Source organism: Hibiscus syriacus, unplaced genomic scaffold (genome assembly GCF_006381635.1).
Source record: "Hibiscus syriacus cultivar Baekdansim isolate YM2019G1 unplaced genomic scaffold, ASM638163v2 tig00110500_pilon, whole genome shotgun sequence".
Lineage (NCBI taxonomy): Eukaryota > Viridiplantae > Streptophyta > Magnoliopsida > Malvales > Malvaceae > Hibiscus > Hibiscus syriacus.
Window position 1 is genome coordinate 738,712 of NW_024062762.1, and position 144,179 is coordinate 882,890.

The following is a 144,179-nucleotide window of genomic DNA, read 5'->3' on the forward strand; positions in this document are numbered from 1 at the left end:
AGTCATAAATCGTTCAGATCTTAAAAAACATGACATTTTTTATGACACATTTTTTGCAAGTCATAAATTAACGTGTGTTATCGTTTGTGTGTCATTAAAGATATATTTTCTTGTAGTGTCAATAACATCAAAATCCATCACGAATTCAATAAAACCTAATATGAACTTAAACCTTAGAATTTTTGGGATCTTTGAACTCAAGCAAGATTAGTATGCAATAATGGTACCAAATGATAGCATTTTTCGAATAGAAGAATTTTCTATTTCACGGCTTATTCTAAAAACAAAAGGAAATTGCTTAAAAATGAAAAATAAAATTTCTCTTACCTTGGTCATGGGAAGCACAAAATTGAGCTGATAAATGGTTTGATCTCATGAAATTTTAGTTAATTTCATGTTAATTTATCCTTTATTTAAGCTTAAATGGATTTAAAATTCGTTTAATTGAGAAATGATTAATTTACCATTAATGAATAATTATAATTACATCCATACCAAGTCACATAACCCTTATCATCTTTATAAAGTCAAATATGAAAAAAAATAATTCACCCTTAACAACTTTTCCCATACAATGTTTCCAAAATTTCAATCTTGTCATTTTTCATCCAATAGTCCAAATTGAACATGAAAATAAATTCTCAAATCTAATGGTCCATATTATTTCCCATCATTTTAACATGTGGAAATAATATTTCTAAGCTTAATTTATCATCATTCAATTTTTTTTGAAGAAAAAGGGTACCAAGGTCAGACCCGAAAGAATGCCACCTTGAATAGATCTATATAAATATGGAAAGATGAGATGATTATTCTTAAAAGAAACGCCTATTAACAAGGTGACGTGGAGGTACTTAAAGATCATTTGAAGACTTCCCAAAGGTAACTATCATAAAGCGAATACAAGGAAAAGTGGTTGAATTCCATGATAATTGAATTAGAGAAGTCTGTCTAGAGACGTCGACAACAAGAAAATAAAGCCATGAAAAAGTGTACAACAGAGTTAGAAAGCTCCGTGGAAGGATGCAAAAGGAAGACGAGTGAGCTCTAGATAGTCTCCTAAAATAGAGGTCTATATTGGCAGTTTCATTGGGAAGAGGCCCAACGTAAAGTGAAAGTGAGAGATGCAGTTATCCGATAATTCCTAGAGCAAGTTCACAAGACGACTCATCACTTATATGGGTTAGTGAGAGAAGTTGAAGTTGTGAGCCACGGTATTCAACCGATAACCAATGAAGTGAGAAGACTTGTTAACCTATTAAAAGCTGCCAATGGTGTTAGAGTATGCCCAAAGACCAATCATGATATTATTGCAATGATATTTTTTCTTTACCATTTTTATTGAATAAAGGCATAGCCATTATTATTTTCACTTGTATTTCTACGTCTAACATAAACTAAAAGATAATAAAGTTTATATAATAATTTGGTTATTATTAAAGATCCTTTGTCAGTAATTATTATGGGCATGGACAATAATAATGCTTTTAAGGCTAACATGGAGTTAATTGATGATAATGAGTTGTCATTGGCATAGAGATGTCAAAGTCGATACATGAGTATGTTCTTAAAGAACAATATATTGGACTGACCCGCTATGAACATGTTTCTTGGATTATTATGTGAAGGTTACAACATTGCTGATGATGATGATTATATATGATCCTCAGACTTGAGATCATTACTATCTCAACATATATTATTTTATTTTGATATAGTTAAACTTGCTCTGTAACTAGTTGCACTATAAAGACTAATATTGAACATATTACAATATATATGGTGGGGTGTGAATGATCAAGATAGGATTTGTCATTCCTACATAATAGGAAATATATCACAAGCCACTTGATTGAGTGAAACTAGAAATGCATGGCCATGCTCGAATAAGATGATATGAGATATCACATATTATTTTTTTCATTATAGTCTACTCTAGATATTAAGAAATAAAGATGGGCGATACAAGTGTGACTATTCCAAGACTTGTGCCTATTATAAATATAAAGGATAAAAGGATAAAATATATAAAAAGGAGTTAGTCACGAAGTTGTTATGTCAAATCATGGCTTCATGTAACATAGTTGACAATGATATATTTCTAGATGTCACTCTTTGTTTGTAATATTAGAATGGTTCTAATAATTACTACTAATGTTACAGGAACATACAAGGTCACTCCCCAGGGTTAAAAAGATCAGTTTATAAATACATTACAAATTTACAATTTTATTGTACATGGATAAAATTTATAATTAATATTAATATATATTTGATATATATATATGTGTTTTAACACCCTAAACCAGTACGACACGCAGTTGACCGATTAGATTGCCACACACTAGAGTGACTAACCATTTTTTCTTACTTTCTTTATAAATGACCATTTAAAAAAGGAAATCCATTCATAAAATATAAATAAAATTTTACATCAGGAGCTACCAAAATAATTATATCAAAATATACAAATTAGCTTTTCAAAATAATGTATGACTTGAATATACAACTAGAGTCTATAAATATACATGCCCTCTAAGAATATTGTAGACGTACTTTACTCTGCACACGGTCTGGAAACTTGGATACTTGAAATGCTCCTTGACTACTCCACCTTATATGCGTAAGGACACAAATTCCAAACACTTAGCTTACTGGCCTAGTGCCACACTAACAACTACATCATACTAAAAGTGTTCAATAAATGCTCAAGCTATCAAGTCTAATGCATTAGTGAGTATACTTGTATACCCACTCTCTACTTTATGGTATACATCATGGTTCTCATGAGGGTTCTGCATCTCAGAGCTCACGCACTTTTCTAGTCTACCGAGGATAAGGCCCGAAACTCTACATCAGACACAACACCTTCGATTAACCCACCCTTTGCGAGTGTCGGACCTTGCATCCTAGTGAGTCAGTTTAAATTTCCTTGTGCACTACCTAAGGATATTCGAATTGATTTTAAATGTCAATACTAGTATCACTTACTAAAGTAATCTGGGTATCCTGATTGTTTCTCTAGTATTCAAACAAGGCTAGTTTTATGCCATCCTAAAAGATTCTTGTTATAGCTTCAATTGATTATTTTGGTTCCCACTTGAAGGTTTATTTGTCCAAATTCAAGAAAGGGTTTCGAAAGAAACATAAGAGGGTTTAAAAACCTCAACATTTATTTTGAGGTTCAAGCAGGGGGTTTCGAAACCTCCCATAGGGGTTTCAAAACCTCTAAGAAAATTTATATTATGGATAAATGGTTTTGAAACCATTTAGAGCGGGTTTCGAAACCTCTTCTGTAACTTGAAATTTTTGCATGTTAATACACTTCAAAACCTTTATAAAACTATCCTAATATGTCCAAATGATTATTATAAGTTTATATATGAAAGAATGGATCATAAAAGGGTTTAAACAAGTTAAATTACATCAAAGGCTAGAATCTACCATTGATGATCATACATACTTCCCAACTTAAGTTTCTAGATTGAATACATTCTAAAGACTCATAATTGGTATGAAAAAATTGTAAATGTGTTACCTGGTGATTCTAGCTATTGGAACTTCTCTCAAAATCAACCAATGGTTAATTTCTCTTTTCCCCTAGCTTAAGAGCATTCCCCCACTTCATTTTCTAAATTAAAGTAATAAGATGAATTATTAACCTATCTAGGGGTTATATTAGAGTTAAGAACACTCTAAATAACTGAAATTCACTAAAAACTAACTTGGATCACTCAAATATCTTAAACCTTCGAAAAACACATTTTATGAAACCACCACCAACACTTGAGATATGGGGCTTAAATTGTAGCTTGGAGGATAGAGGTTAATATTCTTACCTTTGCTAAAACAATCCAAGCTTGAAACTCTTATAGCTTTCACCTTTGCACTATCCTTAGAGAAGAAGATGATGAAGAAGAGAAGAATAGAAGAGGAAGAGTGTTTGGTAAGCTAATGGGAAATGATTTTTCACATGAGATAACTTAAAATAAAAGGGGTTTTCATATTTTAATTCAAGTCATAGGAATATTGCAGTTTTGGTTCCACTTCATTTAACTCCTAGTAAAATCATCTCAAACCTTAAACTCTTGGGCCCAAATTAAGCCCAATTCCAACTTAATTTGGTCCCAACTATTTTAAAAGGTCAATTGGGCTCAACTCAGGGGTATCGGGTTGACCCAAACTATTTACCCGAGATTTGGGACGTTACATGTGTGTAATTTTAATTATATATAAAAGTGTTGAATTTTATTATAGAATATAATTAGGGTAATTATATTCCTTTTATTAAATTCAAAATAAAACCCTAAGGGTTAGGGAAACACATTATAAATAGAACATATTGGTCTAGTAGCCGCTTAATCATCTTGAATGAAATTTCTCAAAACAGTTTTGAGAAAAAGTGATGTAAGGCGTTTCTATCTTATCGATTGATTGTGGATCTAGGAAGGAAGCAAAACAACCTGCATAAGATAACGGTGTAAATGGATGGTTAAAAGTGATAAATGTGATGGTAAAATGGTCGGTTTAGGGATGGTAGTGGAAGACGTTTGGTTGTGGATATGATATGGTTAACAAGATAATGGAATGGTGAAAATGGTAGTATCTTAAGGAAGACTCAAAGAAGAACCAATGTTAAAGAACAAAGACCCATACTTTATATTGCTTCAATAAGGGATGGTAAACAAGAAATGGATAGTATCTTAGAATAACCAAGGAAGAACCAGGGCTATAAAGAGCAAAGACCCAGTCTTACAAATCGTTATAAGGGATGGTAAATAGGACTTTGACCCGCTATCTATAAAGAGATATGAACCACAAGTATCAAGGTGAAAACGAATGACGCCATAAGTAACAAGTTACTTGATAAGTCGATAAAATTCACAAAGGACTCAATAAGAGAAAAATATCAAGTTTAATTCAAATTCAAATGTTATCTTACAATGTAATATGAAAGTCCACTTTATAGGACTTGAAATGCATGGCTGAATTTTACAATATGCATGGCTGAATTTTACAATATGCATGGCCGAAGGTTCTAATGTATTTTTGGCCGAATAGTGCGTGTTGAGGTTTCTAGCTTTGGCACATAATTTAATCATAATTTTTAGCACATTTTCATGCATATATTCGGTCAATGGTAGGGAGAGAAGTGCTTTGGCAGAATTTCCTTCAAGGAATGTGTAGTGTAGACAAAACCAAGTGGAGACAAGCAATCTTCCATGCACATGGGTTGTTCCCATAGTGCAATTATATATATATAATTTGCAGCAGCTAGTGGCGTGACTTTGTCCTCATCTCATGCTTGATTAAGTGGGGATTATTTATCAAAGACAAAAGTTGGTGGATATGGTTCACTTTCAACCGAATTTAAACAACTCTTAGTGCCCACGTTCTGCCATAATTTGCTGAATGGTTTGGTGAGTTGTTCTTGTTCCCTTAATGCTCAACAAGTTTCCCTTCATGCTCCATTAACCATACTGTCGTGTTATAATCTGGATATATCTCCTCAAGTGCTTCAACATGCTGCCAAACAAGTGCCATATTCTAATAACCCTTTTTGACGTGTTCTATGAGCTGAAAATGTCTTGGAAATGCTCCACTAAACCGTCCATCATGGGGCTTATGCTCATTGTTCCTACATGTGCAAGAATAACAAGTATTATAATGATAGTGGGCTGTTATAAACAATATTCTTGCTACCATGTATGTCCTTGTGCTTTGTGAACCTTTGTTTCAATGTTCTTTATTAAACAGCACGTGAAAACCTAAGTACTTAAATGAGCTAAATGAATTATATGTATGCTTATTAAAATATGCAAAGATGAATGCAAATGCACGGCACAAATGATATATGAATGCAGAATAACACGTGAAAATTATGAGTGTTAAGATAAAAGCAATAAGTTACACGAATGCATGAATGCTAATATTATAAATGCTAATGCAAACCAATTTAATTGAAAATAAAAAGATGCACGTGGTGATGATAAGTATGCTATATGATGCCCATGCAAACTTAACGTGAAATAATTAATATGCATGTATGAAAAACATGAATGATATGCAAAACTTATCCTAACATACTTATATTGTGCAACGAATATCATTTAGCATGGTATTCATAATAAATGATAAATGGAAACATGTAATAGTAATATCATAAGAAATGATATGTAACCATAGCATATATTTCAATGTTATGAATAGCATGATCATCTTAGCATAGAATAATAATATGATAGATAACATGTAAGTGTATGCTCATGATGGAATAAAATGCATTAAGGATATAACATGAGATAAGATAAGGGAGAACCTCCTTAGGAAGGGCAATGAAAAACGTCCATGGAATAATCAAGTCATGAAGGAAGTTTGAGCTAGTTTGGAACGTGTCATCCTTCCATTCTTTAGAGCGATTTGTCCTCAAATCGAAGTAGTTTCTCATTGGGGGACTTTCTTGGTGTATGAAGGATTGAATCCTCATGCTCTTCTCCAATAGATGATTCACACGAAATGTTCAACCTCTTGGCTTCAATTATGGTAACTTCATGTCTCCTTGAATCATCATGATGGTTGGTAAAGAATTTTGACTTCTGATCGCCATTGTGTTGGACGATTTTTATGTACCAATCAAACTTAAAATGACAAATGATCTTGCCATCATAGATTGTTAGAATAACACCATTTACATAAATCAATTTGCTATAAAATGAAGCAGAGTTAGTAAATGAAAAACTATAAACAAGATGAATGGAAATAGCAAACCAAGGTGGATGTTTAATTGGAGTTGGTCGCTGAATTCTTTTAATAATTGGCAATGCACTTGGGATATCAATGATTCCATTCCTTGGCACTTCAAGTGACGTCCTTATTTGGAACTTCAATGGTATAACCCTCAAAACATCAAGAGACATGTCTTTTGAATCACAAAGAGTCACGCCTATTGGTTCTTTAAAGGTCACATCCTTTAGTCCTCCATAATTCATGATTCTTGAATTATCCTCCCGAGAAGATACATCTCTTGGATTTTCCTGCAAAACAATAGGAAGAATAGATGAAAGAGAAAGGATAGTTAAAACATGTTCTTCACTTTGTTTCTCTTCTCTACACTCATCAATTCTAACTTTTGTCATATCAATCTAATTTTCCAGTTGTTCAACTTGTTTCTCTTGGAAGACTTATTTTTCAGCTTTCGTCATGACTTTAGTTGTCTTCCATTCTTCTATGTGTGATTTAAGGACCTCTTGGCATTCTTGGACTTGATTTGGAAGCATAGGCGCCAATATGATCTTCTTTCCTTGATGTTGGAAAGAATACTTGTTGGAAAATCCATCATAAGTAGCATTCTTGTCAAATTGCCAAGGACGTCCCAATATCATATGGCTTGCATTCATGGGTACCACGTCACAAAGAACTTCATCATTGTATTTTTCAATTGAGAAAGGGATAATAACTTGCTCGATTACCTTGGCTTCCCTTACGTCATTGAACCACTGAAGTTTGTAAGGTTGAGGATGTTTGGAAGTCTTTAGGCCCAACTTTTCTACCATGTAAGTGCTTGCTATATTTGTACAACTACCTCCATCAATGATTACTATAATAAATTTATCTCCCACGTGACATTTTGTATGGAAGATATTATCTCTTTGTTCATCTTCTTGGCTTTGAATGTTCAAATTCCTTTTGAGTAAAAAGATATTTGATGGAAAAGACATGTTAGCAAAATAAGAAAGAAAAAAATGAAATGTGTAAAGGACCTTACCAAATAATGCTCTCATAAAGCCTCACGCGTTCACTCCAAGGAAACTTGAATGTCACTCAATCCGCTCATGTCTGCACTCGGGAATATAATTTGGCTTTTGCAATTCCCCTTCTGATATTACACACTCGATTAGCCTTTTTCCGCTCAATTCTCTTTATTTCAAGTCCTAAGATGACTTTACTCAAAAACAATATCAAGTAAATTTTACCTGATGTGCGTCGGCTGCAAAAAGGGTTAGTAGCAATGGAAAAACTAATAATATTGAAAAGGGTGGATTAAAAATAGAAAGAAATAATAAGAAGGGTAACTTGCACAAAGTTACTTCACAACCTTTCTATCACCACAATCAATCAAGGCTTACTTGAGTGGCTTGGTGATCAATCTTGTTGTTGAGTATTTTAATCTTCTTTTGCTGATTTTCGAATTTCTTTTGCACTTGTAATTCACTTGTCCTTTTTTTGTATTTTTTTATTGTACATTGCTTCTTCCACCAAATCTCTGATTATCGCTTGATGTAAGGCGTTTCTACCTTATCGATTGATTATGGATCTAGGAAGGAAACAAAACAACCTGCATAAGATAACGGTGTAAATGGATGGTTAAAAGTGATAAACGTGATGGTAAAATGGTCGGTATAGGGATGGTAGCAGAAGACGTTTGGTTGTGGATGAGATATGGTTAACGAGATAATGGAATGGTGAAAATGGTAATATCTTAAGGAAGACTCAAAGAAGAACCAATGTTAAAGAACAAAGACCGAGACTTTATATTGCTTCAATAAGAGGTGGTAAACAAGGAATGGATAGTATCTTAGAATAACCAAGGAAGAACCAGTGCTATAAAGAGCAAAGACCCATCCTTACAAATTGTTATAAGGGATGGTAAATAGGACTTTGACCCGCTATCTATAAAGTGATAGGAACCACAAGTATCAAGGTGAAAATGAATGACGCCACAAGTAACAAGTTACTTGATAAGTCGATAAAAGTCACAAAGGACTCAATAAGAGAAAACTCTCAAGTTTAATTCAAATTCAATGTTATCTTACAATGTAATATGAAAGACTATTTTTATAGGACTTGAAATGTATGGCTGAATTTTGGCTGAATGGTGCGTGTTGAGGTGTCTAGCTTTGGTACATAATTTTGAGCACAATTTCATGCATATATTCGGTCAGTGGTAGGGAGAGAAGTGCTTTGGCCGAATTTCCTTCAAGGGATGTGTAGTGTAGACAAAACCAAGTGGAGACAAGCAATCTTCCATGCACATGGGTTGTTCCCTTAGTGCAATTGTATATATATGATTTGCAGCAGCTAGTGGCGTGACTTTGTCCTCATCTCATGCTTGATTAAGTGGGAATTATTTATCAAAGACAAAAGTTGGAGTATATGGTTCACTTTCAACCGAATTTAAACAACTCTTAGTGCCCACGTTCTGCCATAATTTGCTGAATGGTTTGGTGAGTTGTTCTTTGTTCCCTTAATGCTCAACAAGTTGCCCTTCATGCTCCATTAACCATACTGTTGTGTTATAATCTGGATATATCTCCTCAAGTGCTTCAACATGCTGCCAAACAAGTGCCATATTCTAATAACCCTTATTGACGTGTTCTATGAGCTGGAAATGTCTTGGAAATGCTCCACTAAACCGTCCATCATGGGGCTTATGCTCATTGTTCCTACATGTGCAAGAATAACAAGTATTATAATGATAGTGGGCTGTTATAAACAATATTCCTGCTGCCATATATGTCCTTGTGCTTTGTGAACCTTTGTTTCAATGTTCTTTATTAAACAGCACGTGAAAACCTAAGTACTTAAATGAGCTAAATGAATGATATGTATGCTTATTAAAATATGCAAAGATGATTGCAAATGCACGGCACAAATGATATATGAAAGCAGAATAACACGTGAAAATTATGAGTGTTACGATAAAAGCAATAAGTTACACGAATGCATGAATGCTAATATTATAAATGCTAATGCAAACCAATTTAATTGAAAATAACAAGATGCACGTGGTGATGATAAGTATGCTATATGATGCCCATGCAAACTTAACGTGAATTAATTAATATGCATGAATGAAAAACATGAATGATATGCAAAACTTATCCTAACATGCTGATATTGTGCAACGAATATCATTTAGCATGGTGTTCATAATAAATGATGAATGGAAACATGTAATAGTAATATCCTAAGAAATGATATGTAATCATAGCATATATTTCAATGTTATAAATAGAATGATCATCTAAGCATAAGATAATAATATGATAGCTAACATGTAAGTGCATGCCCATGATGGAATAAAATGCATTAAGGATATAACATGAGATAGGATAAGGGAGAACTCCCTTAGGAATGGCAATAAAAAACGTCCATGGAATAATCAAGTCATGAAGGAAGTTGAGCTAGTTTGGATCGTGTCAAAAAGAAATTGCACTTAAGTACTCTCAACCAGATGAACTGAGTAGAGGTCGAGATTGTTTTATGGAGACTTGTGATTCGAACTACTCGTGACTGCTGTTGTCTTGATTTTTGTGAAATTTTGTATCTCTTCCCCTAGATTTCGTTTTTCATACATGGATCACTGTTGAGACCGTTAGATTATTTTTCTACATGCCATAGGGTGTATCAGTGGTCCCAACAGTGGTATCAAAGCCACTTGTACGATCTAGAATCGAGTTAAATACTTGGTTGATGCGATATGTGTGAGATTCATTGTTGATTTATTGTTTTCGAAGAGTATGTAATACGTATGCGTTCGATTCAATGGCTATCGCGATTAATATATTAATCTGGTTAAACAAGTTATTACAATCGTTGATTAAACGTTATATATTTATTGTTGTATGATTTTGATGTTCTTATGTTAATTGTTAACATGATGAACAGTGGCTATGTGATAACAAATTTCTTCTTGCAGAGGAACAATTTCGGGATTGAAAATCCCAAAAAACACAATTCTATTGATAAAATTTATCAAATCATGAGGTTTTCCCATAGAAAAATGAGTACTATTTTTCAAAAAATCCCACCAACATCCCCTCTGCGCGGCCGACACTCGTTGAGGGCTTCACCCTTGGATCCTGCAAGAGGCTTCACCTCTTGACCCCTTCATTAGCAACAAATGTTGTAGGCCCATATCCGTAATTATTAATAAATTTGTAATGAAATATGTATGATATGTTTAATATGCATGGTGTTTGACATGCTTGATTATAGCCCGTTATTTTACAATAGTTGTAATTTTATAAATACGACATGCATGTCATGCCTTTCTATACTTCTGTTGCATTCCTCTTCTCATCTCACTCACTGGTATGTAAAACGAGTTTCTAAAGTTGTAATATTATGAAGATTTGAAGAAACAAAAAGTTTGGTCAATTAAAGCGAGAAGATTTTCGATAATGAGTCTTTGCTTTAGTTATTAGTTCTTCCATTGGCTTGGGATGGGCCACTTTTAGTTTGTTTTTGGGCTATAACCATTGCATTTTATTTATTTTTTTATATCTATCATGTATGTGATGCAACAAATGGCATATTAGCATGCTAATAAGTTGATAATATCAATAAGGGCCTAAAATTGATAATAACAAAATGAGTTAAATGATGAGACCACCTTGAAAATCACTATTTAAACCGAAGTTAATATAACTATCCAATATTTAACCTCGTTAAGACCTCAAAGAATTCATGTGGATTTCGCGGATTAGAAACCTAGAGGCTAGGCATTTGATAAATCATATGATAATTTAAACAAGAGTTATTCATCAAATGATGAAATTACATAAGGTGTAATTAGTAGTGTTTCTTACTTAAATAATCATTCTCCCAAGAGAAGAGCCAAAGCTGACTTGAGAAGGGGTGAAATATGGATCCTTACTCACTAGAAAAACTTTTGAAAAGTTAAAATAGTGGGAGTAGTTTATTAATAAAGTTATATATTATAAATTTTAAACTTGGTAAACTTACATTGTATATTTTCGTTGTTGTAAACTTAATGGAAAACAACACATTTTCATTGCGATCGATCCTTAAAAGAATAAGCTTAATGGCTTAAACTTCTTTGACTGGTTCTATAATTTGAGAATTGTTCTTAAACAGGAAATGAATGAATATGTCATTGAAGAACTCGTTCCTGATAAACCAACAGCTAATGATCCTAGAGCTGACAAAGACAAGTTTAAGAAACACATGGATAACAAGTTAGATGTGGGATATCTTATGCTTGCCACCATGACCCCTGAGCTTCAAAAGTAACATGAGGACATGGTTACATATGAGATGATTCAAAATATCAAGGAATTATAATGATGACTCTAAATATCTATTTCAAAGTAAAATAAGTGAAGGATCTCCTGTAGGAGCTCACATTATCAAGATAATAGGATATATCCAAACGTTAGATAAGTTGGGATTTCAACTCAATGATGAATTGACCACTAATGTCATCCTGCGATCATTTTCAGACAGCTTCAACCAATTTTTCCTTAATTTCAATATTAATGAAATTAACCACGTCATAAACTGTTTTATTTGTTGTTGGAAATGCTTGGACGATACTTTATTTTACTGTTAATGAATGATTAAGTATGCTTTTGTTAAATGTTGTTTTGTTCATTGTTTTAATCTTTTGCCTTCACACTATAAGAGCTTTTGAAATATTGTATGGTGCCTTGGAAAAACATTCCTAGTATTTGTAAGATCTTTTGAAATATTTTCATTTTCTAGGAGTTAATACCTAATATTCGAAAGAGTTAGGTTAGATTTACGTGAACAAGGGATCTGATCCAGGATGGTGAGGTTCTAATCAACCTTAGAGATAAGGAGAGGGTTTCATTCGACTAAGAAGGATAAATGCTTGAGTAGATAGGGTAGCACTATATTTTACGCTGAAGGGTATTATCGCAACAACAATTCGACAAACCAATGGTTGTAGTTTACGCTGAGTAGTATTGTCGTAGCAATAGTCTGTCAGGTTCTGTGTTAGAGATACTCTTAGGAACACTTTAGTACATCCTGTCGGGAATATAGACATAGTGTACTCTTAGACATAGAATAATTTCTCGCCGTAGTAAATCCAGCCCAAGTGCTCTATTAAAAGTCTGATTGTGTGAGGTTGTCAGTCTATTTGCAGACTTTTGACAACTTTAGCCTTAGTAACTTTTGTTTATTTACTATCGCATATTTTTCTTGCTACGACAAAATTTTATCTGCTTAATTTACTTCACATTTTTCTTGTCTCGGTAAACTTTTTCCATATGTTCATACCATTTGTCACTGCATATTTTCCTTGTTTATATCATTAGATTTAGATACTTAGGATTAGTTAATGACACATATTCCTAGTTGTAGCAATCTTTTAAAAGCCCTTCAATCCTTGTGGAGACGATACTCACTCACTACTATATTACTTGCATCGATTGTGTATACTTACATAGATTTACCTGCCACAACACACACATTTACACGCGATCAATTATTTTCGTAAAAATCCATTACTTAAAAGAAATTGTAATATAATCATATAAATTTTTAAAAAATATATACACTATTTGTTCTACTAAAATTTTTTATTTTAAAAAATTTTATTATTTAAAATATTTATGATGAAAAATTAAGAAAAAAATCACCAAAAACATCTTTAAAATATTTTTACAGTAGTCAAAATTTTCTAAACGATATATTTATTTATTTTATGATATGCATGTGTAGACCCGGTAAACTTGACTCAAATTCGATTACTCGACCCAATACTCGATATTAACCAGAACATGATAATCAAATTTGATTTGATACCCGATCCAAAATTTAGCAAAATCGAATGCAACTTGAACTAAAAGCAACTCAAACCGAAATTAACCCGGACTGAATGCAACTCAAACTGAAATTGACTTGAATTGATAGCAACCTGAATCGAAATTAACCCAAACCAAAATAAATCCAAATCGAATTTTAACCCGATCTGAAAGCAACCAAACCTGAAAGAAATTCGAACGAAAATTAATCCGAAATAAAAGTAAGAATCTTATTGTAAAATTGAAAACAATAACAAATAAAGTTTATTTATCTTACTTGTAATAAAAAGGCAAAATAGTAGCTTTTACCCCTATAGTAGACCTAATTTATCACTTTCACCTTAATCGTATTTTCACATCATTTTAACCATTGAAGTTGCTCAATTGTATCATTCTATACCATGTCCTTAACTTAAAACCTTAAATCTTAAACCATAATCACATATCCTCTAGACCCTAAATTCTAATTCAAGGTTTATAATTTAAAGTTTTAAGTTAGGGATAATGTATAAAATGATTCATTTAAACAACTTTAAGGCCTAAATTGATGCGAAAATATAATATGGACAAAAATGATAAATTTGGTCTATTACAAGGATAAATGTGACCCTTAAGCCTAATAAAAATATTAGATTTATAATAAAAATAATAGAAAGTTTACTTATGTCTTATGTTATTACATAAAAGGAATATAAAAGTAAGAACATTATTGTAAGATTGAAAAAGGAAACAAATAAAGTTTACTTATCTTGCTTGTAATAAAAATATTAGATTTATAATAAAATTAATAGAAAACAATTAAAACAAAGAAAATAATATTAGATTTGTAATAAAAATAATATATAGTTTATTTATATTACGTCTAAAACTTAACAAATAAAATTATGTAATTTTTTTAAAAAAATTTAATGAAAATATTAAATTTATAATTGAAAATAATTTTTTAATAAAAATATTATTTCTTTATCAAATAGATAAATTTTCCATACAAGACCAATATAAAATTTTGATAACAAACTCTAACACGCATTATAGGATCGTATTTGTGTCAAATTATCGATTTATCATCTCTAAATGATGATTTAATTCAAAATATTGAACGATTGAGAATTGAAATTAAGACTAAATGAAAATATTAACAAATAAGAAGAGATTTTTTTTTAGAATATATCAATAATTTTATATATATTTGATTAAACTTATAACCAATTCAACCCGAATTGACATTATCTAAAGGTTGACCCAAACTGAAAATCAATCGATTCGATATTGACCCAATCCGATATTGACCCAACCTAAAAATAAATCGATATGATATTGATCCGAACTGAAAAAACAACTTATTCGATAATCACCCGACCCAAAAATTGACCCGACCCGAGCTACCGTACACCCAAACTAGATTTGAAGGAAATCCAATTAAATTCAAACAAAATTAAACTGAATATAATCTAGACTCTTTTTAAATTTAGCATGGACTTACGTTTCTATCTATATGCAGAGATTTTTACGCAGGGATTTATTTGCAGGGATTACTTCCCATTATAGACGCGCATATGTAGACTGCATATGAAGACTGTTCAACTATGTATTTATTTATTTATTTATACATGCATTGTATTTTATATTTATTTTTTAATTTTCTGACTGTTGAAAGTCTTCTACAGAAGCTGCTCTCAACCTGACGTTGGGGTCAACCTACTATCCTAACTTCCCTTACCCCATTGCATATGAAAATATGGTTTTGTTGTTTTGTAAACTCAATCCGAATGACGCATTTGCCACTCATGTGTTAAGATAAATATCGCCTTCCTTTCTTTTCAATCCCTCTATACATTTAGGGATGGTAAAAAAATCCGAACCTAACGGGAAAAACCAAAAACCGAATTAAACGGGGACGAAGAAAAACCATTTATGCTAAACGGGGACGGGAACAGGGAAAAACCATTTATGCTAAATGGGGACGGGGACGGGGATGGGTTTGGTAATCCCCGCCCCGATTACCGGACCCGATACCCGGCCTGATAAATATTAAAAATAATTATTATATATATATATAATATTAATAAATTTAATTTAAATTAAATATATATAATATTTATATATTTAATTTAAATATATATATATATATACCCGGCCCGATACCCGGTCCGATACCCGTTTAAATAACCGTTTATAGCTAAACGGGGATACCCGTTTCCCCGCGGTTTTCTGCGATTACCCGATGGGAATCCCCGTTTAAATCCCAACGATTTTTTAAGCGGAAACGGGTACAGATTTTTTAAACGGAGACGGAAACGGGAATCAATATCTGGCCCGAACCCAGCCCGTTGCCATCCCTATATACATTTGGGTCTGCACTACCACTTCAATAGGAAGCGGAGAGGAAAAAAAAAGATAAAAGCGTCGTGGTTTACGTGCTCCTTCTTCTTCTTATCTGAACATCCTCATTTTCTTATCCAGATAAATCTGCTATCTTTCCTTTCATTTTACTTTCAAGTACACTGATCTGTGGATTCTGATGTTTTCACGATGGTGGAATTGAGATCTAGAATTCTAAAGGCTTTTATAGACTTAGAGTTAGCTTAATCTGCTTCTCTTTGGATCTGGATTTTTACTTTTCTAGTTAGCTTGATCTGCTTTCTATAGTTCTCGTGAGAACTTTTTTTTTACTTTATTTTGAAATTGATCTTCCTATTTTTTCTTTATTATAGATTAATGCTTTTATTCTGTGAATTTAATGCTTCTCCAAAGCTTTAGCGTAAGAAAAGGCTCTAATCTTGATCTTTGTTTCAATATGTTGTTCATCGAGTCATAGAGTATAGCTCGCTTATATGCTCCTGAAATGAATGTTGCCTACCATTTCAATTGATTGTACTTGGTTGCGCAACTGCGGTGTATTTTCTGTATTTGAAGAGATGAATGCGGGCGTAAGCGTCTCTGGCTCTTTTTTAAAAGAGAAAACATGACTTGATTTGCTGAAGACTTTAATTTTTAATTGTTTAGATTATTTGAAGGGCCTTAGATTCCCGGTTGACAAATTATTTTGTTATACTCACTATCTCAGTTATTTTTGTAGTATTGGAAAAGATGGCCGATACTGAGGATATTCAACCCCTCGTCTGGGACAATGGAACCGGAATGGTGAAAGTCAGTTGATTCTGTAATCCCCAGACTGATACAGGTAACCTGATCCGATCCGGGAAGTCACATTAGGGCCACCGAAGCGACTCACTGTAAAAATAGCGGAAAATTTAAAACTTTTTATCAGAACATGTAAACTTATAAAATCATTTGTCACTATTTAAAAATAAAACAGATTTTCAGACTCGTATATAAAACAAAATACAATTACATGCCCCCTAATCAAATGTATCATTCTCTGGAAACATCGCCGGAAGAATTCCTTTACTGATGTCGATAACTGCACTGGTACAATTCTTTTAACCTGCAATTGTGAGTAATAGAGTGAGCTTCGGAAAGCTCAATAATACAGATCTACCAGATGATGCTGAAGAACGTGCAGATACAGATAAAACATGTTTTCTTTATTGGTTCAGATATTTACAGATCTTTATGTTGAGCTGAGGTCCATTGATATCGTATGTAGTAACAAATAGTATTCATTTCAGATGAAAATATTTCGGATGTCTAGGTCCAGGAGATCAGAACAGGTTTTCTAGTGTGTTCTCAAAAATCATGTAACTTTTCAGATCTTTTTAAAACATATATATATATACCCTCATCCGTCAAGTCCAAAATGTGTAGGTTCCCCAGAACCATATACCCACCATCAAGTCCAGTAGGCCCTGAGCACACAGCCGAGGAGCCGGTAAGTAAGGCCCTGAGCACACAGCCGAGGAGCCTCCAGGTATACTTCCTCCAACATTACCCCCCAAGTAAAACATGTTCCTTCCGTAAACGGATATATAAAAAAAATCATAACATAATCCAAGTCAAGTATCAGATCAAAATCCAGGTCAAGTATTCAATCAGAATCCAGGTCAAGTATCCGATCAGAATCCAGGTCAGGTATTATAATAGAAATCAAATCGGAAATCAGGTAAAATATCCAGGTGATTAGGGAACACACTAGAGTTTACAGAAATTATTCAGAGGTACTGGATAATCTTAACAGGTATAGGAACATAGATCTTCAGTATACCGATAGAATATCGGAATTCAGAATCACTGTTGGAAGAGTTCAATAACTGACAAAATTATTAATTATTCAGAATATGACTTGAGCTGGTAAGGAAGAAATGAAGGTTCAGGACATTTACAATCTATGTCGATTGATCAGATTATCAAACAACTCTTAGATGAATAGCTCCCAAAACTAATGCTTGTCGATTGATCAATTCATTGTTCTTCCATGGTATTTACTCTTAAATACCACAAATTCTTGTCCATCAGTCATTTTCAAAATCATCGCTGAATAGATCTTCCAATGTCTTCATTTCATTTCCACGCTTCCACAATATCATGTAATACTGACGTACTTGATTATTTTAATCATAAACCATCGTAATTGCACACTATGTAAACTCATCAGAGTTTCCAGACTTATCCAAATCACTTACTAAATCCTCATTCATTGAGGTTACCTAATTCATTTAGCAGTCATGTCCATTCTAGTAATATTCGGGGGGTTTTAGGGTAATCCAGACGTTTTTGAATTTCGGATACATACTGTACTTTCGTTTAATTCAAATTTGGTCTTCGTGGTTGATTTGTCTAACAAATATCAAATTCTTACTGTTGAATGCGATCTAGAGTTGAGCTGAGCTAAATACTTCCAAAATTATCATCGAGCCAAATTTGAGAATACAAACACGCATTCAAGTGACATCTATGTCGTTCAGGTACTGATATAACACTAGCATTGGTTGCTCGGCTTAATATGTGATATGTAACTTTTAAGAGCAGTACCACATCCATGTTTATTTGGGTTCCTTAATTAACCCAAGACATTTCCTTAGTATAGGCCATAAGGGTATTTTGGTCATTTTGGTGTTCAGTTTATTCCAATCATTATAGAGCTCAAGCATATCCAATCATTTCTGAGCTTGGTGATATTCTTGGGTTATTTCCATTACAGGGGTATTTTTGGTCATTTTACAGATTCAGTGCACTTTAATCCTTTCCTTCCGTCTGATCTTACTATTAATTTCAATCTTATCATTTATTTCAGTCATTTCGAACAATTCTGACAACAAAACACCCCCGACAAATTGTTCTTCAGGTATTTACTCATAGCTCGGATATTTCCGGGTCAAGTGCCTTCTCAGATTTTACAAACGAAATATCAAGAATTTTCCTGCACTAAGTCAGGATCTTAACAATTAAATCATTACTTAATCGAGTTAAGTACGAATCCTCTAAGTATTTTCTCATTCAGAGTCAACTCAGACTATTATACCTCTTAAGGGCATTTCCGTAATTTCTTAACCAGATAATTTTTGGTATTACCTCTTAACGAAAATAATTATAATTTAGAGATCCTATGATCAAATGCTTTTCCCGAACATTCTCTTATCTTGAAATGATTCCCTTAACAGATTTCTAGTATCTTTCACAAACCCTCATAAGACTAAAAACTGGTTATCCGCATTTCCTAAGCAAAACTAGCATTTCTTATGCACATCAATAATTTTTACCGGATCAATATGTATTTTCAGAGTTATTAACCAACTTCCATGGACAATTCTTGTCATCTTACAACATGAGGGTATTTTCATAATTTTACCCTACCAGATTATTCTCATAATTTCACATCCAAGTACCTTTAACATATTACATTTGATGAAATAAATTATAAAATACAGATCCAGGTTAATTTCTTTACTACCAAACACAGAACTTGAAATTTAATTCTAACAACCATTCAATCTCTTATATTAATCATTCGATCTGTATTCAGATACTGAATTTCTACCACATTCATATCGAGTGTATAAATTAATCAACTCCATAAAAGTGACTAACATTATCTCATTCATGCATTTACCAATATCATCATATTTCATAAAGCATAAAGAGATAGTAATGTATTACCTCGATTTCTGTGCAATACTGATCGACCATAAAATTCCATTTGAATGCCTTTGATCTTCAATTCAACTTCCAATAATTCCTCAGATACATATCAACATAAATTATATCAGAAACGGAGCTTAATTGCGATAAACGGATTGAATCGGGTAATAAATCAGTGAAAAATAGCTTACCGGGTTCGAATTTGGCAAAATAGACTTCGGATTCAGATTCAAGACGTCGAAATCATAAAATATAACTTTTCAAAAATTTGGAATTTTCGGTCAAAATCAAAGTCAACGGGTTTGACCGAAAAATTTTGAGGCATTCGGGTTCGAATTTTAAAAAACATACTGCAGAATCGGATTTGGAACGTCGAAAAATGTTAGGATAGGTATACTGGGTCAAAGTCAAAGGTCGTTTAATGCCCGGTCAAAGCCGATCAAAGTTTTGGTCAACAGTGGTCAACGCCGGTCAACGGTCAACGGGTCGGGTCAACGGGTCAGGTCGGGTCAACGGGTCGGGTTGGGTCAACAGGTCGGGTAAACGGGTCGGGTTATGACAGGTCAAACCGATCAAAATAGTTCCAAAACCGGTCAAACCGGTCACTTTTGACTTCCCCACGCGCGGGGGCACGTGAACAGTGCCCTGATATTAGAAAATTCCCGAAAAAATTCCTAAAAATTATTTTAAGCGATTTCGAGATACTTACAAAGCTCGGTTCAAATTTTTGAACGGCGGAGAGCTCGATTTCAACGGATCGGAAACTTTGACCGCTTCACCTCTACACGCGCCGTCATCGACGGAGACCAAGGATGACACCGGCAGACTCGGAAAGATGCAAGGAACACGATGGTGCGAGAGGTGTCATAAACGGATGCTCGGATCGTCGTGAATCGACGAAAAACCAATTGAAATCGAGTTATTACCGACGATACTTCCGACTGAAATTAACGACGAATGACGACGATTCACGACAAAAGGTTTGAGGGGTTTTGTTCCTCGCTCGACAACGAACACGATGGTGGTTTCGGCTTGTCGATCGGAGGTCAGACGACGAGTAGATCAGAGTTGAAAGTTGGGTCAACGGAAGAAAAAAACTGAGAAAAATATGCAACCTGCGCACGGGATAGAGGTTTATAATTCGACATATAAAAAAATGGTTAAATTATAGGTTTAGCCACTGAATTTCCTATTCTTCTTAAACCAGTCTGCAAACTTTAAAATTTTATAATTTAATCCCCACTTTCTTCAAAAAATACAAATTAAATTCACCACTTTATAATTTCTTAAATATAGCCCTTAAATTGGGGTGTTACATATTCATAGATCTGAGTTGTGTTCTCCATTATTGCCTATTTCATTATGGAGATTCTGCTACTTTGTTGTGGTTGATATGACTATGTTTATCACGCAGGCTGGTTTTGCTGGTGATGATGCTCCCAGGGCAGTTTTTCCCAGTATTGTCGGTCCACCCCGACACACTGGGGCCATGGTTGGGATGGGTCAGATGCCTGTGTAGGAGATGAAGCACAATCTAAAAGAGGTATTATTACTTTGAAATATCCCATTGAGCATGTATTGTCAGCAACTGGGATGATATGGAAAAGATCTGGCATCATACATTCTACAATGAGCTTCGTGTTGCTCCTGAGGAGCATCCTATGCTTCTCACGGAGGCACCTCTCAATCCCAAAACCAATAGAGAAAAGATGACTCAGATCATGTTTGAGACCTTCAATGTACCTGCCATGTATGTTGCTATCCAGGCTGTTCTCTCATTGTATGCCAGTGGTCGTACAACAGGTTTGTTCAAATAAAGACCTTACTAATTTTCACACTTTTTTTTACTGATTATTCATAATCAAGCTGAGACCTTGGAACAGGTTGAGACCTTCAATGTACCTGCCATGTATGTTGCTATCCAGGCTGTTCTCTCATTGTATGCCAGTGGTCGTACAACAGGTTTGTTCAAATAAAGACCTTACTAAGTTTCACACTTTTTTTTACTGATTATTCATAATCAAGCTGAGACCTTTGTCGTAACCGGTTTTCGTCCGGGCGCGAAATATTTATTTTTGGCAGGGAAATTGATGTGAATAAATAATTTTGAAAATAATTTGGGAGTCGCCATCGTCCTTTTGGGTTAGGTAGGTCGAATACCTAAAAATTATCTTTTAAATGAGTTTTAAGAAAACACCAATTAAAAAATGAGCTGATCTGCGTTTATAACCAAAAATTCGTTCTTTTTAATAAAAAGGGATTCGTGGTCGGTTACGTTTAGGGAAGGATTAGCACCCCTACAACGCCCAAAATTGGTACTTTTTAATTATAAATTGTCTCTATTATTAAAATTTAAAATTTCAAAAAAATATATTTAATTTATAATTTTATTATTTCAAAATTATAAAAAAAATATTTATTTATTTAAAAATATCCGAAAAGAACTTCTAGGTGCCTTAAGACAGCTCTTTTCTTTGATATTGATAAATATTAATTTTAAATAATATTGTTTACTTTTTAATTTTAAAATATCAGAATAGGACATCCAGTTGTATTAAGACTGTCCTTTTCTTCGATATAAATATTTAAAAATACTATTTATTATATATTTATGAATATAAAAATATTTAACAATATAATAAAATAAAAATACTACTAAAACAATATATTTAAAAACAATAAAATAAATTAAAACATATAAAATAAATGACTAAATTACAGTAAAAATAAAATTAAATCTAATTCATAAATAATCAAAACTATAGGGATTAAATATGTTATTTCTTTATTTTATTTATTTGGTGACTAAAATAAAATTATCAAAAATTCGGATATTAGATTCAAATAAGTTAAAAATATAAACTAGGGATTAAAATATTATTTATTAAAATTAATGGATCAAATCTGTAATTTATCCTAAATATATTATTTTAATATGAGGGACTAAAATAAAAGAAATTAAAATTCGAAGACTGAATTAAAAATATTATAAATTCAATTTAGTGACTAAAATGTAAAGTTTACAAGTTCAGAGGACTGCGAACAGGGTTTAACTATTTTATAATTACGCGCATAGTCCTTCCCAAAACGACGTCGTTCGGGAAGGACTATATATGGTCCAAATCGGCTGGCCCGAAGGGCCAGCCATTTCATTTCTTTTTTTTTTCTCTCTCAAGACTGAGAGAGTTTTAAAACTCTCTGCCTTCTCTCTAGCTTCCCTCATCGGAGGGAAGCCGGTCACTGGTCGGCCACCGTGTGCCGCCGTGAATGTCACCGCCGGCCACCGCATCCGGTGGCCGGAAAAAATTATTTTTATACTAATAGATAGATCGGACCGTCCTAAGGACGGTCCCGGTGTTCTTTTCCCTTAAAAAGCTCCTAATCGGAGCGAATCTACAAAAATACCTTCGATGTTTCGAAGGTTCTGACGAGATCCGGTGGTCGAGGCTTCCTCGGTAAGGCTCTTCTTCCTTTTTCTTTTTTTTTTCTTCTGGTTTTTGTGCTGCTGAGATCGTTGGTAATAGTTTATATCTTCTCTGTTTTTTTTTCTGTCTCTCTCTCCTTTTTTTTGTCTCTCTGTTTCGTTCTCTGTCTCTGTCCTTTTTTTTTCTTTGGTTCTGTCTCGGTTTTTCTGTCTCTCTGGTTTCTTTCTTCGCAGATGGGGTGGTGGCTTTTATAGCCACCACCGTTGTAGCTGTCGGACCGGTCCGAAGAAGGGCTCTCGGTGAGTCACCGGACTACCAGTGGTGACTCACCGAGTAGCCATGGCGTGGACGGCTGGTATTCTATCTTCTGGAGTCTTCGGTTGGGACGTGGCAGCGGCGGAGGCGGTGAGGAAACTGTCGGCAGCCGCGTGGAAGCTAGGGCGGCGCCGCGTGGCCCTAGGGTATCAAACCCTAGGGTTTCCCTCTGGAACCATCTGGACCGTTGGATCTTGCCAGATCCAACGGCTGTGAGCTGAGGCGGCTGGTTAAATTAGGGTTAGGAAACCCTAACTGGAAACCCAAATATTTAGGGTTTCTGGTTGGATTTGGACCGGTTCTGGTTGGTTTGTAACTGGGTCGGTCCAGTTGTAATTGGTCTGTAATTTATATATGTATTTAATATATTTAATAATAATAGTAATAATGATAATAATAATAATAATAATAATAATAATAATAATAATAATAATATGGATAAAAAAATTAGTATCTTCAGCTGCCCCTCTTTGCTCATTCTTGTGTTAACAAGAATAGGGCAAAGATGAAAAGATAATAAAATTTTTTATCCATTTGACTTTACTTTGATCACAATGGAGATATTGAATAAATTCTTCTCTCTCTCCAAATAAGTTCTTCTTATTATGAACTTTCTGCTGGGGATAATGATGACCTCCTTTCTGTGATAGAGTCATTCAAAAGGTTGAATAAGCTCTTGATGAGTTCTTCTCATTATGAACTTTCTCTAGAAAGGCTGATGTTAATCTATCTCCTTCTGTGATAGAATTATGCCAAAAGTTGAACAAGTTCTTCTTATTATGAACTTCTTCTTTCTTCTTCAGATGCGTTCTTCTCATTATGAACTTTCATCTGGAAAAGCTGATCCATTAAATGATGGATTCATATAAAAGGTTGAACAAATTCTTCTCATTATGAACTTCTTCTTCCTTCTTCAGATGAGTTCTTCTCATTATGAACTCGAACTGGAAAAGATGATCCACCAAATGATGGATTCAGGTAAAAGGCTGAACAAATTCTTCTCATTATGAACTTCTTCTTCCTTCTTCAGATGAGTTCTTCTCATTATGAACTCGAACTGGAAAAGATGATCCACCAAATGATGGATTCAGGTAAAAGGTTGAACAAATTCTTCTCATTATGAACTTCTTCTTCTTCTTCAGATGAGTTCTTCTCATTATGAACTCGAACTGGAAAAGATGATCCACCAAATGATGGATTCAGGTAAAAGGTTGAACAAATTCTTCTCATTATGAACTTCTTCTTCCTTCTTCAGATGAGTTCTTCTCATTATGAACTCGAACTGGAAAAGCTGATCTTTCAAATGATAAATTTGAATCTTTGCTAAAATTTTTGAAATTCCTGTTAGAAATTCAACAAAAATGAATGAAAATGCATCTATTTTTGCAAATGCCTAAATATGATGCATGAATATTAAGTTGTTTGATTTCAGACGGGTGAATTGAGTATTTCTTCAATTGTAAAAACCCAATATATCTGTCTTCTTCAAATCAAAGAATCTATCATCTTTGACAAATGTAGATGTAGATATAATGTCACAAAACCTCTTGAGAATAAAACTCAATAGTATAAACTCTTGAAAAGCTTGCATTCTGGCAACATGTTGATTCTGATAACAACTCATCTGATTATGAAGTGACCTTTCAAGATGATTTCACAGATATCGATAGTTCTTTTAATACCGAGAAATCTTGAATTCTGAGGAGAATAAACTGTTATACTTGACAAAAATGAGATTCTCATGGGCTGAAAAATAGCCCTGAAGAAATGTGGTCCAGATTCATCAATTGCAGAATTGGCAAATTTTATATATGCTTCTCAAATGACTAAGGCTGCTGATGCACTTCTTCTGGTAAAAAATAGGAAGTCATTATGCAATGATCCCAATTACAAGCAAAGGCGAAACTTGGGCTATGTTTTTTTTTGAAAAGGAAGAAGCAGAGGAAGCTTGAAAAGAAGCTTCTTAATGAAGATAATCATGCAGTTCATCTTTCAATTCCAACGATTGGTTCTGGGGTTCCTACTGAATCATATCAGATAACTCAAAGAACACTTCCAGAAGATGCTATGAACACATTCATCTTTTAAACTCAATGATTGTTCTGTCAAATCAGATCAGATAACTCAAAGAACACTTCCAGAAGATGCTATTGGCACATTCATCTTCCAAATTCAATGATTGGTTTTGTCAAACCAGATCAGATAACTCAAAGAACACTTCCAGAAGATGCTATGGAGCACATTCATCTTCCAAATTCAATGATTGGTTTTGTCAAACCAGATCAGATAACTCAAAGAACACTTCCAGAAGATGCTATGGAGCACATTCATCTTCCAAATTCAATGATTGGTTTTGTCAAACCAGATCAGATAACTCAAAGAACACTTCCAGAAAATGCTATTAACACATTCATCTTCTAAATTCAATGCTTGATTCTGTCTAATCAGATCAGATAACTCAAAGAACACTTCCAGAAGATGCTATGGAGCACATTCATCTTCCAAATTCAATGATTGGTTTTGTCAAACCAGATCAGATAACTCAAAGAACAATTCCAGAAGATGCTATTAACACATTCATCTTTTAAACTCAATGATTGGTTCTGTCTAACCAGATCAGATAACTCAAAGAACACTTCCAGCAGATGCTATTGAGCACATTCATCTTCTAAATTCAATGCTTGATTCTGTCTAATCAGATCAGATAACTCAAAGAACACTTCCAGAAGATGCTATTGAGCACATTCATCTTCTAAATTCAATGCTTGATTCTGTCCAACCAGATCAGATAACTCAAAGAACACTTCCAGAAGATGCTATTGAGCACATATAAAAGGTTGAATTGTTTATAAACATGTACAGGAAGTGCCAAATTGACAGAAAGGATCTGTAAGGCTTTTGAAGCTTATGGTAATGAGACACCTTCGAGTGTCCAGAAGTATGTTCTTGATGAGTGCTGAAAATGGAATTTAGTATGGGTTGGAAGGAATAAAGTTACTCCACTTGAACCTGATGAGGTGGAAATGCTTCTAGGTTTCCTTAAAGACCATACACAAGGATCTGTATAGAAACATATTTCCCAGTGATATCAATGTCTTGTTTCCTTTTGTTGGAATTAGTGCTGCAAAGATCACCTTCTATTGTCTTGGTATATTTTTGAAAACAGATGTGCAAGAACTGAATGGTGATCGGTTGGAGCAATTGATGAGTAGATTTGGCGGATTTGACCTTGTTGTCGGTAGCACCAATTTAACAATCTTGATGTTCATGGTTTTAAGCTAGTGATGATTGGCTTACTTTGTATTCCATGTATTTAAAAGTATTAATCATAAAGTGATATTCAGAAATCTTTAAATTATTTCAAAATTATGTTAATTCAATAAAAGAATAAATTGAATTTCCAAAAATAAATTGAATCTCAAATAAATTGAACTTGAAATAGATAGAATTGTATTCAAAGTTATGGCAAACATAAGAATGATAAGAATTCAAATGTCTCAACAAATTATAAGCATAAGTATTTCTAAATTAATCACATTGACACAATTTAGAGTAATGATGTAAGCTTTTGTCTGGAAGATCTCAAACGTTGTCAAAATGCTTGTAGATGTGAAGTTTCTTCCAAACTGTCAAAATCTTAAGAGAATTCAATTGCCGGATGCCTAATATCAACCTGCATTTGAGCCGCCTTTTCAGGTTTTCAACTCAAATCCTCCCTTTGGTTACAAGATGCCCTTTGCGGGTTTTCACCTTGACCCACCTTTTTTCCTTTTTTCTCTTTTTTTTCCTTTTTTCTTTCTTTTTTTCTTTTCTCTTTTTTTTCTTTTTTTTTCTTCAAGCATAATATTTCTTGACAGAATCTGAGTTTATTGGATTTTTCAGAATTTTTCCATCCATTTCTGCCAAGATCAACGCTCCTCCGGAAAAGGCCTTTTTCACAACGTATGGCCCTTCCCAATTAGGCATCCATTTCCCACGGAAATCTTTATGTATAGGCAAGATCTTTTTTAATACTAGATCACCCTCTTGGAATTCTCTTGGATGTACTTTTTTATCATGAGACTTCATCATCCGTTTTTGATACATCTGTCCATGGCAAATAGCTTTCAATCTTTTCTCCTCAATAAGGTTCAATTGATCAACTCTAGCTTGGATCCATTCAGATTCATCCAATTTTGTTTCTCTCAATATTCGAAGCGATGGAATCTCAACTTCAATTGGTAAGACTGCTTCCATCCCGTAGACTAAAGAAAACGGTGTTGCCCCAGTAGATGTTCGAACAGTAGTTCGGTATGCATACAGAGCAAAAGGTAACTTCTCGTGCCAATCTTTGTAAGTTTCAGTAGTCTTTGTAATGATTCTCTTGATGTTCTTATTTGCTGCTTCAACTGCCCCATTCATCTTTGGACGATATGCCACTGAATTTGCATGTTTGATCTTAAACTGTGCACAAAGTTCGGTCATCATTTTGTTATTCAGGTTCAGAGCATTATCTGTAATGATCCTCTCTGGTAGGCCATATCGACAAACTATCTCTTTCTTTATGAATTTGCAGACTGTGGACCTCTTAATATTGGTGTATGAAGCAGCTTCAACCCATTTGGTAAAATAATCAATTGCCACAAGGATGAAACAATGTCCATTCGATGCTTTTGGTGTGATTGCCCCAATGACATCTATTCCCCACATAGAAAATGGCCACGGTGCTGTCATTACATGTAAAGGAGATGGGGGTACATGAATCTTGTCTGCATATATCTGGCATTTATGACATTTCCTTGCATAATCAATGCAATCTGTGTACATGGTAGCCCAATAGTATCCATATCTCATTATTTTTCTGGCCATGGAAAGGCCATTTGCATGCGTTCCACATATTCCACTGTGTACTTCTTCAATGACGTTTCGAGCTTCGCTGGTATTTAAACATCTCAATAGCATTTGATCACTGCTTCTTCTATACATAATCTCTCCATCAAGAAAATATCCAGCAGCCATTCTTCTCAAAGTTCTTTTATCAATTTCTGATGCATTTGGTGGGTAACTTTGATTTTTGATATATTGCAGGCTATCATGATACCATGGTTTACCATCTACCTCTTCTTCCACACTATAACAATGTGCAGGAATTTCATATACTTGCAGTTTGATTGGCATCATATCAACTTTCTTAGTTGCCTAAAACATAGCAGCTAATGTAGCCAAAGCATCTGCCATTTGATTTTCTTCCCGAGGGAGATAATTGAAGGTAATTTTCTCAAATTCTTTCACTAATTCGAGTGTAAAATTTCAGTATTCCAACAATTTGGGATCTTTTGTTTCCCATTCTCCTCGCAATTGATACACCACCAAAGATGAATCTTCATATATCTTGAGAAATTTGATTTTTCTTTCTATAGCTGCTTTCAACCCCATGATACAAGCTTCATATTCCGCCATGTTATTGGTGCAAAAGAACTCCAGTCTACTTGTAAAGGGATAATAAACATTTTCTGGAGAAATTAACACTGCCCCAATTCCTCATCCCAAAGCATTAGATGCTATGTCAAAATAAAGCTTCCAAGTTGCAAATTCATTATTTGTTCTGATTTCTTCATTCATGGATATGCACAACAGATCTTCATCGGGAAAATTAAAGTTCAAAGGCTGATAATCATTTGATACACGACTGGCCAAAAAATCAACTATGACACTTCCTTTTATCGCTTTTTGGTTGACATATACGATATCAAACTCAGATAATAACATCTGCCATCTAGCCATTCTGCCTGTCAAAGCTGGTGATTCCATTAAGAACTTTAAAGGATCAAGTTTGGATATCAACCAAGTAGTATGGTATAACATATATTGTCTGAGTCTTCGAGTAGTCCACACCAAAGCACAACATAATTTTTGTATTGGTGGATATCTAACTTCACAATCGGTAAATTTCTTGCTCAGATAATAAATAGCTTTTTCTTTCCTTCCTGATTCATCATGCTGTCCTAGTACACATCCCATCGAATTTTCGAAGACCGTCAAGTAGAGAATTAATGGTTTATCAGGCATTGGTGATACTAAAATTGGGGCATTGGATAAATATTTCTTAATAAGATCCAAAGTTTCTTGACATTCTTCATTCCAAACTTCAGGATTGTTCTTTCGAAGTAATTTGAACACTGGATCACATTTGTCAGTTAATTGAGAAATGAACCGAGATATATAATTTAATCTCCCCAAAAATCCTCGAACTTCTTTTTTGTATTGGGTGGTGGAGATCTTGAATTGCTTTTACTTATCTGGATCAATCTCGATTCCTTTTTTGCTGACCACAAATCCCAAAAGTTTTCCAGAAGTTACCCCAAAAGTGCATTTTGCGGGGTTGAGCTTTAATTGATCTCCTCATCTCTGGAAAAGCTTTCTCAGATTTTGAATATGTTCTTCTTCAGTTCGGGATTTGGCAATCATCATCTACATATACTTCAATCTCTTTGTGCATCATGTCATGAAACAAAGTTACCATGGCTCTTTGATACGTTGCCCCTGCATTTTTCAATCCAAATGGCATTACTTTATAACAGAATGTGCCCCACATGGTTATAAATGTTGTTTTTTCCATGTCTTCAGGATTCATTTTTATCTGATTATATCCTGAAAAGCCATCCATAAATGAAAACCATGCATGTCCTGCAGTATTGTCCATCAATGTGTCTATGTGGGGTAATGGAAAGCTATCTTTCGGACTAGCTTTGTTGAGATCTCTGTAATCCACACACATTCGAACTTTCCCATTCTTCTTTGGTACGGGAACAATGTTGGCTACCCATTCTGGGTATTTAGATGCCTGTAGGAAACCTGCATTGATTTGTTTCATCACTTCTTCTTTGATTTGCAACAACATCTCTGGCCTCATTCTTCTGAGCTTTTGTTGGACTGGTTTATATTCTGGATTGATTGGAAGCTTATGTATCACTATATTTGTGCTCAAACCAGGCATATCTTGATAGGACCAGGCAAATATATCTTTGAACTCTTGAAGGAGATTTATCAATTCTTGTTTTATCTGGATTGTCAGAGTAGTGCCAATTTTCACCTCTTTTCTTTCTTCATCTGTTCCCAAATTCACAGTCTCAACCCTTTCTTTGTGGGGTAGAATTTGTTTGTCTTCTTTTTCTACCAATCTTAATAGTTCAGTAGGAATATCACATTCCAGTTCATCTTCACAACCATTGATTTCTTCCAGACATATAGGCTGCTCTAAATTTATCACTGGATTAAATTTAGGAATACACATGCTATTAACACGGTGACACCTGCAAATTTAAGTCGGACATATTTCCGAAAGAATATAGTAAATTTATGAAATGTAAAAATGTAATAAAATGTAAAGAATGATTGCCATCTGAAAATTTTAAAGAAAGTTCCTTATATTTAACATAATTTCTTTTACAAGATAGCAAAAAGTTTTCATATTTTTGAGCTAAACATAAAGATTAGTTCTGAATATTACTCTGCATTAATATTAAAAACTATAGGAAGATCTTCAGCGGTCCAATTGGTGAGTGTTTATCCAGGAAAACATGGGCGAATCCTATCCAAGTACTTGCCAGTCTTGTTGTCATTCATGATCATGTTGACAAATAATCCATTCATAGCTTCTTCAACTATGTCTTGATCTTTCGTCAACTTTTCTTCTTTAAAGGCTTCAACAAGCTGCTGTTCCACATTAATTGTTCCCCCTGATCTGAATATGGTTTTCAACTGTGGGAAAGACATGTGTTTCCAAAGGATTTCTCCTCCTTTCAATTTTGCCTTTCTGTCTTCACATCTTCTTTTCATCTCTTTGTTCTTTGCTGAAGATTGGGCTTAAACCCAGCCCAAAACGGTCTTTTTTCATCTTATACTGATAGGAACTGAAATCCCTTGAAGATTCTTTCCTAGACCTCTCCCAGTTTTAGCTCCGATGCCTAAAGTTTGTTGTACCGTCATCTTGGTACAATCAGACAATCTGGGATATGGAATTTTGCTTCCTTCTACAATAAAGGTTGTATTTACAAATTCAAGAGCTCGAAAAGAGCATTCAAGAGCCTCATCATTGGTGTCGATATATGGAACATCGCTTGTTACAGACGCAATGATTTCTTCTTCAGCACTGACGCATATTAGTTGTCCATCAACAACAAATTTCAATTTCTGATGCAATGAAGAAGGAACGGCTCCTGCTGAATGAATCCATGGCCTCCCTAATAGACAATTATATGTGGGGTGGATGTCCATCACCACAAAGTCAATATTGTATACGATTGGGCCGATTAGCAACGGTATTTCCATTTTCCCAAGCACTTCTTTTTGAGTACCATCAAATGCTCGTACCACATTCTGATAACTCTTCATGTGTGATTGATCCAGAGGCATTCTTTGAAGTGTAACTAGAGGCATCAAGTTGAGAGCAGATCCATTGTCAATCAATACTCCTGGCAACACATGACCATGACAATGTGTCGTGATGTTCAAAGCTTTTACTGACCCCATTCCGCCTTCTGGTATTTCATCATCTGTGAACGTTATGTAATTGTCAGCGGCTATATGTCCCACAATTCTGTCAAGTTTATTGAGGGATATATCTTCGGGGATAAATGTTTGATTGAGGATTTTCATCAAAGCATTCCTATGCGCTTCTGAATTCATCAATAAATCAAGAATAGAAATTCTCGCTTGTTGTTTGTGTAGTTGTTCAACCACACTATACTCACTGTGTTTCAAAAATTTCAAAAATTCTTGAGCTTGTTTTTCTGTCACAGGCTCATTAAATGCTGGAAGGGATTCATCTTCAAATACCTTCTGAGGTATTGCCATGGCTTTTCCTTTTGCTTTCACTTGTTCTGAAGCATTGGGTGTTTCGGAAGAGTAACATCTCCCACTTCTTGTAAAGAAACCGACCTCGCTCACTGCTTCAGATGCCGATGTTGTACTCAGACTTTGTATTTTCTCTTCTATTTTTTCTAGAGAAACAGATCCTCCTACCATTGAAACATTGGTGGTATAATTCCAAGGTACCCTGCGGTTATCTTTGTATGGAAACGGTAGAGGAGTGGTAATAACTACTTTAGGCTTTATTGGTGCAGGAATTGCCGTAGATGATTTCACATTAATGATCACAGGATCATTTATTCTTTGATTTGGTTTAGAATCCTCTGATGAGCAAACATCATCTTCTTTTTTCCCGGGTTCTTCTTCAAAGAATTCTATTTCCCTGTTGTTCATCAATTTTTGCACCAAATCCCTAAACTCAGGACATAGTTGAATTTTATGCCCTTGCTCCTGATGATATTCACAATAATTCTTGCCTTCATTCTGTTTTGGCTTGAATTGTTGTGGAATCATACCGGCTAAAGAAAGTTGTTGGAATATCCAAACAAACGGAGATTTAATTTCAGAAATGTCAGTCTTTGCTTTCCTTCTGTTCTCTTCCTGAATTGCATTCACGTTTTTATCTCCATGATTTGGCAATGGATGATTTGATGCAGATGGTGTATTAAATTCCAACTTCCCAGTGTTGATCAAATTTTGAACCACCCTTTTGAATGCTAAACAGTTTTCAATGGAATGACCCGTAATTCCTTCATGGTAAACAGTGTGCCTTTGTATCATACCAAGGAGGGAATGGTGGTTGCATGGGAACCAAGGGATAAGGCCGTATAACATCTGCTTTTAACAGCGAATCATAGATCTGCATACGGTACTGGTAAAGGTGTAAAAGACAACCTTCATTTTCCTTTCGAGATCCTCTGGACTCTGCTCGATTAGTGTTGTTTCCTCTTCTTAACCCTTGGCTGGGTTATTGTAACACTTTTCGATGAATCTTTGCTATAAGAATTGGCATTGTTGACTTCATTCTCCTTTTTCCGATACGTAGGTCTTTTGGAACTAGACCCATCATTTGATTCAATCTTGCCGCTTTTCAAGACATTTTCAATTAATTCTCCAGAAATGACCAAATCTGCAAAATTTCTGGTTGCATTCCCCATTAGATGTTTAAATAAGGAGCCTTCAATGTATGGACAAACATTACTGTAGCCTCTTTTTCTGACAAAGGTGGTTGAACTTGGGCCGCAGTGTCACGCCATCTCTGGGCATACTGTCTGAATGTTTCATTATTCTTTTCTCCAAGTTTTGGAGAGTCCATCTATCAGGGACCATGTCTGTCACATGGCGATACTGCTCTAAAAATGCTTTAGCCAAATCTTTCCAGGATCTAATGTTGGCTTTGGTCAATTGAGTATACCATTTTAAAGCCGGTCTGTCAAACTATCCTGAAAGCAGTGAATTAACAATTTCTCGTCCTTCACATATCCTGCCATTCTTCGACAAAACATAGTAATGTGGGATGAAGGGCATGTAGTACCGTCATATTTATCAAATTCGGGAGCTTTGAACTTGATGGGGAGGATAGGTCTGGAACCAAACTTAACTCACTAGCATCAAACCATAGAATGATTAGTTATTTCCACTGATTTCATTCGTTCTTCTAAGTTCTTGATCTGTCTGGTCAGTTCTTCATTTACTTTTGTTTCTCATTTAGCTCATTCAAATCTGGGATCAAATGCTCAGTATTAAGATCCCCTATTTTCACATCGGATATAAGCGGATTTTTGCTTGAAGATGCAGGATCCACTTGTTGATCTTCATGTGGTTTGACTTCTTGTAATGCAGATGTACGAGCATTGATTTGTATAGGTGTAGTACCAGAATGATAAATTGGTTCTGGTGGAAAACCTAGAGGATATATGGGTTCTTGGTCAAAAGATACAGGATTTTCATGCATTTTTTCACTGATAGCCTGCCTTTTAAACATATCCTCTATTTTCTTCATCATACTGTCTTGTGAATTTGCAATACTAGCTTCAATTTTTTCCAACTTCATTCTCATTTCTTCTTGTTCTTTATGATGCTGTTCCTCAATACGCTGTATTTTATCCTCCATAATTTTCTTAGTAGCTTGTCTAGTACCGTAGTGATGTAGTACTTCTCTTTTGGCCAGGGTAACTGCGATTGAAAAATCTTTTAATATTATTTTTTTCAAATTTTAATTAATGAATTTTAACTAAATAAAATAATTTATAGCGAAAATTATGAAATGAATGATGAATGTATGCAAAATGCATGTATGTAAAAAACATTGATCTCAAAAAGTTAACTGTCATAGAACAACTTTCATCGGCATACAAAAGTTTCTTTATCATAGTTCAGAACTACAGATAAGGCGTAGCTTTCCTATTAAGCTCTATAATTTCTTTCATTAACCATGAAACCTTCTTTCCGCACTTAGAAACTGGATCAACATGATGCTCAACTATTTTGGCTTCAACAGCTAATTCCCCAAATATCTAGCAACTTCGCTCATTTGTACCATGGCCTCGAACACCATATTGCTTCTTTCTTCACTTCTTTCGACATAGAACTCAGTTGACTTTTGCCATTGTTCATTTGTTCCTTCAAGAGTATGCTCTAACTCAGTAATCCTGACTTGACAATTGTGCAGCATTTTTCAAGATCTCTAATGCGTCTTCGCAGTGAAGCATTTTCTTCATTACTTTCTTTGAGATCATTAGGTCCTATACGAACCTTTTCTTGAAACAATGATTCTTCAAGTTGCAAAATGTAAGCATTAAACTCTGAGTTTTTATTTCTAGACTGATCCAGATCTTCTTCAAGTTTTGTTCGTGCTTCTTGCGTTCTTTGATTAAGCTTCTGGATCTGAACATCTTTGTTTCTGCATCTTCGCATCCAATTTCTAGCCACTTCCTGCTCTACCTCAAGTCTGGTGTTGAAATTTTTCCTTTCCAGCTCCCATTTTTCTTTTTCCACATTGGATTCTTCCATCTTTTGGCCTCTGACTTCAAGTTCAGCAATCAACTGGTTCATTTCAGATTCAAATCCCTTGAACATGATATTTTTCTCGCCTTCAAATTTATCAAAGATGTCCTTCTTCATCTCTTCTAAATCTTTGACTCGATCTCTTTCTCTTTGCATTTCATTCATGATCTCACGGTGTTCAGCCTTGTGTTTTATAATTCGCTCTTTCCTGTCAACCTCGAAATCTTCCATTTTTTGCTTTCCTTTTTCCAGGCTTTTGAGTAGACGGCTATTCTTTCCTTTCAGATCTTCAACTCGTCTTTTCTCAATGTTCAATTCTCTGGTCATCTGTACCGTCGATTGGCTGGGTCCTGATGCTTTTCGGGATTTATACAACTCCTGGTAATTTTTCTGTAAGGATCTGTACTCATCCTCACCTTTTTCTTTATCTTTTCTCAACATTGCACATTGTGATGAATGAAAATCAATGTCAACCCCCAACATAGCTTTATCTTGTCTCATTTGCTCTAACTCTTTCGACCAACCATCTCTTTCTGCTTCAAACTCAGCTTTCAAGATTTCAATCTCTGATGGAACCACCTTAATGCGATCTTCCATAGAAATATCCTCATTTTGATCTGGTAGAGGAATATTTTCGTTTTTTCTGACAGATCTCCAATCTTCATAATCAGGAGTTAGCATTTCTTTTGCTGCTTTAGCTCGGATACAAAAAGTTGTTTTCCAAGCTGTAACGGCTTCCATGATGTTCCTTTTATAATTTTTGCTGTGGAATGCGAACTCAGATGACTGTAATCCAGCAGTGACAGGTACAAATTGACGACCTTCATACTGTCTTATGACCAGAAGTGGTGCATATCCAATTCCTCCCCATAATCCAAGTAGCATTATCCAATTGTAATCACCACATCTGTAAATGAATTCCCTTTGTATTTGCCACGGGGCTCGCCAAATAACGTCATTGCTTTGCATATTTCGAAAGGCATTAATCCACATATCTTTCTTAATTTCTTTAGGCCATTCCTGCTCCAGAAATTCCTTTAATGGTGAATAATCCGTATTAAAGCGTCGGTATGAAATCTTTTCTGTTCTCCAGAAATGACTACGGATCCAAACATATAACAACTGAGTACACCCTGAGAATCGTCCACCTCCTAGCCTTCTGCAAGCATTTAACGATCTGAATGTCTCTGCTAGGATTGCAAAAACAGGATTAATCTTCTTTGGCAGCTGTTCAAACAAGTCTACCACTGCAGCTTCAACATATCCCAATACTTTTGGGAAGATGACCATACCATATATACCCAGAGCAAATAGATCGAATCGTACTTTAATATCTGGATGGCTTTGAATAAGTTCTCTGATGTTGGTCCAAGCTATGCCTTCGCTCTCGCCTTTTTGTTTTGTACGGGATACTACCCATTCTTCTCGTACCCGGCAATCTTTGCTAATTTAACTCGAAAGGGTTGAGTTTTAATTGACTTTGATATATTCGATCTCTAAAGCACCTTCAGATGTAACAAAGTTGTATATTCTTCAATAGTAGGGACCAAATCCTCCTTATTGAAAGTGAAGCAATTGTACCCTGGATTCCAGAATTGAACTAGGGCTCTGAGTAATTCATCATCAACTTCAACATAGAGCAAATATGGGATATCTCTGTAAGTCTGATAAAACTGCAATTTTTTGTTTGAATCCCAACTTTCCCAAATGCTTCGCAAGTCTTGCATATCATTTCTTTTTAGTGAAACTGAAGCATAATTGGCCAATTCAGATACATAATCATCCTGCAGACTGTCTCCTTCTTGTCTTTGTAAATCTTCAGCCCACTGTCTTACTTCTGAGTTTAGAATTACTTGACTTGAACACTTTTTATCCATAGATGAAGGCTTTCCAATGAGACAATTAACACAAGGATCAATGTCTTTTATCCTGTATGATGCAATGCAAACAGAAAAATAAAGAACACACAAAAAGAAAATAAATTAGTTTACATAATAAAGAAATTTAATAATAACATTTACATAAATATTCTTTATTTAAACATGCTTTTCTGAATTTAAATAATTTAAATAAACATGTAATTTAAACAATGAATAAATTAACAGAAAAGACAAAATTCATTTCTCCTGTGTGTACACCTATTTTGGATAAAATTTCGGCATGACTTCGGATTGGAAGAGTTTCTAAGGTTTTTTTTATATGCAGGGTTTCAGATCTAGGAGTAAAGGTACTCGAATTGTCCATGTTAGTGCCCCCTTAGGCTGCTAACTCTCAATCCTAGTCCATCACAGACCAAAGTGGATCGAGTTTAATTCGAGGGGATACATTTCTCTATGCCTGACACGGAGAATAAATTCTCACGAAGACATAGAGCATATGAACCCCGAAAGTTACTTGCTAGGTCTGACACGGAGAATAAATTCTCACGAAGACGTTGCTTTCACTCCCACTTAAAAGGGACAACTCAATTATAGAGCTTTATGTAATGCAATGCAAGTGTTGTGTGTGAGGAGAAATGTTCAAACCTTCAACAGGGAAATAAATAATGAAATAAAATACTTGCAAATAAAACATATAAATATTATGAAAATAATAAGTAAATATAAAGATTTTGAAAAGAAAGAAAATATATAATTTTTAATTTTTAATTAATAGAGACAATTTATAATTGATTTTTAAAAGTTTGACCGGTTCCCAGTGGAGTCGCCAAGCTGTCGTAACCGGTTTTCGTCCGGGCGCGAAATATTTATTTTTGGCAGGGAAATTGATGTGAATAAATAATTTTGAAAATAATTTGGGAGTCGCCATCGTCCTTTTGGGTTAGGTAGGTCGAATACCTAAAAATTATCTTTTAAATGAGTTTTAAGAAAACACCAATTAAAAAATGAGCTGATCTGCGTTTATAACCAAAAATTCGTTCTTTTTAATAAAAAGGGATTCGTGGTCAGTTACGTTTAGGGAAGGATTAGCACCCCTACAACGCCCAAAATTGGTACTTTTTAATTATAAATTGTCTCTATTATTAAAATTTAAAATTTCAAAAAAATATATTTAATTTATAATTTTATTATTTCAAAATTATAAAAAAAATATTTATTTATTTAAAAATATCCGAAAAGAACTTCTAGGTGCCTTAAGACAGCTCTTTTCTTTGATATTGATAAATATTAATTTTAAATAATATTGTTTACTTTTAATTTTAAAATATCAGAATAGGACATCCAGTTGTATTAAGACTGTCCTTTTTCGATATAAATATTTAAAAATACTATTATTATATATTTATGAATATAAAAATATTAACAATATAATAAAATAAAAAATACTACTAAAACAAATATTTAAAAACAATAAAATAAATTAAAACATATAAAATAAATGACTAAATACAAAAAATAAAATTAAATCTAATTCATAATTAATCAAAACTATAGGGATTAAATATGTTATTTCTTTATTTTATTTATTTGGTGACTAAAATAAAATTATCTAAAATTCGGATATTAGATTCAAATAAGTTAAAAATATAAACTAGGGATTAAAATATTATTTATTAAAATTAATGGATCAAATCTGTAATTTATCCTAAATATATTATTTTAATATGAGGGACTAAAATAAAAGAAATTAAAATTCGAAGACTGAATTAAAATATTATAAATTTAATTTAGTGACTAAAATGTAAAGTTTACAAGTTCAGAGGACTGCGGACGGGGTTTAACTATTTTATAATTACGCGCATAGTCCTTCCCGAAACGACGTCGTTCGGGAGGACTATATATGGTCCAAATCGGCTGGCCGAAGGGCCACCATTTCATTCTTTTTTTTTTTCTCTCTCAAGACTGAGAGAGTTTTAAAACTCTCTGCCTTCTCTCTAGCTTCCCTCATCGGAGGGAAGCCGTCACTGGTCGGCCACCGTGTGCCACCGTGAATGTCACCGCCGGCCACCGCATCCGGTGGCCGGAAAAATTATTTTATACTAATAGATAGATCGGACCGTCCTAAGGACGGTCCGGTGTTCTTTTCCCTTAAAAAGCTCCTAATCGGAGCGAATCTACAAAAATACCTTCGATGTTTCGAAGGTTCTGACGAGATCCGGTGGTCGAGGCTTCCTCGGTAAGGCTCTTCTTCCTTTTTCTTTTTTTTTTCTTCTGGTTTTTGTGCTGCTGAGATCGTTGGTAATAGTTTATATCTTCTCTTTTTTTTTTTCTGTCTCTCTCTCCTTTTTTTTGTCTCTCTGTTTCGTTCTCTGTCTCTGTCCTTTTTTTTTCTTTGGTTCTGTCTCGGTTTTTTCTGTCTCTCTGGTTTCTTTCTTCGCAGATGGGGTGGTGGCTTTTATAGCCACCACCGTTGTAGCTGTCGGACCGGTCCGAAGAAGGGCTCTCGGTGAGTCACCGGACTACCAGTGGTGACTCACCGAGTAGCCATGGCGTGGACGGCTGGTATTCTATCTTCTGGAGTCTTCGGTTGGGACGTGGCAGCGGCGGAGGCGGTGAGGAAACTGTCGGCAGCCGCGTGGAAGCTGGGGCGGCGCCGCGTGGCCCTAGGGTATCAAACCCTAGGGTTTCCCTCTGGAACCATCTGGACCGTTGGATCTTGCCAGATCCAACGGCTGTGAGCTGAGGCGGCTGGTTAAATTAGGGTTAGGAAACCCTAATTGGAAACCCAAATATTTAGGGTTTCTGGTTGGATTTGGACCGGTTCTGGTTGGTTTGTAACTGGGCCGGTCCAGTTGTAATTGGTCTGTAATTTATATATGTATTTAATCTATTTAATAATAATAGTAATAATGATAATAATAATAATAATAATAATAATAATAATAATAATAATAATAATAATAATAATAATAATAATAATAATATTAATATTAATAATAATAATATGGATAAAAAAATTAGTATCTTCAACCTTGGAACAGGTAATGTGCTGGATTCTGGTGATGGTGTTTCTCACACTGTGAACAATCTATGAGGGGTATGCCCTTCCTCATGTCATCCTCCGTCTGGACCTTACTGGCCGTGATCTTACTGATGCTTTGATGAAGATTCTTACTGAGAGAGGTTACATGTTCACCACCACTGCTGACGTGAAATTGTCCGTGACATGAAGGAGAAGCTTGCATATATTGCCCTGGACTACGAGCAGGAACTGGAGACTGCCAAGAGCAGCTCTTTTGTTGAGAAGAACTATGAGTTGCCTGATGGACAAGTCATTACTATCGGGGTTGAGAGGTTTCTCTGTCCTGAAGTTCTCTTCCAGCCATCTCTCATTGGGATGGAAGCTGCTGGAATCCATCAAACTACCTACAACTCCATCATGAACTGTGATGTGGATATCAGGAAGGATTTCTATGGCAACATTGTGCTTAGGGTGGCTCGACTATGTTCCCAGGTATTGCAGACCGTATGACCAAGGAGATCACTGCCCTTGTTCCAAGCAGCATGAAGATCAAGGTTGTTACTCCACCAGAGAGGAAGTACAGTGTCTGGATTGGAGGATCTATCTTGGCATCACTCAGCACCTTCCAGCAGGTGAAATATTTTTGCTCATATTTGGTTCATGCTTTCCTTTTCCTGTAAGTTGGCTGTCCAAGACTGACATTCTTCCTTTACCTGTTGCATCAGATGTAGATTTCCAAGGGCGAGTATGATGAGTCTGGTCCATCCATTGTCCACAGGAAGTGCTTCTAAGTTATCTGCAAGTGATTTGACGGTGAGTTACATTTAATGTTTAGTTGGTTTCTCGTGTCCTGTGTCAAGTGAGCTCAAAGTCTGGTTGATGTGGGGAAGTGGATGTAAGCCGTTTATATGTTATGACTTGTGAATCCCGCTGGTGTCACTGTGATAGAGATGATGGCCTTCTGGAGGTGGTGGTGGGCAGGACAATTGGTGCTTTCTTTTCATCTTTCCATGCATCTTTCAACCATGTTTGTAGCCGGAGAGTGAGTGTGATGCTTCTTTATTATATTTTTCTCAAATTTTCATATTCAAATTAAAAGTTGTATGAACAAAATTAAAATTTGATGCAGAAATTATATTTGAACTCGGTTTTGAAGTCTTGATGTGAACCTTTTTCTCCTAATTGTGAAGAACGTGGTTTGTTTTAATGCAAGCGTTAGAATGAGAATTATGTCAGCTTAGTTGTGAATAATTATTGTTAAGGACATTGAAGCCAATGATTGAAAGATGGGTATGCCAGGCCTGAGTGACTGTTAATGACAGCATGTTCCACATTGCAAGTGTATTGTATGGTTGAATATATAAATGGTAACGGGTTGGATATCTGTAAATTTTGAATTATTTGAATTCAAATTTATAAATTTATCAGTTTTTAAATCAACTTTTTATCCGCAAACCATTTGAATATTAGTATTTGAACTTGTATTAAAATTGAACATTGCTATCCGTCAAATATTAAAGTTTGGGGCAAAATGATAGAATATATAAATTTTGGAACTAAAATTATATAGATATTTTTGTTTCAATTTTAACGTGATAATATTTTAATGGTTAAGAGTACATGTACTTTTGAAGAAAAAAATCATTGTGACCATATTTTTTTCTCTTAATGTAACCTTCCAACTCATAAAATAAATTTAATGTGACCTTTAATCAATGTTTTTATCGTTGATTGTTACAATACTGACGTGACAATTCACGGTACTGACATGGTAATCATCTGTCATGTTTAAGTTATCAATTTAACATATCTGTCATGTCTTCCATCACGTTATCAACTACTATGAACTGTCACATTAACACCGTGGACCGCCATGCCAATACAGTAAACTATCACGTCAGCATCGTAACAATCAACGACGAAAAACATTGGTTAAAGGGTCACATTGGGTTTGTTTTCTGAGTTGAAGGGTCATATTGAGAGGGAAAAAATACGAAGACTATATTGATTTTTTGACCTCTGATACTTTTTGCCTATTTTAGTTCATGGAATAAATTGCAACTTTTAGAGAAATAATAACCTGTTTGTAACCAAATTAATAATATCATTTGTATAATGAGAATAACAAGAGTAATTTTTCCTAGGAAAATTAATCAAAAGATTAATTAATCAACAATCACGATCAGATGAGAAACTCCAACAAAATCACAGGCTAACAAAGTCGATGATGATGCTATTGGAAACTTAAGCCATCATCAGCAAGCGATGTTCCTTGGGAAACTGGAGTCTAGAGATCAACAACTTCAACTGCATTGATGCTTATATATATATATTTGAGATGATACATAAAATCAGAAATTGATGTATAGAGCTAGACTGTGTCTTGTTCAGATCTTTGTAAAATGAGGAGGTTCCCTTTGTCATCTCTCCCTATCCTCATCGTATCATCTACATATCTGCAGTTTCAAACTCAACTCAAGGAACAACCACCTCTCTCAAGTTTTACAATATAAATGAACTGCACTAGGTAAAAGGATACGTTATCTCCAGCCACCCCTCTGGATTGAAGATTCCAAGCAGCAGATCGTAATTTTTCCGAAACACGTTCATCAGCTATGGTTTCTCAAACAAATCAAAGCTTCAAGTTAGGATCAACTATGTTACATCACTTGGTATAATAAATATCCTCAGCTTACCTGATCAGGAGTGATGGTTGAATTATCATAACTTATATCCACTCTCTGCAGAATTCCAAACAAGAACATCATGATCATGGTTTTTTGTATTTTGTTGCATTCATGAAAGAAAGAAAGAAAGAAAGAAAGAAAGGGTTTAACTGATTTGGATGCAATCTCGAAGGAAGCTTCGATTGTGAGCTTCCCATTCAACAATTTCAACCCTCTGGCATTGAATTTTATCACGTTAAATGCTTTGCTCTCCATTTTCCCATCACCAAATGCTAAAAGTTAGTAAAACCCGAATCCCATTACAAACACAGTTTCATATACACAAACACAATACACCTGAAATTTCTCAAGTAATACCTTTTGAATATCAATGGTCTGGAAAAACTCTCCCAGGGTGATGAAATCTCTCAACCCAAGCTTTGTTCTCTTTGAACCCAAGATTGTAATAGAACTGTAAACAAGCTTCCAGCAACCACCTACCTTCATTTCATTTATAGAAACAAAACTGTAACTACATACCCTTCAGTTTATTCCCACAAATAGAAATATGATTCCACCTTTTCTAGATTCAGGGTAGGATCCGGAGTTGGATTCTGGAATTCAAGCAGCTTCACCAGTTCTTCAATATCAGATTTCTTAGAAGATGCTACTCCGAAAATCCCTCTATTGATTCCTTGGAATACATACACAAAAGAAAACAACCCACTTTCAATATTCTAAGCTAAAAAAGAATGGGATGAAAGTGGCTGTGGTTATACCTTGGAGTTGCTGTAAGAGTTGAGATTTGAGGTGGGAAAGTGTATCTTCGCCGACTAAGCCAGCTTTGTTATCTTCGACTTTGGTGATAAAACCGGGGCTGAATCTGTTGGTCGTAACCATTGGATGTATGGTTGAGATGAGGGTTTGAGGTTTGATGTTTTGTTTGGATGTGGATAGCCGAGGAAACAAGTGGGGAGGATGGGTTGAGGGGTGGATAAGCTTGTTGGAAATGAATGCATGAGACATTGGAGCAAACCAGGTTTGTTTCCTTTGAGCTTTGGTAATAAAATGAAGCCCACATTCATGGGGGGTATGTAGTTCCAGTTGAGCAGGGATGGGATCAGATCTCTTTATCCATTTAGTTAATTCATAGGTTTGTGTTTAGGGTAAATCTATGATTTGCTATCTAAGCTTGTTTTTAAAGTTCAGTTTGAAACTTAAAAGTTTTTTTTTCAATTAGATACTTGCACTTAGCTTTAAAGTTTATTTTGGTGTCTATTTAAAAAAAACAATTAGTACATGAAATTGACTTTTTAGTATTCACTTTTTAAAATCAATTTGAATTAAAAAAAACCTAAGTTTAAGTGTTAATTTAAATAAAAAAAATCAAGTACCTAGTTATATCAACAACAACAAAAAAAGTTAAAATAACTTATAATTTGAGATGTCTTTGTTTGTTCAAACATGAGATGCTTTTAAAACTCTCCAGTGTTAAAGAGAGAACATAAAGAAGTCTCTACTAGTCATTTAGGGATGGCTTCGCCCGTTCAACCATAAACAACCTAAATTGGAGTACTTCACTTTATTAAAAGACACGAAACTCCGTCCAAATTAAATGAGATGAATCATAGAATCGACATTGTAAAAACATGAACACAGAGACTAATGGTTTACTAATAAAGCTAAACTTAGAAACAAGACAATTGATGGAGACCCACTAAGTAGATATGACAAGAATAAACTTAGATTATCAGGATAACCTAACATTATCATCTTGCATCCTATGTATCGAATAGTACATTCAATCAAAATTCATGATATTTTTTATTTTAGATATAGAAAAAAACTTTTAATCACTCAAAATATCCAACAATCTTCCCATATCAATAACTATTGATTTGTTGAGATTAGCCTCTTGTGGTTATTATTTTCCCTCTATCTTCGTACATTACACGGTAAAGAAAAATCTTCTTTTTTCTAAGCAAGAAAGTTAAACAAGAAACCATACAAATTAAGATATACACCTCTTCTTAGCCTATCCTTCTCTGAATAAGAAATAAATGAATCATGAACCTCTTCTTAGCCTATCCTTCTCTGAGACCTCTCGGCATCAGAAAACACCACCAACCTCATGACTTAGGATAGAGCATGGCATAGTGATTTGTATGCATCCACGCACTGCTTAAATTTCTCTTCGCCCATCTCCTGCATACAGCTCCACTAAATTAAGTACAAATTCACACACAATGACAGACCAAAAAAAATGTATATGATAAACCATAGATTAAAATCCATAAAAAATTTGTTTGGATTTGGATGAGCAGCCAATAATTTTCTTTTTTGGATATTCTAACCCACCTGAAAAGGACCTTGATGCTTATCAGGATGCCACTTCAAAGCTGATATGCGGAAGCTGCAATGACAATTTTAATGATTTTAGAATACATGCATGAAAAAGAATTGGAATAAGTGGGAAACATAAATACGTAATGTTTAATCTTCAAGATGACAGGCCTCTAAAATATCGAGTTCATACGCGTTCTTAACATCTTCAATCTTTAAGGGGCCTGTTTGAGGCAAACCAAGGATTTCTCTATCAGAACATGATCCTACAGAATATGGCTCATCATCCTCATCAGACTCGGCATCACTAGCACCCTCCCACCCTCTCGTTCTTTGATTTGTCCAGCCTGATTTTTCTCGCCACTCAAATCCAGATTCTGGATTCTTGAAAGAATGACCTTCCCCAGAAGACCAGGTATACCATTTGCTCCCAAATTTAGCTTGGAAGATTCTCTCAGGATGATCAAATTCCTCAGAGAAACTCTCTCTTTTTAACTTTCCTGGGCCATGTAACCAAGGACAATAAAGTTTTCAAATGCAGAAGCAAGTTCTCCCATAAAGGAGGCATTTTTTCAAGTTTCATTTCGAGAAACAATAAAAGAAAGAAGCTCACTTTTAACTTTTTTGTGGTTAGATTTCTGAACATGTCGTCCAGAAAACCTTGACCGCCGCTTCTTATCAGAACCATCTGAATCCTGGCCTTCTGTCCCTTCAAATTTCCATTTTTGAACTTCATCCTGGATAAAAGACAAAGGCATAACTTATATTATAATTTCAGGTACTAATGAAAAATGTAAGCTCAATCTTTTGGTACACAGTAACACAGACGATACAAGGCATTCAGGTTTTATAAACATCATTTGAGTCCAATGGTTTCCAGGTAAATAAATAAAATTCTTGCTTTATGTATGTTTGAGTCAAACGGTTTCTTGGTAAATAAATAAAATTCAAGTTTTACATGCTTATTAAGTCCATTGAATTTTAAGAAAATTCAACTTACCATCACTCATCACAAAAATAACTGCAACCTCAGTTTTTCAAAGGCCTAACTGAAATCAAAAGCTTCTACTATACCTCAACACTAGATGCACACTTTATGAGAATATTCTATGAACCATAAACTTAAGAATTTTTATTAAAATATAAATGACAGAAATGCCAATAATGAAGACACTAAAACTAATTCCAAGGCTTGCACCTAAAATTGGAGTAAAACTATAGGTGTCAAAATATTTCCAAAATTGAATCATTGGTCCATTTTTCCAAAATATTTGAAGAACTCCTTAATAGATTAGAATAGGCAAATAAAATTGGAGTAAAACTATAGGTGTCAAACGGGCGAATTGGGTTTGGTTTTAGTCAGGTAACTTCAGTTAGGGAAGAAAATCGAATTCCGCTCAATTCAGGCTTAGGTCATCTGGGATTCAAATTGTTTAATTTTAAAGTAAAATCAGTTTAATGCAGGTTACAATTTTGGTTCATTCAGGTCAAAATCATATCTGAATCAGGCTATTTTAGGTTCATTTGGATTGTTGACTTCTATGGTCAAATCAAGTTAGGTCAACTTCAGATTCCAGTGACTGGGAAGGTTTACAGGTTAGGGTTAAGTTTTGACAGCTCTAAACAAAAATGCATAAAAAACCAACAATAAATTATATCACAATCTAACTACACAATAATAACTATAATATAAACATTACATCAGGAAGACTGAAGTTCAAATCTTGAATAAGAACAGGGTTCTACATCAAGCAGGAGCCCAGAAATGTTTACCTGGAATGAAACCTTTGAGCAACCGCTATTATGGAGAAGATGTTTTAGAGCTGCCTTTGTGTCAGCACGCTTTTGATGTACTGTATATCTTATGTAGTTCTGCAATGATGTTTGAAATATCAGAGTGCTTCTCTCTTTTTCTTTTCTTAAAAAAGAAAGAACAAATAAAGTAGGAAGGAAACTGCCAGAAGACGACAAAAGAGTTCATAACAAAACTAATTAGGTAGTATGAAATTAACAAATAGCAAAATAATAAGCCATTAGAAGATGAGGTCCATCATCTGGTCAACATGAACATTCAAATAAATCATGGCGACTCCTGTCCTGAAATGTACAAGGTGTTTATTGCATTAAAGATTGCTAGGAATGTTCCTGGTCCAAATATAAGATAACTGTTTCGGCAATTGAGGTTGAAGAAAAGATCTAGAAATGGATAGTATGGCTCGAGCATACAGACTTGACCTGGAATTTAGTCTACTAAAAGTTCTGAAACGATTACCAATCTAAAGACATTCATATATGATATACTAGGAAGAAGATAATTAAAAGATGCATGCACATAATTACACAAAATAGACGCCCAAAAAACTGCATACCTTAGTTGTTTGTTGTTTACTTCTTTCATCCTGCAAAAATAGATTTAATTGCTAAGTTTTCTCATCAATGCAAGGCATATACAATTTATCCGACTTCCTAAACAAAACAAAAAAAATGTTGCAATTGATGGTGCTCCAGAGTGGGAAAAAGGGAGAAATACTATTACTTATTCACATAGAAGATGACTTAGTTTGATAAGAGTCAAGAACAGCCAATTTGGGGCAAGAAGTTGAAAATAGCAGAAACTAACAACATTATTTTATATTAGAATTCAGAGAAAAGGACGTTATGCCACAAGTTAAAGCTATTAAAGAACTTTAAATTTCAAAAATCCTGTTTAAAGCTATTCAATTAAAAATAGAAATTCAAACTCACCCACAGACAGCACTAAGCAGATGAGAATATATATATATGTATAAACCGCAGAAAAAGGAAAGAAAAGTGAACTGACAAAATTCCATTTGGTCTTCCATTTTTCATAGGTAACAGGCGTAGAATGAAACGAAGCAACGAGGGGTGCAGCAACTGTAGTGGTTGGTTTTGAAGGTGACAAAGCTGGAAGCAATGAATTCTTGAGTAGCAACAAGTTTGGACATCTGGGTATCTGCATAATCGATGAAATCAAGACAAAACCCACTCTCTTCACGAATCGATACAGAGGGAGCTTTGGATGGTAAAAAGAAAAGAATTTACATCTCTCAAGAAGAAAGTAAGGATTTTTGGTGTTGGATTGGACTGGATCCTTTGATTGTACTTGGGCCATTGCAGAGCCCTATATAAGTAAACTCCCAATCCTACGACTCAAATGATGCAACCCACCCACACGACCTAACGAATGTGCACTCTAGAATGGACTTGGACCAAGACGCACTAAATTGGATATTAGGATTGGACTCCATGGATAAAACAATTGAGCTTATTGATGGAAACAAAAGGTCTGTTTGAGTTCAAAATTGATTCGATAGGGTTTTTGGCCCAATACCTCATGCGGATTAATTATTTAGAGTATTGGGTCAACATGAATTTGGACCACGATGCACTAAATTGGATATTAGACCCACATAATTTCCAAAATAAAGTCCATGTTAACCTCATATCCTAAATAATTAACCTGATTGGGGTATTAGGTCAAAAAACCCTTCGATAGGATCTCCACTCCTCCTATACGATATGATGATCTCAACAATCCGGGATGGACCAATAAGATAGACAATCATTTTCTCTAAAAATTTAATAGATTTTTTAATGTATTTTTTATTAAAAATTTATTTTTATTTTCTTAAAATTTTATAAGTTTGCCCCTTAACATAAAATTATGTATCTGTCCGTGTAACAATATTAAATACATTGTCTCTAGGCTGATCGGACACCATAAAAAATATAAGTTGTGATTAGCATACCAATCTTACAAAATTCAGTCCATATCCCAATCGAACAACGATTCACACTCCAGCTCATAAATAAACAACACAGGCAACCAAATACCTATGCTGGAAACTAAAAAGAAAGTATACATAAGCACCAACACCACAGGGGACTTAACACAAAACAGCAGCCTCCTATCGCAACACACCTGGGGAAAACACCACAGCAGCAGCACTACACAGCTCCATGGAATCAGTAGCACCACGACTATGCCTCATTTAAATCCTTATGCATATGACAGAAAGAGCAAGCCACTCCACAAGGAAAAAGAATACAGACATCAAACAAAGACACATTATAGAATTTTTCAAATATGAAAACCTTGGAAATAAGTGAAACCCCTGTTTCGTCTTAATAAAGTGAGAAAAAACTAGAAAGCAGTAGTCCATGCAAGCTAACCTAACTAATTTATTAAACTAGAAATCAGTAATCACAAACACCTAAAGTGATTGACTGCGAACTTCGCACAAAATCTTGAACGATCGGAATCAACGATGGCCAAAAAGCATTCGTCCAAACCCCAATCTGAATCAAACCTATATTGAAAATTTGATCCACAGAAACAACAATACCCTTAAACTTTACTTTGTTTCTGTACAGCCAAATATTCCATATCAAACCAAAAAATCCCAAATCCCATAGATGTCGATCTTTCCTTCTAATTTTCTGATGGAACCAAGCCTCAAGCAGCCCTTTAACCTTCATAGGGAAAACTATGTTGACCTTCCAAACACTACACCAACGTTGCCAGACTTTCCACACCACATCACAATGACACAAAACATGATCAACTGTTTTCTGCTCACAATTACAGAAAACATAGAGAGATTGAACACTGCAATGAATACCTCTTTTATGAAGCTCTATGATGACCGGCAGCCTTTGTTGAACTGCTCTCCAAACAAACGCAGAAACTTTTAGAGGAGCGAATTTAAACCAGACGAATTTTCAAATGGGGTCTTCCACCTTACCTACCCATGTTGATTGAATGCAAAATGATTTAGCGTTATAAGAACCATCTGCAGACCCAATCCATCTTAATTTATCATCACAAGGAGCTGCACTAACAGCTCTGTTTAAGACTAGCATGAAATCACTCCACAAAGCCTTTTCCCATTCAAATAGGTGTCTCCTAAGTTCTATCTCCCACTCCCACACTCCATTAACCCAATGGCCAAACTCAGAAATCTTTCCGGCTTTCTTATTCGCTATCCGAAACAGTCTAGGAAAAGACGCTTTTAAGGAAACCAATTCCGTCCAATTATCAGACCAAAAATCAATTTTTGAACCATTACCCATCACACATTTAACTTCAGACAAAAAAACAATCCCACAAGACTCAGCAGGATTTATAATACTGCACCAAATCCATGAAAATTTCCTGACATTTGCATCATTTGGAATAATTGAATCCTGCACATAATTGTATTTTGCTGCTACTACATTTTTCCATAAACTTTCCTCATCCAAACTAAAACGCCAAATCCATTTGTTAAGCAGAGCGCGATTCCTCAGATTGACGTCGAAAAAACTGAGACCCCCATGCAATTTTGGCCCACACATATTGAGCGTGTTGTTGGAATTATCCTTACCTAAGTATGCGTATCTAACTTTCGTATTTATTTGAATTGTACAGTGACTAATGAATTGAATATATGTAATGAAATAGTAAATTGAACCAAATCATTGTAACCTTGGAGACTTAGTTGGAACACACATGAAATAGGTTTGAGGGGTTACAAAGACATAAACAATGGTTTTAAAAGGCTTAGGGAGATTATTATAGCTCATCATAACCATATTTTAATTTGATACATTGCTTTAAGAAAACATTATCTTTCATATCAATATATGAATTCATATCAATATATGAAATGCATATTTTATATATAAGATAATCAAAGTTGAGTATGTTTGTATATTTAAAATACAAGTAATTTGTAGAAATATATTCAATGTTATTTATTTTACATTTTTATTCCAACAATAATACTCAAATATTTAATAATTATAAGGAAATAGTAGGTTTGTATTCTTATCATTAATTTAAAAAATGAAGCGATCCTTACCCAAGTCAGGCAGGAATGGCAACTACGTGGCTCACAGCTACACGAAGGGATGAGGCAATCAGTTTTGAAAACCTCCATATATTGAGAGGGTGGGGGATGAGAGTGAAGTTGGGGTTTGGCATTTCTTGTTCGAAAAGAACCCTAGCTAATGCCAAACCCTCAAGGAGCTCCCACCAACAATCCCAATGCTTCGTCAGTCTCAAAGTCATGATCAACAAGACATACAGTATCCATCTCTACTATATATGTATCTTTGTTAGACTGATGAGTTTCCTTACATATGTTGCTGTTTTAGATTTCTGTTGTGATGAATAAATGAAAGAAATGTTTTCTCTCTCTTGTGTTTTTGGTGTTCGAGTTGAATATGTATTCATGTTCTTACTTCACTCGGGCCGAATAAATTTGTTCTCGTCAAATCTAAATCAAATACCAAACTAAAAGATCTTATAAACTTTACTTCCAAATCCAAATTTAGCTGAAGATTAAAGTAACCAACGGAAATATTTACAAATGATTAAAGGCTAAAGATTTTAGATCCAAACTGAAAAATCAATTTGGTAAAAAAATAAAAAAATAAATCTAAGTTGAGGATTTTTAATATTTTGACTTTTTTAATTTAAAATATTCCTTGTTGATAACAAATGTTGAATATGGTCATTCAATATCGTCTATGCGAAATCTAGTGCATCATGTCTGAAGCTTATCACGGAAGAAAGACAGAAAACGTAAAAGAAGAAGACACAAAAAACAGAAAGAAGCGGCGGCATATACGAAAAGAGAAAGTGTGGAAAATAAAACAAAGAAAAATGAGAATATTATAAAAACCCTAAAATCTATTATATATAAGGATATTATTGTAATTATCTTAGAGTGAGTTAATTTGGGTCCACCATAAATTTGACTTCAATTTGATCTTAATCACCTCTTTCACATAATCCACTGCTCCCGCCCATCTGATTCTAAAAAGAATCAATTTGAGTTACTTTGAGAAGAAGTAGAAAACTTTGAGAATGTCTGAAGTTCAATATGACTGATGATAATTCAATCATAAACTAAGGGCGCGCATAAGAAAAGTTAATCTATGATATCACAATTGAAGGAATAAAGATGTATCATATCCTCCAAGCAAATGTACTAATTGGAAAATTTTCCAAATCATGATCTTACTACAAAAGTTTCCTAAAGCATAAGAAGTGAGACATTTCTAATTTCGAGGAACTAATCTATCACATGAAAAATGAGAAAATTTATTATCTTAAAGATAAAAATTTATCACTATGGTGAATTATCTTTTATAGCTAACTTTAGGTATTGTTTTGAAAAAATTGAAAGTCTAGATATTAAAATGGACTAAAACTTATAGTTTAGGTACTAAATATGCAATTTACCCTAAATTTGTAAATATTTTATAATGTTAACGTGCTCATTGATTCTAATTTAAAAGACTTCTTATAACCATTATCTTGAAGATAAGCAAATGATGAACAAGTGAATTTTGTTTGAGTTTTCTTCTTTGAAAGGAAATGTAAGGATCTTGAAACCCAAACTATAATGAAGAGTATTTATGATATTCTTTTGATACTTGGTAACATGGTATTGAATGTGTAATTTGAATCTTTTAAAATTACTAAAGAAGAGATTTTTAAAAAACGAATTAAAGAAGAGCTTGGCAAACCCATAAAACAAATACAAAATGAAGGGGAGAATGATTAATAGATTTAGAAACAGAATCAAAGAACTTAGGTTTTACGTAGATAACGATGGCCGAGGGTTGCTGCTACTAACTGCTGTTTCCTTAATTTACCTGTGTTTGATCTTGAACAGGCAAACAACTCTCGTTTTCAATGTTCTGTTCTTTGTTCTTTCCCCATAAAACACTGTAAAGGCTTATCACTAACATGATTGCCCCCACAACACTACAAAAACATAACATATATCTTAAGAATTAAGCATCTCCTTCCTAAAGATGGTTAGGTAAAGGTGTTTAATTACCTTACCTTCCTAGGTTAATGGTCTCGCCTAAGAGGAACACTGAGCCAAGAATTGTCATCACCAGATTCGATGGCGTCATCACTGCATGAAAAACTGGCCCTTTCTTTGATATCACCCACGCTTGCAAGTAGTACGCAACACCCGTCACGAAAATCCCCTATCGCAGATTCATGCAACCGGTAAACTATAAGAATCTTCAGGTTAAACCATAAGAATATTCTTTGTGTTTGCTTACACAATAAACAACTGCGAGCAGTCTAAAATTCCATCCCAGCTTCCACTGGCGAGGATCTCTTTCCAAGGCAATAGCGACAAGAAATGACTGGACAGCACTCGACAAACACTGAATGCTCGTGAATGTAAGCTTGGAAGGGTAGCTTCGCAAAATTTTAGCCTGTTTTGCCTCATCAATTCCAAATGGTAAGTAATGCTAGCTAATACAAAAATGAACAAGAAAAAGACGAAAGGTACCTGAAGTACAAGCCATAGGGCCCAACATATGCAAGTGACCAGCAAGAGGAAACATCCAAGTATCCATTTTGAGGGAGAAGAAGCATGGCCATGGTGATGCCCATCATGTTGGAGAGGGAAAGAATGAAGATGGAAAGGAGGTTTCAAAACGGGACCTTTGTAAAAAGAAAGAGTGACAACCCCAGCCATGCACACCACTATACCACCAACTTTTGCAATGCCAGGGACGCTCTTCACTCTCACCTTCTCCATCCTGTTAAACCAATCACATGGTCATCCATGTTAGTATTAAAAAGGGTAAGATTCGAACCCTAAACATTAGGTCTAACCAGAATTAAATAATTAGAATATAAACCTTTTTTATAATATTAATTAGTGCGCTACTATGGAAAGGGCATATCACAGCTATATTATTCGTTATCATTCTAATAGGGGAAAGGTTATATACTTTTCAACCTATTTGTGCAAAATTAAAAATAAAACACTATAGTAATTATACATTTCTCTCATCACTTTTAGCCATTAATGATCTCCATCCATCACTTTGGGCAAAGTTCGTGCGGTACGAGTCTTGTTGCCAATGCCATAATCTCCCTTATACCACGAATGTTATTCAAAGTATGAATTATCTATGTACATCCTTTTGTAAAATAAAAATGTCAAAGGAAGAAAAACCATAGTATTAAGTAAGACGGAAGGTAACTAAACATGCCTGAGTAAAACTGCAAAGGCAAATGTTATGACGGGAATGCAATTAATGGTGGCAGCACCAAGACTTGCAGATGTGTAAATCAGAGCTACTCCGTAAATATTCAAAGTTAAGGTGATCCTGAATCCAAACCGAATCAATTATAAGAAGAAGAAAACGTATAACTCTTAGCGAAATTCATCGGGGATTTTGAAAGCATTTACGTACCCCACGTACCCCAGCAAAGCAAGCATGAAAATCTTGCAGAAAGTCACTATTGAAAGTGGCTTCGCGTTTTTCCTGGAATAAGGAAGAGATATGGGAAATTTTTAGTTTCTTAACTAATATGAATGTTTATGAAGAAAAGATAGTATTACCCTTCGAAAATCATGGCGAAAGGGAGCATGAAAATTGTTCCAGCAACTTGTCTGTAGAAGACGAACACAGATATGCTCATACCCATATTGAATACAGCCTTGGACAATAAGATCATGCCAGAAGAAAGAGCATGCACCAGAAGAGCCACAAAGAAAGGCTTCTTTGACCCCATTTGCTTTGAATATGATTAATTAAAATTAAAATGGAACCCCTTTATCAACACCTTCAGGCTTCAACTACAAGTGTTTGACATCAATGTAGTATCCCCATTACCAAATACAGCATAGCAATGCTGAGAAAGCATATGCTTTCTCTGTTGGAAATGAAATTTTATTTACAAATTTCTTGTTAGTGGTTCATCATAATTGTGCCTTTTTTATTGCTTTATTTCCACCTAAAGAAATAACCAACTGTTTCTGGCAACTACTTGGATTTCTTAATGTAAAATATTAGTGCTTAGAGGTCAGCATAAAGAACTTTTATAGGTCAGCTCACTTGTTCCTTGTGACTTAACATATGGTATCAGTACCTATGAATGAGTGGTTGAGAAAACGGATTCGGTCTATGCATTAACCTTTTTAACTCTAACCCTTCAAAATTTTACAAGAAATTAGAAAGGATCATGAGCTCAACAATTTACCTACAAATTTGTTAGTTCTATTTATGTCTAGAGAGAGTGAATTGACAATTGAAAATTTGTCAAATGATATTTCTTACTTAAGAGGGATACAAAACACACAATAATTTATAATGATTTAATTTCTCACCTAATTCTACTTCTATTACCTTACAATTATTATCAAATTAAAGACTTTAACCTAATCTGCTAAATTGGATCGACAATTATCTTTCAAGTATAAGGTAAAACTTTACAACGTTTATCCTTTCTTACTTGTGCTTCATTGTATATCTTTCATTCATTCTTCATTAGCTTTCAACTTGTCAATAACCACTTAAAGAGATATTTTTATTCACATCTTTCAACTATCGTAAAAAAATGATTTTTTTTATTTAATCTTAGAAAAACAAAAGTAGTGATGATGAATATTGCAAGCTGTTTAATGATAATAAGAAAGATGGTAAATTATTAATTAATAATTTACAAATTTATTAATTTAGTATATTTGTGGATTACTTTAGAGTTTATACTTTAAAATTATTTCATACACTCTTTTGATAATCTTTTTTGTGAAATTTGTTAATTTATGTTTGTATTAAACTCTATAAAGTATTGGTAGATTTTACCTATAGTTAAAATATAAAGTGAAAACTTTTAGTGAGTTTAACGAGCAACGAGTTGAGCCGAGCAATAAAACTTTTTAATGAGCACGAGTCGAGCACTGTCCAACTCACAATCGACTCGCTCGATAAACACCTCTAGTTAACGTTCAACTCAAACGACATCCAATTTTTTAAATGAAAAAGGAAAATCTTGAAATATATGAATAGTTAGGAGATCATTTTATAACTTTTAATAGTTAGGGAATTCAATAAAACATTGTCCTACAATAAAGGGATCATTGTATAATTTTGAATAGTTGACGGACTCAACTATATAGTACCCCATAGTCAGGGGATCATTTTGTACTTTACCCAAAATAAAGAAAATCAAAGGGGTTTTAACTGCTGCGTATCTCCCCTCCTAAAACCCTAGGCCTTGTCTTTGGAATGGCGAAAACCCATCTTGTCATTAACAATGAACCTTAAACCCTTCCATATAAGAAACCTTCTTCCCTCTTCTTCATTTTATTCGTCGTCATCTGCTCAACCTTTATATTCACTCTCAATCTTCATTTCTCATTTCTCCACTTGCTAAACCCAGTCTTTCCATTCCCATTCTTCGTCGTCGCGACATGACGAACTTTCACGCCACGTTAAGGTTTCAGTTTGGTGGGATTTTGAGAACTGCTCTCCCCCTGCTAGTTTTAATGCCTTTAAGATTTCTGATATCATCACTTCCGCTGTAAGGGCCAATGGAATTAAGGGCCCTGTTCAGATTACGGCTTTCGGAGATATTTTCAAACTCTCAAGAACTAACCAGGAAGAGCTTTCTGCTACTGGGGTTAATATTTCTCTTGTTCCGAATGGTATTTTATTTCTACAATTTAGTGAATGTTTGAATCTCAAGAATTTAGTGTGATATTGGGATTTTCCTGGAGTAATTTAGTAGTTTCTGTAAACTTTTATTTAACCTTTCAAAAGATACTTTCATATCAATGTTCAGTGCAAATTAAACTGTATTATATGCAAATTTTTACCAACAACTTTTATCAATCTAACATCCCTCTCCCTGATCTGCTAAAAGAACATATGAAAGACAAATTTCTAGGAAATAACATTGTGTTTGGTGTGTGATAACGATACTTCCATTCTGTTTAGGGTGTGATACCATGATCTAGAACTTACATTAAATGCTAGTTTTATGCTGAAATTGCTCTTGCAAGTTCGGTTTTTCTGCCATGCACAATACTAGAATCCTAGCACCTTGAGTGTGCCTTTTGCAGACAAGTTAATTGCACTTGTCTGAGTTTTAAAATCGATGAAGTGGCACCACTACACAAATGGCTTTCTGAGAGAATATGGATTTCAGTTCTTATATGTTATTTTTTCCCTTTCTTTCTAAATTTTTATTGTCTCTGTTCATGTTATTTACCATGCAAATGTCCACCAATGCAGGTGGAAAGAACAGTGCTGACAGATCGCTTCTGGTTGATCTTTTGTGTTGGGTTTCTCAGAATCCTCCTCCAGCCCATCTCTTTTTAATCACTGGTGGCAGGGACTTTGCAAGTGTATTGCATAGGTTACGGATGAACAACTACAATGTACTGCTTGCTACTTCAGAATCAGCTCCAAGTGTTCTTCGCATTGCTGCTAGTATTATGTGGAATTGGAATGAGCTTCTCAAAGGAGAGAACCTGACTGGAAAGCACTATAATCAACCTCCTGATGGTCCTTATGGTTCTTGGTATGGCCATTACAGGGTGGCTCTTGAAGATCCGTTTTTAGTTGAACAACCAGCGTGTACACGGACTGAAGAATTGTCCGAGAGTTGTTCTGAGTCTGTGCCTCGGCCAGTTCCGGAGGCAGTCATTAAGCAGATAAGGCAGATTCTTAACTCATACCCAAAGGGAATTTCCATTATAGACCTTCGTGCTGAGCTTAAAAAAAGCAATGTTGGCCTTGATAAAGACTTGTATGGTTATAAAAAGTTCTCCCGCTTTCTTTTATCAATGCCACACATTTTGAAGCTTCAGCCAGAAGGTAATGGTATTTTTATTATACATGGAATTGCCCCAAAGCCGATGAACCATCTAAGACTAGTCCTTGTTTATCTGCTGGACCTGTCTATGGAACTGGAGATGAGCTCACTGTTTCTTCTATGTCAAGTAGTGATGACAGGACAGAATATGTTGTTTTAAATGAAAAGTCCAGGTTGCATCATTCGCCTGAGGTTAATGCTGGAGTTACTCCTGGAAAGATACAACAAACCTCTCCAGAAAATGGTAATCTTGTTAAAGTAAATGCAGGGATGCTTCAAGAGGAAGCCCAACAGCCCCTTCCAGTTGATCAGAAGATTGCCAAAGCATCTAATGATCAAATTCCTGAGAGGAGTCTTCAGGATCGTATTCTGGAACAAGATTCTGCATCTGATGGAAGCCTCATAAAGAAAGTTTGTCAAAGATGGTTTGGTGGTAGTGATTTCAATCGTGCGGGAAAAGGTCATAACCTTCCAGGTAAACAAGGTGATTCTGCAGATAGCTCTGAGAAACAAAATAACAGTACTCTGACCAAATGCACTGGGGTTGGTTATGAGAGGGAAGGAATGAAGGAAGAGTTGGAGAAAAAGTCATGTGAAGTTCCATATACAGTTATCAGTTCTTCATCAAGTAATGACTCTACTGTTGACACTAAAGCAACTTATGAAGCAATTGAAAGCCACTCTGGAAAGAGGTCAGTTTTTTTTAACTGGATTGCCGGCTAGTGTAAATTTTAGAGAAGTAACAATGACTTTGAGACATCAAATGATCAATCCCATGAAAAGCTCAACCAAACAAATACAAACTCTTTAAAGCATGAAGTTTTTACTCAGGGATCCTTCTGGGAAGACATGGAAACCTTAATAGACTCACCCAGGAGATCACTGCTTGTCACACAGTCTAGGACCAGGTTTGCTAATTCTTACCGTCTAGTTTTTCCCAAGTGTCTTGCTGATAAAAATCTGTTGGAAATATAAAAGTTGTAGGAGCTTTAACAAAATTATGTCTGTGGCTGTTACATTTTTGCAGGGAAGAGATGGCAGAAAATCTGCTTAAGGAAGGGCCTTTGGTTCTTAGACCCCTCAGTAAAACTGATCTTCTTCATTTGGTGGATTTGCTAATATCTGATAAGAAATGGATCAAAGAATGCCCCTCGAAATCTTCACCGATCAAGATCACCAAGGCTGTTGGGAAGAGTTCCAGTTTGGGTCATTCTGGGTTGAGATCAATCTTTCTGAGAACTTCGTCGCAGGAAAACTTGCGGAAAAAGGACGAAGGAGAGGAAAAGTTGCAGAATATTCCTCATTCTGGAGTTACAACTACCATCCCCGATAAGAAATCTTCAGATCGTACTAGATGTGAGGTATTGTCCGACTGTCAAAACCTTGTTAAAGAGATACTTAAGGAACACCCTGAAGGATATCATATGGGTAACTTCAGGAAACTCTTCCTTGAGAAGCACGGTTTTCTTCTGGATTTACAAAAGCTTGGTTACAGAAGGTTGGTGTGCCTGCTGGAGAAAATACCTGGAATTAAAATAGAGTCCTGCTTCATAATTCCTGCAAGCATGGTTCCAGACAATTTTGGCTTGGAAACAGTTGTCCCTAACATTCTAGAAAATACATATCCTGCATTTGGTGAATTGCCTAATGATGCGACAACAAAAGTTGATGATTTGGACACTATGTGGGATGAACTAGGATTTGTTTCCAACTCGGATTCAACTAGAAATGAGCTGCAGTCAGTATTAGGGAGTGAAAGACCTGAGGACACGAAGACAAAATATCCCAACTATCCTTCTCTCTCAGATGATGAATTTTCTGATTCCGAAAGGGACATGTCAACTGCAGAGCTATCAGGGCGAGAACAGAAGCCTGGATCAGATGAGGAAAGCAGCTCATTGTTGCAAATCCTTGATTCATTGTACACTATTACGGAAGATAAGGATAAAATGGATAATTCAGAGAACTCTGATGCTTTGGTTGATTGTTCTGAATACAATGTCAAGCCATCTGGTGATGCTGGAGAAGGCATGAAAACAGAAAATTGTTTGGAGGAGTACGGGAAGCAGCAAAGTGTGCAAAAGAAATATACTTTTGTTGCAGACTCTGGGGAGGATGACAGGGATAAGCTGATTAATGGAATAATAGGAAGCTTGAAAATATCAAGCGAGTCGAGAATGGACGCCTGAATGGTCGGTTTGACATTATCAAAGTATTAATGCATCATGCTAAAAGTTTTCTCACTTTTATAGATGTTGGCTTTTGTATGTCATGCAATCTATGGTGGACGGGTAAGTTTCGATTGGTTCTGATCAACTGAATAAACTGTCAGTCGTATTAAAGTAGACTGAACATATTTAAGCCAAAACTGAAATAATCCAACACAACTTATTTGGCCGGTTGTTTCACTTGGGAATTCACTTAAATGTTTATAGAAAAAGGAGAAAGGTTACCTCTGAAATTGAATTAAATATTTATTTTTGGTTTAATTTATTACATTATAAAGTATCACGTCAGAGGGTCAAGCAAAGATTCCTTATGAAGAGGTACCATTGTCGTGGAAATATAAAGTTAATTTAGTTAATAGGGAGGCAAATAGAGTTGCTTATTCACTCGTTCAATGGGCTTTGTTTAGGATTAAACCCTTTTGATTTGTTTTTTTATTAATTGAAATGTATTAAGAATTATGTAATTTTGGATGACATTGGTATTTAATATAATTCCTTTCCTTTCAAAAGAAAAGATGAAGTTGGTGGCTATCGAAACTAACCAATTGTGCAGGGTTATCTTGGCATACTTGTCGAGAGCCGTGAACTGTACGAGGAAGAAAACTTGGGTGGAATGAGTAGAAAACAGCATCGAGTGTTGAGCTTCTTATATCCGGAATAAGCAAAGTCAGGAGTTGTCTAGTGGATAATGCCCTCTTGATGAGGTCCATCATTCTTAGAACTGGTCTGTGAAGCAATCTGGATTCGCAGTGCACAAGGTTAGGTGACATCTAGCCATTGGTGTGTCAAGAAATCATACACTGCGGGTGTTACTTCATCAGGTGCGCTTGATTAAACCATTGACGCTGCGAGTGTAATTAAATTCATCATGTTACGTTACTGTATAACGTATTCTCGGGAATGCAAATATTACATCCTTATTAGTATTTGGTATCCACTCCTATCAGTCATCATGAATACTCAGACATCTTATAGATTTGGTATCCAACTTTGCTCTTGATGGCTATGGCGGATCCGATATTTGTTGCTGGAGGAAGGATAAGTGTTCTCAGATGGGCAAGTGATAAACAGCGCGTCGACTCTTTTTTCGGTTCTTCATTGGTTGCTTTCACAGAAATGGTGGCTAGGCATAAGCATTTAACGATTAGTTGATGCTGCTGGGAGCTATTTCTAGATAACTTGATCGGAGGGATAAGCACTTGATGCTTCCTCTACGTTTTATTTGTGTTAACGGTGAATAAAGAAAGTTTTGAAAAGTGAAATTTTCCAAGTGTGAATGGTACCATCACCCAGATAGACAGATTCTAATTTCTTATATCACAACGTCAGAAACATTTCTTTTATCCAACTCTTTTACCATCTCTCTCTTTTATGGATGTTCACAGTTAAGGCTGCGGATGACATGACATAATGGCCGTAGAGTCATTCCAAAACCATATGGCAGCTAGGGTTGCATCAGTTGCTACCAATCATCAAATGTAGTTTTTGCTCCACATATCCCCATGCATGCAGTTTCCATAAGGAGCAACAGAGACAAAAGCATCGTAAAATGTTTTAACATGTATTGTTTCAAGGCTAAATTGGGTCATTACCGATCCCGGGTAATTTATTTAGCCCATTAGGGCACCAAACTTTTAATTTGGGATCTACGGTAGCGTGACGAGTTTCATAGGATATAATTTTTTAATGATCTGTGTCAGGTGGGCCCCATAGCCGGATTAAAAAAAATTCAAGAGGGACTCGTCACACTGGCGTGATGAGTCACAATAAAAAATAAATTTTTTGTAATTTTTAAAATGAAAATTAAAAAATTAATATTTTATGGAGATAAAACTCGTAACGTCGGCGTGACGAGTTCCAACGGCTTAAATTTTGACTTTTTTGACTGTTAGATTGAACGTTGTTGAACGATCGATTTTTTTTTAATTTCAATGGAACTCGTCAAGTGTGACGAGTTCCAACAGCTATTTTCAGTTTCAAAAAAGTAGTCGTTAGGTAGAGTAGTATAAATAGAGGTTTGGGTTGGATAGATTTTTCACTTGTAATCAAACATTCTACTGAGAGCAAAAACTTTTGTGTTGAAGAATTTTTGTTGAAATGACATCAAGAGATGAAATGTTACGTCTTGATAAAGTTCATATTTCGTCGATGGAGTAGACAACGGTAAGTTTAATTTGTTTTATTTCATTTTAGTTTTGATAAAATTATAGTATTAATAATAATTATTTTATGTAATTGTATTAAATATTTTATTTTCAAATTGTAGCGAGAAGAACGAACCATTCGTCATCGAGGAATGACGAATGGAGAGCCACATCAGCGGATGGTGATATATCTTTCACAATCTGAATTATATGGAGCAACGTTTCTTCGTGGATTCAAGGTGATGTCAACACTGATATCGGCGTTGATTGAGCGTTGGAGGCCCGAAACGCATATGTTTCATTTACCTTGTGGCGAAGTGACGATAACTTTGGAAAATGTCGCGTATCAACTTGGCGTTCCGATTAATGGTATGCCATTGGTGCTTCGCAACACTTATAAGGTAAATGTTCTTATTTCAAATTTATTTGGAAATGAGACTTCAACCGATGTCATTGATGGGTTGCGGGTACAGATGACGTGGTTAGAAAGCAAATTTAAAGTAGATGAATAATCAACAGAGCAAGAGGTGATATATGCAGCTCGAGCATCTCTTTTGACGTTGATTGGAGGGATCTTGCTACCGGATAAATCAGACAATTTGGTGCACACCCAATATCTTCCGGTAATGGAGGATTCGTTGTATGTCACCAATATAGTTGTGGTTCTGCAATTTTGGCATTTTTGTATCGTGAACTATGCAAGGCGACCGTAGTCGTGAGAGGAAAAAAATGGATGTAGCGGGTTGTTTAGTTTTGCTCCAATCATGGCCGTGGTATCGTCTCCCGTTTATGACACCTATTACATCAGCTCCTATGGAGTTTCCTCTCGTCGTAAGGTAAATTCATATATTTAAAGTTTTGATATTTTATAATATTTATTTAAATATTTTGAAAATGACAATAAATAACATAATTTTTGTAGATGGCGACACCGAATAATCGATACAAATTTTTCGGGTGCAACCAAATTATATATTCTGATGAGAATTGATATCACCGGTAGACATGCGGTAATTTTTTCTATTTTTTGCATTAACTTTTAAATTGTAATATTAATTGTTTAGTTATACTAACATAATACTTTTGACAGTTTAATTAGATGTCTTATTATGAGTCAGATATCCAACGGTGTCTACCGCCAATGTCCTTTGAAGGAGCGGACACATGGTCTGCCAACCGATAGAAATGCCAATATATGACATTGACAATTTGCATAAAGTAGATGCGCGTGGGAAGCATACCGAAGATTGGTCGATGAAGCATGCTACATTCATATATCAATGGCAAAATAGACATTTATGATTGCCTAATCGTTCTGAGGTACAACCCAAAGATTTTGATTTCAATGTTTCTCCTTACCTCCAAAAGTTTGAAGAAAATGGGAAACCATACTTGACAACGGCGGAGGAGCGGTCCGAGTGGAAAATAATGAAGGGAAAATATGAGAAAACAAATTATCATCTTCGTCAACATCTTCATCTTATTCTTTCGCCAATTATTATCCACGCAAGAAAGTTATGGTGGATATGATGCATATCAACCATCGATGGAGAGTCGAGCGGTGTGGGAAAGAAGTGGGTGGGATCAAGTGCCATCTTCACAACAATTTTCCTCAGAACCGGAAGAAAGAGGTCCATGGGATCATCTTCTTCATCCCGGACAATCTCAATTTGAGGCGATGACATCAATGATGGCATCAAATACCTTGAGTACTCCATCATTTTCACCCGAAGATGTATATCAAAGTGGTGGAGTAGTGTTCGGAATACCGAAACCGGAGCCGGAAGAAGAGGAAAATGAAGAACCACGCTTAAATTAGTGAACGGTCTTTACTTATTTTGCATTTTTACACTAGAATCTACAATTTTTTTCAAAAAAATCTTTAAATTTCAAAATTTTAATTATAATATTTCGTTTGTTTATATATATATATATATACTTTTGTTTTCATAAAATTTTTTCATAATTTTTTTAAACACATTTTTTAACACATTATATTATTATTAATAATAACATTTTAGTTATAGAATACCTTGAATTGTGGACTCATATTGAGTTTTGGGATTAATTGATTGTATACATATATTTTATTTATCCTTTTGTAGGTATAATCTTTATTCCGATTTTCGTTAAAATGTCTCACAAACATCCTAGATCATCATCCTCTCGTGCTAATCCACATCCTAACCCTCCGCCAAATCCTCCTCCCAATCCAACTGAAATGACAATCGTAAACTCTTGTTTTAATGAACTAAATCGTCGAAATCTATACTCCCGATACCTAAATCATTTTGAGTCTTACACTATTAGGGGTGAGCGTCTTCCTTCTCTTAAGGAAATGCAAGAGATGAACTTCAAATACCTACCTATTCTCCAAGCTTGGAAATTTGACAACACGTTCAAAGTAAAACTCGCTGTCTTTCACCAACTTGTCTGCATTTTCTATTCTAATGCGGTTTGCATTGAAAATGAATCTCGTACTCAAACTGAAAGTATTCGTTCCTATCTCTTGGGTGAATACATTACAATTGATTATGACTCTATTGCTCGTGCCTTTGGTCTTGAAAACATCGGGATAGATAATGAGCGAGATTTTATCCCTTCTTCCTTAGAAGTAGGAAAGAGCGCTAGTATAGTTGACTTTCACGAGCATTTTCTTTACTTAATTATCTCTTGGTGGTTTCGACCATTTGGAGGAAAATATTCCTCTTTTCGATGTATCGACATTTGGTGGATACACTGTTTTCAAAACAATAAAAGAATTAATCTTGCTCAAATCATTTCGGTGAGCTAGTGGACACCATAATCTATATTCCCTGTAAGAGAGTCGAGTCTTTGGTGTATGGTTGTCTTCTTAGTAATTTATTTATCAAAGCCGGTCTTAGAGTCAACCTAGATGTTGTCATCCCTTTAGGTACCCAAATTGATTTTACGTCTCTTCGCAAGTCCGGATGGACTCAAGTTGGTACAAATTGGGAACGATCAACTAAAAAGACACCCGGTGCTAGTTCTTCACAGGCAACTCCGGCTCCGGCCCCTCCTCATATCGATGATGTTTTACAAGATGTAGATGATCTTGTAAATTGCATCCCTGACGAGCCACCTAGCGATAGTAGTGCGATGCCTCCCTATTTTCAATCGCTGATGGAGACATTGGATCTGAGGTTTGCATCCATGGAGTCCCATTTTACTGCCTTGGGGACTCAACTGACCGAGCTGCAACACGACACCCATGCTCGATTCGACGTCGTCAATGATAGGATCAATACTCTTTCTCAAGATGTTGCATCTTTCCGTGCACCTCGTTCGGATCCCGATCCACCATCAGATGCTTGATAATGCAATTGTTATGCTAATTGTTCTTTTGTGGACGTTTCAAATATCATACGTTGAACCTTAAATTACTTAACATTTTGATATTTTGGATTTGGTTACAAAATTGTATTTTGGATGATTGAATTTATATTTATCATATTTCGCATTTCTTAATTATCATGTTATCTTTTAGTATGTTTATGACCATGCCCACTATATTTTGGATATTATTTATGTTGAAAATTTGAGTCATATACTTGAAAAGTTTTTTAACTACTTCGAGTAGTAGTACTGATACTCTGAGTTCTGGTACCGATATTGTCAAAACAGAATGCTAAATTGGTACCAATACCATATATGATATTGATACTACTTAGAGTTGTAGTACCGATACTTCTCAGGCAGTACCGATAATGTCAAAACAGAATGCTAAAATGGTAACGATAACATATGTGATATCGATACTACATAGAGTAGCAATATCGATACTGTCAAAAACAGAATGATAAAATGGTACCGATACCATATATGATATCGATACTACTTAGATTAATTGTATCGATACTGTGAGTAATGGTATCGATACTACTCCTTTAGTTTTGAGTCAGTTAAATTTCCATTCAAATTTGAACTTTTTTTTTGAAAATTTAAGTCGTTGGAACTTGTCACGTCAGCGTGACGAGTTCCATCTCCATAAAATATTATTTTTTTTAATTTTCTTTTAAAAATAAAAAAATATGTTTTATTGGGACTCGTCATGCCGGTGTGATGAGTCCCTCTTGAATTTTTTTTAATCAGGCTGTGGGGCTCACCTGACACGGATCATTAAAAAAATTATATCTCATGCGTGACGAGCTCCATACGTGACGAGTTCCATGAGGACTGTTGCAATTGCCGTAGATCTCAAATTAAAAGTTTGGGTGCCCTAATGGGTTAAATAATTTACCCGGGATCGATAATGGGCCAATTTATCCTGGTTTCAAACAACTCATTACTTGGGCTTGGACATGATTCTAGTAAGAAGGCTAGTGTGAACACCATAAAGCTTCGCTTTGACTTTGAGTTTATGGTTTTAGGGTTTAGGGTATATATATATACTTACAGAGAGAAAGAGAGTCAGACAGGTGGATATATCATCTTCTTTGGAAAACAACCATCATCTCCCCGAAACAAAACATTCTCCAACAACAGTACTGGGATCGTTGACTGGAAGACTATTCTTCTTCCTCCACCCACACCATCTTCTTTTCAAGAAACAAGGGTCACTGCAAATTATGCTTCATATTCTTCAGATTTTACGTACTACTGTGCCATCATGTCTACGTTATCCCCACCTCGGCTTCTATTGCCAAAAATATGAACTAGCATTGCTTTTCCTGCGTTTAAAAAGAAAGTTAATTCTTTAGGGTTATAAATAATAAATTCACTAACTCTTTAGGTAACTACACTAATCTTGCTTATGGTAGTCATTATCGACATTTTTTATTTTTCCATTGTTATTTTTATTTTTAATAATTTTGTTTTTATCACACATTTTCTCCTTTTGACACGTTTTACATCACTTGGACATTGTTTTCGTATATCATTTTCCTCAAGGTTGAATTTGATTTTGTCATGGCTTATCAATATGTTACTTATTTGTTATCGTGTTGATCATCACTACTTTGAACCCTCGAATTAAATTTAGATTCACGATTTACATTCATGGATAATTTTCTCACGATGCTCGACTCTGATTCATAATTTTTCGATGGTCTTTTAGTAGTTTAATATCCTTTTATGGTTTATTTACATATGCAATTAGATCTATTCGTATTTATATTTAATTTGAATTTTTTATTTGATTTTTTAATATTTTCATTGTATAGTTATTATGTGATCTTAAGTAGTTAGTTTATAAAATAAAATCTAAAAATTATGTTTATTGGTGAACATTCGCCCTCTAACTGATGAAATAGAATGTTTTGCAGCAATGCATTTCAGAAAAAAAATATTGAGCAGCTAATAATATTAAAAATTTTACTCTAAAATTCTTTAAGTAAGATCATTAGTTCGAATCTTGATGTTATTAATGGAGTACATTAATCGCCCTTACTCCCTATGAGATGCAACCCGACAATTTGTTTCTTCTCATTCAATTTTCCCTGTTACTCTTCAAAATTCAAATCCGAAAAGCAGCCATAAACCCTACCCTCCTACCAAGCCTGCATCAACAGTTCAATCCAACACTTTTAGAGTGGTCAAATGGTATTGGAAGCAATTTTGACATGGCGTCTGCTTTTTCACCTGATGAAAAAAATGTAAATCGAGAAGTAGGGGTTGGATTCTTACTATCAAGTAAAGTCTTAGTGCAAATGTGTGGCTTTTACCTTCAGACATTACCAATGCATGTGGACAAATTTACGAGGATGATAATCGCACCAATATGCTAAATTGAATATACCTCCAATACAGCTTTAGCTTCATGATCAAATGTTTTGCAAAGAATTTCATATTTCTTTTCTACTCCAGCCTGCGTATAAGGGTTAAAATTACTCAAAATAATAGTCATGTATAACATATTATAATGCTTATGTAATCGAACTACTTACGAATGGATTGACTCTAGATGGCGAAATACTCGATACCACATATCTGCACAAAAGAGGTACATTTTCATTGTTTCCAACAATATAAAGTAAAATGAAAACATAAAACCAAAACTAAATGTAGTATACATCTTAATTTACAGACATGCTCAAAAGAAACTTGCAACAAATGGCCACAGACTGGCATATAATTTACATACAAATTTCAACTTGGTTGGCTCTTTGACAACAGGACCGTGCACTGCTATAATTAAAATGTAGTATACATCTTAATTCTAAAAAGAAAAATAATTTTGTTCTCTGATGCATCTCCGTAGTCCAAATAAGAAAAGGGACTTGATGGTCTCTTTCTAGAAACATTTTCATAAATTTGTTTTCTAGGTATGTCAATTTCTGCAACAGGATAATTACAGATAAAATCCAAGAAAGGCAATGGAAGTGACAACCTTATTCCCGGGTAACAAGGGAGATACTAGGTGTAGCATAATTTAGATTCATTATAAAACTTAGATTGCTTACAGAAACCAGAGCCTTAGCCTATAGATTTATTGAATGGTTACATTGTTCTAGCTTGCTTTTCAGTATCACCAGGTTCTAATTTCTCCTTCCAAGTTCTTTTCCTTTTGTGTCTATCAATTTGCTGCTCATATCTTAGCCTTGCAGCACATAACACTTATAAACAAGTGCAAAGCAGGAATGACAAGATTATACAAAACAAGGAGGGATAGCATCAGTAAGTAAACAACAATCCTAGACAGTGAAAATCTTACCTTAGTTTGCTTCTATAGAACTTCATGGCCGACGAGTTTGATTTTTGAACAGTTAACACCACGGCACTCATCCACTTCTAAGAGAAGGATAAAATGCAAAGCAAAGAATCACATCGTAGAACCTCAAATTTAGCTTGATAGAGTTTAAAGCAACATTTGATTGAGAACATTATCCTAAATTCTGCTAAACACAATGAACCGGTAAAAATAATACACTCAAGAGCATTAGTAAAGATTATTAACCTCCTGAGCAATTAGCTCAATTAATTCCATCAAGAATTTTCCAAGCCCTTTCCCTTGGACAGAGGAATCCAGCTGCAATTCGTATAAATAAAGAACAGGCATCTCTTCCTCCAGAGTGAACCGGTAATGTAGGAAACCAAGCAGGGGAATGGGGGCACTGTCCATCATATCATTGGCATTTCTGCATACAAATATATAGCGTGCTTCTGGAGCAACCATTTCTCTCCGTTTCACCTTCTCTTCAATTGCCCACTCCGATCCATACGGACCCTCCATATTTACCTGTCAAAGATTTCAATTAAAACAGAAAAATGCAATTCAGAATTTGCAAATTCAAATTGTTACCTTCAAGAGGTTTTGAATGTATTGTTTCGTACAATGGGATAGCTTATCTCCATGCCCTGATTCCAAGTGTAAACAAAGGCCTGGTAATGATTTGATCAATACTGGCAACTCTTCCAAAAACAAATGATTTTATTTATTAGAAAATACATGGAAAAAAGGGAATTACCATTTCTGTTGAAACAGCGGAAGGAAGGGAAAGAAGCAAGATGGTCAATTTGGGCAGAAGCAGCTTTGAGGATTTGGTCTGTTGCTTTCTTTTTCTCCAGTATCTATTCTATGAAAGCCCAAAAGCCAAAAGAAAAGTATCCATCCATTACATTTATGATAAATATCTAAAAAGGGTCTTTTTTTTGCTATTGAAGTTGAAGAAATAAAAACCCCTATGTTATGATTTTACCTCTCTGCGTTTCAACTTCTTTTTCTCACTCGCTGTGCTCGACTCCATGTCTGCCTATTGCTGATGATGTGCTGTTAGGAAAATAAATTAGCAATTTATACAATTAAAGAAATCAGAAAATCTATATGTGATGCAGGTATTTTGGATTCCAAAAATAGAGAAGATTGGAGAAAAGAAGAAGACATGCAGAAGGGCAAGAAAAAGTAACAGAAATGATAGGTAATAACTGTGCGTTTCCCTCTGCTAGCCATTCAACCATCTACTCAACTCCTTACCTTGCGAAAATCCCGATCACTTTATCAAAATAACAGAGCTAAAAAAGGAAAATATCAACTCATTTTGACCAAGCATAGCCCAAATGAAAGTACTATCAGTACTTACTAATTCAACTTCCTGCATCAGATATGTTCCGAGAATTCTTATCAAGATCGTTAAAACCCTCTAGCAGACAATTTTTAAACATAGCATACAGCATACCAGTGGTTTGGTAATGTCTTTTCTGGTTTTCCGGTTCCGAACAATAACTATAAAGGTCTACTTGTACTATATAACAACTAGCATTAAGATCTGCACTTCATTGCAGGGTTCTAGAAAAGGCTTAGATAAGGATCCTCATATTACATAATCAGATAGCAGTAAGTGATTGAAGCTAGAAAACATAACATCATGACAAAAATGAAGAAGAAGAAAACATGTTCAGCTTCTTAAACATCAAAAGAAAAAACATTACATCAAAATGAAAAGGATTAGCATGAAATCTAGAATCAAAGGGAAATGCTTAAGCATAAGTTTACTAATGGATAATTTAATTCCATCAATCCCCTACGGATTCTCATCCTAGTTTCTTTTTTCTTGTTTCCCCAAAAGAGTTTTATCAGTCCCTGCTAATACAAGGTTAGCAAAATGGTTGAAACAACATATTGCAAATATAGCACCAAACTTCAATTATAGAATATGAAGTAAACCACAAATTTCAATTTTGGTTTTCGTTCAATTGCAATCAATTACATAGAAATAGAAAAGGGGAATTTATAAAGACAGCTTACCCAAAACAAATTAGAAGAAATGGGGTGCGCCCATTCACTTCTGAAACGGACAACGGTACCCAATCCAAGCCTTTTCCCCTCCGTTCTTCCCTTTTCCTTTTTCTTGCCTCTCTCTTATTTGTTAGAATTTATCTTTCATCTATATTCTCTCCTCTATTTTAGTCACTTAAGTTTAAAATTTTTCTCCGTTTTATTAAACGATAAACTATGCATTTAATGCATAAACTATTAATTTTAGTCTATTTTAATATTTAAATTTTTATTTTTTTAAAATCATATCTAACATTTAATTTTCATTTCATTTTAGTACTCCACTGTTAAAAACTTAATGTGTATTATGCCTAAGCTATAAATTTTATCCGTTTTTGTACCAATACTATTAATATTCTCAAAACTTAACGTCAAATTTTGAACGAGATACTAAAATGAAACAAAAAACTAAATTTTTTAACGACTAGGTACTAAAAAGAAAAAAAATCTAATAAAAAATTAAAATTTTAGATATTAAAATAGACTAAAATTAATAATTTAGATATTAAACATGTAATTTACTCTTTATTAAACTACATTTCTTCGCTCAATTATCATTAAACGTTTTATATTCTTTTCTAGCCTAGGTCCAGGGTAACTTCTCAAATTTTATTTTATTTTCGATTTATCAATCATGAATATTAATTATTACATTCTTTTATCTTTAGTTTTTTTATTAAGTTAAATAATATTCTCAATCATTTAATAATAGACATTTAGTCATTCTGACTGCAATAGTTGATGATCGAACATTTATGATAATTTAGTTCGTGTTTTATCCTTAATTTTTTATTAATATTTTCTGTTCTCTACTATTTTTTATTTAATTTTGCACTCATTGGATATTATTATGGCCATCAATTTTTTCCAATATAGAATTAATTGTAATATAACTTGTTTCCTCTATATTTTTATTCTAAATTTTATTAATTGATTAATCTAGATCGAATACTTTTTAATTTATTAATTTTATTTCTTAAAAAAATATAATATTCACTAGATCAAATGAGTATTGATAATTTTTAATTAATATAAATAATGAATTATCTTATAATCCAACCTATCAGCCATTTTTATTCAAACTGACACTATTATACATGAGCAATAGAATCTAAGGACTGAAGGCTAGTTCTTATTACTCCATAAATTAAACCTAACATGCTATTCGTAATTGACATGTCATATACGCACAAATTGAACTTAAATATGGATGGGAATTTATTCAAGCATAAATTTAACACTGATTGATTTATTTTTTAGAATTTAAAATTTTTGATAAATTAAAATGGTTAGAAAGGTACGGTAAAAGTTTAGTATAAGAATAATTATCTTCACTCAGTTTACTTCATTTATAACGTCGGGTTTTAAACACTGACATTGCTTAAAAATCTAATATCTCGTTTCATTAACTCAATTGGTTTATAGTAAATATTAAAATTTAGTGCGGGAAAACTAGAATGAAATTGAATGCAATACGGCTAGAATGAAAGTAGCCCAACATGGTACCTAACTATATTAATAGCCTAATGAATATTATTCTCTCAGTTTTGTATCGTCCAAGCTTCCATGCATAAGCTGTAACACCTATAACCCGTATAATTATACCTATATAGATTATAGATGTCACCTAAATTTCTAAAAATATTTTTCAATTCAAAAGTGATTGAAAATTTATTTTCTTAAAATGGTAAATGATATTATAAAAATATCATATCATATCAAATTATCACATACTATTTAAAACATATATTAATATGGATTTATGCTATCCATATTGTAACAGAGTTTCTCCAACTTATAATTTGGCCGAATTTTAAAGAATTATTTCTAAGAAGATTAAAACATGTTTTAATCATAAATCAAGCTTGAAAATGAATCTACAACCTCAAAAACATCAAGATTCATTATCAATTTCATGAACCCTATCATGAACATAAACCCTTAGATTTGGGATATTTGAATTCCACCAAGATTAACAAGCAATATTGGTACCAAATGATTGCGTTTTTCGCGTAGAACAATTTTCTATTTTACAGCATAACTCGAAATCCATAGGAAATGACGTAAAAATGGAAAACAAATATGTTTCCCTTACCTTGGTATAGCTCACGGCAATGGTGAGATGATAAACACTTTTGGCATGAACTTTAGATATTTTTCATGCTTATCTACCTTTAATTTCACCTTTAATGAATATTAAATTCATTAAAAATTGAGAAAACACCAATTTACCCTTAATGAAACTTCATAATCACCATTAAACCAAGACACCTAACCTTATCATCTTCCAAATCATGACACCTGAACCTTATCCTCATCCATAAGTCAAATATGAACAAATAATATCTTAGTTTATCGATTTGCCCTTGCCTTTTTTCAAAAATCTCAATCTTGCCACTTTATTCCAACAGTCCAAATTAAACATGAAATTAAATCCTAAAATCCAAAGATTTATATTATTTTCAAATATTTAAAAATGTGAAAATAATATATATATTTTTCAAAGCCAATTGTAACATTTTAAAATTATCATTTTGGTCCCTAAACTTTTTAAGATTTATACTTTAGTCACCAAACTTTAAAAATTTATAATTTGGTCACTCACTAAATCCATTTATGGAATAAAATTCTTTTTGGGAAAAATATCACTTAGTTCCTTAAACTTTTCCCAATTTTCTAATTTGACCATCAAACTTTCAAAATTTGCATTTTTGGTCAATAACTAAATTTTTGGGTATTACAACTCTCCCCCTCTTAAATAAAATTCATCCTCGAATTTTTTAAGACATACCTGATATGAAAAGGTGTGGATATTATTTCTTCATATCATCTTCTCTTTCCCAAGTAACGTTCTCGACATTATGATTTTGCTAAATCACTTTGACTAGAGGTATCGTCATGCTACGTAGTTCTTTGATTTCTTGAGCCAAGATCTGTACTGGTTCTTCTTCATAAGTCAAATATGGTTGGATCTCAATTTCCTCTGATGAAATGATATGTGAAAGATCCAATCGATACTTTTTAAGCATCGACGCATGAAAAAATTGTGAACTTTGACTAACTCCAGAAGTAATGCTAACTGATAAGACACCGGTCCTACACGCTTTAAGATCTCATAAGGTCCAATGAATCTTGGACTTAGTTTCCCTTTGTGCCCAAAACTCAAAATATTTTTCCAAGGCGATACTTTAAGAAAAAAACTTTATCGCCTTCATGAAATTCAATCTCTTTTCACTTCAAGTCTCCATAAGCCTTTTGTCAATCAAATGCCATCTTGAGATTATCTTAAATTTATCTTTACTTTATCCTCTACATCTTTCAATAAATCTGGGCCAACAAGATTCCGATCTTTTAACTCGAACCAATTTAATGGTGTTCGGCATTTTCTCCCATATAAAGCTTCATACGGAGCCATCTTGATGCTCAAATGACAACTATTATTGTAGATAAATTATTATAGAGACAAATAATTTTTCATGATTCATTGAACTCAATCACACATACTCTCAACATATTTTCTAATATTTGAATAGTACTTTCTGACTTACCATCCGTCTATGGATAAAAGGTCGTACTGAAATTCAATCGAGTACCCAAAGCTTTATGCAAAGAATTCCAAAATCTTAAAGTGTCTATATGTGGCAAAGAATTTCCAGCAGTATCATCCACTAAAGTGTCTATATGTGGCAAAGAAAAATTATCCTTTGGACTTGCTTTGTTGAGATCTTTGTAGTCGACACACATTCGAACTTTCCCATCCTTGTCACTGGGACAATATTCGCCACTCATTCAGCATATTTGGCCACTGTAAGAAACTTGACATCAAATTGTTTCTTCACTTCTTCTTTAATTTTGAGCAACATTTCAGGTCTCATTCTTCTCAGTTTTTGTTGTACAGACTTACACTCAGGCTTTATCGGTAATTTATGGACAACCAATTCTGTATATAGGCCTGGCATATCTTCGGACGACCAAGAAAATACATCCTTGAATTCTTGAAGCAATTCTATCAAATAATATCGTCCTTCAACATACAGAGTTGTACCAATCTTTACTTCCCTTTTAACCTCAACCGTCCCTATATTCAAAATCTCAATAAGCTCTTCATGAGGCAAATTTTTTTTTCTTCATTTCCACCATTTTCGGCAATTCAGAAGGTAGTTCACATCCCTCATCATCATCATAACCTTCGATTTCCCCTTGACATATGGGCATCTCAAAATCAATCTCTGGGTCAGGGTCAACAGCATTCGTATCATTGATAACTGAGTTCCTGAAATAATAACAGAAGAGAAGATATATATACATATATATATGGGAGAATCTTTTCTCATATAAATAAATAGAAAGAAATAATATATACATATATACAACCAAAAATGAAATGCATGAGAGAATGTTTACCATTTTGGACTAATGGAATGCATCATTTATTGAAAGCAAGTAAAAACAAACAAATTAACCCTTTACAAAAAATCACCCATTGCCCCAAGATATGAACAATAGGGGAAAGTTCTAGTGCATTACTCTGTAAAAGACTTGTAAACTACATGCAATTCTTCTGCGGTCCAATTGTTCAACATGAAGCCCGACGGTGCAGGGTAAATGCCCATAGTTCTCATTTCTCTAAACTCATCATCAATTATAACATTACTGCCTAAATCTCTCAAGGCATTCTCAACCGTCACCTCATTGCTCCCTGAATTCACTTGAAGCATATTCCCTCATGATGTGAAAGTGTTGCTTAATGGTAGGAAGGTCATTGGTTTCCAGCTAAGGTCTTCACTAGCCAATCTGGCCTTTCTCATTTTCTGACCCTTTTTAATTCCCCCATATTTTCTCTCAAAGTTGGTTGATACCCCAAACCAAACTTATCTCTTTTAGTAATAGGGAATATTGGATTCACCGGTCCTTATAATTAACTTCCTAACCCTTTTCCAACTTTTAATCCTGAATTCTCTCGATCCTACTAACACGTGCTCTATCTTTCCAGAAACACACCCTGAGTAACTTAATTTGCTTTCAAAGCTTCTATCACAGTATCCTTCATGAGTTACTCTCATGCTTTCATGATTGATTCATGTAAAAATGCTTAGATTAAAGTAATGCGAATGCAAATGTGGATGCCGAATGCAAATGCAAAATGTGTTAATTCCAAAAGTGACCACCATAGAACAACCTTCATTTAGACAACAAGAATTCAGTACACCATGTAGTCAAAATATAAATGTGATTCTTCATATCTTCATATCCTTGAGTCGTACTCTTCATGGAATCTAACATTGCACCCCAAAGTTGTCGGCGTATTTTATTACCTTTGATGACGTCGGATGACCTTAAATTGAATCTTGAAATCTCCATTCTTACCTCCAATGTGAAGTGGTCTTTATGTCTTTGTGAAGGGTCTTCTTATCCTTGGTATGGCTATATCTATCTTCTGAGTTAACATCTTGGCCTTTGCACCTTTAAAGGAATTCTTTAATCAGCTTCAAATTTCTTCATTTATTGGGTGTCATTCTTCATAGATCATTTGAACATCTTTGGATCTCCCAGTTTTAACTACATGCTTAAGAATTTCTTACCTCAATATGGCTAGCCTTCTTATTAGTCAATCACTTGTAATTAACACCCCTAATTGAAATGAAGATGCAAATGTAATAAAATCACAATAAAATAGACACAGAAAAAAATGGGATAGTACACATAAGATAAACAACAAGATAGTAAGTACCGTAAGCATCAAATAAAACATACCCTCAAATGCTAACTACCCAATCATGGTTTAATAGATCCTACCCAACATGATATCTACCCTCATGCTTTGTTATTCACAAAAAATCCTAACCGCATGATATCTAGTTCATAGGCTTCGTTTGGAAATATAAAACCTAATCGCATGCTTTTCTAGTTCTCATACTTCTTACAAAAATAAATAAATTCGAGGTAAAGGTTAGAATGAGTTTCTACTTTGTGTTTGCGGGAAGAGACTCATCATAAGATGGGCAGAGTTTTGGTATCACTAAGTCCTCAAATTATCCTTTATTGGTGCCCCCTTGAGCTTACCAGACCCTCGATCCTCACCCATTATAGGCTTAAAACGAATCAAGTTCAACTCGAGAGGATACATTTCCCCATGTCCATGCGAGGAAACTCAATGTTTCACTCGTAAACATGAGACATATGTACCCCAGAGGTTACTTGATAAAGCCCATGCAGAGAAAAATATTTTTTCTCATGTGAGTGTAGTGTTCACCTCTACCTAACGGGACATAGCACAGTTAGAAGGCTCTAAATATTGAAAGGTTATAGCGACAATGGGGGAAACTCATAATCCTTTGCCTCGATCCAAGAAAAACAATAGACTAAAAATGAAGGTCAGAAAACTGAAACATGTAAATCACATGTTAGTACAACTATTAATTTGTTAATTAGATTACAAATTAAAATGCAAACAAAATATTTAAAACAATCAAGGGATCAAAAACCAAATTAGAACGAACTTATAACTTTCATTTGCAAAGACAATTAATTAATCAACTATCAACCTGACTCTCTATAAAATGTCCCCAGCAGAGTCGCCAAGCAGTCGAAATGATTTTTTCCTAAAGGGTGAGATTTTAAAAACTACGCCATTTTTAATTTTCCTCTTTATGATTACTTTTAATTAAAAACAATGTGATTTTAGAAAACCTCTCATTTCGAATATTTGGTATTTTATTTATGAATAAAAAACACGGTTCGAAGAGTCGCCACCAATCCTTGATCTGGGTGTGATTGGGCACCCAAAAAACGTTTTTGTCATTTTAAATAAAAAATAATTTTAGTTGAAACAAAAAATTGAGGTATGCATTACCAGAAAATGAGTTTAGGAGTCGATTACGCCTGGGGAAGGATTAACACCCCCACAGCGCCCTAAATCGATACCTAGTCGATTAATTAATGTCTTTGTAATGAATTTTACAACTTCAACTTTAATTTAATTTTTGATCCCTTAAAACAACAAAAATATGAATTTTATAACATTCAGAAGTACCAAAATAAATTAAACTAAAATTACCAAGCCTTTAAGAAAGATAAAGAATATTCGATTATTTAAAAATATTGAGACCATATCTTTAGGTGAGTTCTAACGACCTTTTCTCAACAAATTTAAATAGCCGAACATTTCTTTTTCTTTCACACCCAAATTTTAAAATGATGAATCAAAATTTTAGGTGTAACTGATGGGATACACTTTTAATTTTAAAACATCTAAAACGACTCTCTAGTGAGTTAAGAAAAGCCATTTAAACAATTTTAAATTAAAAGGGTATTACCCTTAATCCGATTATGTGATAGGGTTAAGTTATGCACATGAGGGTAACATACATATTATACAAAATGATGTTATGTGACTCCTAAATAAATCATTCACATACTTATACATAAACATATCAACATGCAAAATAAATATACCCAATTAATTAAAGAAAATAATCCTAAGCAGGGACTAGATTAAAAGAAACCTAAATGTGAGGACTAATTTAAGCAAAATATATTGACTTTAGAATAATGATTAAATTAATGTAAATGTAAAATTAAACTTGCACAATTGGAAATAAACCAATGACTTAAATACAAAATGCACATAAATTATAGGGTCTTATATATAATTTATCCTATTCGGTTTAAGCTAAAATAATATGGAAAATAACATAAATGACACCTGGACATTTAAAATAAATAAGAAAATTTAAACAAATGAGGGAGTGCTTTGTACAAAACGCATAAATATAGAGGGCCTAAAGCTTATTTACCCCTAAGGTTACAGTGGCTAAACACTAATTAACCCTAAAGTTCATATATAAAACCTAAATTAAAACAAACCTAGGCTAAACTTACCAACCTAAACCCACACACAGTCGCTCAAGCCTCACCTTCTCCAACTCTCCCCCTCTCATTCTCACGCACAACTGAGGGCACTAAGGGCTTCAACCCACAACGCAGGCAGTTTCCCCGGTGACTACCCCTCACTACTGTGACAACAAGGTAAGCTATACTAAACCTAATTCCCAAAACTCGAACGGCCTTAGAACTGCCACCTAACCACCACCGCCATTCGACCACCACCTTGGTGGCCTCTTCCGACAGCCCTGACTCGATGCTATATTCAACTCCTCAACTATGGTGTGGTGCTCGAAAAATTATAGTAAACTTAAACCTTATTTATTTCTATTTTATATTTTTTTGAACCCAGATAGATGATAATCTAAGACTGAAAATGTCAGGTAAGGAATCAAACAACTCACTGCCATTATACCCAACTCCGATGACATTGACACCTCAATAAAGAAACCCTAAAGTCTATGATTCATTTACTTTCAACAACACTGAAGGTATCTACTTATATTTTTATATTTTAGGATTTGCATTTTGAACTAAAATTATTAAAACAATTGAAGAAAAGAAAGAAAAGAAAAAATCAAATGTAAATATCGACGAAGAAAAACCTTGTATGAATGGATTTTCTCTTTGTATTACTTTGATTCGCTGAAAAGAGGGAACTCATCTGTTCCTTTCATCTTCAAATGGGAAAAATACAATACACTATTTTTTTTATTTGTTACTATTTTCTATAAAGAAAGACAATAATGAGATTTTTTTGCTTCTGTTCTCGGTTAATTGCTGTTATCTCCTGGTTGATCCCCCTCCTCTGGTTTTTGCTCTTGTTTTATCGTTTTTTTTCTGACCGAGATCCCCCTTTTTACCTTGTTTCCATCACGGGTTATATACTCATTATATAATTGGAATATGTTAATTTCCATTGAATATTGGTAGTGGAGTCAGGTAGTGGAGTGATGGGGTTGCATGGTATGGGTAATAGCCACTAGTGGCGGGGTAGTGGGTTAGGTAGATTTTAGTGGGTTAGGTTTGGGGCTGCTTGGTTGGCACTGGATGAGCGTATTTTTCAAGCCTGGACAAAAACGAGCATCTATAGATATGTTATTCGAATATTTGAAGAACTTATTTGTAGAACGGGCAGGGAAAGTATCACTTGATCGAAGTGGTACAATCTGATACGACGTTCGAATGAAATGAGACTTTAAATAAATCTATTTTATTTTAACAATTAAATCTTTTATGATTCAATGTGTTTTTATGTATCATTTTAGTTGGTTTTCATAAATTTTTGACATTCGATTTATATTTAATTTTGCATTTTATCGATGAGGGAATATTTTTACGGATAAGAAATAGACGAGATAGCTTTCCCGATAGAGGATTGCTAATCTCGATATTTCTTTTCAAGTTAAAGAATTTTCTCTATTTTATCAATTTGGAGTAAATTAATTAAATTTTAATAAATGGATCACATTTTAACTTTATATTTGACTCATAAATTTCACCATTACGAAAACGTGTAAGCGATTCAGTAACAGTTTTTGGGCGTTGTAGGGGTGCTTACCCTTCCCTACAAGTAATTGACTCCCGAATCCATTTAATCAAAATCTTTGATGATGCAGACCAATTTTTTTCTTATAAAATGATTTTTCTTAAAATTGTTTAAAAGACTTTTTTAGGTATTCGACCTACCTAACCTAAAGGTCGATGGCGACTCTTTTCAATTTAATTCAAATCAATTCAAAACCGACAAATTTTTCAAATAAAAGTCATAACTGTTTTTTAAAATAATATTTAATTATTTTATAAAAAATGGTTATGACAGCTTGACAACTCTGTTGGGAATTTTTTTTAGAGAATCATGTTGTAAGTCACTTACACATTGTCGTTGTAGTGGAAATTATGAGTTCGAGTCTTTAGTTAACTTATGATCCGTTTATTGAAGTTTTTAATTGCTTCATTTTTAATTGTCATACTAATATTTGAATTTTTGCTTTCAAATATTTCCAAGTTTGTTGAGTTTTTTCTTTTCCGTTTTGAGTGAAACGTAGATACGTTCTTCCTCACACACGTATATTTGTATAAATGAACTCTAGACACGAGCTTCGATCCAAATAAGTCGGGGTGAATGCTTTACTCTCGTAAGAATCTATTCTTCATATGAGTTTTAGCAAATAACCCATGAGATTCATACCTTATACCTTCGTAGGGATTTATTCCTCGTATGGGTATAAGACAATGAATCCCCTTGAATTAAAGTCATTATATTCGAAACATTTAATGGGTGAGGATCGAGGGTCTGGAAGCCCAAAGGGGCACCGACATTAGGGATAATTCGAGTACCTTTTTCATGTTAGAGCTGAAACCATGCATATAGTGAACCTTAGAACAATCATCCTATGTATAGTCATATCGAACCTCTGTTCGTCAATAGGTACCTAAAATTAGGTGTACACAAAGGAGGAGCATTTTTGAACCTTTTCTTTTTGCTTTAAATTTTGTTGAATAAAAACATGCAAACTAGCCACCATGTGGTTAGGATTATATTCTAGAATAATCATGTGGGTAGAAAGCATGTCTGGGTAGGATTATTATCTAATAAAAGCATGCTTGGGTAGATATCATGATCAGGTAGGTGTTATATTTATCTGTAGATAGCATCTTTTAACCCTATTGATTATCTTTGTTTGTACTAACTTGTTTTTCTCTTTTGTTTGCGTTAATAACTCGTTTTTCTCTTTTTTTTTTGTGTCGTTTTTCACTTTTTTGTATTACATTGCAACTTCATAACATAATGCTAAAGTGTTGATCCGCAAGGGAATATTCAAGAGAAATTTTTCACAAGAAGATGTGAAAGCTTTCAATCAAGCAATCACATACACAGACATACACCGAAGGCTAAAAGAAGTTCAGAGTACCAGAATGGGACTTGCTCGAATATCGTGCAATATTCGAGACTGAAATGATGATCGAATGATTTGAGAAGTAAGCCAGCAGTGGAGTCTTATCTACAATTATGTCATCGCTAGTTATAAAGGAGCGAAGCACTGGCTTCAGCACCGTCGAGGCATTAATGGAGCATTGAGGGGCATCAGTTCCAAATATGAAGATCTGAGACGAAGCAGTGAGCTTGAAGATCATGCAGTATTCGAGACTGAAATGACGATCCACTGATATGAGGAGTAATCCAGCAGTAGAGTCTTATCTATGATCATTCTATCACTAACCATCAAGGAGTGACGTATTGACTTCAGGACCGTTGGGGCATTAACAGAGTTAGGTTACAAAGTATTTGAGGGGCATCATTTTCAAGGATGAAGATCCGAAGCGAAGTAGTGATCTACTTTAGTCTCAACATCTAAGTGAAGACATGTCTGTAAAGTGAATTGTCTTGTAATGTGAATACTTTTATTTCTGGTTAAAATTAATCTACGATATTTATCATTGGGATCAACATTTTTTGCATATGCATTTGCATCTTTGCATTTTGCATCTGCATTTTATTTTTTAAGCATTTTCACATGCATCATTCATAAAAACATAAGATTAATTCATTGAGGATTCAATGAAATGGTCTTAATCACATGAAACCACATTGAGAATAGAAGCAAGATTCAAGTTGAAATTAGTACGGTGAGAGTTTGTTCAACTGGTTGTAGGACCGAGCCTACCAGGATGATCTGAGAAAAGAGTCCCCATATCCTGAGGTCTATAATATTGAAATCACATAGGTATCTCTAGGCATTTCCCTGAATATTGTAAGGCACTGAAGCGCATGATCCAGAACCGAATGGATTCAGGGGCATGAATAATCAAAGAAGAATGGGGGCATTGCATCTACCGTTGCATTGAGAGCATTGTTTTGTTTGAACTCGTTTTTGTTGTCTTTCATATTTGTTTAATCTTTTAATGATTGAACTTATTCTACCTTCTAAGGTTGAATAATTGACCAAGTTTTAATCTTTTGTTCTTTGAATATCAAATGATTACAGATTCTTTTAATTCTTCAAGAATTATGAAATTTTGACATATGGCAAGATTAGACCTTTCTTATCATGTCCAAAACCCCAAAATAAAATCTCTAAATTCTTTACACAAAATTATTCATGGTTACTCCAAAGAACCAAATTTTGGACATTCCCTCCCTTGAGACCTTGAAACATTGCATTTATCTTTTCGATATAAAAAAAATCAAAAATCATACCCTTACATTTCGTTGAGCCAATAAAGTCACCATCGTCTTCTTAGACGCAAAATTGATATTTTTTCTACCAATGAAACCTAAAAGCATTGAGTACAAGATGTTCACTTGAACATGAAACTTCCTACTAGAAGAAACAAGATGGAGCATCTCGACTCAACGATGAACCTAAAATAGTGAGACATGCTGAAAGTAATAAGAAAAAAAAAGAATTAATTCAAAATAATTTTATTATGCATTAATTACATTTGTTTTCATGTGAATACAAATTAATCCTAAAAATCTATCCCCCTGGGGATACCTCTTCTGCTAGGACTTCTATGTATGAAATGATGAATGACTTTATTTCATTATCCCTTTACAAAAGGAGAAAATATATCTCTTGTCTCCCCTTTGAGCCTAAATTATATTTTCTTCTGATTCAACCCTAACCAAGGATCACCCTCCATACTTGGGGGCAAGGTGGAGGAAATCTGCTCACATAAGTGAAGACATTGATTCAGATGAGATACCGAAAGGTGAACCGAATGCAAAGTGTAAAAATCAAATCAAAGCGAAGAGAAAAGAAAAGAAAAAAAAGAGAAAAGAAACAAAGAGAAAAAATAACAAAGAGAAAAGAGAAAAATCAAAGAAAAAAGCGAAGAAAAAAAGGACAAGAAGCACATGCGAAGAGTCCTTCGAGTCAAATGGCGCATCAAGCTGCAAACCGTATGATTGATCAAGCATAATCATTCCAGAATTAGTTCACCAGAGAATCACTTTGTTTGAAGATCACATCACATCAAGAGAAAGACACATACAAGCATATTCAAATTGAGCAACAGAAGATTAAAGGCATCAGAATGATTGATCCTTGGTTTAATTACCCTTAAACACTTGTTTAGGCCTATTTATCCATTTCTTTTATAACTATGAACCATAAACTACATTACGTGCCTTAAAAGTTCCTTCTAATCATATATGAATTTCTAAACATAAGAGACTATCTTCAGATTTCATCTCGCCAATCAGGATTAATCTTTTATTTACAAAAGGTTTTCTAAATTCTTTAATGCATGATAGAGAAAAAAATAACAAAGGGGGTTCAAGATCTAAATTCTAAATAATGTCTTGAAACCAAAGGAGGATTCAAGTTGAAAACCTGAAAAGGCGGCTCGAAAATAAAGACTGTGCAACTGTTGTATAGGAGGCGAGCACATAAATCCCTTGATAAGGCATCGCACAACTCGAATAATATCATGAGAGCTGGGATTCATAGAACACTTCCAGTAGATGAGCATACAAGCTACCCCATCAAATCACTAAGCATCAAAGAAACAAGAATGCCAAACCTTTGACCAAACATAATAACCTGAGACATTTTTTTATCCTTTCCTTATTTAACCATTTCTCAAAGATAGCTATAATCTTGACACTAGTCAAATAGATATAATTTATTTAAGGATTAAAAGTGTAATTAATTCTTTGATATTCAATGAACTCTTGTTTTATGATTTGTCAATTGTGAAACCTTGAAAGGGGCAATATTTTCAAACTTTTGATTAAACATTTTTCAAAACTCTTTTAATTGATATTTTCATACTTTTGAAAATAATAGAAGAAGAAAAACATTTTCAAATAAGACAATCTCTCTGAGTGGATTTTGGTAGTAAACATGTGGCTTTCAGACACAAAGCTCATGCTTAGAATCAGTGCTGAAGAAAGAAACATCGAATGTTGGGGCATCTTTGGAGATTTAACATCCTGAAGTAAATGATCAGATCTTCTGAAGGCCTTTCCTCCACCTGAAGGAACAAGTGGATTATTTGTCGCCTTTGAGATTGTTTCTCTTGAAATAATGGGTCATCTCGTTTAAGACAGTTTTCGTTAAAAAACAAATTTTGTCTCGCTTGAGATAATTTCTATCAAAACAAATTTCGTCTCGCTTGAGACATTTTTCCTTTGAGAAACAAATTTCGAGTTTGTTTCACTTGAAACAAAGTTGATCTCAATTGAGATTATTTTTCTCAAAACAAACTTTGTCTCAATTGAGACAGTCTTCCTTAAGACAAACTTTGAAATTGTTTCTATTGAAACAAAGTTTTGTCTCTCTTGAGACAGTTTCTTGAAAAAACCTTTAGGTCATTTCCCTTGAAATGAGTTTTGTCTCTCTTGAGATAGTATCTCTTGAGACATTATCCCTAAATATGGTCTGCCATCCTCGTTGCGTAAGAATCGTGTCATCCACTGACCAGACCTCCTCATCACGTAGGAGCTGTGTCACCCCTAGATAAATGGTCATCCTTATCACGTAGGAATCGTGTTATCATCCCTAAAGATGGTATACCATCTTCATTGCATAGGAACCGTGTCATCCCCTGACCAGACCTCCTCATCATGTAGGAACCGTGTCATTCCCTGACCAGACCTTCTCATCACTTAGGATTCGTGTCACCCCTAGATAACCAGTCGTCCTCGTCGCATAGGAACCATGTTATCACCCTTCCTAAAGATGACCAAAACTCTTCATCACGTATGAGCCGTGTCATCCATCGACTAGATCAGCTCATCACGTAGGAGTGGTGTCACCCTTAGACGACCATATCTCTTACATCCCCAACAAACATATCAAATCTCAAAACCAGAAAAAAGAACCAGATAAAAACTGGTTGTCTTTTTCGTCTTTTCCCTATTCTTGTTAACACAAGAATGTGCAAAGAGGAGCAGCTGTAGACACCTGTTTTTGTTCGAGGCAACAACAAAATATTATTATTATTATTACTTTTATTATTAATAACTAAATTATATTTTTTGTAGGCTTAATTTGAAGCTTGGTTACAAGTAGGCCCAGTACAAGTGACAAGCCCATCATTCAAGCCCACTACAAGGAATTACCAGCCCAAACCCAGATGGCCCAATTACAAGTGATCAGACTCGACTCGAAGCCCGAATTGGCCTAGCAACCTTAAGTAGATTAGGGTTTCCACCCTAATCCCCTAACCTTAAAACAGCCGCTGCTAGTGACTACCCAGCTCCCAGTCGGCGCATGCACTTTACCGCACGTGCCTCTAGCCGCGTGAGCCACCATCGAGTACTTCCCGAGCCGTCATCGTCCTCGAGCCTTACTAACAGTGACCGAATCATATCAGTAGTCAGAAAAAAAATTAATTAATCATAAGTAAATCCACAAATATCTCAAGGATATCTATCATATCAGAGCAACTAGAATAGGGGCACTCATACCCTACGAATCGAGAACCACACAGGACCAATCAACATGCTAGTAAATAAAAGCAAAGAAGACAACAAAGAAAAAGGGGGATTCGAAAGAAAAGAGAAAAAGACAGAGATAAATACAAAAGGAAAACGAGGGAGAAAGAGGAGATCATTCAAAATAAAAACAAATAAAGAAAAATATCATCAAAAAAGAAAAACAAAACGAAAAAAAGGAAAAGAGAGAAGAGAGAAGAATCACTTCGTTCCTTGTTTGGAGGAGCATCCCAAAGGTCGCAGGTTCCTTTTGTTTCGAAAGGTAAATTTTAGATTTGAGGAGTTAGGGTTGCTTTTAGACTGAACAGAGTGGGGTTTCAGGTAGAGGGGGTTGAGAAGATTCTATTGAGGGTTTCAGGGTCACTCTGGCCACCGTACGACGCCGTGGGATACCACTGGCGGTAAGGCCTTTTTCCCAACGAGGGGAATATTGAGAGAGTTTTGTGAGACTCTCTCTCTCTCTCTCCCTATTTTTTGAAATGAATCAAATGAAAGAGTGAAAGGAGAAAAACCAGTTGTTAGGCTTATATACCCTGAACAAAACGATATCGTTTCAACAGGGGGCTTCTACGTATTTTCTAGTTAAGGGGAAATGACACTCTAGGTCCATCGCTGTTGTAATTTGTTTATTTTGGTCATGAAATGAAATGGGCTATTATCACGTTTGATCCTTTTATTTTGCATAAGTTTTATTTTAGTCAATGTGTTGTTATAATATTAGTTGTTTTGGTTTATTTATATGCTTGGTCCTCACCAGAGATTATTGCTTCTGCTTTAGCCATAATATTTTATGCGTGTTTATTTTAGTCACCGTAAGTTATATAGTTTTAATTATTTCAATTTTTAGCATGTAATTTTGGATATTTGTATTTTAGTCCTAAATGTATGGGTTTATTACAATTTCATTGTTAGTAATGTGTTATTTTTACATTGTGGGCTATATTATTCATTTTATTTGTTTTTAGGCATTAATCTTCCAGTTTTATTATTTAACCCCTTTTGCTTGTTATTTTATTTTTAGTGTTTTTAATTTGATTGTTTTATTGTAAATATTTTATTTCGTATATTTCCAATTTTATTGTATTGTTATCTATCGATATATTATTCGAATATTTCAAGAACGTATTTCTAGAACGGGTGTGGAAAGTATCATTTGATCGAAGTGGTAAATTAATTTTCTTTTCAAGTAAAAGAATTTTCTCTAATTTATCAATTTGGAGTAAATTAATTAAATTTTAATAAATGGATCACTTTTTAACTTTATATTCTACTCATAAATTTCACCATTACGATAAATTGTAAGCGATTCAGTACCAGTTTTTGGACGTTGTGGGGGTGCTTACCCTTCCCCACATGTAACCGACTCCCGAATCCGTTTAATCGAATCTTTGATGACGCATACCAATTTTGTTTTATAAAATGATTTTTCTTAAAATTGTTTTAAAAGACGTTTTTAGGTATTCGACCTATCTAACCCAAAGTTCGATGGCGACTCCTTTCAATTTAATTCAAATCATTTCAAAACCGACCAATTTTTGAAATAAAAATAATAACTGTTTTTTTTAAATTAATTATTTTATAAAGAATGGTTATGACATGTCTCAATGATAAAAGAAAATGTTATTTTTTAAGAGATTATAAGTTTGAACACTTAAGATGTGTATATTATAAATTAATTAAAAATTAAATAAAGATTATATTTTAATGACTTAAACTATTAAAAAATAAATAAAACATTTCACTAAAAAAATAAAAAAATGAGAAGTTAGATGATGATCATCATCATGGCATGGTGCTCATTATCTATCGATTTCTTCTGCAAATTAATTCAGATTCTCTAATTCCCTAATATGAAAATATCCCTTCTTACTTTCTGACAGAATCTCCCCCCTTTTGCATTATCTTTTGCCCAAAAAGTTTTCCCATAAAATTTCACCATTCTTTGGGTAAACATTTAAATATATCTATATATATAAGCATACTCTTTAGAGCGTGTTTGGTTCACCGCATATGAGATTACAGGGGGAATGAAATTCTCATTCTCTCGTTTGGTTGGCTAGTAATTCTATTCCCCTGTAATTTTTTATTCTCAACAGTAGATTTTTTGAGGTATGTTATCGGGAATGTGATTACCCCCTTCTCTTAGGTATTGTTGGATTACCAACGTTTTAGACTAAAATGCCCTTAATTTTTTTCTTAAAAAATATCATTCTTCTGTCGTTGAATAATAAAAATTCTACGAATGTTAAATTACAAATTTATCCTTAAACTATTTTAGATTTACAAAAAAAAGTCTATAATTAAAATTTTATATGAAGTTCAAGGGTTAAAATAAAATTTTACCCTTTCATTAAACCTATTTATCTTTTCAATTTTATAAAAAAATTATATAAATTTTATGAATTTAAATTTTTTAAAGAAAATATATAAATTAATTATAGTAATATTATAGTAGAATTCAACTTGTTAAAAAATATATATATATAATAAGGACAATTTGGTAAAATATACATTCAAATAATCTGTTATTCCTTTAACCAAATACTGTAATCTTACATTCTTGCTAAACCAACCAAACACAAAATATAATATTCTCAATAATCCTATTTCCCGATAATCTTTTATTCCCACTGATAATCTTACATTCCGTGAATCAAACGCACCGTAGGCTTTTCTTCTAACTTTCTTTTTTCATTTTGCTATGGTTATGAAACCTCACCCACTACCCAAAAACTTCCTGATTCGGCTAAACTCAACAGTAGTAGAGTCAGGAAATGTTTCAAGTTAGCTGAACGGAACTCGACTTTCACCACCGAGTTACGCTGGCTTCGCCACTTTTCTCACCATCGCTTACATCTTGGCCGTAAATGCTTCCATCCTCGCCAACTCAAGCAGTCTTTGCAGCGTCTCCGACTGTATTCCCGTGTTCCGACCCCTTCGTTCCGTTATCCAACTACACCGGGTCGAGTCTCATAGTCATCCAGCCTGGTTCGTCATGCAAATTCGACCCTGTCAACCCGGGTTACGCTTCATGTTTAGAGAAAGTACGTAAAGATCTCATAGTCGCCACTGTTGCTTCTTCTCTCATTGGCTGTTTAATTATGGGTATATTCGCAAATTTACCCCTGGCTTTGGCTCCTGGTATGGGGACAAATGTGTACTTTGCCTACACCGTTGTCGGGTTTCACGGGTCGGGTAATATCTCTTATAAAAGTGCTTTAGCGGCAGTTTTCCTAGAAGGCATAATTTTTTGTTCATTTTAGCAATTGGGTTACGGGCCAAGTTAGCTAAGTTAATACCTAAACCGGTCCGGATCAGTTCGTTCTTGGGTATCAGACTTTTTCTTGCCTTTATCGGGTTACAAAATAAGCAAGGAATCGGGTATAATCCATCGACCCTTGTGACTCTCACCGGGTGCCCCTGCTTTACGGCTACTAAAGGAAGCGTCACTCTAATACCCAAGGGTACCATCTCGAGTGACATTTTTTGTTTATGTGACAGAATGGAAAGTCCCACATTATGGCTTGGAATCGTCGGCTTTGTGATCATAGCTTATTATTTAGTGAAAAATATTAAGGATGCTATGATTTATGGTATTTTATTTGTGATGACCATTTCTTGGTTTCGGGACACTAAAGTGACTGCATTTCCAAACAAGGCTTTCGAAAATTAGCAAAATCGTTTTTCGGTTGGGCCCGGAATTGGGCTTCGGTTCTAAAGATGTGTCGGATTCGGGAGTCGGATACAGTCAAGGAAGGGTTAACACCCTTTAACTTCCCTTTCGGTTCTAAGTAATTTCCAGTTGTCTTTAATTAAGAAAATTATAAGTTTAAATTAAAAGGTAAAATAACGATCCAAAACTTACCTCGGATTGTACTCTTAAGACAATCAAGAAACGTGTTAGATAAAAAATGAAAATAAAAAAATAAAGAAAATAAAAAACGAACGAAGTAAAGGAAATAAAAAGATACAGGAAATAAAAATGGTAAAGATAAAAATGAATACAATAAATAAAAAATAATAATAAAATGAAGAAAAAAGAATAATAATAATAATAATAATAATATATACATAATAAAAAAATAAATAAAAATAAGAAGAAAATGCAAATAGATAAATAAATAAAACAAATATAAAGAAGATAAAAAATAAAGATGAGGAATAAAAATAAAATAAAATAAAGGAAGAAAAAAAGAGTAAAAATAGGAATAAGTAAACTAGAATAATAATAATAATAATGATAATAATACTAATAATAATGAAAACAGTAAATAAAGAATAATAAATGAAACTAAAAATAAAAGGGTATAAGAATAATAAATAAAATATATGTATATATATATATGTAATAATAAAATATAATATTTACAACAAATAAAAAATAAATGAAAAAATGTATATATAATAATAATAACGTATAGATACATATAAAATTAAATAGTAGAGAGAAAAAAGATTTATAATAATAGTAGGGAAATGTAATAATAAAAGATAAAAAATATAAAATATAAAAATAATAGATATGTATATATATAATAATATACAAATATAAAAAATATGATAATAATTAATAATAAAAAGAGCTAATTTAAAATAAAATCGAAATTAAAAGGCCAAATTAGAAAAGAAATTGATGCAAAAGTAAAATTTGGGGTCAAAATAAAATGTTCAAAAACACGCAGGTCTGGTGACCCGGGTCGGGTCGACAAACGGGTTTTATGGGCCATGTATAAGGGCTAATTTTTTTTAAGGTTCTCATTTCTCTCCTCTAAGCCAAAAGCATTCCCCATTCTTCAACATTTCCTCTCAAATGTTTATCAGTAAGATGAATAGCCACCGCCTTTTCCAAAAATAGGCCACACGTCGCCTCGCCGACTGCCGTTGAACGGTACCGGTCGTCGTTCATCGGCGGTGATATTATTTTTTTTATTTTTCAAAAGCTTTTCGAACCCTTGTTTCGAAAGTTCAAACCTTTTTTAAAAACGAGCCTCAGGGGAGCGTATATCTAAGAGAGAAGATCTCGATTTCCCCCTATGTTTATCGGCTCAAAAAATTCATTGATTTTCGAATAAAAAAAAAGATCGAAAGCCCAAACAACATGCAAGTACCGAAATCAAAAGAAAAAGGTGAGGTCTTTGCCCTTTTTATTTTTCTTCGAAGTGTTACAAGTGCTCGGTTTTGTGTACTTCCTTTGTGTTCTTCGTATTTTCAGTGTGATTTTTCGCGTATGCGTGTGTGTATCCCCGTTACATGTTGATTTTACAAGCTTATTTATAATGTGAAATGAATCCTATTTTTAGGAGTTTGAATCCTAATAAAAGACTAATGCTTGTGTTTGCTTTCTTGTTGGATTGTCCGAGGAAGTCGGCGTGGAGCTCGGGTTGTTGGAGGGCTAGAACGTGCGTGGAGAGTCCTTGTTGGGACGGGTTTCTCCTGTTGCGGCGATGGAGGTGGGTTTGCTAGGGTTCTGGAAACCCTAGCCCGGGTATGGTTCCCGGGTCTAGTTCGGGGCTCCATTAGATCATTGTTGTTGGGTGTTGGGCTATTAAACTTGGGCCACTATTGGGCTTTTTTTATTTACATTTGGGCCCTGTAAAAAATAAATATAAACATTATTATTATATAATATAATTTGTAATTATACAGTATAATAATGCAAATCGGTCGAAATTTGGTGTCTGCACAAGAAAATCATCGACATTCACTTGATAGAAATTATAGCCGAGGCATTGAGTTTTAACAGCACGGATAAAGGTTACTTTTGGGAGGCTTTGGTCACGTTCCTATACGTTGACATATTGGACACAACTGGTACATTATACTCCATGGCCTGAGTCACGGGTTAGAACAGCGATTTCGAGGGTCAGTAATTCACCTTCATGTTGGACGCAAAGTTATTCGTCATGGGATCATTGCTTGGGACATCACCAGTGACAATATTCATCGAATCGTCGACATTGATACGAGAAGGGTGACGGATGGGGCTAACTGCTCTTACAGTGGCGGTTACTTCTTGCTAGCGTTTTTCTTCACTCCTCTCCTGGCATTGATATCGGCATGGGCGTTGGGGTTGCCGTTGATATTGGTGGGAGTGTCGACGATGAGAGCGGTGGTGGAGATAGAGTAGGATGATATGAGGCAGGCAATCCCTGCTTTTGTGACATTGATATTGATGCCATGGACATATTCGATAGCATACGAGCTGATTGATGGGATTGGAACATACGTGGTGTTGCACAGTGGGGATTGGGCGGCGGAACAATTGCTGACAACTGACGTCGTGAAAAGGAGAGGGAGTGCGGTCAACGGAGCACATGAACAACCAATAGCTGACCAAAGTGTAAAACCAGTTGAATTTGATAATGTTTAGGTCTGATTTGAAACATGTCTTTTGTTTTGTCTCATAGACTATATTTGTAGGAGGAAAGAAAAAATGGATTCACATTTCACATACAAAGTTAATCAATAGTAAATACTTTTACCCATCAAGCTTAGAAAAATGAAATATTAATCTATTTAAAAATTTTGGTTTCGAAATATGTGTTGTCAATGGGTTAAGAAATTTTGAACAAAAATATTATTTTGTAACAACTCTAGTCTATTAAAAAATATTAAATTCTTTTTTTATATTTTCTTTCTTGGCTAAAATATTAAAAAGAATCCTTTAATTATTTTGATTTTCTTAAACCAACCCCTATTATTCACATAGAGACATAGTAGGGTTGAATCTTGAGAGGGCAAATTGTATAATGACCTAAAAGTTATTTAAACAAAAAACTGAGGGAAATGCTTAATTTTACTCATATTCAAACTTGTAGGTCCTAAAATTGCATTAAGCCAAAAATTTGAGGGAGAGGGCATTGCCCCACCCTTATTATACGTGGATCCACATTCAAATTAGTATTATGTTCAATTCGAAATTTATGTTGGGTTGTGCCATAATAGTTTTTTTAGTTAAATACCCCAGTCCCATTGAATTTGTTCACTATTGACTATTTTTAGTTAATTTTTCTAACTTTAACTCATTATTATTTAAAATTTATTATTGATAAAAATATGAAAATATATATTTTAAAAATATTAAATCAAGTACTTCGCAAATATATATTTTATAAAATTTAATTATTTAAAATATTTAAAATAATCATGGTTAATTTTTTTACTTTTTAAAAGTCAATAATAGATACATTTAGTAAGACGGACGGAGTATAAATCTAGGTTTCATTCTGCTATGTCATATTAAATTTACTCTGATTATTTTTCTACTTGTAGTTCTATTGCAATTGTACTTATATCATATATCTTAGATATTTACTATCAATAATTTATTTTTGCTCCTTTAATATAAAACCATATGTCCGTCTCTGTTTGTATCAACTTAAAAAAGTTGAAAGGTTAGTTCTGTGTGTAGTAAAAGTATAGGGGGTCTTTCTAAATAAAGGGTAAAGTTTGAGGGTTGTTATATTATTTTAGCATATTTTTATATATAATTAGTGTTAAATAAAATGAGAATATTAATTATACTTTGTCTAAAAATGAAAACTTGCTTGGATCTTTTTAATTATTCCCTTAGAATACTTTCTCAACTAAGTAAAGGAAAGCAGCTTTCTATTTTGTTATCTTCAATTTGAAAAAATTGTCAAATAATTGGGACAACTCATTTTAGTCAAACAGATTTTCCAACTTGAGCAAATTCGATGGTGCTGCATTATGCGGATACCTTTTACTTACACTATTATAATTATTGCCATTTTAAATCGATTGCAAGAAATGGTAAACTACACGGCTATACCTCAATTATCAATTTTGTTCTATTTTGGTCCCAACTATTTTTATTTTAAAATCATATCTAACATTTAGTTTTGATTTCATTTTGGTCATCCGCAGTTAAAAAATTAACGATGATGCTGACATCTCACCATAAGATAATGTCATGTCATTGTTGAAAAAAATAAAATTACTACGTCAACAGTTCTGTTAATTTTTAATGATTTGTGACCAAAATAAAATCAAAACTGAACATTAGGTATGATTTTGAAATAAAATAGTCAGATAACCAAAACAAAACAAAAGTGATAATCGTGATACTAAATGTATAGTTTATCCAAAAATATGATGGTTATTATTATTATTTTTAAATTTAGTGAGGTCCGATCCAGGATGCAAAGTTACTCAACAAAGAATATGCGTGTCAAGGAACTTAACATGAAGATGGAGGAGATGTAACTAAGGCATGAAGAAGAGATGAGCCACACTCGAGCTTGGAACCTTAAGTTAGGAGACCATATCTTGCAACTCAAAGAAGCTATATGACAAGAGAAAGTACACCAAAATCGATGAATTAAAGACTTTCTCGTGAAGAGAACAAAGCCTTGAGAGGACATATCATAAGGATGGAAGATAAATTCCAATAATTTCAGATTCGAGTCACTAACTTGGAGAAAGAAATCAATATATCAATGCTGGATGGAAAAACACCTCATAGCATCATCAAACGGTGGTTGCAGAGCGTGAGCGAATGATGGGAAAAATGATAGCTCAGATGGGAGATGTAGCTCGCTACATATGGGAATTAGATAATAGGGCAGAAATTATTTCAGTTCTTACTAGTCCAGTTTCTAATTATGGAAAGGTCATTGAGCTTATTAACGAAATTGTGGAATTGAATATGAGGGCTAGGCCTTATCTGTAATCAAACTACTTTGTAATGGTTAAAACTTTTTGTCCAATGAAAGTTGTTCTATGATGTTTTCTATTGGGGATCAATTCCTTTTACATTGATTTTTTACATTTCCATAAGCATTCATGCATTCATTTATCGATAATTCATCATACATGATGTGCATTCATGTTTAAAAGGGTAATAAAAATTAATTTGTTAAAGATTATGTGAAAGAAGATACTAGAAGAAAAAACAGGACGACATCGTAACACTCGAGGTAAAAAATGGAGGAAAAATTTGAACAGTTAAAGAAAGAGATGCAAAAGATTCTACTGAAGATGCAACATGATTGGGAAGCGAAAATGGAGTAGACACAAAAATCTACTGCATATAGCATTATGCAAAATAATTCTAGCATGGTGGATCAGATTGTCGCAAAGTTATCTAGAATGATTGTGGAGAAAAGAAAAGAGTCGGTTGTTGCTCTAGTTGAAACTTCTGAATGTGTTGCACCTCCATAGGCCCCAAGACTTGTCATCACGTTTGAGAAGTCTGTTAGGTCATCTGCTATCAAAGCTCAAACGACCTTAATAAATCCTCAAATCAATCCGAATGAGTACACGGTACCAGACCTTGATGAGATGGAAAAGGCTAAGAATGAGATAACAGAGTATTTGAAGGATTGAAATAAAGGTTTCCTTAAAGAAATGAGATGACGGAGTTCCCAAGAGGCAGACTCAACTGAATTGAGCTTAGTACCTGATTTAATACTGTCCCCTAAGTTTAAAATGCCAGAGTTTGAAAAGTATGAGGTTAAGACCTATCCTGTTGCACGCTTGACAATGTTTATCAGAAGAATGACAGGTTTTGTTAAAGACGATAAGCTTTTGATTCACTATTTTCACGCAAGCATAACTAGGACTACTGCAAGATGGCACAATCAATTAAGCCGAGCACAAATAGGATCCTGGAAAGATTTGGCTAATGCATTCAAGAAGCAATATCAACATGTTATTGACATGATGTCTGATAGGTCACTTTCCAAAATATAGAGATGCATCATAATGAAAGCTTCTGTCAATACGCTTAACATTAGAGTGATATTACTGCTCAGGTCCACCATCTGTTGGTTGTAAGAGAATTTATAATAATGTTCATAGATACACTGAAGTCTCTTTACATTGATCATATGCTAGGGATCACTACAAAAGTTTCTTTGACATAGTCATGTGTACAGAAATGATTGAGTGAGCACTGAAGAAGGGCCAAATTACTGGTGGAAAAGACTCGACAAAGAAACCCTTCATGAAAAAGAAGAAAGGAGAAGTAAACAATGTAAATATTTATGTGAACAAACCGAAAACTAGAGGTTCCAGTTCACAGAGTACAACAAAGCATGAAAACTACAATGAGAAGATGTCATTCACACCTATTCTGATGACATATAGCGAGCTCTTCCAGGGTTTGGTCAAAGAACATGTTGTAGCTCCAAAGTATGTAAACCATTTTGAATCACCGTATCTAAAATGGTGCAATAAAAATGAGACTTGTAAGTACCACGTTAATATTTAGGGCATAACATTGAAAATTGCCCTTCTTTCAAAAGGGTAGTGGAGCATTTGATTAAGAGAAAGTTGGTATCATTTAATGACTCGAAAATGCCTTGTGCAGCTGCAGATCCACTTCAAAACCATCAAAATCAAGGATTCAACGCCATTGATGAAGGTCGAAGAATTAAAACAAGGTGGAAGAGATTAAGACACTGTTAAGTTGGGTGTATAAATAAATGGTCAGAAGAAGATTATTAAGTTCGAAGGAAGAATCCGCTGATGAGAAATCCAAGTAGTTTTATGAATATTATGGTGAGTCTGATTACCAAATCCAGACTTGTACAAAGTTCAAAAGGTTGGTCCAAAGACTGATGGACACCAAAGAAATGCAATTTTTTGATGATAGTCTTATGAATGGTGAAGGAAATGTGAACGCAACTGAATAGAATGTGGAAAAGGTTGAAAAAAAGATAAGGAAACCAGTGTTGGTTATATCCAAGCCAAACTATAAGATGAAAAAGGACAGGCGATGCCAAATTTTTTTATACAAACACTAACATCGTTTGTATATACAAGCAACGAAAGGTTTCATGGAATTACACATGCCAAATTAACACTCCTGAAGATAAGAAAGATGAAGTTTATGAAGTTGGGGGCTTCACCAGGATTGATAGATGTTATACACATGGCTTAGCTGAAAAGAAGAGGGTTGTAGTGATGAGTGAACTCAAGAATAGGGTGAACGAGTCTGTTCACACTGAGGAGGGTCATGAGTTCCTAAAATTTTTGAAGCACAGTGAATACAACATTGTGGATCAGATCCAAAGGACCCTATAATAAATCTCAATGTTTTCTCTCCTTCTGCATTCAGAGGTACATCGAAACACGTTGTTGAAAGTGTTAAATGAGACTTTCATGTCGAAAGATATACCAATTGAGCACGTTGATAGATTAGTGAATCACATTGATGCCGATAATTCTATCTACTTTTATGATGATGAAATACTTGAAGAAGGAAAAGATAGATGCAAAGCGTTACACATAACCGCCAATTACAAAGGGGTCATTTTATCGGGAGTGTTAATAGACAATGGATCAGCTTTGAATGTTATGCCCTGGATAACATTAAACAGACTCTCTATGGACATATGACAGTTTGTGGAAATATTGTTCGTGCGTTTAATGGTACCGAGATGAACATTATGGATAAGATAACAATTCATCTCGAAGTTGGTCCAGTTGTATTTGAAGTAGAGTTTGTAGTCTTAGACATTCATTTGAACTACAACTGTCTGTTAGGAAGGTCATGGATATATATGACTGGGGAAGATCCTTCGTTATTGCACCATAAGCTTCGATTCATTTCTGAAGGAACCTTGGTGACCATCAAAGTTGAGGAGGAGATTATAGGTTCCATCACTATCGGTGCACCATATATGGAAGTGAAGGAGAATGTGTTGGAATCCTCATTCCAATCGTTAGAATTTGTCAATTCGACCTTTGTTTTTAAAGGAAACAAGTTACCCTCTCTAAGACTATCAAAAAGCACGATAATGAAGTTGAAGGAAACTATAGCTTGGGGAGCTGAAGTTGGGAAAGGGTTTGGCAAGAGGTTGTAAGGAATTACTGATTTCGGCCTTGGTACCTAAAAAGAATTACTTTGGAATTGGGTATAAACCCTCATATCAGGATAGAGTCAAAGATGACTAAAAGCTTAAGGAAAGAAGGAAGGTGAGGGAAAGTGGTCAAGATGTTGCATAAGGAACTATAGTCATACCGCCCATTACCAAACTTTTGTGTCTGGAGGTTTTGTGGTTGATACGCTAGAGTACCCATGGGTTGATGAAGAGGCTGCCAAGGTTGAGGTTATGATGGAAAGCTTGAGCATCAATGCTATAACAGACGATTCAGTTGCAGAATGCTCTCAAGTTGCGATCAGTCCTTGTCTTCCTGGATACTTCATGGACAATTACACTATTTAAGAACTCCCTACATTCTACAAGTATATTTCAGAGTAATGTATAATAACAATCTTGTCATCTTTTGACCCTAGTATATTAGGGATCTTTTTCTAAAAGAAAAATTATTATTCGTCATTACTTTAATGAAATGATGCATTTTGTTCATTCTTATCATGGAAAATATTTCTCTTTAATTCTTTATTACCGTACTATGACAATTCTTTCATTAAATAAAATAAAATTCATGTCCATAGCATGATATATTTTTTCCATTTGCAGATATCCATATATAAACTGCTCGAATAATGATATCTACGAACCAAAAGTTAATTTTGAAATGATATGTGTCTAGAGGAATCTTAAGGTTATAAGGATGATGAGGAATTTGAATTAAGCCCTGAATTTTTCAGATTAATTGAACAAGAATATAAGCAGATTTTGCCCCACTAAGAGACTACTGAGACAATAAACTTAGGGACAGAAGAAGACAGAAAAAAGGTTAAGATTGGCACCCCACTCTCATCAGAAATAAGACAATACCTCATAAATCTATTACATGAGTTCAAGGATGTTTTTTCCCGTTCATATCAGGATATGCCTGGTCTAGATACGGACATTGTTGTACATAAGTTACCAATAAATCCATGATGCAAGCCAATACAATAGAAGCTTTGAAGAATGAGGCCAGACATGCTACTAAAAAAGGAAGAATTGAAGAAACAATTCAGTGTTGGATTTCTACAGGTGACTAAATACCCCGAATGAGTAGCCAATATTATGCCAGTCCCAAAGAAAGTTGAAAATGTCCAAATGTGTTGACTACCGAGATCTCAATCATGTGAGTCCTAAAGAAAACTTCCCTATTCGCCATATCGATACCCTGATTGATAATATAGTTAGGCATGCTATTTTCTCTTTCATGGATGGCTTCTCAGGGTACAACCAAATCAAGATGGACCCTGAAGACATAGAGAAGACAATGTTTATGAAAATGTGGGGCACATTTTGTTACAATGTGATGCCATTCGGATTAAAGAATATAGGGGAAACATATCAGTGAATGATGGTCACTTTGTTCCATGATATGATGCTCAAATAAATAGAGGTATATGTGGATGACAGTTTTTCAAATCACAAACCAAAGAAGAACATATTTCATAAGTTAAGAAAGTACCAATTGAAGTTTAATCCGACCAAATGCACATTTGGAGGCACTTCAGGCAAGTTGCTAGGGTTCGTAGTTAGTGAAATGGGGATAAATATTGATCTAGACATAGTTAAAGCAATCCAAGAATTGCCACTACCAAAAACTCCAAAAGAAGTATGAGGATTCTTAGGGAGGCTAAATTACATTTCCAGGTTTATCTCCCAGTTAACTGAGAAATGTGATTCAATCTTTTACTTGCTACGAAGATAAAACCTCGAAATATGGGATGAAAATTGTCAAGAAGGTTTTGATAAAGTAAAGCATTATCATAAAATGCCCTAGTTGTAATGCCACCAATCCCAGACAAACCGTTGATCATTTACTTAGTGGTCTTTGAAAATTTGATGGGATGTGTACTAGCACAACATGATAAAAATGGGAGGAAAGAACGAGCCATTTATTATTTTATTAAAAAAGCCCCAACAGATAAAGTTTGGAAGTTGAATTTAATTATTTCTTCAAATGCCCTGGGGCATGGAATTGGAGTAGTATTGGTTTCACCTGAAGGGGATCGTTATCATTTTACCAGTAGGGATGCCTTTGAATATAAAAACAACATGGATGAGTATGAAGCATGTATCATGGGGATTCGAGCCATAATTTTTTGCAAATTCAAAATTCTAAAAGTGTTTGGTGATTTTGCATTAGTCATTTATTAGCTTCGTGGAGAATGAATGACTAGAGATTCTAAGCTCACTGTTGTAAAGTCGAGGAAGATGAAGATGATGGTCTCCCATTGTATTATGATATCATTCAGTATGTCAAAATCGAACTTACCCAGCCAAAGCCACTGAAAATGACAAATGAACCCTGAGAAGATTGACTTTAGGGTATGTACTCGACGGGGATATTTTGTACAAGAAAGGAAAAATCATATATTGTTGAGATGCTTGGACAAAAAGGAGTCCAAGAAAATACTTGTAGAAGTTCATGAAGGAATCTATGGAACATATGCCAATGGTTTCACAATGGCCAAGTAAATCATGAGATTTGGGTACTACTGGTCTACAATGGAATGGATTACATTAATTATACCCACAAATGTCACAAATATAAGATTTATGGTGATAAAATTCATGTGTCTCATTAACCTGACTACACCCTGACCCTTCCCAATGTGGGTATGGATGTCATCGGACCAATCACACCAAAGGCTTCTAATGGACACTGTTTCATCTTTGTGGCTATAGATTACTTCACCAAGTGGGTCAAAGCTTCATCTTATGCTAATGTTACAAAAGGGGTAGTCTGTAAATTCTTGAAAAAATAGATTATTAGCAGATATAGAACACCAAAAATAATTATTTTAGATAATTCTTTGAATTTGAACAATGATTGGATGACTGAGATCTGCACAAAGTTCAAAATCAAACATCACAATTCAGTTTCTTATCGCCCGAAGCTGAATGGGGCAGTAGAGACGAAAAATAAAAATATAAAAAAGATTGTCACAAAGAAAATTGAGATATAAAGGGATTGTAATGAAAAGTTTTCCTTTACTCTACTTGCTTATCGCACTTCTGTTCACACATCGGCAAGGACAACGCCATTCTCACTAGTTTATGGGATGAAAGCAGTGTTACCCATTGAAGTGAAAATTCTTTCTTTGAGAGTACTCATGGAGCTTAAATTAGAGGAGGTTGATTGGGTCCAGAAAAGGTTTGGTCAATTAAATTCAATTGAAGAAAAAAGGTTGAGAGTCATTTGTCATAGCCAAATATATCAGAAGAGAATGATGCGAGCATATGACAAGAAGATCAAACTATGTAAATTTCATGAGGGAGATGTAGTCCTGAAAAAGATTATTCGTATGTAAAAAGACTTTCGAGGGAAGTGGATGCCAAATTGGGAAGGTCCTTATGTCGTGAAAAAGGCCTTTTCCAGTAGTGCTCTGATTTTGACTAAAATGGATGGAGATGTGTTGCATAATCCTATGAATTCTGATTCAGTCAAGCGATACTACACATGAATAAGAAAAGATAAAATTTAAGTAAAAATAAAAGAAAAGGAGGGTTCAAAATGAAAATCCAAAAATGAGCGTCTTGAAACCAAAAGAACATTCAAGCTGAAAATCCACAAAGGACGGCTCGAATATTCAGGATTAGGTTAATGAATGACGGATTCCCTTGGAAGCCTGATAATTAAGGGAGAAGTTTTCATACTCATCTATCCTTAGTATGATTTGAATCCTCTAGACACATGTTAACCTTTAGAAAAGACTGCTGGTGAGAAGATAAAATGGGTCTTGCTTTTGATATCAGGGTATTTGGTTTTTGTTCTTTTGTAATGTTTGCCCACTCTTTGAAAGAAACTTTACCCAAAAGGATTGCACTTCCTTATCTTTTGTTAATAAAATCAATTGATTATATTTTATTATTTCTTTTCATAATCATCATGGAATTAAATATTGATTAATAAATTTTTTCTATATAAAAAGATATTATTCCTTGCTTTGAGAATAGTTTAGGGATATGGGGATTTCAAAACAGGTATTTGTCGAGAAGCATGGATGAATGTATCCCTTCAGTATTTCAGTGTAAAAGATCAGAATTAGAACAGAAGTGGTCTCAATCCATCCAATTTTTTGAAGAAAATCCATCAAAATGAAAGTAGTCTTGGCATGGCCTCACCTTCGAAGTAAATTTGAATAAGAAGATATATCGGGTATGATCTCAATCAATCAAATCATTTTAAAAAGTGTTGACCTTCAGAAGGATTATGGTTCCTGGAAAAAATCAGAAGCAATAATAGGTCGAGTGGTCATCGTAGCTAAGCACCGATAGTACAGGGACCAAAACCAAAGAGCACATGCCAGAATTGAAAACTAATTCCCAGAGACGTTGAAGTCTCAATTTTTTAGATTAAATCACATTAAAATGCATCGAGCATTCATCATATCAAATTTCATTTGATCATCTTTAGGACATATTACATGTAACACATATGGAATCATGTCATAAGATCTTTTCAAACAGGATACGGAAAACCTATCTCAGTAATAGATCACCCGAATAACGACTTAACATCCTTCAGAGGAAGGAGTAAGATCGTCCATGACTCAGCTTCTTTCAGAGGAAAGAGTGATATCATCACCAGATTCACCATCATTCAGTAAAAGAAGTGGATCACCCTGAATCACGACTTAACATCATATAGATGGAGTAAGATCGTTCCATGACTTAACGTCTTCCATTGGAAAGAGTGAGATCATCACCAAATTCAACATCCTTTAGTAAAATGAGTGTATCACCCCGAATCATGACATATAATCCTTCAGAGAAAGGAGTAAGATCGTTCCACAACTCAACATTTTTCATAAGAAAAAGTGAGATCGTCACCAGATTCATCATCCTTTAGTAAAAGGAGTGGATCACCCCAAATTACAACTTAGCATCCTTCAGATGAAAGTGTAAGATCGTTACAGGACTCAGCGTCTTTTAGAAGAAAGAGTAAGATCGTTACATGACTCAGCGTCTTTCAGAAGAAAGGGTGAGATCATAACTAGATTAAGAGCGATCATCAAAAAAAAAAATAGTTTCTTCATTCTTTGACCCATCATACGACAATGAATAAAGAGGGACAGCTGTAGACATTATATTTTGTCCAAGGCCCAATTTAATTTTTCATTTAGTCCTTCCTTTTACACTTTCGTTTTATTTCATTAAGTTTAAGAATTAGCATGCTAGAGTTTGTTAATAAATGAATTAATAATCAATAATTTACGATCACTAGTTTTTATTTGTTTGTGCAAGCTCGTTAACCACCTTTATATATATGTGTATATTAAAACATGGCTATTTGTTTTATTAATTAAAGGTTATACTAGTCGCTTAATATATATATATATTAACTCATTGTTTATTTACATATTAGAAGCCAAACTACAGAGTGTCCAATAGGCCCACAAGGGCCAAAGCCAAAGGTAGCTAAGGTTTTCACCTTAGCCAGGCACCGCACATATGGGAACCATCGGATTTGGACTCATCCTACGATCCAGATCACTTGAAGCTACGAGTTCAATCTAAACCCTTCAGTCGTAGCATGCTACCAGCCGTTGGATCTGTGCACGATCCAACAATCCAAATGAGAAGATTTTCTGGAAATGTAGACAAGTTGCACCGCCGCCTCGGCCGAGCCCCTTACAATCACTGTCGCCTCTATCGAGCCTCTCCCATTACTCTGACGCCGCCATTTCAACCAGCCGTCATAGATCAATCAAAAAAGGAGGACCAAAGGCAGTCAAAAAAATATAACAATAAACAAAATACAAATTCACTTGCAAAATTGAAATCCAGAGAAAAATCGAGGCACAGTCAAAGATTGAAATAGGATAATCACACCCTATGATTCGGGGTACACAAGTCATCATCAAATCAACCATCAACATGCAAGAAGATAAAAATAGGGAAGAGACTGAACCAGAAGGGTTAAAAAATGAAAAGAGAGGAGAAAATGAGAGAATAGAGAAAAAGAAAAAAGAAAGGAAGAAAGCTCATCGTTTGGAGTCAAACTACCCTTATTCGTTGACGTTGTGGGATCCCTAAGACATTAAAGGTAGTCTTTTTTTCATTGTGGGTTTCAGTTTAGGAGAAAGGGAGGGTTGAGTCCATAGTTTGAGAGTTTGGCTTGCTTAGAGTTTCAAAAAGTGGAGACTAGGAGGCTACGGAGGTCACCGGACCCTCATGGGGGCTTTTCGAGACAATGGTCGGAAAGAAAGTCTCTTAATCTCTGAGTTGAGAGAAAGAAAATGACAGATAGAGAGATAGGAAGAGGAAAGAGAGTGAAAACGGCATGAGAGGGAAAATGGGAAGACTAGGATTTATTAGTTATAATAAGGTATTTAAATAAAATCCAAAATGATGTCATTTCAAAGGGTTAGGGTTCTGCATGGAGCGCTTGGTCCAATTGTATAAGGAGGAGTCTTGATTTTGTAAAGTTTTATTCTGATCACTAAATATAATTTTTATCGATTATGTTTCGAGCCTTAAATTTGGCTTCACGTTCATTTTGGACACTATTTGCATACGGTTGTGTTATGGTTTAATGCTTATTTTCTATGATTAATTTGCAGTTCATCATGTTTTAGTCCTTCATGCTTGCTTTCGGATGTTAGATCTCTAATTTTTATTTTAGTCTCTAAGTTTAGTTATTATTTCATTTTAGTCACTTTATTAGGTTTAATGTCTGATGGGTTCTTTGGTCTTATTGCAGATTAAATCTTATTGTTCTATTTTCTTTCTAATATAACCCCTATATTTATTACTCGATGGTGGTTCTGTTTATTCCAAATTTTAGCATATGTTATTTTAATTCGTTCTAGCTTTATATTATAATATATATATATATATATATATATATATATATTATACATCTTATATTGCATACAAATATTGAGTTATTTATTTATTTGTTCATCGTTATGTATTTATATATATATCTTACATTTTACTTGTGCATGTATATTTTAATTTTTATTAAACACTCGATTTTATTTGGTAAAATTTTAAGTGTTTTGCTCAAATACATTTTCAAGAACACTCGTCGTATAATGGGCCTGAAAAAACCACTATATAAGAGGAGTGCGATTCGACGACTTTTAAACGAAAAGTGATTTGTAATTAATTAGTCAATTTTAGTAAAAAGGATCATACTTTTATTTATGACTCGAATTTATGGTTTCCACTATTACGATGACGTATAAGTGATTAGTACCGATTTCGGGTGCTGTGGGGATGCTTACCATTCTCCACGCATAATCGACTCACAAACTCTTAAAAAATAAATTTTTGGCAACGCAGACCAATTTTTGTCTTAAAAACAATTTTTCTTAAAATTGTTTTAAAAGATGTTTTTTATGTTTTCGACCTACTAACCCAAAGGTCGATGACCACTCTCAATTTCAAATTAATTCGAAATCCTTTTCTTTTTTGTCAAAATAAAATCATAATTATTTTTTTAATTAATTTTCGTTAGAAATAGTTATGACAGGTGTATCTAAATAAAAATTTGTAAATATTGATATTTGAATTTATGATCGATTAATTATTTATTTGATTCCTATAAGCTTTCAAGTTAGTTAAATCAATTTTTGTCCCCTAATTTGTTTTAGTTTAATTACTTACTAGGTTTCTACCAATTTTGAAGTTAGGCAAAATAAACCTATCTTATTATTTTTTGTTAAAATATTTATTAAATCCTTATATAAGTTGACTTCATATCTTTATTGTTAAAATATTTCTTAGGTCCCTTTGTGTCGACAACGGTTTTCGTCCCGATATTTTTATATTATTATTAATTTACTTTATTTTATTTAACAGATCCAAATTACAAATACAACAAGCCCAAAATGGGGCCCCAAGTTACATCAAACCCAAACATAGAGCCCATCAAGACTCAAACCTAGAGCCCAACAGGACCCAACCTCGTTAGGGTTTTCACTCTAAGCTCTCTTCTCCCCAGCCGCCTCTAGCGCCAGTCATAGGATCTGGACCCATCTAACGGTCCAGATGCAAACCCATATTAGGGTTTACTTTACCCTAAAGGAGAAATGTCACCGCCACTCATCTCAGCTGTCCGATCTAGACCCATCCAACGGTCCAAGTCACACCAAGGGTCATCTTAGCTGCCGCCCGTTCACCCACTCCTCAGCCATTGTCGCACTAACCGAAGCCCCATATAGTGTCAGATTACCCAAATCAACACTAAATCCAAATCCCCACTAAACACATATTTTGTAATAATTTCATATCCAAAAAATGTAAAAAATTTGTAAGAACTCGAGTTATTTAAACCCCAAAACAAAATGTAAAAGGGGTTTGAATTTTCGGTTGAAAAAAAGCAATAAAAGAAAAAAGTTAAAAGCTTTTTTGTAAAGGTATTTTTTCTACTTTACAATTTCGAAACAAAGAAAAAAGGAAAAAATATTACTTGACGTGTAAAACTGATAACTAAGGAGGTCGAGTGTTACCTAGGGGGAGTCGAACCGGGGTCGGTTCGTCTTCGTTAGAGGTCGCTGGAGCACGTGGGAGCCGAAAGGTTGGGGGCTCTTTTTGGGGTAGTTTAGGGTTCTTTTAGGTGGTTTTAGCCTCAGTAGAGGTCTAGGGGTGTGGATCTAGGCTTTTAGGCCATTTTGGGTAATTTTGAAGTCCGACCACCGTGTACGATAGCCATAACGGTGGTCATATATGGTTTGGGGCGGCTGGTAATGGGCCAGCCCAGGGAGTTTGAGAGAATACAAAAGAAAAAGTTTTTTATTTAAAAAATAAGGTTTAAAATGAAAAAAAGAAAATTGTTGTATATATTGGAAAGTTTTGGGGGAAATTACGCATAGGTCCCTGACTTTTAGCATATATTTTTTAAAATAGCCACTTTTAGGGATTATTTTCATAATTTACCCATTTCTGTTTATGCTTTGTATTTTTTTGGATAATTGCCCTTTAATCCCCTTACTTTATGCGTGTCTTTGTATGTTAGTCACATATAGGGATTATTTTCATAATTTACTCACTTTTATGCATGATATATATTTTAGGGTTATTTGATGTTAGGTCCCTATATATTTATGCGTGTTTTGCATTTTGGCCATGTGTAGTGACTGTTTAATTTTTTTAAATGCTTGTGGACCGACTTAGTAATTTCTCCTTTTTATTTCGAATGTATATTTTAGGCTAGATAAAATGGAATATTTAGGAAATAACCCCTGTAGTTTCTGCATGTTTATATTTCGAACCCAAATATGGTTTTTATTTATTTTAATTTGATCATGTAATTTTAATTTATTTTAATTTAGCCCCACATTTTTTATTTTCATATTTTGTAATTTTAGCACTCAATATTAAAAATGCTCATTTTAGTCACTTTTATATTTTATTTTATTTTAATTTTGACATGTTGAGTGTATTGTTCATGTTTTAGTCCTGTTTTTATTTTACTTTAATTTTTGCATGAATGGTTGCATATTGATTCATTTTAGTCCATATTAATTTTGCATGATGGTTGCATATTAGTTCATTTTAGTCCATATTAATTTTGCATGTTACCCTCATAAGCATCACTTGACTCGAATTGAAATAAATTAACTAAGGTTAATATTCGTTCATTTTAATATTGTTGTACAACGACTATCTTAACGTATAAGAAAGTTACTTTCAATAATTTTAAAATAAAAATATATCCTATTTAGTGACACAAACTGAATCAAATTCATTTTAAAATTGGGGGATTTGGAAAAAGATCATGTTCTTTTAACTCAATTCATCGAGAAAAGACTGTTAGGTCGAATCTAAGGTATTGTCTCGAGATATTTAAATAATTGAACATTCTTATTCTCATTAAATATTGGTAAAATAATTAATTAATTACTTGCTTCATATGCTTTTAATTTGCTTTATTTTTGCATATGTTTTCCAATGGGTTTTCAAAATAAGAACATTTGAATCGATATTGAGAATAGTAATATATTTTCATTTCGGTTGGAGTAATAAATGATTGTTTTAAGGCATGAAAGGTCGTTTATTCTCAATGGAAAATAATTAGATATTATCTCTTTTTCTCTTAAAATTATTTTGGGTGTTGTTATTTTGAATTAATAACTAGAATGGAATTTTAATATTTCTTTATTTCGATTGGAGTAAGAATCAATTGCTTTAAGGTGTGAAAAATTGATTCTCTTCGATACGAAATAATTAAATATTATCATGTTTCGTCCAAAAATTCAGAATATTATTTTTAGGGGATCTTAAATTAAATTAGACTCAAACTCGTAAATTTCATTGCAATGATAATTATTTAATCATCTAGGTACTGATTTAGGGCGTTGTGGGGTGTTAATCCTTCCCCACATATAACTGACTCCCGAACCACGTTTTCATCATTAATTGGTCATAAAAAATTATTTCGAAACAAGACCCCTTTTTTTCCACTTCAAAAAACCGTTTCGACAGCTTGGCTACTCCACTGGGGACATTTTTTAGAGAGTCAGGCCATCAGTCGACTAATTAATTATCTTTGTAAATGAAAATTATAGGTTCACTCTAATTTGATTTTTGATCCCTTGTGTGGTTTGAATAAATATTTCACTTGTAATTTAATTAACCACTAAATAGTTATACTGATATGTTTGCTAATATTTTCAGAGTAAGTAATTATTCAGGGTTTGGAGTTTTTAGTTTAGTGTTATTTGCTTTGTTTTCACTTTTCCTCACACATTGCACATCCGCATTTGCATAACATGCGTTATAACCCTACTCTGTCCTTTTTAAGTAGGAGCGAGAAGGTACTCCCTCATGTAGCTTTCACCTCCGTACGGGATAGTGAATTGCTCCCAAGGCTCACGCCTTATGGTTATCGTGATGGTTTTCACCTCCGTATGGACATAAGAAGGTGTGTTCCCTCGAATTGAACTCAATCCGAAATCCTGTATGGGTCATGATTGGGGGTTTGACAATCCAATGGGGCACTGACAAGGACAAATCAAGGACCTCTTACTTTAGAACCGAACCCAGCATGTAGTAAACTTATAACCTAGATAGAGCCTTACCCATATCATAAGAATCTCGTGATGAGAGTAGATAAGGAAAAACCTGTTTGAGCCTTTGAATTTTAGTAGTGTAATTTTGATTCCCGAATAAATATATACGAACTAGAGATCATGTGGTTAGGTGTAATTTTTTGATTAAGCATGCTGACTAGATGACATAAGGTTAGGATTTTCTATAAACAAAGCATGTGGGTAGAAATCCTGTTTGGGTAGGAGCTACTAAAGAATAATTGGGTAGCCAGTATGTGGGGTAGGTTTTATCGACAAATTATATTATATTCTATTAATTTATTTATGATTACCGATGAATTTTTTCTTGTCCTTTTGTTTTATTTTGTTCTCATTTTACATTACACTATTTATCCCATTGGTGTTGATCTATGACCAATATCCATATAGAAGGTTAGTAATATAGAACAAAGGATTCAAAAAGAGGTAGAAGACAATGTAGACGTTTTGAGATGGTCTGAATAGTCCCAGCTAACAAATGGAGATAGTTTACAACCTGGATATGTGTCAGATCTGATTGGGTATACTCACATAAATGTCTGTCAAAATGATCTGAGCGAGCTGAAAGAGATTTGGGGAAAGTGGGAAGCATCAATAAGCAGTTGTTTTATCAATTTTATGGTAACATCTTGTATCTTTTAGACGTTCTGATTTATTCTGGAACCCTGCCTATAACTATTTTACCTTTGGTCGAGTGGACCTAACACCTACCATAGAGGAGTACCACACCTTGATTCATTGTCTGAGATTCCAAACAGACAAGGTGTACACCAAGCTGCCAAATACTCCTTTATTCAAGAAGAAACTGCTTCTGATGACCGGCATGAGTGAAGAGTGGGCTGTAAGAGGCATAAAAAAAAAGAGAGATAGTGAGGGAATTACCTGCACCGCTCTGAGAGAAGTGATCGACCATCATCCTAACAGAAGAAAGAAGATTGACCTATTTGCTCTGGGTATTTTTAGGCTAGTCGTATTCCCAAAGGTTCTGGGGCATGTTGATGTATCAGTTGTAGACTTGTTCGAGAGACTAGACCGGCATGTGGATCTCATTCTGGCTATCTTGATAGAAACCTTCCATTTCCTGAACTCTTGCAGACGAGAAGGAGAATTACTCTTTATAAGGTGCGTACCGCTGTTGTTAGTATGGATCATTAATCACTTCAAACACGTCAAGAAGACACATGGTTGAGTGTTTTTGGAAGGATTTTCACCTTTGAAGGATTTTCTTTCTCTAGATTGGCCTGGGTGTTTCACTGAAGAGAAGTGGATGTTTATTTTCAAAGATATCCGGGACGGTGATATATTATGGTGCACTTCGTGGAATGTTTCCTCAGACATAATGTACAGGTGTGGAGAAAGAGATTGGGTTCCTTGCCAGGTATATGGGGTTCTATAGGGTGTGGTCTGTTACTAGTTTCCAGACAGTATAGGTTGAGGTAGTTCATTCTGATAACTTGGGGTTTATTTGGGTCTTAGTTCTCATTTAGAGGAAACTAGTACAAGAATAAAGTCAAAGGGGTTGTTGATGCATAGAGGCATACTCGTAGAGTAAATATATTTAGCTTCGAATTAAGGCTATCATAAGAGTACAAGGAGGTGAGAAATAACAGTTAATGATAATATCCTAATAGTCAATCCTGAAAATACTAAGCCTATGGAATAACATCTTAGAGTGGTACCATCTCTGCTAGAACAAGCCATACTAGATTTTGAGGCTAAAAGGAAACAATGGAAGGAGAAGTTACAGAGATTGGAGGATGAGTCATATCAGAGAAGCTTAGAAATTGATATCCAAAAGTGTCGAGCCGACCGAATCGAAAAAGTAGAGAAGTAAATCAGATTGGACTTCGATGATATCTAGTTATCTTATCAACGAATGGTCAAGGCTCAGATGGCCACTATCTCAAGTAAGTCTCCTGCTGAATGGAGATAGGAAGTGGCACATTTAAAAATATAAGTCGGGGAAAATAGTGAAGACTTTAAGCAGAGTAGACATAAGGAAATGCTACTTTTAAGAGAAAAGAGTGTACTAAAGCAACAACTGTAAGAGAGTCGGGCCCAAAATGAGAGATTGAAGGGTAGAATCTTAAGTTTAGAGAAAGCTTTGGGATGGTATCGAAGTCGAGAAAGCAATTCAAACGGAGCGAAAGTCGAAAACTTGAAGAAACGTGTGAATGAACTCAAAGTTATGGTTCAATATTTTCAGAGAAGGGCAAAAGAGTTGTCAATAGTCCCCTATGAAGGAGTTATATAGTGGCGCCATCATTGGGAACATACTCAGTGGAGAGTTAAGCAAAGGGATGACCTCATTACGAGGTACCTGGTTTATGCTCAATGAATGGCTCAGCACTTGGTTAACTTATCACATGAAGCTGATGTTGTAAGCGAAGGGTTGGAGACAGAGACTGAAGAAGCTTAGAGGATTTTAGATTTACTAGGGCACATGCATCAATTAGGAGAGATATCTCATATTTATTTGTGATATATTGAAGCCTTGTAACCAAACTTCGTTTCTAATATAAAAAGTTGTTTTAAGGAATTGTTCCAGAATCAACACCATGCATTGTATTTACATTGCATCTACATTGCATTTACTTTTCACATTGCATTTTATTCAATGGTCATATTTTTCACCTTTATTAATAAAATATTAATAAAAGGATATTGTGATAGAATTTCTAAGAGCCAATTGAATTTACCCAGGGTGTGTCTCTAGAAAGATTGAAAGTGATGAATGAAATATTAGCACATGTTAGTATGATCGAGAGAATCCAGGAGCAACTTGTAAAGATCCAACAAGAAATGATTGATGAAGTAAGAAAGTTCCAAGTTGAATCCAGGGAACAGATTCCCAAGTTGATGAGTATGATGATTACGGTAATATATGGGGAGAAATCATTAGAGGACCCTATTATACAAGGAAAGATGAAGACTTTGAGTGAAAATCTAAATGTTAGTAGTGCAACCAATGTAGTGACAACAAATGATCAAGAACTTGTTGAGGGAATGTGGTAATCCACGTCAACTCCAAAAATCAAGTATGATTCCAGAAAATGTTACAGAGATGATGTGATCGCAACAACACAGATGGATTCTAAAGTCATGCCTCAAGGACCTATTACTCGTGCAAAGGCTAAACAATTCAGGGAAGTACTTTCTCATAAGTGCCTTAATGTTTTTAAATCTTTTAATGAGAAAGAACCCTTAGATAATAGGTTGTTTAATATATTACATATTGAATATTAAATAACCTATAGTTCACATTCTTATATTATACATTATATAAGTTGATATATACTTAGTTATTTCTTTATGTTATGCATGTAGGCACATTCGGCCAACACTTGGGAGCTATATTGGAGCTAAATGGAGCATGCAAAAACAAGGATACTTACATGGAAACGATTAAGAGAGTATAAAGAGCAAATTGGTGAAAAGTTGTTTTGAGGTCGTGAGCTCATAGCTGGATTGAGCTGAATATTTGAGCTACAAGATGACCTCATTTCAGATGGGGAGTTGCACCATCATCATCACTACTTAGGACACTTCAAATATGTCCTAAGTCAAAATTTGTGAAATCGTACCTTTTCGTGAATAGTTGCCAACTCAAGAGGTACCTTTTCACAAGGAACTGCCATAATATTCACCATGCTACAAGTCACCTATGGCCAGCTCACCTTTGGCTCATTCACACCATAAGTAGCTCAAACATGAAGGGACACCTTTCTCAAACATTGTGACCTTTCATGAATGAGGCTGCCCATGAAGATGCCTTTACATCCAAGAGCATGTTGATGAAGACATTATAATAATTAGAGGTTTAAAACAACAAGGAACATGATATAAAAGCTCCATGTCTATTCGACCACACACATGCCATGTACATGAGAGTTTTTGGTGCCAACATGAGGAGACACAACACCATTCGTCCAAGGGAGATGTTCCCTCATCATTGCCAAATCATCAAGCCCCTTCATGAAGGGATAGCCGAACCATCACAAGCCCAAAGGACTTAATCATTCATTTGAAGCATTATGTATCTTCCTAAAGTCATGTATCTAGCCGAAACATTATATAACCATTAGGCGAAGCCCTCTCATTTCCTATAAATAGAGTGGCTTGCCTTCATTTGTACTTATATCATCTCTTATATAAAATATACTCTTGTGAGTTATTTCTCTTCAAAGTTCTTTGTGAACTTTATCGATTAAACAAGTATAGTTCCTATACTTGTGGCGTCATTCCTTCATTTTGATTTCAAAATTCCTAGATTGATATCTAGTGGGTTGAAGACACTATCACTACCCCTCAAGCAAGTTTGTAAAGACCGGGATTGTGCTTCATAGCATAGTTTCCTCTTTGGTGTGTTTGAGATACAACATCACCACCATTGCCATTTCATCATCACCATCATCCATCTCTTCCATCAATTCCGCAACCATCTCTATCATTTCTTTATTTCATTTCATTCTTAATATTTCATTTCATTACTTATATTATTATCCCCTTATTTAATTCCATTATTAATCATTCTTTTCTTATCTTATTTTGCAGCCCAAACTTATAAATTCAAGGACATAAGTACTTGTCAATCCTAGATCGGGACACAATAAGGCTATTTACCCTCTTCTCCCAAAGCGTGTAGATTCACCTTACATCAAGCGGTAATCAGAGCATAGTTGGATTGACAACAAAAGTGTCATTGGCGTGCAAAGCAAAAGAAAAATAGAAGAAAAGACTCCTTCATCAAAATTGGAGTGCAAAAAGAAAGAAAAAGACAAAAGAAGAAAAAAATCAGAAAAGAAGAAAAGAAAAGAAAAAGAAAAATTCAAAAAGAAAGCAAGCTAAGGAAAGTGCTCTACCATTGCAAAGTACATCAAAGAGGCCATCTACACTAAGAGAAGATAACTTTATTGTTTCTTGAGAAAGGTTGTAGTAAGTGTTGTTTCTTGAATTGTAAGTCACCTCTTCCTTTTTCTATACCTTCATTTTCCTTGTTTTCAACCATTTCTATATTTTTAATACCTTTAAATCCTTTCTTCTACCTTTCCATTTCTTCTATTCTTTCTACCCTAACCTATTTGCAGCCGACGCACACAAGGAAGGAATTAACTTGCTATAATCTTGAGTAAGTTCCTCAAAGGACTTAGTAAGAGCAATTTGAGTGGAAAAAGGCTATTGAGAGAGTGAGATCAGAAGGGGAATTGTTAAAAGCCATAATTATATCCCCGAGAGTAAACACGAGTGTTGAGTGGAGTGATCTTATCTTTTCTTTAGAGTGAACTTGTGAGACTTTGTGAGTGTGCTGGTAAGGTTTTAATTTTCTTTATTTTATACTAACAATGTCTCAAGTTTCATGACAAATTTTTGTAGTAAAAGAGCCTTGAATATTCAGTCCATGGAGGATAACCAAAGAGAGAACATTTTTCACACCAGATGTCATGTAAACAACAAAGTGTGTTTCATGATTATTGATGGGGGAAGTTGCACCAATGTTGCAAGCACTTTAATGGTGGCTAAACTTGGACTCAAGACCATTAAACATCCTACGCCATACAAGTTACAATGGCTAAATGATGGAGGAGAAGTTAAAGTCACCAAACAATTCAATATTTCATTTTCAATTGGAAAATACCAAGACCAAGTCTTTTGTGATGTCATTCCAATGAATGCGTGCCATATACTCCTAGGGAGGCCTTGGCAATTTGATAAGAAGACTATTCATGATGGTTTCACCAACCGGTACTCTTTCTATCACCATGAAAAGAAATTCATTTTGACTCCTCTTTTACCAAATCAAGTTTTTGAAGATCAAGACGCTTTGAAGAAAAGCATTGAAGTTTTCAAATCTATCAAGGAGGAGAAGCCAATGAAGATGAATATATATGCTGGAAGAAAAGACATTAGGAAACATTTGTTATCCTACAAAGCTCTAATTGTACTTAGGTACAAAGAAAGCTTAATTCTGACTAACATTCCAGAAGGCTTGCCTTCCTCTATTTCATCTTTATTGCAGGAATTTGAAGAGTTATTCCTGGAAGATATCCCTAGTGGATTGCCACCTATTAGGGGAATCGAGCATCAAATTGATTTTATACCCGGTGCATCCATTCCAAACAGACCAGCATACAGAAGTAACCCCGAAGAAACCAAGGAACTTCAAAAACAAGTGGAAGAATTAATGGACAAGGGATACATAAGAGAGAGTTTGAGCCCATGTGCTGTTCCGGTGTTATTGGTGCCTAAAAAGGATGGTTCATGGAGAATGTGTGTAGATTGTCGTGCTATCAATCAAATTACCATCAAGTACCGACATCCTATACCAAGACTTGATGACATGTTAGACGAATTGAGTGGAGCCACTATGTTCTCTAAAATTGACTTAAAGAGTGAATATCATCAAATTAGAATGCGAGAAGGAGATGAATGGAAGACCGCATTCAAAACAAAGCAAGGATTGTATGAGTGGTTGGTGATGCCTTTCGGTTTAACTAATGCTTCGAGCACCTTCATGAGGTTAATGAATCATGTACTCCGGCCATTCATCGGTAAATTTTGTGTTGTTTATTTTGATGATATTATGGTTTATAGTTATGACTTGGAATCCCATGTTCAACACTTGAGGTACGTTCTTGAAACTCTTCAAAAGGAAAACCTTTATGCAAATATGAAGAAATGTGTCTTTTGAACTAACAGTTTAACATTCTTAGGCTTTATTGTAAGTTCACAGGGACTTGAAGTTGATCCTAAAAAGATCAAAGCCATTCAAGAGTGGCATACGCCTACTTTAATTAGTCAAGTCTGAAGTTTTCATGGTCTTGTAAGGTTTTATAGAAGGTTTGTGCCTAATTTTAGCTCTATTGCCGCCCCCTTAACAGGGATCATTAAAAAGAATTCCATCTTTTCATGGGGCAAAGAACAAGAAGATGCTTTCAATGAAATGAAGGAATGTTTAACAAAGACACCTTTACTTGCACTACCTAACTTTGATAAGACTTTTGAAGTGGAGTGTGATGCTTCTGGAATCGGAATTGGGGCTGTTTTGACTCAAGAAGGACGACCCATTGCATATTTCAGTAAATAGTTAAATGGTGCCTTGCTAAACTACCCAACTTATGACAAAGAGATGTATTCTCTCATACGGGCACTTGAAGTTTGGCAGCATTACCTTCTACCAAAGGAATTCGTCATACACACTGACCATGAAGCATTGAAGTATATCAAAGGTCAACACAAGTTAAACAAGCGACATGCCAAATGGGTGGAATTTTTGGAGTCATTTCCTTACATTATTCATTACAAGAAAGGTAAAGAAAACATTGTAGCCGATGCTCTCTCCAAAAGGTATGTACTTCTTAATGCTCTAAATTCAAAGTTAATTGGATTTTCATATATTAAGGATTGTTATGCTACTGACCATGACTTTGAAGAGAAGTATAAGTCTTGTGAGAAAGGTGCATATGAAACGTTTTATAGGCACGATGGATATCTATTCAAAGAAGGGCGTTTATGCATTCCTCAAAGGTCTCTTCGAGAAGTGCTTGTTCAAGACGCACATGAAGGAGGTCTCTTGGATCATTTTGGAGTCAGAAAAACATTGGAGATTTTGAAACAACACCTCTATTGGCCTAAAATGGAATTAAAGAGAATGGGGTTTTAAGTGAATTTCCAGAAAAGAGTTGATAAGTTGAATTTGAAACTAAATTTAACTTGTCATCAACTTAATTAAGAGATATGAAGTGATAGAATTGGATTTAGAACATCTTGAAAATTTTGTATGATTATTGATTTCTATATGAAAAATGGAATTTTGGTCCATTAAACTAGCTTAAGTTATTAACATCAAGTTATAAGGTTTAGGCTTTTGATAATTGTCTCGGAAATTATGTTTATGTAGATATTTAGCCTAAACAAGTTCTGGAACAATCAAAGAATTAGGATCGAATCAAAGCAAGGCTAAGGTGAGTGCAATTTAATTTGTACTTATATTATTGAATAAGCATTAGCTTGTGATGAGCCAGTGACGGAGTTACAATGGTAAGAAGTGACTCCTTAAATGTCATTTGAGTTTTGATTGATATGATGCTTATGTGTGCATGAATACATGAGTAAATGGAAATGAGTATATGTGATATTGAATTACATGAATAAAGGAAAATATATGAACATATGTAAATAAGATATAATATACGTGCTTACATAAAAACATGAGAAATGATATAAGCTATATGATATGAACTATGTTATATATGAATGTGAAATGACATGGATGCCAGATGGTGGGTATATAAATGTTCAATATATGCTTATATAATAAAAAGAAATTAGTGATAGTAATATAAGTATCGATAAGTATGTTAATGATGGTATATGTGCATGTATACATTTTGTTATATGAAATGTTTGATGTTTTCCATTATATGTTTATATGCCTCACTAAGTCAACGACTTACCATGTGATCTTTTCATGCGTACATTTCGTGAAGAGGAAGATTGTTAAAAGTTATGCAAGACAAGTCAGGTTCTACTTTCCAATGATCAGATCAGAAAAGAAATATATAGTATGTATTTTGTAATAAAGATAGTGGTTAGCATGTAAATAAAGATTTGAATTCGATATGTTTTAATTAGTTTTGTAATGTTTTAAATGTGTATATGTACATGGTAATTTTATATTAATGAAAACTTGAATTTTTATGAATTTATACATATTTTTACGAAGTTACTGTAGCAGTGCACCGATGCACTGCAGTAGTGCATCGACACAATTTATATTCGAAATTTTTCACTGTTCATGGTATTGTACATGGTACAGTTCACAGTACTGTTCATACCGTATAGTACTTTACATAAATACATTTTGACTTGAATTTTTATAATAAAGCATAATTTAATAGTATTTTATTGTATTTTTTTTATTATAATTTCAAATGTTTTTCTATCTTACAAGAATATTATTCCAAAAAGTTAATGTGACATCTCAGACTCGTATTCGGGTCGGATACGGGTTGGGGTGTTACATTTAATGGTATCAGTGCTATTGTTTAGCCGATTCTAGGCTTAAAACGAAGTCAAAAGTGTTTTAAAAACTATACATGCCAACACAAAGTGAATTTTTTTTGATCTGATAGTGTAAGGAGTGTACTGTCTTGCTAATAGAATTAAAATGCTATGTTATATCAGATGTATGATCATTAGAGCTTCCAAAGTGAAATACAAGAAGATAGACTGAAGGTAATAGCAATTCAACTGCCCTGGCCAGGCAAGGAGAAGAGCGAACACCTCAGGGAGTGCCTGTATATGAATAGAGAATGTTTCATGATGTTGAATAATATTATGAAGTGTTTTCAATTTTATAATTTTTTAATTCATAGAATGGATGTATCGAAATAGCTAAAGAGTTAAGAGCACCCGAGTTCAAGGGTGTAATTGAGGAAGATTTTGTTGTTACAGACCTTTAGTAAAATGATATGAAGATAATGTTAAAAGGTTTTTGATTTCTTCAAAGTGAAGAAGTTAAATTGATAAGTTTCGTTACTACGTGGAAAAGCTAGAGTATGGTGGACAAATGTCACCATAAGAACGTTTATAAGATGAATGAAATCAGAGTTACGGATTTGAAACAAAGGGGTAGTACTGTGTATAAGGAAGAGTGTGGATATGATAAGGGTATGTAGGCTAGAAGAAAGAGTTAGCGTTGGCTAACAAGATTACATGATGAAAAATTTGTCGATCATATGAATGTGATATAGTGAAGGAAATAACGATTCTTATGTTTGAGGGAAAATAAGGATTGAAAGAGAAGTATAAAGTAGTATGAAAAGATCATGTGTATTAAAGTACAGACAAGGATTAAGAAATGATGAAAGGTCGGATGTATATGATTGGTTAATTAGGGCTTGTGCCCTAGATTGAACCGTTGATATTTACTAATTGTAACAGTAAAGGTGATAGCGTTATAAGATTGGAAGAAAAGATAAAGTGAGTTAAATAAGTATGATATAGATTTGAATATGGTTATGTATTTGGATTATATAGATATGATGAAGGCAAAGAGAATAGTATTTACAAGTTTTAAAGGGAGTTTTGAGGAAGAAAAATACAAGTGCAAGAGATGGTGAAGAATAAGGTTATGTATAAGTAAAGCTGATTATTAAAGTTATAAATATGGGATAAAGATCAGTAATTAGAGATGAATAAAGTGATAGGAAAAGAGTATGTAAATATGAATTAAAAGATGTGACCTATGTATAAGGAGATTTTGATTTTGAAGAAATAATGGAATAAAAAAAATGAAAGGATGAAGTATAAAGGATCAGTTGTGATAAAGGTTATATGGAAGTGTAAATGATAAGTTCTATATAGAAATACAAAAAGTATGCAAGGTGATGTGAAAAGATTGTTTGACTCTATAAAGTATATGTTTAATCACAATTGAAGAATATTTAAAGTCGTGTTTTGGTCAAATGATGACGGAATAAAAGTATGATATGGTTATAAGGTAATTAGAGAGGTATGAAGAAATAGATGGATTTATGATATAGAGTGGTGAGATGGATGTTACTGTCTACGTGATGAGTGACATTATATGGAATTTTAGAAATGTAAAAGGGAAAATGCAGAATTGAAGGAATGAAAAGACAGAAATGGATTTGGATTCTTTGGAAATTGAAGGAAAATTATTGATTATAAATTGTGAAGGGATAAAGTTGTGAAAGCAACGTAAGAATATTAAAAGATATGTTCTTATCAAAATGTGCAATGAAAAATTGATGACGAATTTTCTTAAAAGAAGGGGAGATTTGTAACATCCAAAACTATGGGTCAGTGACTAAATTGTAAAATTTCAGAATTTAGTGATTAAAGTGGAAAAGTTCTATGATTTATTTGAAAGTATTTCCTGAAGGGTTATTAGTAATTATTAAAAGAATTAAAGGGAAAAACGGTCATTTGACTTGAAATGATATATAGGCATGTGGGGATAAGGATGGGGAGATATTTTCTCCACTTCATCATCATCTTCTTCTTCATCATACGAGAGAGAGAGAGAGAGCCAAGCTTACAAAGGTAAGTTTTCTAATTAGTCGATTATTTGTTGATTTAAAGTTTGAGTTTTGATCATTAGATGATAACTAAGCTTATGGAAAGCTTAAGTCATCTTAAGATCAAAAGATAAAGAAGTTATGAATAATTAAAGAGAATGGGTTTTTAAGTGAATTTTGGAAAAGAGTTGATAAGTTGAATTTGAAACTAAATTTGACTTGTCATTAACTTAATTAAGAGATACTAAGTGATATAATTGGATTTAGAACATCTTGAAAATTTTGTATGATTATTGATTTCCATATGAAAAATGGAATTTCGGTTCATTAAACTAGCTTAATTTATTAACATCAAGTTATAAGGTTTAGGCTTTTGATAATTGTCTCGGAAATTATGTTTATGTATATATTGATCCTAAACAAGTTCCAGAACAATCAAAGAATTAGGATCGAATTAAAGCAAGGCTAAGGTGAGTGCAATTTAATTTGTACTTATATTATTGAATAACCATTGGCTTGCGATGAGCCAGTGATGGAGTTACAATGGTAAGAAGTGACTCCTTAAATGTCATTTGAGTTTTGATTGAAATGATGCTTATGTGTGCATGAATACATGAGTAAATGGAAATGAGTATATGTGATATTGAATTACATGAATAAAGGAAAATATATGAACATATGTAAATAAGATATAATATACGTGCTTACATAAAAACATGAGAAATGATATAAGCTATATGATATGAACTATGTTATATATGAATGTGAAATGACATGGATGCCCGATGGCGAGTATATAAATGTTCAATATATGCTTATATGATAAAAAGAAATTAGTGATAGTAATATAAGTACTGATAACCATGTTAATGATGGTATATGTGCATGTATACATTTTGTTATATGAAATGTTTGATGGTTTCCATTATATGTTTATATGACTCACTAAGTCAACGACTTGGCGTGTGATCGTTTCATGCATAGGTTTCGAGAAGAGGAAGATTGTTAAAAGTTATGCAAGACAGATCATTTTCTCTTTTCCAATGATCAGATCAGAAAAGAAATGTATAATATGTATTTTGTAATAAGGATAGTGGTTGGCATGTAAATAAAGATTTGAATTTGATATGTTTTAATTAGTTTTGTAATGTTTTAAATGTGTATATGTATATGGTAATTTTATACGAACGAAAACTTGATTTTTTATGAATTTATACATATTTTTACGAAGTTACTGTAGCAGTGCATCGATGCACTGTAGTAGTACATCGATGCACTGTAGTACTGCATCGATACAATTTATATTCGAAATTTTTCACTGTTCATGGTATTGTACATGGTATTATTCATAGTACTATTCAGACCGTATAGTTCTGTTCATAAATACGTTTTTGACTTGATTTTTTATAATGAATCATAATTTAATAGTATTTTATTGTATTTTTCTTAGTATAATTTCAAATGTTTTGCTATCTTACAAGAATATTATTCCAAAAAGTCAATGTGACATCTCGGACTCATATTCGGGTCAGATACGGGTTGGATGGTTATATTTAATGGTATCAGAGCTACGGTTTAGCCGATTCTAGGCTTAAAACGAAGTCAAAAGTGTTTTAAAAAGTATACATGCCAACACAAAGTGAAAAATTTTCTGATATGATAGTGTAAGGAGTGTATTGTCTTGCTAATAAAATTAAAATGCTATGTTATATTAGATGTATGATAATAAGAGCTTCCAAAGTGAAATACAAGGCGAAGACTGAAGGTAATAGCAATTCACCTGACCTGGTCAGGCAAAGAGAAGAGCGAACACCTCAGGGAGTGCATGTATAAGAATAGAGAATGTTTTATGATGTTGAATAATATTATGAAGTGTTTTCAAGTTTATAATTCTTTCATTCATAGAATGAATTTTTCGAAATAGTTAAAGAGTTAAGAGCACCTGAGTTCAAGGGTGTAATTGAGGAAGATTCTGTTGTTACAGACCTTTAGTTAAACGATATGAAGATAATGTTAAAAGGTTTTCATTTCTTCAAAGTGAAAAAGTTAAATTGATAAGTTTCGTTACTACGTGGAAAAGCTAGAGTATGGTGGACAAATGTCACCATAAGAACGATAAAAGATAAAATGATGTGGTTAGAATTATAGAAGAGTTCAAGAATAAGTGCATCAGTGATACGTTTATAAGATGAATGAAATCAGAGTTACGAATTTGAAACAAAGGGGTAGTATTGTGTATAAGGAAGTGTGTGGATATGATAAGGGTATGTACTCTAGAAGAAAGAGTTAGCGTTGGCTAACAAGATTACATGATGAAAAATGTGTTGATCATATGAATGTGATATAGTGAAGGAAATAACGATTCTTATGTTTGACGGAAAGTAAGGATTGGAAGAGAAGTATAAAGTAATATGAAAAGATCATGTGTATTAAAGTACATACAAGGATTAATAAATGATGAAAGGTCGGATGTATATGATTGGTTAATTAGGGCTTGTGCCCTAGATTGAACCGTTGATATTTACTAATTATAATAGTAAAGGTGATAGCGTTATAAGATTGAAAGAAAAGATAAAGTGAGTTAATTATGATATGGATTTGAATATGATTATGTATTTGGATTATATAGAAATGATGAAGGCAAAGAGAATAGTATTTACAAGTTTTAATGGGAGTTTTGAGGAAGAAAAATACAAGTGCAAGAGATGGTGAAGAATAAGGTTCTGTATAAGTAAAGCTGATTATTAAAGTTATAAAGATGGGATAAAGATCAGTAATTAGAGATGAATATAAGTGATAGGAAAAGAGTATGTAAATATGAATTAAAAGATGTGACCTATGTATAAGGAGATTTTGATTTTGAAGAAATAATGGAATAATGAAATGAAATGATGAAGTATAAAGGATCGGATCTGATAAAGGTTATATGGAAGTGTAAATGATAAGTTCGATATAGAAATACAAAAAGTGTGCAATGTGATGTGAAAAGATTGTTTGATTCCATAAGGTATATGTTTAATCAAAATTGAAGAAGATTTAAAGTCGTGTATTGGTCAAATGATGACGAAATAAAAGTTTGGTATGGTTATAAGGTAATTAGAGAGTTATGAAGAAATAGATGGATTTATGATATAGAGTGATGAGATGGATGTTATTGTCTACGTGATGAGTGACATTATATGGAATTTTAGAAATTTAAAAGGGAAAATGCAAAATTGAAGGAAAGAAAAGACAGAAATGGATTTGGATTCTTGGAAATTGAAGGCAAATCATTGATTATAAATTGTGATGGGATAAAGTTGTGAAAGCAACGCAAGAATATTAAAAGATATGTTCATATCAAAATGTGCAATGAATTTTGATGACGAATTTTCTTAAAATGAGAGGAGATTTTTAACTTCCCAAACTATAGGTTAGTGACTAAATTGTAAAATTTTAGAATTTGGTTATTAAAGTGGAAAAGTTGAAAAGTTTAATGATTTATTTGAAAGTATTTCCTGAAGGGTTGTTAGTAATTATTAAAAGAATTAAAGGGCAAAATGGTCATTTGACTTGAAAATGATATATAGGCATGTGGGGATAAGGATGGGGAGATTTTTTCTCCACTTCATCAACATCTTCTTCATCATACGAGAGAAAGGGAGTCAACCTTGCAAAGTTAAGTTTTCTAATTAGTCGATTATTTGTTGATTTAAAGTTTGGGTTTTGATTATTAGATGATAACTAAGCTTATGGAAAGCTTAAATTATCTTAAGATCAAAAGATAAAGAAGTTATGAATAATTAAAGAGAATGGGTTTTTAAGTGAATTTCCGGAAAAGAGTTGACAAGTTGAATTTGAATCTAAATTTGACTTGTCATCAACGTAATTAAGAGATATGAAGTGATGGAATTGGATTTAGAACATCTTGAAAATTTTGTATGATTATTGATTTCCATATGAAAAATGAAATTTTGGTTCATTAAACTAGCTTAAGTTATTAACATCAAGTTATAAGGTTTAGGCTTTTGATAATTGTCTCAGAAATTATGTTTATGTAGATATTGAGCCTAAACAAGTTCTGGGACAATCAAAGAATTAGGATCGAATCAAAGCAAGGCTAAGGGGAGTGCAATTTAATTTGTACTTATATTATTGAATAGGCATTGGCTTGCGATAAGCCAGTGACGGAGTTACAATGGTAAGAAGTGACTCTTTAAATTGTCATTTGAGTTTTGATTGATATGATGCTAATGTGTGCATGAATACATGAGTAAATGGAAATGAGTATATGTGATATTGAATTACATGAATAAAGGAAAATATATGAACATATGTAAATAAGATATAATATACGTGCTTACATGAAAACATGAGAAATTATATAAGCTATATGATATGAACTACGTGATATATGAATGTGAAATGACATGGATGCCCGATGGTGAGTATATAAATGTTCAGTATATGCTTATATGATAAAAGAAATTAGTGATAGTAATATAAGTACCCATAAGAATGTTAATGATGGTATATGTGCATGTATACATTTTGTTATATGAAATGTTTGATGGTTTCCATTATATGTTTATATGCCTCACTAAGTCAACGACTTAGCGTGTGATAATTTCATGCGTAGGTTTTGAGAATAGGAAGATTGTTAAAACTTATGCAAGACAGGTCAGTTTCTCTTTTTCAATGACCAGATCAGAAAAGAAATGTATAATATGTATTTTGTAATAAGGATAGTGGTTGGCATGTAAATAAAGATTTGAATTCGATATGTTTTAATTAGTTTTGTAATGTTTTAATTAGTTTTGTAATGTTTTAAATGTGTATATGTACATGGTAATTTTATATGAACTAAAACTTGAATTTTTATGAATTTATACGTATTTTTACGAAGTTATTGTAGTAGTGGCATAATTTATATTCAAATTTTTCCACTGTTCATGGCACTGTTCATACCATATAGTACTGTTCATAAATACGTTTTTGACTTGAATTTATATAATGAAGCATAATTTAGTAGTATTTAATTGTATTTTTCTTTTTATAATTTCAAATGTTTTGCTATCTTACAAGAATATTGTTCCAAAAAGTCAATGTGACATCTCAGACTCGTATTTGGGTCGGATACGGGTTGGGGTGTTATAGTTCGAGAGAAACTTGGTCATTAATACTTGTAGTATTCGAGAGAAACACAAGTAAAATCCGCATAAGCAATGGGGTGTAGTATTTTCTTAAACTTAAACCTGACATAGTAATACTATATCCTAATCCCTTAGTTCTTGAGAGAGACTAAGATAGGATTTCAATGACTAAGAGGGGTAGTTTTTATCAATATTGTAGGCTGCCATAGTTGAGATCGAGAAGAGATGCTGTGGCATTCTATTCTATTAGGTTCCTTTGACTAGATATAGTTGGAGCATTTTTAGCAAACTATGTTGAGCAAGTGAAGCTGAGATAGATTAAATATGCTTGAGAGATAAGTTTAGCATCCTTAAATCAATTCCTACCATTCATTCCCCTATACAACTTGTTGTGTGAGAATTATCAAACAATAATTTATTTGTTCTTACCATTTTTCATTGTCTTGACATTTCTATCATTTTCAACATTATAATCTGCTCTTGTCACTACATTTTCATCTTCTATCACATCATACTATCAATCCATATCCACCAACATATACTTTTCATTGTCGTGACATTCTCCATTGGTACATATCATCACTAACTATACTTAGATAGAGTAGTGTTTTGTTTTTGTTAAACTTTATAATTTCCACCAATCCATGTGGAGACGATACTCACTCCTCACTTTATTACTTGAGCGATTGTGTATATTTACACATTATTTGCGTATAATTTTATAGTACTCACAACATGCAACAAGTTTTTGGCACTGTTGTCGGGGATTGGCAACGTAAAATTAATTAGTTTTTCCAGAGCATTTTATTTTTGGTTTTTATTTTTGTATAGTTTACTTTATATTTTAGTTTTCTTTTTCAAGCTTATTTGGTTTATGCCTAGAAGACATTGTGACGAGCCATTGGAACCAATAGAACCTGAGATTGAAAGACTCTTTAGACAAAGGAACGTTCTCAACGTGCTCGAGAAAATATGGATCAAATTGGAATTTAGGGCATTGGTCAAGATGACAGAAATAAAATACTGAGGCATTACAATATGTAGGACATGGTGATAGGCCTCGTGTTATTCGTGATCATTTAAATCCAATACTAGATGATTTGAATCTTGGAATTGTGGCATCCAAAATTTAAGCTGCACATTTTGAGCTTAAACCGATCATGTTTAATATGTTGAATTCTACAGGGCAGTTTGGGGGCATGCCAACTGAATATGTCAGGCAACATATTCACAATTTTTTGGAGGTTTGTGATTCTTTCCGCCAAGAAGGTGTGCACGAGGATGTGCTGAAATTAAAGTGTTCCATATTCTTTATGTGGCCGAGCAAGGTCTTAGTTGAGTGGTGTTTCATCTGGTTTGATGGAATCATGGGCCAATCTTTGTAATAGCTTCTTATTGTGATATAACCCACCGAACATGAGCACTCAGCTAAGGAATGACATATCATCCTTTCACCAGGGTGACGACGAATCTAAGAATGAGTGTCGTGATCACCACAAGAGTTTGCTTCAAAAGTGTTCAAATCATGGTTTTCACGATTGGACTCAAGTAGTTATGTTTTATAATGGAGTCAATGTACCCACGAGGATGATGATTGGTGCCTCGGCAAATGGGACATTGCTAGATAAATCACCTACTGAGGCATTTTCTATTTTGGATAGAATTACAAATAATGACTATCAATTTCCTTACTCAAGGCTTGGGAGTGGGAGGAAAGCACCTCGAACATTCGAGTTAGATACCAAGGACTCGATGTCCGCTCAACTCTCACCTATTACTAATATGCAAAAATAATTACAATGCACCATTGAGGTAAAGGAAGTGAAAGCAGCTAGCTCAACATGTATGTTATGCCAAGGCAATCATCACTAGAGTAAATGCCCAACCCACCAACCATGAATCCATCAACTTTGCAGGTAATTTCAATCTAGGCAATAAGAATCCTTATTCTAACACTTATAATGTAAGATGGCGGCAACACCAAATTTCTCATGGAGAAATCAAGGAGACCATAATTCCAGTCAATCCACTCTTCAGCAAAATCACACTAAATCTCAAGGCTACCAAAATGATATGCCATGACAGAATACCAACAAATGAGCTTCATCTTCATCTAGCATTAGTTCTTTGGAAGCTACAATTCAAGATTTCATATCTACCACGAAGACAATGCTGCAAAAATATTATATTTTAATTAAGAATCAAGGAGCTTTACTTCATAGTCAATGCGCCTTACTTTAAAGTCATAGCCCGTCTTTAAGAGATCTAGAAGGTTAAGTTGGTCAGATTGTTATGGCATTACAAGAGCTTCACCAAGGACGTTTTCCAAGTGACATTAAAGTCACTAAAACACATGGAAAAACACATTGCAATGTGTTAACTCTTAGGAGTGGAACAAAAATTAACCAACAAGTCAAGGTTGGGGGGACATAAAATGATAATTCTACCCTCATTCTCGATCCGATTGAAGCTGAATTACATGATAATATCATTTTTGAGAAGGACTAGGAGAACGGTTCTACTAATAAGGCTGTCGAGGTACAAAATTCTGATGACATGGCAAAAGCAATTCCTACTCCTACAGTTAAGGAAGCTAGACTCCCACAACCATTTCCTCAAAGATTGAACAAGCATAATGATGAGGTTCAGATTAAGAAGTTTGTGGACATTCTTGATCAAATTCATATCAACGTACCTCTCTTAGAAGCTATTGAATAGATGTCGACGTATCCCAAAATATTTAAGGAAATTTGCACCAAGAAAAGGAAAGTGGAGAAGTATAAGACAGTTTCCATGATAACAGAATTTTGTTATTCATTAAGTAAGTTACCACCAAAATAGAATGATTCGAGAGCTTCATTATTCCCTGTTCTATAGGAGCTAACTTTTTGGAAAGACGCTATATGATCTTGGTTCAAGTGTGAACTTAATGTCGAAATATATATTCTTGAAGCTTGGAATAGGAGATGCGAGACCCACCTCGGTGATTTTACAACTTGTCGACCGATCCCATGTTAGACCTGAAAGGAGATTGAGGATGTCATAGTAAAGGTAGATAAATTTGTGTTTCCAGACGATTTTCTAATTATTGATTGTGAAGTTGATGCCAAGGCACCCATCATTCTGGATAGACCTTTCCTTTCCATTGGTCGTATTTTGATAGATTGTGAAAAAGGTGAACTCACCATGAGAGTGGCTGATCAGTGTGTGACTGTCAATGTATTTTGTACTCTCAAGAATACTGATGACCATGAAGAATGTCAAGGCGTGTCTGAATTGAACTCATTAATGGAAGAAGAAACCAAACATCTTTGTCGGAACAATTTCTTTCAGTTAGCAGAAAAAGAATACTCGATTGATAATTAAAGCTTAGAGGACTATGAAAAATTTCCAATTGGGGTGGAAAATCTAGTGTACTACTAGCTAGATAAGGTATGAATTTTGAACCATTGAATTTTTATGAATTTATTCCTCTAAGATATTGTTATTGCATGCACCTACCCTATAGCTTAAACCCTTTACAGGGCATCTTAAATATATTTACTTAGCTGCGCTAATACTTTACCTGTGATTATTTTCTCTAACCTTACTACTAACTAAGAGAAAAGTTTGTTAAGTTTTTGATGCAACATAAGAAATCACTTGGTTGGACTATGGTTAATTTGAAGGAAATTAGTCCCACAATTTGCATGCACAAGATATTGCTAGAGGAATGCCACAGAAATTCAATAGAACCACAACAAAGACTCAACCCTGTTATGAAGAAAATGGCAATGAAAGAAATTATGAAATGGATTGATTTTGGAGTGATTTACCCTATATAAATAACTCATGGGTGAGCCCTCTCTAATGTGTACCAAAGAATGGTGGCACGACTATGGTTACAAATAAGGATAATGAGCTATTAACCACTCGCACTGTCTCTGACTAGAGGATATGTATAGACTATCGTAAGCTCAATAAAGCTACAAAGAATGACCATTTTACTCTACCCTTAATTACAAATGTTAGATTGATTGGTAGGAAAAGCATTCTATTGCTTTTTAGATGGGTATTCTGGGTACAATCAAATTGTCATCGTACCAGAGGACTAGGAGAAAACTACAGCCATTTGTCCCTATGACACTTTTACTTTTAGGAGGATGTCTTTTGGACTCTGTAATGCCTCGGAAACATTTCAGTGTTGCATGTAAGCTATTTTTTATGATATGATTGAGGATTTCCTTGAGATATTCATGGATGATTTCTTCGTTTCTGGAGACGATTTTGAACGATGCCTCGGTAATTTGGAAAATATTCTCAAAAGATACGAGGAGGCTGATTTGGTTTTAAATTGGGAGAAATGTCACTTCATGGTGACTGAAGGCATTGTATTAGAGCACAGATATCTCACAAGGGTATTAAGGTGGATAAAGCGAAAATTGAAGTGATTGAAAAAAATTTCAACCACCAACATTTATCAAGAGCATAAGGAGTTTTCTTGGACACGCTGGCTTTTATAGAAGATTCATCAATGACTTCTCCAAAATCACTAAGCCCTTATGCACTTTTCTTCAACAAAACCAACCCTTTGTGTTTGATGAGTTATGCCTCGACGCATTCATTGAGCTGAAATAATGATTGATCTCAACACCTGTTGTAGTTCCTCCCGATTGGACATCACCATTTGAGCTTATGTGTGATGCGAACGATTATGTCGTAGGAGCTATTTTGGGGAAACGGCGAGGTAATCTTTTTCATGTTATATATTATGCTAGTCGTACCTTGAATTAAGCAAAAGTGAACTACACCACCACTGAGAAAGAATTACTTGCCATGGTATTTGCTTTTGATAAATTTAGACCATACCTAATAGGCGCTAAATTTATTGCTCACACTAATCACTCATATATAAAATACTTAGTGAACAAAAAGGATACAAACTCTAGACTTATTAGGTGGATCTTACTTTTGCAAGAATTTGACTTAAAGGTTGTAGATGAAAAGTACTAAGAACCAAGTTGCTGATCATTTATATAGGCTAGAGAACAATTCTGAATTCCATGAGACTGTAGATATTCAAGAGGAATTTCCTGATGAGAAAATTTTATATGCCACGGAAATTCCATGGTACGCTGACCTTGTTAATTTTCTTGTTAGTGAATACTGCTTTTTGATTTGAACAATCAGGCAAAAAGAAATTCAAGCATGATGCAAGGTATTATTTTTGGGATGTGCCATATTTGTTCAAGCATTGTGATGACCAGCTAATTAGACGATGTGTACCTGAAGATGAGCAACTCGACATTTTATACCATTGTCACATGACCCCAAGTCGAGTCCATTTGGAGGAGCAAGGATTGAAGCTAAGGTCCTGCAATCAGGATTTTATTGGCTAACTCTATTCAGAGATGCTCAGACATTTTACAAATCTTGCGATCGATGCCAACGCACTGGAAACATATCCAGGTGACATAAAATGACACTGCAAGGTATTTTGGAAATAGAGTTATTTGATTTTGGGGTATCGATTTCATGGGTCCATTCCCATCTTTTGGAGGTGATATATACATCTTGATTGCTGTGGATTATGTATCCAAGTGGGTGCAAGCAATAGCAACATCAAGGAATGACTCTAAAATCGTACTCATGTTTTTGCATAGGAATATCTTCACTCGATTTGGAGTACCTCGAGCCATTATTAGTGATGAGGGAACCCACTTCGTAACAAGACACTAAGAAGATATGGAGTTCGTCATAAGATTGCCACAATATATCATCCACAGACAAATGGTCAAGTTGAGATATACAACCGCAAGATCAAGTAAAATTTAGAACAAGTGATGAATCCAAGGCGGAATGATTGGTACCCAAAGTTAGATGAGGCACTTTGGTCGCATAGAACAACATTCAAAACTCTGCTAGGCATGTCACCGTTCAAGTTGGTGTATGGGAAAGAATGTCATCTCCCTCTTGAACTCGAACATAAGGCGTATTGGGTCATTAAGCGATTAAATTTTGATGCTTAGTTAGCTGAGAAGAGACTACTGCAACTTAATGAAATGGAAGAGCTTATAACACAAGTATATGAAAATGAACGGATATACAAGGAAAAACCAAGAAGTGGCATGACCAAAAACTGATGCCAAGGCATTTGGCCAACAAGTGTTGCTTTACAATTCCATAATTAAACTTTTCCCTGAGAAGCTTAAATCTCGATGGTCAGGACCATTTGAGGTGCATCATGTTTATCCCCATGGAGATGTTAACATCAAGAACATAGATGATGGGACAATCTTCAAAGTTAATGAGCAACTTTTGGAAACTTACAATGGAGTTCCACCTCTGCGTTACAAGGAAGTGATGTACATGCACGATGCTTGAGTGTGCTCAACTGAAAACCAAATTTCAAAGCCACCACATTGAATTCCGTTGATTGTGCATAAATAATGAATTTATTTATTGTTAATTTTATTTTTAGTTTTAGTTTTATTTTAAATAATTATAATGATGTTTTCTTTTGTAGAGGACCCACATACTGTAGCCGTACGTGGAGTGGTTATCAAGGAATGAAAAGACAAAATAATTAAAGGGGAAAAAAATTCTTTTTACTTTATTCTTTTTCTTTTCTTTTATTTCATTATGTTTACTTCTCTCTCTCTATTGTCTTTTCGCATCACATTTAATTTTACAGTTTACATTTTTTTCCCACCTACCCATTTACCCATCCACTTATTTCTTTTCAACCGTCCACTCACTCCATTTTTCTCAATATTTACTTTAACTTTTCCTTACATCGTTTCTTCCCTAATTTTCCTCCATAGTCGAAAATCTTCAAGCAGACAAACCTCACTCCTTTTTTATTTTCTTCATTCAAAACGCTACAAAAATAGTGCGTACGAGACCTACAAAGGCAGAAACTCCTATTTTTCAATAGTTCGAAAACGATGAAGCAAAGGCTCGATTTCAAAATTTCAAAAATTTCAAGATTTTCTTTGAGTTGGGCTTCGTTTTCATTGATGAGCAAGATGGTGGCTCTGGGCCAGATATGATGGACATTGTTGAGCCATTAAAATGGCATAAGTTTACGAGACACCCTGGTCCCGTTAATGCTTCTTTAGTGAAGGAGTTTTATGCCAATATTTCTAAGCCAAATCAAAATTCCATTTTTTCCATGGTAAATAAATTTGTTTCACACCAACTACTATTAATCGATATTTTCATTTGTAGGGTGTTGAAGATCAACATGCAAAGTTTGAGAGAGAGGTCGACAATGCAACTTACGACGGAGTTTTGGAGGATTTGTTTTTTTCGAATACCTCTTGGAATGGCCGACAAACCAGTCGTTACTCTATTAATAAGGAACTTTAACTACAAGCAAAACTGTGGAACCATTTCATGAAACATAAGCTCATGTCAACCACCCATAACACAACGGTAACCCTCCCACAATTAATTCTTTTGCACTCTATTATGGTTACGCGTATTATTGATGTGGGTAAGATAATTGTTGAATAAGTACATGATTGATTAAGTAAGAAAGCAAGTGTGTTGGTCTTTCCTAATCTTATTAAATCATTATGTTGCAAGAAAAAGGCTAGTGAGAGTAATTTTGATGAAGTAGTACCTGGTGTCTCGGGCATAACAAGAGCTCGGTTTCCATTGTTGTTGGGTTTGGATAACCCTAAGTCTAAGGAAACTACTAATGAGGAGTCTGAGGATGACAACCCATCCAATAATGAGGCAAGATTGCTTGTTCTCGAAAAAAAACTATCCAACACACAGACTCAATTGCATGTTCTATCTTTGGCTATGCGAAACATAGAGATGTTGTGGTTGAAACTATGTTTCAAGAAATGCTTCCCCACGTGCAACAGAATTTCCCAGGTTTTCTAGATGTATTCTGTCAGCATTCAATGTCGAGGCAGCTCCAGAACCAGATAAGTTAATCCCCTTATTGATGAACCGATTCTAGACCCTCTTCGATCCCTGATTCAGACACAATGTGTTCCCAGTTGACAGAACCCACAATCTTATTCTTGTACCTGAACCTACTGTTGCTTGACATAGCAGCCATCGTACAAAGACATGGATGGATGCATCAACATCTCCCATTACTATTCTAGTTATTACAATTCCAGCCCTACACACTTCGCAAGCGTACAAGACAAGGAGTTGCCAGCACCTCCACTGTAACACCACTGTGAAAAAATGAGGTACCTTCATTTGCATTCATTTTGCATCCCATTGCATGGCATGAAGTTTTATTTCTTAGTTAGTTCTCTTTAAGCATTGAGGACAATTCTTCTCATAAGTTTTGGGGAGGTAGTTTTCTTTGTAGAACATGTGCATGATAGTATTAGCATCAAGTTATGTCATGGCATCAGTAATTGGTAAGATAGTTAGAAAATATGTTTTGGTGATACCCAATGATGATGAACTTTTAGGGTAAAAATTGAATGTAAATGACTATTGGGAACGATAGAACTGACTCTAGGGCTTGATGCTTTTTGAATTACTCTTACATAATTTCTATGTTCTCTATACTTAGGAAATTTAAGAAATTTTTATGAAGAAACTTGGTTAGTCTTGGCATCAAAATTTTCTATGGTGTTTAAATGATAAATCAAAGAGAACTATCATATGTTTGAAATTATGAATAAATGCTTCGACATAACTGTAGAGGGACACTAATATTTGTTGTGGAATTGCCTGGAACTTTCTTGAATAATGGCATCTAAATGCATATGAGTGAATGAAAGTATTCACGGGATGACTCTACCTAACTAGATTGGGGGTAGAAGGTATGCTCCCTTTTACCTAGAGTGTGGAAAGATAGGTGTGATGGGTTGACTCTCCTCGTAGCATCATAAAAAAGAGGAGTAAAAAGGGAGTATAAATGTGATTAATGAATAAGTAAATGATGGGGGAAAACTAGGGACTTGATTAGAAATTGTTTAAATTTATTAAGTATAGATTGGATACAATCACGCACACACACTAACAAAAAGACTCTTGACCTAGGGAAAAATACTTGAATTCTTGATATATCTAGCATGTTGAATCCTAATTTTTTGGAGGGTTTGTATTTACTATCTTGCTATTGAGCATTGCCATGACATTTTGTTTATGTTAAGTGATATCATTGCTTGAGTACAAGCAATAGCTTAAGTTTGGGGTGTGATAACTCCCTAAAAAGACTACTTTTAAGGCTTTTTTCACTTAAGTTATTGTTTGTTTAAAAACCCATTTAGGTCATTTTAGATGAATATAGATGCATATAGTTGAATATAGTTGCATTAGAGGTGGTTATGCTATTTTATCTTATAAAGGAGTTGTATGATAGAAAGGTGTGGTTGTTTATGTTGTGCAGAAAATAACAAGAAAAATGTTGAACTGGGAATGAATGTTGTGACATCACAAGTTGTTGAAGCAGATATAAATGCCTTGGCATTTCTAGCGCAAAAAAGACAAACATATATTTTTATAAAATGACAACTGGCAAGGCACGTGTCTAATGGTTATAACCGCCTGTTGGGGACCACTTCCACCTGGGAAGATAAACCTCACACCCAAGGAGTGACACTAGGGGTATGATGAGTATTTAGAGTGTTAAATCCCATTAATACCGTTGGATATTTTTTATTATTTAATACACCTAATATAAGAGAGAAAATAGGTTATGCACTCACCATTTTAAGCTAGATTTTCTTCACCTTCTCCACCGTATCCTTCTTTCCATTCTCTTAGTGGTGTTCCTCCATTAACGAGCTCCAAGAGTGGTGAACTAGGCATCCAAGAAAATCTAACAAACTGAGGTGAGTCGTGGTAATTGAGGAGAGCTCCGGCTCCGCGTAGAAGGCTTCTTCTCCATTACCCTTTGCTATTATTTTTCATTTGATATTGGGTTGTTGGAACGAATGAATTTCATATTTTGTTTCATGGATGACCTACCATGAACTAACCTTACTTGGTGGGTTGATTTTATGGATGCTTAATTTTTTTAATTATAGATTTAAATTTTCTTCTGTATTTACATGTTTTGCTTATGAATGTTTCATCTTCTAAGTTTGTAGGAGGCAAAAGAGTGTCCATTACTTAGATGAAGGCTAGGTGTTCGAGAGAAACTTGGTCTTTAATATTTGTAGTATTCGAGAGAAACACAAGTAAAATCCTCATAAGCAATGGGGTGTAGTATTTTCTTAAGCTTAAACACGGCATAGTAATACTCTATCCTAATCCCTTAGTACTTGAGATAGACTAAGATAGGATTTCATTACTAAGAGGGGTAGTTTTTATTAATGGTGTAAGCTGCCATAGTTGAGACTGAGAGGATATGTCTTGGCATTCTATTCTATTAGGTTCCTTTGACTAGAGATAGCGAGAGCATTTTTAGAAAACTTCATCGAATATGTGAAGCTGAGATAGATTAAATTTGCTTGAGAGATAAGTTTTAGCATCCTTAAATCAATCTCTACCATTCATTCCCCTAGGCAGATTGTTGTGTGAGGATTATCAAACTATCATTTATTTAATGTTTTTACCGTTTTTCATTGTCTTGACATTTCTATCATTGTTAACATTATAATGTGCTATTATCACTACATTTTCATCTGCTACCACATCATACTCTCAATCCATATGTACCAACATATACTTTTCATTCCCGTGACATTTTCCATTTGTACATATCATCAGTAACTATATTTATATAGAGTAGTTCTTTGCTTTGGATAAACTTTTAATTTCCATTAATCCTTGTGGAGACGATACTCACTCGTCACTTTTTACTTACATTCTAATATATGTACATTACTTTATTCGTACATTTTATAGTACATATCAACAGTGGACAACATGGGGCATAACTTGTGTATGACATTGCAAAACTGACTATACTACACTTCTGTTGAGGACGTTCAGTGATGATCTCAATCTTCACTAATGGAATGGTGGAGTGGATGAATTTAGTATAGGTCATTTGTTTGGGAACTGAACTCTAAATATGGTATTATAACCATCAAAGACACATGGACTATAACATGTTCTTCTCGATGAGCTTAAAATTCTAAATCTGAAGACTCAGAATGTTAATAAATTTTTATTATTATAGATTATAAAATAAAGTTGAGCTATTCCACTAAAGTAATTGGTTATAGAGGAAACTCAAAAGCCTCTTCTTTACGAATAGGTTGCATTCAAACCATGACATTGCTCGGGTACTTGACAGTTCGGTGTTTACTCTACTGCGATTGTCAAGTCGAAGACTTTCTGATGAGATTAACCCCCCATCTAGTCCAATAAGGAGATTATAATATAATATATACAATAAAGCTGAATTCAACTAGCCAACAATGGCTAAATAAATCAACTTTCTAATAACGAGTTTCAATAAAATGGACTAAGGGAGTTGAGGAACACCTATTATAGTCAACCTCACACAAGCATTCAAGAATTTTATATTTAGATTGATGTCTCTGCACTACCTTTGCTAAGGATGTCTATGAAGCTTGAACAAATAGAAGATTTTAGAGAACCGAAACAGAAGTGTTCTAGAAAGTCTAGTATTTGAATTTTCTAGTTGCATCATTTTTTCGCATCTAGTTAAAATACCAAGCTAAGAAGAGGGGCATATTATAACTTTCACAAGGACCGAGAAATAAAGGACATCTTCGATGATGAAACCTTAGAAAATAGGAAAGCCAACACGAAGCCAACCCATCAATTTTGACACTTGTCAAGAGCTATAACTTTAAAAATATTAAAGAGCTATTGATTCTTTTGATATTCTTTGAACTCATTTGCTTCAATTGTGAGCTGAATTAAGAAGTCATACTTTACAAAATTCTGTTGTTCTTTGATTTTTAAATAAAAGAAAGAAGAAAAACATTTTCAAACAGGATAGTCTCAAATACGAAAGGTCCTTGGAGCAGGTGAGGCTCATTCTACCTCTACTGGAGAAAACGAATAAGCGATTTTATAATATTAAAGCATTCTACAATATTGAAAGAAAATAGTCAAAGAGATCAGAAGGACTGAATGATAGAACTTGTAGAACTTCCTTGTGACGTTGACGTTGATTTCAAAGAAATAGATGGTCCTTATTTGAAAGTGGCACATATCCCACGCATGAAAAAATGCAAGAGTAGGACCAGTCAAGGATGAATTTTGGCACCCAATAGGGAGGAGCCATGAAAATACCCATCTTGGGGCATGACCAAAAACTCATCTCATGTTGAGATAACGAAATTTGGACCGAAAAGACGTTGATAATGAGTCTTACGACTTGAAGTGTCAGGGGAAGACCAGGAATTTGAGAGGAGCTTACCTTGTTAAGCAAATCAGTCAAGCATCAACTAACGGTAGAATCCTGGAAAAGTAAATCTAAGAGTGTAGTTTAGCCAAGGACAAAAAGGGGCATCAAGATCATATTGTAGACCGCAACAAGAATTTGGGAGAAGACATTTCCTCGAAATAAAGACAGAAAACAAAGACCATATGAGGACCAGGCTGATCCTCAAAGATTGTAAACCTGAGCTGATGAGTTACTATATCGATATTGAGACAGGTTCTATGACAAAATGACCAAGTGAAGGAAGACTGAGGTATCCACTTTGATGCGATAAGAAGATTGATCAATATTTATATATACAAGAAAGTCATGCATTACATTTAGAGATATCTAAGTGTATTCATTTTTTCATACATGTATACACATTTCTTACAGATTTTGCAAGAAAAAAATAGAAAAGAAAAATCATAATTCAAGCCTCAAATGAAGGGAAATGCATTAAGAGTGGCAGGAACTCAATAATTGAGGAACCCAATGCACATGACAATCGTCATTTTGAAGTAGGGCATGTAACCCAGCTAACGCGATTTTTTAGAAACTAAGTATGGTTTTCAGAGGTTTCCTAACAGGTTATTTTTAAATGAGTTTTCAAAAAAACTAAGTCTACTTTTCAAGGTTTCTGGACATGATGGACTTTTTGAAAAAACTAAGTTTGATTTGCAAAAGTCTGTTACTCAGTAAATGTTTTGAGCATTAGGCCTAAATCCTTCTGGTAATTGGAAGTCTTTCGAGAAAGGTGATAAGTCCTTCAGGCCATCCATAAGACCTTCGGGCAAGATATTTCACATGTTTCTCAAAAAATGAGAAACGTTTCTCATTTAAATCTGAAAATTAAAATTTTTGAAAAGCAAGAAAAGTTTCTTACCTAGTAAACTATTTCCAAAATTGGTAAGTCTTTCAGGTGTTAGAGTATTCCCAAAGATCAATCATATGATAATTGTAATAATAATTTATTTACCTATTTTATTAAATAAAGGCATTGACAGTATTATTTTCAGTTATATGCTTGTGTTTAACATAAAATGAAAGATAATAAAGTCCATATAATAACATTATTAAAAGATCCATGTCAAGTATTATTATGGGCATGGACAATAATAATACACTTAAGACTAACATGTTATTGATTGATGACAATGAGTTATCATTGATGTAGAGATGTCAGAATTGATACATGATTATATTGTTAGAGAACAATGTATTAGATTGACCCATCATGAGCATATGCCTTGGATTATTATATAACAGTCATAACATTGCTCATGGTGATGACTTTATGTATGATCCTCATACTTGAGATCAATATCATCCCAACATATATTGTTGTATATTTTGATATAGTTAAACTTGCTCTGTAGATGGTTGCACTATAAAGATTGTTATTGAATATATCTCGATATATGTAGTGGGGTGTGTATGATTAAGATAGAATTTGTCCTTCCTACATAATAGGAAACATATCACATGCCACTTGATTGAGTGAGACTGGAAATGTATGGCCATGCTCGAATAAGTTGATATGAGATATCACAAATTATTTGTTAATTATATTCTACTCTAGTTATCAAGAAACAATAGATGGGTTATACAAGTGTGACTATTCCAAGACTTGTACCTATTCTAGATATAATGGATAAAAAGATGTAATACATAAAAGAGTTAATCACGATGATAATATGTCGAATCATAATTTCTTGTAAGTTAGGTGACAATGATATATTGCTAGATTCATTCATTGTGTGTAATATTAGAATTGTTCTAATAATTACTACTAACGTTACAAGAACCTACAGGGTCACACCCTAGGATTAAAATGAGAAAAGAATGTAATTTTGATTACAACTCTTTTAATTGATATTTAATTTAGAATAATTAAATAATATTTTAAATAAACATTAAAGATTGTAAGTCAGATTATAAATCTTTAATGGAAATAATTTAAAATCCCTAAGATGTTAAGGTAACTGATATATTTAAGTGAGGTAAGGTCTAGCAGCCATTTAACTTTAGCCGTTTTTCTCAAAACTAATTTTGGGAAAAGAAATTTTCCTCTCAATCGGGTGAACTAAGTATAAGCCGAGACTTGTTTTCCTGGAGGCTTACGATTCAAACTGTTTGTGATCACCACTAGTCGTTGTTGTTTTTCAAGGAACCTATTATAAGTATTTGCATCCTTTCCTCCCGATTTTGCTTTTGCATACTTGGATCATTGGTGAGACTGTCGTGTTTTTCTTTCAGTTGTGCTGTGGGGCGTACCGACGGTACCAACATCGGGCCATCTGTAAGTCTTTCGAGAATGATGCCTAAATCCTTCAGGTCATCTATAAGCCTTTCGAGCAAGATGGTAAGTCATTCGGGCCATCCATAAGTCTTTTGAGTAGGATGTTTTCGTATGATTTTCCGTAAAAAATGATAAAACAATTTCCAAAGTTTCTCATTTAAATCTCTTCTAAAAATGAATTTTTTGAAAAAGTAACCAATTTAAAGTCCCAAACAGTTAGAGATTCAGTTGACACTTAAGTCGAGACAGCATCTCGTATTTTTTTGTTGCGAGATAAGTCTGCACAAGAAAATCAATTTCCAAAGATTATCCCCCCAAAAGACTTTCAGGTATGATGTTTTAAAATTCTCAAACACATACTAACAAGGGTTAATGTTTAATTTTTCAGATTTGATATTCTTGAAGACAAGAAAAGCGAATCGAACTCGATTCAATCTTCCCTGAGTATTAGTAGAATGAATCAACGTCCCCAGATCTGATTTTCCCTCAAGAAGAAGCAAAACAATCCTTATCTTTCAAGATTTGATATTCCCTGAGTAACACTGGAACAAGTCTACCTCGATTCAAACTTCCCTGAGTAACAGTGGAATGAATCAACGTCCCCATATCTGATTTTCCCTAAAGAATAGCAGAACGTATCCTTCTCTTTCAAGATTTGATATTCCCTAAGTAACAGTGGAACAAGTATCCCTTGATTTAATATTCCCTGAGTGACAGTGTAATGAATCAACGTCCCCATATCTAATTTTCCCTCAAGAAGAAGCAAAACATATCTTTCTCTTTCAAGATTTGATATTCCCTTAGAAACTTTGGAAACAAATCTGACTCGATTCAATCTTCCCTGAGTAACATTGGAATGAATCAACGTACCCATATATGATTTTCCCTCAAGAAGAAGCAGAAAATATCCCTCTCTTTCAAGATTTGATATTCCCTGAGTAATAGGGGAATAAGTCTGCCTCGATTTAATTTTCCATGAGTCATAGTGGAATAAATCAACGTCCCCATATCTGATTTCCCTCAAGAAAAAATGGAACATATCCCTCTCTTTCAAGATTTGATAATCCCTGAGTAACAGTGGAACAAGTCTACCCTGATTCAATCTTCCCTAAAGAACAGTGGAATGAGTCAACATTTCTCAATCTGATCTACCCTGAAGAAACATTGGAGCAAATCTCTCATCACATTTCAAAGCATGGAGTCGACAAGATGAAAACTCTTTGTCTCTTGTCTTTGTCCTATTCTTGTTAACACAAGAATTGGAAAAGAGGGGTAGCTATCGACAACGGTTTTCATCCTGATATTTTTATATTATTAATATTATTATTATTATTTTACTTTATTTTATTTTATTTAACATATCCAAATTACAAATATAGCAAGCCTAAAATAGGGCCCCAAGTTACATCAAACCCAAACCTGGAGCCCATTAAGACCCAAACCCGAGCCCAACATAACCCAAAACTGTTAGGGTTTTCACCCTAAGCTCTCTTCTCCTCAGCCGTTGGATCTAGACCCATCCAATGGTCTAGATTCAACCCAGATTAGGGTTTTATTTACCCTAAAGGAGAAATGTCATCGCCACTCATCTCAGCCATCCAATCTGGAACCATCCAACAGTCCAGATCACACCAAGGGTCATCTCAGCTACCGCCTATTTCACCCACTCCCCGGCCACCGTTGTTGTCACCAACCGCAGCCCTACAGTGTCAGATTACCCAAATCAACACTCAATCCAAATCCACACTCAAAAACATATTTTTTAATCATTTCATATCCAAAAAAATAGAAACAAATTGTAAGAACTCGGGTTATTTAAACCCTAAACTAAAATTTAAAAGGGGTTCGACTTTTTTGTTGAAAAGAAGCAATAAAAGAAAAAATGAAATCTTTTTGGTAAAGGTATTTTTTTTACTTTACAGTTTCGAAACAAAGAAAAAAGAAAAAAATATTAATTTGCGTGCAAAACCAAAAACTAAGAAGTTCAAGTGTTAATATAGGTTGTAGGCCTATATTAGTATTTTTAGCAAAGACGTAACAACGTGTATATATATATTATATGTTTGTTTTGCACGGTGTTTGACATTTATGGTTATAGCCCTTTTTAATTTACAATGTTTAAATTTTAAAATACAACCTGTGTGTCGTGCCTTTCTATATTTCAGTTATATTTCTCTTCTCATATTATTCCATTGCATGTCAAACGAGTTTATTTTAAATTGTAATCCTATGAAGATTCAAAAGGAGTAGAAGAACATACTGAGCTAAAGGCGAGAAGATACCTAGATAGAAGTCTTAAGTTTGGTTCTCCCATTTGCTTACCTTAGTTATTATTTTTGGGCTATAACCATTGTATCTTATTTATTTCTATATTTTTTATGTATGCAATGCATCAAATGATAAAATAATAATGAATATTGATGAGATAAATAAGGGCCTAATATTAAAATGAACAATGATGAGATAATTACGCAAATCCCTCTTTATAATCTAAATTAATTTAATCGTCAAATATTTACCCTCATTAAGGTTTCGATCGATATTGTGTGGGCTTTGCCAAAGCATTGGTACATAAATCTATATTGGTTAAACGCAAAGAATAAGCAAGTGATATTCACTGGTTGAGATATTGGTAATAACTTAGCTAGGTTATTCTAATAGGATTAGAAACCTAGAGGTTAAGTATTTGGATAAGTGATGAGATGACTTGAACAAGAGTTTTTCACCAAAAGGAAGAGTTACATGAGATGTAACTAGTAAAGTGTTACTTATTTAAATAATCATTATCCTAAAAGAAAAGCGAAAGTTGATTTAGGAAATTGATGTATTATGGATCCTCACCCACTAGAAAAATTTTCGTTGATTTTTTTTGAAATTAAAACAGAGAGGGTTTTTAATTTTGAATAAAATAATGGCAGTAATTTGTAAATAAAGACCTATTTATAATTTTTTAATATGGTAAATTTACTTACTTTAATATTTCCATTGTTGTAGATTTAATGGCAAACAAATCTTTATTACTGCGATCACTCCTTGAGAAGGAGAAGCTTAATGGCATAAACTTCCTTGACTGGTTTCGTAATTTGAGAATTGTTCTCAAACAGGAAAGGAAAGAATATGGCATTGAAGAACCTATTTCTGATAAACCGGCAGCTAATGCTTCAAGAGCTGACAAAGACAAATTCAAGAAACATATGGATGATATGTTTGACGTTGGATGTCAAATGCTTGCCACAATGACTCCTGAGCTTCAGAAGTAACATGAGGACATGGTTGCATATGAGATAATTCAAAATATCAAAGAAATATATGAAGGGCAAGCACGTCAAGAGAGATATGAGACCTCTAAATCTCAATTTCAATGCAAAATGACAGAGGGAACTTCTGTAGGAGCTTATGTAACATCCGCAATACCGGGTTAGAGACTAAATTGAAAAGTTTCAGAATTTGGTGACTAAAGTAGAAGAATGAAATAATTAATGATTATTGGAAATATATGATGAAGGTTATTTAGTAATTATTAAAGGAAATTAAGGGTAAAATGGTCATTTGACCAGAAAGATTTTTATCTTTCTTTTAAGGTGATAAAAACGTAGAAAGGGTGAGAAGAAAAGAAAGATCTGGATCTTGGGTCATCTCCTTCCTCCTCTCTTCCCATAAGCTCCATGGCAAAGGTAAGTTTAATTTCAGTTGGTTAATTCTTGAGTTTTAAGCTTAGTTTTGATTCTTGGGGTGATAAGAAAGATTATTTAGAGATTAAAGTAGGTTGAAACTTCAAAATTGATGAGTTATGAAGGATTAAATATGAAGAGTTTTTAAGTGAATTAGTGAAATAGAAGGAGTTAATAGATTTTGAAGTTGAATTTGACTTGTCATATGGAATAGTAAGAAGTTATAAGTGTTAGAATTAATTTTGGATAACATGGAAAAATTGGTATGATTCTTGAATTCTATGTGGAAGAGTGAATTTTTAAGTTGAAAAGATATTGAATGAAAATTTATTGGTTTAAGTATGTGTATGAAAGTTAAGAATATTAAAGGGAGTGAAGTATGAAGTGTTGAGCTGAAAATGAAGTGATTTTCGAGCTCAAAATGTGATTTCTGGGCAAGGGGAATCGGTACCAATTCAAGGGGAACTGATACCCCCTCAAACGAACCAGAATTTACAGAATATCAAGGGGGAACCGATACCCCCACAGGAGGGAACCGATTCCCCCTAAAGGAAAATTGTAAATATTGGTTTAATAAGTTCGTTTA

The 144,179-nt window shown here is 34.2% G+C and overlaps 7 protein-coding genes, 3 long non-coding RNA genes and 1 pseudogene across 14 annotated transcripts; 5 read left to right on the forward strand and 6 right to left on the reverse strand.

Moving 5' to 3' along the window:
- Positions 1-4,896: 4,896 nt before the first annotated feature.
- LOC120129478 lies at positions 4,897-6,791 on the reverse strand. Its single transcript, XR_005516743.1, has 2 exons — positions 6,320-6,791; positions 4,897-5,638 (listed from the first exon to the last, which is right to left on the reverse strand). It is a non-coding gene; the product is annotated as an uncharacterized LOC120129478 (long non-coding RNA).
- Positions 6,792-13,009: 6,218 nt separating this feature from the next.
- LOC120129430 lies at positions 13,010-21,467 on the forward strand. The gene is made up of 3 exons (XR_005516740.1): positions 13,010-13,022; positions 16,654-16,724; positions 21,028-21,467. It is a non-coding gene; the product is annotated as an uncharacterized LOC120129430 (long non-coding RNA).
- A 38-nt stretch (positions 21,468-21,505) lies between these two features.
- Positions 21,506-40,972, forward strand: LOC120129429. Its single transcript, XR_005516739.1, has 3 exons — positions 21,506-21,575; positions 40,131-40,743; positions 40,837-40,972. It is a non-coding gene; the product is annotated as an uncharacterized LOC120129429 (long non-coding RNA).
- A 1,296-nt stretch (positions 40,973-42,268) lies between these two features.
- Positions 42,269-43,909, reverse strand: LOC120129428 (fibrillin protein 5 homolog). Its single transcript, XM_039146931.1, has 7 exons — positions 43,557-43,909; positions 43,356-43,471; positions 43,156-43,278; positions 42,949-43,047; positions 42,808-42,852; positions 42,651-42,724; positions 42,269-42,567 (listed from the first exon to the last, which is right to left on the reverse strand). The coding sequence occupies exons 1-7, from the start codon at positions 43,801-43,803 to the stop codon at positions 42,483-42,485; spliced, it is 789 nt and encodes a 262-aa protein (XP_039002862.1). The 5' UTR covers positions 43,804-43,909; the 3' UTR covers positions 42,269-42,482.
- A 762-nt stretch (positions 43,910-44,671) lies between these two features.
- On the reverse strand, positions 44,672-48,156 carry LOC120129426. The gene is made up of 7 exons (XM_039146930.1): positions 47,942-48,156; positions 47,490-47,519; positions 46,894-46,992; positions 45,734-45,857; positions 45,314-45,620; positions 45,136-45,190; positions 44,672-44,982 (listed from the first exon to the last, which is right to left on the reverse strand). Exons 1-7 carry the CDS (start codon positions 48,098-48,100, stop codon positions 44,914-44,916), a joined length of 843 nt encoding a protein of 280 aa, XP_039002861.1. The 5' UTR covers positions 48,101-48,156; the 3' UTR covers positions 44,672-44,913.
- A 1,182-nt stretch (positions 48,157-49,338) lies between these two features.
- On the reverse strand, positions 49,339-50,478 carry LOC120129436. Its single transcript, XM_039146936.1, has 2 exons — positions 49,887-50,478; positions 49,339-49,805 (listed from the first exon to the last, which is right to left on the reverse strand). The coding sequence occupies exons 1-2, from the start codon at positions 50,476-50,478 to the stop codon at positions 49,339-49,341; spliced, it is 1,059 nt and encodes a 352-aa protein (XP_039002867.1).
- Positions 50,479-52,738: 2,260 nt separating this feature from the next.
- LOC120129418 (WAT1-related protein At5g64700-like) lies at positions 52,739-54,744 on the reverse strand. The gene is made up of 7 exons (XM_039146920.1): positions 54,513-54,744; positions 54,373-54,435; positions 54,160-54,276; positions 53,448-53,700; positions 53,212-53,370; positions 52,982-53,133; positions 52,739-52,900 (listed from the first exon to the last, which is right to left on the reverse strand). Exons 1-7 carry the CDS (start codon positions 54,683-54,685, stop codon positions 52,780-52,782), a joined length of 1,038 nt encoding a protein of 345 aa, XP_039002851.1. The 5' UTR covers positions 54,686-54,744; the 3' UTR covers positions 52,739-52,779.
- A 1,437-nt stretch (positions 54,745-56,181) lies between these two features.
- LOC120129438 lies at positions 56,182-58,495 on the forward strand. The gene is made up of 4 exons (XM_039146937.1): positions 56,182-56,199; positions 56,336-56,600; positions 57,190-57,774; positions 57,873-58,495. Exons 1-4 carry the CDS (start codon positions 56,182-56,184, stop codon positions 58,493-58,495), a joined length of 1,491 nt encoding a protein of 496 aa, XP_039002868.1.
- Positions 58,496-58,523: 28 nt separating this feature from the next.
- LOC120129417 lies at positions 58,524-60,345 on the forward strand. The gene is made up of 2 exons (XM_039146919.1): positions 58,524-58,680; positions 58,800-60,345. The coding sequence occupies exons 1-2, from the start codon at positions 58,622-58,624 to the stop codon at positions 59,959-59,961; spliced, it is 1,221 nt and encodes a 406-aa protein (XP_039002850.1). The 5' UTR covers positions 58,524-58,621; the 3' UTR covers positions 59,962-60,345.
- A 7,111-nt stretch (positions 60,346-67,456) lies between these two features.
- Positions 67,457-70,962, reverse strand: LOC120129420 (N-alpha-acetyltransferase 40-like). 5 transcript variants are annotated; one of them, XR_005516738.1, is made up of 9 exons: positions 70,849-70,962; positions 69,803-69,873; positions 69,572-69,674; positions 69,406-69,485; positions 69,061-69,342; positions 68,818-68,894; positions 68,051-68,093; positions 67,829-67,971; positions 67,457-67,745 (listed from the first exon to the last, which is right to left on the reverse strand). XR_005516738.1 is itself a non-coding variant. In XM_039146922.1 (9 exons), the coding sequence occupies exons 2-9, from the start codon at positions 69,848-69,850 to the stop codon at positions 67,677-67,679; spliced, it is 747 nt and encodes a 248-aa protein (XP_039002853.1). In that variant the 5' UTR covers positions 69,851-69,873; positions 70,849-70,962; the 3' UTR covers positions 67,457-67,676. The 5 variants fall into 5 exon arrangements, 4 of the variants coding, with proteins under 4 accessions (XP_039002853.1, XP_039002854.1, XP_039002852.1 ...); XM_039146922.1 differs by having other exon boundaries at positions 67,903-67,971; positions 69,406-69,461; XM_039146923.1 differs by having other exon boundaries at positions 67,457-67,663; positions 67,903-67,971.
- Positions 70,963-88,910: 17,948 nt separating this feature from the next.
- Positions 88,911-92,579, forward strand: LOC120129439 (annotated as a pseudogene).
- Positions 92,580-144,179: the final 51,600 nt, after the last annotated feature.

Coding starts and splice junctions, on each gene's coding strand:
- LOC120129438 (XM_039146937.1), top strand. Junction 56,601..57,189: donor TATTTCTCTTGTTCCGAATG/GTATTTTATTTC, acceptor CCACCAATGCAG/GTGGAAAGAACAGTGCTGAC. Junction 57,775..57,872: donor TTTGAAGCTTCAGCCAGAAG/GTAATGGTATTT, acceptor ATGGAACTGGAG/ATGAGCTCACTGTTTCTTCT.
- LOC120129426 (XM_039146930.1), bottom strand. CDS start 48,100: ATGCAGATACCCAGATGTCCAAACTTGTTGCTACTCAAGAATTCATTG. Junction 45,858..46,893: donor GCTCAAAGGTTTCATTCCAG/GTAAACATTTCT, acceptor TCTTTTATCCAG/GATGAAGTTCAAAAATGGAA. Junction 44,983..45,135: donor AGCATCAAGGTCCTTTTCAG/GTGGGTTAGAAT, acceptor AGCTGTATGCAG/GAGATGGGCGAAGAGAAATT.
- LOC120129420 (XM_039146921.1), bottom strand. CDS start 69,850: ATGGAGTCGAGCACAGCGAGTGAGAAAAAGAAGTTGAAACGCAGAGAG. Junction 69,486..69,571: donor CCGCTGTTTCAACAGAAATG/GTAATTCCCTTT, acceptor AATCATTACCAG/GCCTTTGTTTACACTTGGAA. Junction 67,746..67,902: donor AAGCTAAAGCTGTATTGGAG/GTATATTCAATT, acceptor TTTTTTCATCAG/GTGAAAAAGCAGACGCCATG.
- LOC120129428 (XM_039146931.1), bottom strand. CDS start 43,803: ATGTCTCATGCATTCATTTCCAACAAGCTTATCCACCCCTCAACCCAT. Junction 42,853..42,948: donor TCGAGATTGCATCCAAATCA/GTTAAACCCTTT, acceptor GGAATTCTGCAG/AGAGTGGATATAAGTTATGA. Junction 42,568..42,650: donor GAGGGGTGGCTGGAGATAAC/GTATCCTTTTAC, acceptor TTGAAACTGCAG/ATATGTAGATGATACGATGA.
- LOC120129418 (XM_039146920.1), bottom strand. CDS start 54,685: ATGGGGTCAAAGAAGCCTTTCTTTGTGGCTCTTCTGGTGCATGCTCTT. Junction 53,134..53,211: donor TGCTCGCAGTTGTTTATTGT/GTAAGCAAACAC, acceptor AATCTGCGATAG/GGGATTTTCGTGACGGGTGT. Junction 52,901..52,981: donor GAGACCATTAACCTAGGAAG/GTAAGGTAATTA, acceptor ATGTTTTTGTAG/TGTTGTGGGGGCAATCATGT.
- LOC120129436 (XM_039146936.1), bottom strand. CDS start 50,478: ATGTGTGGGCCAAAATTGCATGGGGGTCTCAGTTTTTTCGACGTCAAT. Junction 49,806..49,886: donor CATTCAATCAACATGGGTAG/GTAAGGTGGAAG, acceptor TTTGGAGAGCAG/TTCAACAAAGGCTGCCGGTC.
- LOC120129417 (XM_039146919.1), top strand. CDS start 58,622: ATGGAAACCTTAATAGACTCACCCAGGAGATCACTGCTTGTCACACAG. Junction 58,681..58,799: donor GTCACACAGTCTAGGACCAG/GTTTGCTAATTC, acceptor ACATTTTTGCAG/GGAAGAGATGGCAGAAAATC.